Source organism: Hyperolius riggenbachi, chromosome 2 (assembly GCF_040937935.1).
Source record: "Hyperolius riggenbachi isolate aHypRig1 chromosome 2, aHypRig1.pri, whole genome shotgun sequence".
Classification (NCBI taxonomy): Eukaryota; Metazoa; Chordata; class Amphibia; order Anura; family Hyperoliidae; genus Hyperolius; species Hyperolius riggenbachi.
In genome coordinates, this window is record NC_090647.1 from 525,260,091 (window position 1) to 525,404,269 (window position 144,179).

At 45.4% G+C, this 144,179-nt stretch overlaps 1 protein-coding gene across 1 annotated transcript; it reads left to right on the plus strand.

The window, feature by feature from the left end:
- The first annotated feature begins 51,477 nt into the window (after positions 1-51,477).
- Positions 51,478-115,754, plus strand: MAP3K7CL (MAP3K7 C-terminal like). The gene is made up of 5 exons (XM_068270602.1): positions 51,478-51,824; positions 79,240-79,348; positions 101,348-101,409; positions 103,074-103,189; positions 106,419-115,754. Exons 2-5 carry the CDS (start codon positions 79,279-79,281, stop codon positions 106,597-106,599), a joined length of 429 nt encoding a protein of 142 aa, XP_068126703.1. The 5' UTR covers positions 51,478-51,824; positions 79,240-79,278; the 3' UTR covers positions 106,600-115,754.
- Positions 115,755-144,179: the final 28,425 nt, after the last annotated feature.

The window sequence follows — 144,179 nt, forward strand, 5'->3', positions numbered from 1 at the left end:
TTTTTTAAAAATGTTATCTAATTTTATCCTGCTGGCGCCTCTGTTCGACATACTAATATACTGTGTCCACTCCTGGTGGAGGGGAGTACTAACCTCTTGTTTCCTGTCTACACTACAGAGAGCGACTTCTTAACCCTGAGTGAGGACAGGTCTAATCTCCTCACCTGCTGATATAGTGGTTGCCTGTATGGTAACCCATGTTTGTGAGTAAATCTTTTCTCACCAATTACATTACCAATTGTCTTCAACATACTACACCATATCAGGCTCTCGGTCTTCCCTATTTTTATATGTCTATATATGTATCGTGTAGCGCATGTATCATAGTCTAGGGCAGGCATGGGCAAACTTGGCCCTCCAGCTGTTAAGGAACTACAAATCCCACAATGCATTTGCCTTTATTAATCATGACTGTGGCTGTCAGACTCCTGCAATTCATTGTGGGGCTTGTAGTTCCTCAACTGCTGGAGGGCCAAGTTTGCCCATGCCTGGTCTAGGGTCAACTTAGGAGGAAGACAATTAACTTATCTGTATGTTTTTGGGATGTGGGAGGAAACCGGAGTGCCCGCAGGAAACCCAAACAGACACGAGGAGAACATACAAACTCCTTGTAGGTAGTACCCTTTCTGTTGTTCAAACCAGGGACCCAAGCTACAAAGCAAGAACGGTATACCACTATACCACCGTGCTGCCCAAAAGCAAAAGCACATGCAATTCACATCGATTCACAAAGATGAATGATGATTAATAATCTAGAATTCATGAAAGTGGAACTATTCCGTTGATGTTACTTTCAAGTGAACAAAAAAAGGAACAAAGATAGGACTGGAGAGCAGGGGGATTCCACACAGGGGTAGAATGAGGACATACTGCTTGCCTCAGCACTTCCGTTGTGTATAAATCTCCTCTGCCTCCACAATGATGTCACACAGCTCTGTTACCACCACAGCATTGTGCTGTATAGTCTATGCTGCCCACTAATGAGCCAATCTTTTTCATCCGATTTTAACAAATCTATGTAGTATAAGGCCCTTTTTACACTTAATGCGTTGGTATGTGTTGGTGTGCGTTAGTAGGCTTTTTTTCCATAGCAGTGCATTGTGAAAAAGATTTCAGTTAAAATGCGTATAGTGGGAACTGTGTCATAGGAAAACATGGGCATTATTTAAAAAATCACTTTTCTTTCTGATATAACTGAGAGCAACTGATTAAAGAGCCACTATTGCGAAAATCGGAAAAATTTTAAATACATGTAAACATATACAAATAAGAAGTATGTTTCTTCCAGAGTAAAATGAGCCGTACATTACTTTTCTCCTATATTGCTGTCACTTACAGTAGGTAGCAGAAATCTGGCAGAAGCGACAGGTTTTGGACAAGCCTATTTCCTCATGGGGGATTCTCAGGGTTTTGTTTATTTTCAAAAGCACTTAATGAGTGGCAGTTGCTCCGTCCATTTGCCAAACAAGTGTACTGTACAGCAAGCAGGGAAGCTGGCCAGCATCAGGGCCGGCCTTTGACCTGAGCGACCTGTGCGATCGCTCAGGGCGCCGGCTTCCAGGGGGCGCTCCTGTCCCCTGGCCGCATGTTTTACTATGGAAGCTGCCGCTGCGGCTGGGTCCTCTGGCTCCGCCCCCTGGTGTCGCTGCTAGGGGTGATGGGGGTAAACATGTCCATGCAGCCGCCATGATGGAAGGGGGAGCCGCAGCGCGGGGAGGGCAGCACGACCTCTCCCTCCCTTCCTCTCCGAGCCACCCTCCGTGCTCCCCCCCCTCCGATGCAGACTGGAGCAGGAAGCAATGCAGAGAGAACAACTCACCTCCCTGGTTCCGATCGCCGGCGCCTCTCACTTTCCGCTGCTGGTCTCCTCTTCTGCATAGTTACTGATAACCACTAAACTTGGAAGTTTAGTGTTTATCAGTAACTATGCAGAAGAGGAGACCAGCAGCGGCAAGTGAGAGGCGCCGGCGATCGGAACCAGGGAGGTGAGTTGTTCTCTCTGCATTGCTTACTGCTCCAGTCTGCATCGGAGGGGGGGGAGCACGGAGGGTGGCCCGGAGAGGAAGGGAAGGCCTCCCCGCGGCTCCCCCTCCACTATGAGGGGGGGTACCTACCTACTCTATACTGGGGGCACCTACCTATCTAGCCAATACTGGGGGGAAACTACCTATCTAACCTATACTGGGGGCACCTACCTATCTAGCCAATACTGGGGGGCACCTACCTATCTAACCTATACTGGGGGGCAGCTACCTATCTAACCTATACTGGGGGCACCTACCTATCTAACCTATACTGGGGGGCAGCTACCTATCTAACCTATACTGGGGGGCACCTACCTAATCTAACCTATACTGGGGGGCAGCTACCTATCTAATCTATACTGGGGGCACCTACCTATCTAATCTAACATATACTGGGGGAGGCTACCTATCTAGCCAATACTGGGGGCACCTACCTATACTGGGGGGCAGCTACCTATCTAATCTATACTGGGGGCAGCTACCTATCTAGCCAATACTGGGGGCACCTACCTATCTAACCTATACTGGGGGGCAGCTACCTATCTAATCTATACTGGGGGCACCTACCTATCTAGCCTATACTGGGGGGCACCTACCTATCTAACCTATAATGGGGGGCAGCTACCTATATAACCTATACTGGGGGGCACCTACCTAATCTAACCTATACTGGGGGGCAGCTTCCTATCTAATCTATACTGGGGGCACCTACCTATCTAACCTATACTGGGGGAGGCTACCTATCTAGCTAATACTGGGGGCACCTACCTATACTGGGGGGCAGCTACCTATCTAATCTATACTGGGGGCAGCTACCTATCTAGCCAATACTGGGGGCACCTACCTATCTAACCTATACTGGGGGGCAGCTACCTATCTAATCTATACTGGGGGCACCTACCTATCTAACCTATACTGGGGGCACCTACCTATCTAGCCAATACTGGGGGAACCTACCTATACTGGGGGGCAGCTACCTATCTAATCTATACTGGGGCTGCTACCTATCTAACCTATACTGGGGGCACCTACCTATCTAACCTATACTGGGGGCAGCTACCTATCTAACCTATACTGGGGGCATCTACCTATCTAATCTATACTGGGGCAGCTACCTAACCTATATTGCAGGTACCTACCTACCTAACCTATACTGGGGCAAGTATACTGGCTACCTATACTAGGGGCACCTACCTGGCTAACCTATACTGGGGGGGAATCTATAGCTGGCTACCTTTACTGGGTCACCTATGCCTGGCTACCTATACTGGGGGGGGGGACTTATAGCTATATGTCAGGAATCAGGATGGACGGAGGCACGCTGAGCCTCAGGCTGCTGCAGAGAAGCGCGCAGCACGTGTGGCACTCAGCACTGTGATAATATCCTGAGTGACGACAAGTCCTCTCCTGCTCCCTGAAATTTTGGCACCTACACTGGCACTAAGCCCCCCCCCCATTAGTGTATGTGTGTGGTGCACTCACACGCAAAGAGGATGAATGTGGGGGGGGGGCACCAAAATCTGGTTACGCTCAGGGCGCTGTGAAACCTAAGGCCGGCCCTGGCCAGCATGATTGTATAAATCCTTTTCAGGGAATGTCTTTATAAAGAATAAAAGCCTTGCTGAGACAAACCCCATGAAGAGATGGACTAGTCCAAAACGTGTCGGTTCTGTCAGATTTCTACTACCCACTGTAAGTGACTGCAACATAGGAGAAAAGTAATTTATGGCTCATTTTACTCTGGAAGAAAGATGCTTCTTATTTGTATGTGTTTACATGTATTTTAAATTTTTCTGATTTTTGCGGTAGTGGTCCTTTAAAGAGAACCCGAGGTGGGTTTGAAGAATATTATCTGCATACAGAGGCTGGATCTGCCTATTCAGCCCAGCCTCTGTTGCTATCCCAAACCCCCCTAAGGTCCCCCTGCACTCTGCAATCCCTCATAAATCACAGCCACGCTGCTGACAAACAGCTTGTCAGAGCTGGCTGTGTTTATCTCTATAGTGTCAGTCTGCTGCTCTCCCCGCCTCCTGCAGAACTCCAGTCCCCGCCTGCATCCCTTCCCTCCCTGCTGATTGGAGGGAAGGGACGGGGGCAGGGACCGGAGCTATGCAGGAGGCGGGGAAGCAGCTGAGACTGACACTACAGATGTAAACACAGCCTCACAGCATGGCTGTGATTTATGAGGGATTGCAGAGTGCAGGGGGACCTTAGTGGGGTTTGGGATAGCAACAGAGCCTGGGCTGTATAGGCAGATCCAGCCTCTGTATGCAGATAACATTCTTTAAACACACCTTGGGTTCTCTTTAAGTGTAGAAGGGGCCTAAATGTAAATTGAGTGAGTATATTGAATGGGTAATTTAGGCAGTTCCCTTATGCTACATGGAAATTGTAAGATTGGATGAAAAAATATGGATCATTAGTGGCAACCTTTACACAGCGCTGTTTAAAGAGAATCTGTATTGTTAAAATCGCACAAAAGTAAACATACCAGTGCGTTAGGGGACATCTCCTATTACCCTCTGTCACAATTTCGCCGCTCCTCGCCGCATTAAAAGTGGTTAAAAACAGTTTTAAAAAGTTTGTTTATAAACAAACAAAATGGCCACCAAAACAGGAAGTAGGTTGATGTACAGTATGTCCACACATATAAATACATCCATACACAAGCAGGCTGTATACAGCCTTCCTTTTGAATCTCCAGAGATCATTTGTGTGTTTCTTTCCCCCTGCATCTCTCATGCACTGAAGTTTCAGGCTGCTCTTTTCTTCCTGCAAACAGCTTTGCCCTTGTCTGTAATTCCTCACTATGTGAAAGCCCAGCCAGCTCAGAGGATGATTTATCCAGCTTGTAAAAGATAAGAGAGAAGAGAGAAGCTGCCCTAATCTAAATAATACACAGGCAGTGTGCATAGAGAGGCTTGGAGGGGGGAGATGCATCACAGAACCACAACACTGAAGAACTTGGCAGCCTTCCAGACACAGGCCGACAAGTCTGACAGGGGAACGATACATTGATGTATTACAGAGACAGTGATAGTATAAAGTGCAGCAGTAAGCCAGAACACATTAGAATAGCTTTTTGAACTTGTAGGATGATAAAAAACAGGATGCAATTTTTGTTACGGAGTCTCTTTAAAGGAGAACTGTAGTGAGGTATATGGAGGCTGCCATATTTATTTCCTTTTAAGCAATACCAGTTGCCTGGCTATCCTGCTGATCCTCATCCTCTAATACTTTTAGCCCTAGACCCTGAACAAGCATGCAGCAGATCAGGTGTTCCTGACATTATTGCCAGATCTGACAAGATTAGCTGCATGCTTATTTCTGGTGTGATTCTGCAGGCAGATAGCTCAGCAGGGCTGCCAGGTAACTGGTATTGCTTAAAAGTAAATCAATATGGCAGCCTCCATATACCTCTCACTACAGTTTTGCTTTATATGGACTCCGAGCTCAACTTAAAAACGAAAATAGTACTCACCCGGGGCTTTCTCCAGCCCAGTGCTGGTCGGGAGGTCCCATGACGGCGTCCTGGCTCCTCTCCTAGTCCCCGCTCCGGAATGGCTGCCCGGCGGTAGCCCGGCGACACTTGGTCGAGTGTCGGGCTCCTTCTTCCGCATATGACGCGGCTAACATCACCAAGCTGGCTGCCTTGTGTCATCACGGCGGCCGGCGTGAAAGTACTGCGCATGCGCAATTAAAGCGTATTTTCACGTCGGCCGCCCCAAGTGCTCTGTACTGTACTGATGCTGGAGAAGGCACCATCAGAGATGAACAGAGTGAGTGTAATAAGCTGAGGCTAGGAGCAGTTTGGCGGGAGGGGGCCCCATCCAAAGTTTTGCCGGGGGGGGGGGGGGGGCTGGAGGACCCAGTGATTTCTAGTTATGCTCCTGATTGAGGCTATTATGTTACTTTCACTGCAGTTCCTCCTTCAGATACATAAGTCATTCAGTTGTTTTACGTTTCTCGGTCACCATATACCAGTTTCAATGAAAAGTGAATCTGATGAGAATGAACATGTACCCTTCCAGTAAAATCTGATAGTGTCCCTTTAACTTCTAGAGGGCGTTGGTGATAACGAGGATTGCATATCCTAATAGTTTTTGTTTGTTGCAGTTGCTACGTAAGGTTATATTCATTACAACACATATCGTACATTGTTGTGCAATAAAAGATCAGACGCTGACTATATGATACCCAGCAGAGCGGACAACAATACGAGCTACAAATCCTAGTCACCCTCTAAATATATACATTATGGCTCTTAGTATGCAAATAAACAACATGCCACGGTTAATACCGGAATTCCCTCAGTTCCAGTTAATGCGGCATCTGTGTAACGTACCCCCGAAGGGAGGGGGGCACTCTGCCATGTGCATACAGCGCATACACCGCCACATTCATCCACGCGCTGTTTACAACATAGGGATGAACAGCGGATGAATACATGCATTATTAGCTGATTATACAGCAGATTAACCACCCCAGGAGAAACACCACGCATTTCCAACTAAGCTCAATCGTTTTTCCAATAGGGCACCGCAGACACTAAAAAAATTATATCACTGTAGCCTTTCCCTTCAGCAGGGATTGCTTTAGGTAAACTGGGGCCCTGAGATAAAATGAACATGGGGCCATACTATCCCAGGAAAAAAACATATATAAATAGATAACTATTTGTTCTACTTACATAACACATGTATTGTACTGTCCACATGGGATGCAGCCCATGCTCTCGCTCAGAGCTGTTTTTGGGGGGCTGGAGGGGTCGCAGCATGAGGGGAGAGCTTGGTGGCACGTCGGTGGGGAGGGGGGCGGTCACCCCCCTCCCTCACCTCGGGCTCTCCCCTCTGCGCTCCCCTCCAGCATTTAATAAAGTGTATGCAGGCGGCGGGGCAGCGGCAGATACATACCTTCCGTGCGCTCCAGCGCGGACGTTTCTCCCTCTAGTGTCTGACGTGACTTCCTGTTTATACAGGAAGTCATGTCAGAAGCTAGAGAGAGGAACATCTGTGGAGCGCACAGAAGGTATATATCTGCCGCTGCCCCGTCGCCTGCATACACTTTATTCAATGCTGGAGGGGAGCGCAGAGGGGAGAGCTCAAGGTGAGGGAGGGGGGTGACCGTCCCCCTCCCCACCGACGTGCCACCAAGCTCTCCCCACATGCTGCGACCCCTCCAGCCCCCCAAAAACGGTCCTGAGCGGGCCCCAGGGGGGAGGAGGGGCCCGCTCAGAATTTCTGCAGGGGGGCCCGGCAATTCCTAGTTACGCCCCTGACTGTCCACATTTTAATTTCAGTAAATTCTGTATAGTAAATAAAGAGAAAACTGTTATAGGCATTTTCCATCTTTACTGCCTCTGACTGAAACCATTCCTGATGTAATTTCCTCTCTGAGGCCCCATTCACACTTAAAAGCGCAAAACGCCGGCAATTTTTGCTGCCGTTTTGCGAGAGTGATTTTTCTGCGATTTCACGTGGAAAAAAATCACTGGACAGTGCAGCGATTTCTCCGCAATCACGTTTAGCGCTTCTATAGCACTGAAACACGATCGCCGAGTAATCGCCTGAAAATGGTGCAGGCTATGTGCTTGCGTTTCACGATTTTAGGCAATTTGTGGCGATTAGCGCAAATCGGACAAGTAAGAACGGGCCCATAGGGTTTTATTACACTAGAGCTTTCAAAAGCGCTAGCGTTTGAGCGTTTTGCTAAAATCGCCGGCAAAACGCTAGAGTGTGAATGGGCCCTTAGGGCTCGTTCACACCTAGGGCGTTTTGCCCTTTTTTTCAAGCAAAAGCTTGTGCAATGATTCCCTATGTGAGTGTTCTCATCTGAGTGGTTCGTTTCCGTTACGCTCAGCAAAGCGCTGCCTGTACCATTTTCTGAGAGTTTTTGCTCAATAGAAGGTATAGGGAAATCTCAAAGCTCTTGAAAAAGCGCTTTGTATGGCGATTTCCCCGGAACTTTGATGAATAAATACATTGGCCTCAATTCACTAAGCTTTATCAAACACTTTATCGAACGATTGATAATTTACCTCATGGGTAAAATCTAATTTCGAATTCACTAAGGTGTTATTTATCGAATATTTTACCGATAAAACGTTCAATAAATCTGTGAAACCTTAGTGAATTCAAAATTAGATTTTACCCATGAGGTAAATTATCAAATGTTTGATAAAGTGTTTGATAAAGCTTATTGAATTGAGGCCATTGAATTTATTCATTTCCGGGTCAAAGAGTTCTGAGTTGCACTGTTATATCTAGTTTGCTTTGTAAACGCATGTGAGCACAGCATAGATCGTATTTCAGAAGCTTATGCAGAGTGGTGAGGTGTATTTCCCTTCTCAGTTTCAACCTGTTACAATGAGCTGCTCTCAGCCAATCAGTGAGGGGCAGGAATGTGGGAGGGGAGATAACAAGCTTCCCCCTCTCCCCGGCAATGTACCAGAATAGAGCCAGGCTGATTAAGATAAAATTCATTACAGCAGACACATTTATGATTATATTGGAATGCTTGCAGTGCAGGGTCAGGATGTAGACTACATAATAAACACAGAGCAGTGGGTAAATGGAATTTTATTTTATGGAGCCTTAAGTGAAACTAAGGTGTCCAGTTTAACTTACCTGGGGATTCTTCCAGCCCCCTGTAGTCCTTTGTGTCCCTCCCTATAGTTCTGGTCTGAATCATTCAGCCACTGTGCCCCTGAGAGCAGGTCGTCTGAGTCAGTTGCGGGCTACTGCGCATGAGTGCCCACGGTTGTGCGCCCCCTCTATCACGGTCCTGTGGCTGGGAGCATTTAGCACATGTGCAGTTGCAATGTTTACTAACTGTGCAAGCGCTGAAAGCTCCCGAGTATGATTGAGGAGAGCGGCCCGAGGTGAACCATAGGGCTTAAAAAGAGTCTGAAGCCTTCCAAAAATCCTCTTTTTATTTGACATTTATGTAAAGCACTATGAACATAGCTAAAACGCTGCATTTCCACGGCAGAACGATGTAGTTAACCCCCCCCCCCCAAATCCCTGGGGCAAAATTTGGGGCTTCTTCCTGATAGAGGCAGAGCTTTGTGCAGTAGCTCTGCCTCTACTCGCGTCAATCTCTGCAGATCTCCGCCTCCTCCCACCCCTCTCAGTCTTCTTTCACTGAGAGGGGCGGGGAGAGGCTGCGATCAGCGGGGATTGACGCTAATGGAGGCAGAGCTACAGCGCAAAGCTCTGCCTCCCCGGGCAGCAAAATCCATGACCTGGAAAGTCGTGGAATTTTGCCCCGGGGTTTAAATACATCGTTCTTCCGCGGGAATGCAGCGTTTTAGCTATGCTCATAGTTTTTGGAAGACTTCAGACTCTCTTTAACCAATGTGTGCATTTGTTCCTCTTCTGGGTTTTGCTCCAGTTTTCCATGCATGTTTTGTTTTAAATAAATATGCCCCATAATGATCTCAGTTTGTCACCACAAGTCAGTTTTATCCTGATTGTAAGATAACGATTAAAATGGCCGCCCTGCAGAAGGGAGACACAGCAGTCCCTGTGGTAATAATACACAGTACAGCAGTGATTTATAGATGGGAAATGTCCCTGTCTGGAAGGTTTACCAGAAACTCATCAAAGTGTCCCGAGCCCATTAGAAGCGCTCTGTGACTCCGGCAGTAAGAAAGGTCGCAGAGTTATGAGCGTGTTGTCCCTTCTTCTCCGTCCTATAAATCTCACCGACAGTTGTGATAGGATGAGGGCACGGTGTGTGACGCGGCATCAGAGGAAGGTAAATATTCATTGCATGTGTTCAGTTCAGTCACCTGCTGAGGAGGTGCAAAAAGGCCCAGATTTCCTGGCACATTAGACTTCACCCTTCATGGAACTAGAAACCCCTGCCAAACCGCAGTGTTCTTGCTGTCCCAGCTGTCACTTCCTTATTTCTCTTGCCCGTCAAAGGTAGCTACACCTGTGCCCCTTAGCATTAGGTAGCCAGAGCTATCCTCAATATTCAGTAGCCAGAGGTGCCCCCAAGTATTAGGTAGTTAGAGGAACCTCAGTATTAATTAGCTAGAGGTGCCTCTGACTGAAGGGAGATTCCATTAGTGGAATGCCAAGACCTGGGTGATTCACCTCTCAGGGATCCCAAGAGATCCGGGGCAGTTTTGGGCACTCCAGCCAGAAAATGGGTGTAGCCACGCATCAAAATTTGGGTGTGGTCATGGGTGGGGTCAAATTTACATAACCTTAACAGCGGTCTAAGTAGGTCTGACCAGCAAAATGTTGGATGAAGCCCCCCTCTCCATTATTACAAAAAAACAAAAATGCAGCATATCACATAGATAGGCAGTGTCACTTATACATATAACTAGGCAGAGTTACCTGGCTTCTGTGCTGGCTGGTCTGGCTTTCTGCTGGGCGGGCTGGCCTGCTGCCAGTTTATCTGGCAGTTTCCCCCATAACATTCCCTGACCCTCTAGTGGACCCCCTCCCATGCTCCCACAGGCCTCCCATTGAGACACCACAACTCCCAGCATGCCCCCATAAAAGAACCACAGCTCCCTGCATGCCCCCATAAAGGCATCACAGCACCCAGCATGGCACCACAGCACCCAGCATACTCCCGACTGATGCACCACAGCTCCCAGCATGCCCGCTATTGAGGCACCACAGCTGATTCTGCCTAGGGGACATCCGGGGCACTCCAGAATAGATCCGTGGCCCGAGACACTGATCTTTGGGGCTAGCAACGCCCCTGTCACCTCTCATTTACACTCTCATCAGGACTTTGCATAGGGAAGGAGGGAGAGAGGCAGTTGGGGAGAGGAGGGAGCCCCTTTCCATCATCAGGCGCCTGTAGGCACGTGCCTACTGTGCCTTATGGTAAATCCGGCCCTGGGTGCAAATCACTAATGACCAAGTTTAGGTGATAATAACTGAGATACCTGTTAAGGTAGTCATACATCAGTCGACTTGTCGGCCAATCGACCACCCGATTCAATAATTAAAGGGGCACTACAGCGAAAAAATGTTAACATTTAAAATATGTGCAGACATAAGAAGTACATTTTTTCCAGAGTAAAATTATCCATAAATTACTTTTCTCCTATGTTGCTGTCAGTTACAGTAGGTTGTAGAAATCTGACAGAAGTGACAGGCTTTGGACTAGTCCATCTCTTTATAGGGGATTCTCAGGGATATATTTATTTTCAAAAGCGCTTAGTAAAAGGCAGTTGCTCTGTCCAACTGCCAAAAAACTGTAACAAGCAGGGAAGCTGGCCAGCATCATTGTTTAAATCCTTTTTAGGGAATATCTTTTTAAAGAATAAAAGCCTTGCTGAGAATCCCCTATGAAGAGATGGACTAGTCCAAAACCTGTCAAACTGTCAGATTTCTACTACCTACTGTAAGTGACAGCATTATAGGAGAAAATTAATGTATGGCTCATTTTACTCTGGAAGAAACGTACTTCTTATTTGTATATGTTTGCACATATTTTACATTTAAAAAATTTTCACTGTTGTGCCCCTTTAATCATCGAACTGGATGAAAATCGGCGCCACCAAGAGCATGGCCAGTCAATGATAGAACCAATTTCTGGCCAAATTTGGTCACATTTATCGATCGGACATGCTGCAAAAAATGTTGGGCCGTCGTGGCCGATCAGGTACGTGGCAGCAATGACGAGCGATATTGGGACGAGCGACAAAACCCCCAGCACTGTTCTTTTTTTCTTTCTTTGTAAATCTTCAGTCTTCCTATTTGTTGTTCTTTTATGTTGATTGTAGAACACGCCTGCTGTCTGTCCTCACTGCATCTTCTGACAACAACAGCCCCACCCACCACTGAATGAATTTCCTGCTGGCACCTCCCTTTGGTTCATTCATGGTTCCATCTTGCGTTCCTCATCCCGATATCACATGCCATTATGGCTGCGCACCCAATCAAGCATGTCGGCCCTTCATCTTGCAGCATGTTCGATCGATACATGTGACCAATTTGGGCACGAAATTGGTTGCATCGTCAATCGAGCATGCTTTTGGCGGCAACAATTTTCATTCAATTTGATTATAGTAATCAAATTGAAAGGCCGATCGGCCGCCAAGTCGCCTGATGTATGGCCACCTTACATCAGTGCAAATCAATTTTATTGATCCATCAATTCACATAAAAACAATTGAAAACAATAGATAGCATAAGATGTGGTAATCGTTAAGTGAATAATTCATAATAAGTACAGAGAGGCATCTAATAAGTCCTAATGAAGAGAAAATACTTAAAGGGGCACTACACTACAGCGAAAACTGTAAAATTTAAAATATGTGCAAACATATACAAATAAGAAGTACATTTTTTCCAGAGTAAAATGAGCCATAAATGACTTTTCTCCTATGTGGCTGTCACTTACAGTAGGTAGTAGAAATCTGACAGAAGGTTTTGGACGTCTTTTTATAGGGGATTCTCATGGCTATATTTAATATTTAAAAGCACTTAGTGAATGGCAGTCGCTCTGTCCAACTGCCAAAAAACTGTGTAGGGAGCAGGGAGGCTGGCCAGCATCATTGTTTAAATCCTTTTTTAGGAATATCTTTATAAAGAATAAAAGCCTTGCTGAGAATCCCCTATGAAGAGATGGACTAATCCAAACCCTGTCACTTCTGTCAGATTTCTACAACCTACTGTAAGTGACAGCAACATAGGAGAAAAGTAATTTATGGCTCATTTTACTCTGGAAAAACGTACTTCTTATTTGTATATGTCTGCACATATTTTAAGTTTTACAGTTTTTCGCTGTAGAGAAAATTCCCCCTTGGTAAGGCATGAGACAGTAATCACCATGGCTGCTTCTAGACTTTTTGCTGCCTGAGGCAAACTTTTGAGGATGCGCCCCCCCCCCCTCCCAATTTTGTAATGATCGCACCGCACCTGACAATTTACTCTGCTTCATTTAATGTTCTCACATGACATGCTGCAGCTCCACACTATAGCACACTGGCTGGCTGTGAGTCTGTGACAAACACACTGCTCACCCTCAGCCACTCCATTCCTCCCCAGTCAGGACAGCAGTGCCACCTCCTTCCTCCTGCTGTGCAGTGAAACACTGCTGCTCTCCTTCCTCCCCCCTCCTCACTCACTGTCAGACTCCTCACACAGCTCAACAAGCTTCTTTTCCCCAATGATGACCTCTTCCCCTCGCTCTCCTTTTGCTTCTCCTCCTACTCTGACTGCATGCTGTTAGTGTAAACACAGTACGAACATGCTGTCCCTGTAATCTCTACGCCTGATGCAAATGTTTCACCTTGCTTCATGTGAGAACCGGCCCTGGTAACAAAGTGCACATTAGGACTAAGAGGTCTGCCTGTTATGAATTATTCACTTAATGATTATTGTGATTACCCCATCCAGGGGTGTAACTAGGGGGGAGCAGCCCCAGCGACTGCAGGAGGGCCCAGAGGTGTGGAAGGGCCCCAAGGGTAGTAACCTTCCCTTTCTCTGATACTCAAGATCCGGTGTTTTTGTGGCTACACTTGTTATGGGTATGAAGATCCTGATGGCCACACTTGTTTTAGGTGCCCCCAGTTTAGGTTGGCCTGATGTAAGTGCTCCAGTATAGGTAGCCAGCTGCAGGTGCCCCCAGTATAGATAGCTAGCTGTAAGTGCTCCTAGTATAGGTTAGTTAGGTAAAGATGCATCCAGTATAGGTATCTAGGTATAGGTGTCTTCAGTTTAGGTAGCTAGGCATAGGTGCCGCCAGTATAGGTTAGCTAGGTATAGGTGCCTTCAGTATAAGTAGCAAGGTATAGGTGCCTTCAGTATAAGTAGCAAGGTATAGGTGCCTTCAGTATAGGTAGTAGATATAGGTGCCTACAGTATAGGTAGCTAGGTATAGGTGCCCCCCTTCTGCATATAGGTGATGGAGGGGGGAGCCGCAGCCACACTGGGACTCAGCCGCGGGGAGCCCAACTTCTCCCTCCCCCTTCCCGGGTCCCCCCTCCGTGCTCCCCCCTCTTTGCAGAGTAAGCTCAGTGGGAAGCCTCGTATGAGCTCCCCCTCCATTACTACGCTCCCTCCCTCACAGCGCCCAGGGCCGTCTCCTGCCTGGCCTGCCCCTAGAAACGGGGCTGGTTAGCTATTGTTTTTGTGTGAATTGATGAATTCATAAAATAAATTTGCACTGATCTACTCTTTATGGTATGATGTGGTATCTTGACTTCTCGGTCTTTCTGTCTGTTTTGTCTCTTGACATTAAAGTCAATGGCCTGCTTAGGAATTGGAATTTATTTTACGTTAGGTTAAGCGTTTTTTCTCTGTTCTTCCACATAACACGTTTCTAATTCCATTGTATTTTGTCACAAATGTAAGATTGTAAAGTAAATCTTGTGCAGAAAACCTGAATGATAACATGATCACTGTGCCCTGGAAAAATGAATAAATTCCCACGTACGGTAAGGCAAGTGGGTCCCCTGCCTGGGTTGGGCCTGTAAAGTGGGCAATCATCTCGCTGCTAGGGATTAGTCGAAATGTCAAGTTTTTGCAATTAAGACACAAAGGCCCATATGCAATTCACTTTTTCTCCTGAGTTTTCTCCTAGGTGATATTTTTAAAATTGTCAATAAAATGACCTTCAAACCACCAGCAAGCAAGAAAATACTCAAAATAATTTTGATAGTACTTTTTCACATTTTATTTGGTACTTTTTCAATTGCAGAGTGCTGGTAAGTTAATAAAATAGGAGATGAAAAAATATCTCCCGGGAAAAAACTCAAGAGAAAAAGTTAATTGCATATGGGCCAAAGAGGCCACTTTTTCTCTTGAATTTTCTCCTAGGTGATATTTTCATAACTTGTAATGAAATGCCCTTTAAACCACCAACAAGCAACAACATACTAAAAATAATTTTGGCAGCACCTTTACAACTATTTTTGCCATTTTTTTCAATTCCAAAGTGCTGAAAAAAATATTTTAAATGCAAGATTAAATATGATCACCTGGGAGAAAACTCAGGTGAAAAAAGTAACTGCATATGGGCCAAAGGGCCATATGCAATTCACTTTTTCACCTGAGTATTCTCCTAGGTGATCATATTTCATCTTCAAATTAAAATAACTTTCCAGCACTTTTCAACTAAAAAAGTACCAAAAAGTAAATAAAAAAGTACTATCAAGATAATTTTGAGCATTTTCTTGCTTTCTGATGGCTTAAAATGCATTTTATTCACAACTGTAAAAATATCACCCAGGAGAAAACTCAGGGGAAAAAATGAATTGCATATGGGCCAAAATTGTACTCTGTAATTACCAGAAAATTCGTAATAGGGAATTTCGTGATTTGTAATTTCACATTAAATCATAATTTCGTGTCACCCTCGAATTTCATAAGTTCTTGTAAAACAAGAAAATTTCACAAAATGACGAGTAACACAAAATCGTAATTTTATGTTTTACACATAAATTTGAACTGAAAAATACTCGTAATCATAAAAATTTTAATCATTACGAAAATCCCATCACGAAAACTGTTGTAATTACAGAAAATTCATGTATGGTTGAAATTACGAGACATTTTGCACAATTTTTTGTGATTACAATTTTTTCATTACAAGTGCAATCGTGAAAATTATGCGAAATTTCATGGAATCGTTATTAGCTCATCACTACTCAGTGCCAGGAACGTTTAGTTACATTTAAATTAATTTTAAAGATAAACAAAAAAAATGTATAAGATATAAAAACATTCTGAGGTCACTAAGATGGTCTTTTGTTTATAATTAGGACTTATGCAACTATTTGCATTGTGTATTCCAAGCAGTAAATGCTGATATCGTGCCATGCAGCATTGTCAGCACTCCATGAGCAAGTCTACAGGAGGGATGGCAGAGTGATGACATCATTACGTCACGTGACCCGCGTGTTTTGAACATATATGTAACTTCCTCTGAGGAGAACGCTTGCTGTAATATTGTAAATCTCTGACAACCAAGTGAAACATTTTTTCAGTGCTAAGCTTTGCAAAGCTAAAAAGATCCGAGTCCTACCACAAAAATGTCAGCAATGCCAACCGCGGGTATTCATAAATCAAAGCTATGAGCTGCTAAACATAACCTCGCTAAACGCATGCAGTGCCATGTATTTATAACAAACGCCATGCAACCGTTTAATCTGTCCATATTTGGTGCATTGTAATTAGGCATGGACACAATTAGTAGGGTCAGCATGCCAGCATTCAGCATATCTTTGAAATCACTGATAACTAATGCTCAGCTTAGCTATCAAGGCAGCTCAACTCCCAGCCTATCCTCTATAGGGGCAACTCAGCTCCCAGCCTATTCCCTATCAGGGTAACTCAGCTCACAGCCTCTCCCCTATCAGGGCAACTCAGCTCCCAGTCTATCCCCTATCAGGGCAACTCAGCTCCCAGCCTATCCCCTATCAGGGCAGCTCAGCTCCCAGCCTATCCCCTATCAGGGCAGCTCAGCTCCCAGCCTATCCTCTATAAGGGCAACTCAGCTCCCAGCCTATCCCCTATCAGGGCAACTCAGCTCCCAGCCTATCCCCTATCACGGCAGCTCAGCTCCCAGCCTATCCCCTATCAGGGCAGCTCAGCTCCCAGCCTATCCTCTATAAGGGCAACTCAGCTCCCAGCCTATCCCCTATCAGAGAAACTCAGCTCCCAACCTATACCGTATCAGGGAAACTAAGCTCCCAGCCTATCCTCTAGAAGGGCAACTCAGCTCCCAGCCTATCCCCTATCATGGAAGCTCAGCTCCCAGCCTATCCCCTATCAGGGAAGCCCAGCTTCCAACTTATCTCAAATCAGGGAAGCTCAAATTCCAGCCTATCCCCTGTCATGGAAGCTCAGCTCCCAGCCTATCCCCTATCAGGGAAGCTCATCTCCCAGCCTGACCCATGTGAGGGAAGCTCAGCTCCCAGCCTATCCCGTATCAGGGAAACTCAGCTCCCAGCCTATCCCCTATCAGGGAAGCTCATCTCACAGCCTGACCCCTGTGAGGGAAGCTCAGCTCCCAGCCTATACTGTATCAGGGAAACTCAGCTCCCAGCCTATCCTCTAGAAGGGCAACTCAGCTCCCAGCCTATCCCCTATCAGGACAGCCCAGCTTCCAACTTATCTCATATCAGAAAAGCTCAAATTCCAGCCTATCCCATGTCATGGAAGCTCAGCTCTCAGCCTGACCCCTGTGAGGGCAACTCAGCTCCCAGCCTATACCGTATCAGAGAAACTCAGCTCCCAGCCTATCCTCTAGAAGGGCAACTCAGCTCCCAGCCTATCCCCTAACAGGACAGCTCAGCACCCATCCTATCCCCTATCAGGGCAGCTCAGCTCCCAGCCTATCCCCTATCAGGACAGCTCAGCACCCATCCTATCCCCTATCAGGGCAGCTCAGCTCCCAGCCTATCCCCTATCAGGGCAGCTCAGCTCCCAGCCTATACCGTATCAGGGCAGCTCAGTTCCCAGCCTACCCCATCAAAGCAGCTCAGCTCCCAGCCTATCCCCTATCAGGGCAGCTCTGCTCCCAGCCTGTTCCCTATACGGGCAGCTCAGCTTCCAGCCAACCCCCTATCATGGCAGCTCATCTCCCAGCCTGACCCCTGTGAGGGCAGCTCAGCTCCCAGCCTATCCCCATTAGAGCAGCTCAGCTCCCAGCCTATCCCCATCAGGGCAGCTCAGCTCCCACCCTATCCCCTATCAGGGAAGCTCAGCTCCCAGCCTATCCTCTATAAGGGCAACTCAGCTCCCAGCCTATCCTCTATAAGGGCAACTCAGCTCCCAGCCTATCCCCTATCAGGCCAACTCAGCTCCCAGCCTATCCCCTATCAGGGTGTAATGATTAGGGACCTGACAGCTGCAGTGGATAGCAGTACCACAGCAGCTGCTTATGATTCTCTGCCTGCCAGTCTCCCCGCTCCTCGGGCATCTAGCACGCCGAGGACGGGTATGAGGAGTACTCGTTTGTCGGCTGCGGTGGATGGGGTGTCCACCGCGGCCAGCACAGGATCCCTGCCTGCTCGGTTCTCCGCGTCCCAGGCGTCTAGTACGCCAGGGACGCGTGTCTCTGCTATGCTCAGGGGGACATTAGCACGTGCGCGCGTTCACCGTCAGGAGCTTTATGCGGGGAGAAGGCGCGTCAGCTGACCTACCGGGTGGCTGACGTCAGAGGAGTCCTTCGGCTGCTCGGATTGGCTGAATGGTGTGGGCGTGGCCGAGGGGTCTCCTCCGCTTCTTAAGTCTCTGGGAATAATTTGCAAACTGTCTGCTGTTGCGAATACTTCGTGTGAGCACTGAGACCTAGAGAGGTTCCTGTGGATGATAGATGTATATGCACTGCTTGCAATATACATCTATCTATAGTTAGCTAATATTATTATTGTATTTTTTGTGTATGACTCTGGCTAGTTCTGACCTATCTAACTCTTAGTGATTCTGTACCTTTGCCTATCTGATCCTGTTGCCGACTCTGCCTGAAATACGTTCTGTCTCTGTCTTACGATTCTGTACCTGCTCTGTCTGTCTGTTGCCGAACCGATCTGTCGGACCTCTCTATACTCACCAGGGAGCCCTTGTCCCTTGTGAGGAGTGCTGTACTGATAGTGCCCACCAGCTCCTCTGGCAAGGTTTAGTTAACTCTATCAGTAATTACTGTTGCACCAATCACTACACTTTGTGCATTGAAGTGGTTACTTACCTGTTACACATCAGTATATATATACCAGTATTATTGGTGATTCTGCAGATCACCATATAATCCGGTATATATTTGATTATAGGTGATACTGCAGATCACTTCATAATCAGAAGTCTGTTCTTGCTAACACCAATCGTTACACAGGGAAGCTCAACTCCGATCCAATCCCCTATAAGGGCAGCTCAGCTTCCAGCTGATCCCCTATCAGGGCAGCTCAGCTACCAACCTATCCCCTATCAGGGCAGCTCAGCTTCCAGCTTATCCCCTATCAGGGAAGCTCAACTCCCAGCCTATCCCTATCAGCAGCTCAGAATTAAAGATTTTTTAAGGTGCATTTTGGCAACGTTCAATCGAGACTTAAGGGGATACTGAACAGCTTCCACAATCTGTACTTACCTGGGGCTTCTTCCAGCCCACCATAGGCCACAAGGTCCCCCGGCATCCTCCTGGCTCCTTTCCCGGTCCCGCTGGTGGCTCTGTTATTTGGCGACTTCCTCTTGAAGTTGCCAGTACGAGTCCCCACCGCGTACATTACGCGTCATCTGAATTTGGGTCCGAAGGAGCTTTGTCCCTGAAATCTGTTAATAGTGCCGTACCATTCATAGTTAATTGTTTGCTTTCAGTTGCAATACCAATAATGAGAATTCACCAGGAATAGATAATTACACTTATCCTATTACAAATTTATTGAAAGTCAATTAGCTTGTTGTGCAATGGAGAAGGAATTAGTTACACCTGAGCGAGTTTACAAGTATTTTTAGTAGGGGAGATGGTGATACTTTATCCATCAACGATTGTTTGTTTGTTCCTGAACTATTGCTATTATATCATTCACTTGGCTATTATAATGAGTATATATACTGTAGTCATAAAAAATGTTGTGTCAAAGCTACAAAATATAATCATTTTGATGCGGGTGATTCTTTTCTATACCCACTTTATCAATATATTGCTTAGTTATTAGTGTATCCACCTATATACTATCCAACCCAGGTATATATTTTGTTTTGTATTTTTCAATGAGCAGTGATTGTCCCAAAAATGATCTCAAAGATGTACTGTCTGAATTTATAGGCAATCTGAGGAACCAATTTCAGCTCGAGATACTTGAGACAAAACTCCAGAAGAGTTATGAGAAGATGTCAGGACAGTGGTGGATGATGAATGTAGAAAGATACTGCATCAACTCAAGAAATCAAAGCAGCCCAAATGGATGACAAATGAAACTTTGGAAATTGCCCAAATAATGGAGTGAAGCCAAGACTAGAAGCCAGAAAGAAAAAAAACCTACAGAACTAAACCGAGTGCATCAGCAACATGTGGAACAAGGTAAAGGAAGACCCTACAGCAATCTGTGTCAAGTGATGGAGTCACAAAATGCTAAAGCAGGTATAACATACAGTATGTCCTTATAAAACACAGGAGCTGAAAGGGGAATTCCTAACACAAACTTGTAGGGGCGTATCTGGGTAATATAGAGCAAGCACTGAAATTAGGCCCCCTCTTCCTGGTCGGCGCTAGTGTTGGGCGAACACCTAGATGTTCGGGTTCGCGAACGTTCGCCGAACATCGCCGCGATGTTCGGGTGTTCGCGCTGAACTCCGAACATAATGGAAGTCAATGGGGACCCGAACTTTCGTGCTTTGTAAAGCTTCCTTACATGCTACATACCCCAAATTAGCAGGGTATGTGCACCTTGGGAGTGGGTACAAGAGGAAAAAAAAAATATTTGAAAAAGAGCTTATAGTTTTTGAGAAAATAGATTGTAAAGTTTCAAAGGAAAAACTGTCTTTTAAATGTGGAAAATGTCATGTTTCTTTGCACAGGTAACATGCTTTTTGTCGCCATGCAGTCATAAATGTAATACAGAGAAGAGGTTCCAGGAAAAGGGACCGGTAACGCTAACCCAGCAGCAGCAGCACACTTGATGGAACAGGAGCAGGCGCAGGAGGAGAAGGCCATGCTTTTTGAGACACAACAACCCAGGCCTTGCATGAGGACAAGAAGCGTGCGGATAGCATGCTTTTTACCGCCATGCAGTCATAAATGTAATAAAGATAAGAGGTTCAATAAACAGGGACCGGGCGTCAACGCTAACCCAGCAGCAGCAGACGTGATGGAACAGGAGGAGGCGCAGGAGGAGAAGGCCACGCTTTCAGGTGCAACTCAGGCCTTGCATGAGGACAAAAAAATGTGTGCGCAAAGCAATGCAATGAGTAGTTTTCAGGACACAATGGGCTATTCGGAGGAGCTATTCCCACCCCCACAATCTTCTACCTGTGAAAGGTCAATGGAACAGCCACAAATGTTGTGCCCGGATTCACAACCTTTTTCTGTGGAAAATGCACCTCGCACTGAAATGCAAGACGAGGCCGAGGATGAACATGACGTCAACAACTCAACATGACGCAAAATGGGGGCGGAACAGAAAGCTGCTGTCAATGTTTTGAAGGCCTTAATTGCCTCCGGTGGCCACTTAGATGCATCATTCATCACACCCAAATCCCAGAGCAATGTGTGCAGGAATTTGAATCGCAGGAGGTGTACCGAGATCATCTGGACAAGTGACCAAGTGACCAAGTGACAAGTGACCAAGTGAAAAGTGACCAGTGACAAAGTGACAAAGTGACAAAATGACAAAGTGACAAGTGACAAGTGACAAAGTGACAAGTGACAAGTGACAAAGTGACAAGTGACAAAGTGACAAAATGACAAAGTGACAAGTGACAAAGTGACAAGTGACAAGTGACAAAGTGACAAGTGACAAAATGACAAAGTGACAAAGTGACCAGTGACAAAGTGACAACTGAGAGGTTGTTCTGGGGAGCTCCACTGCACTCAGTCGCATATGAGGAGAGGTCTCGTCGGGACTGCTGATCCTCCTCAGCTTGCTCAAAGCCTTGAGGGTTCCTGAAGATCCTCTGCTTGGAGTTCGCCGGGGTTCAGCTTGGTGTCGGGGTCGGCGGCGTCCTCCTCACTCCAACGTGGCAGATCTTCTGTTGAAGGAAAAAAAAAAACATTGTTAAAAGTCCAGTACCGCTTCTGAAGGACTCACCAAGAGATGCAGGAGCGCTTTAATCTAGCGCACCATCGCTCGCTGGGTGATGTCCCTCCCTACGCGCTGGAATTCTACGCTGCACATGCTAGCACGCTTTTGCGCAGTGCCGAGGCGCATTCCAGCAGCTAGCTACCAAGCTTCTGTGGATATGATTGGGCCACCATGTTGGATCTCTGCCAAGTCCTCCAAAAGTTTGAGCAATCCACGTTGCGTGACTGAGCAGTGACAACTCTACAGTCAGCATTACAATGCCACTGCTGTGTTTACTGAAGAAATCAATGTTGAAGATGGAAACCGCTGGCATGATGCAAGTGGGGGATTCTGAAGATAAAAACGATCAGCGTGATGATACCAACATCAGGCAACCTGCCTCAGGAAACGCTGGTCCCAGCTATGACAAAGAACAGGACGAGGAACAGCGGGAGTTGGAGCAGGAATTGGATGCCCCCACTGCCGAGGGACAGAGCGGTGCACGTTGGACTTCCACAATTTAGCGGGAATGGACAGCAGAAGAGGAAGAAAGTGATGCTGGTGACGAATATGGTGCATCACAACAATCACAACGCTCACAAGAACATGAAGACAGAGGAGTCTGGCAGGACTCTCTGGCACACATGGCTCAATTCATGCTAGACTGCATTGAACGCGGCCCGCGCATTATTCACTATTCATTATTATTCATTATTCTGGAATCTGGACAACACCAATTACTGGGTTTAGATTTAGATTTTAGTACCTAAACACACGATACAACATGTTTTCCGGGGTCGGACTCTGAGGCACATACAGATGGTCCCGATCATCATCCTCATCATACAACTCTTCTACTGAGTCTGACCCACCCACCACCTCTGCCACCCCAACATCCCCAGACACAGACCCCTCATCGTCCTCAACATTAACTTGGGATGCTGGCCTGAGCCAGACCTCCTCCTCCACATCAGGCCCCATCATCTCCTCAATGGCAGCCCTCATTAATCGCTCTGGCGACGGACCGATGGACACAACGTTCTCCTCCGGGGAGGGCTGCTGCTGACCACTGGCTGCTGGGGTGGATGTTATAGCTTGCGTGGGGCATTGGCTGTTGCTGTTGTTGGGAGTGCTGCTCACAGCGGAGGTCTCTGAGGAACTCATGGTGAGCTCATATAGTGGTTGGCGGTGAGTGGAGTATTACTGATCCCAGCAATATACACACTGACTGGCAGAGTACGCAATGCTATATAGTCTGGCTGAGCGGTGTACACAGAGTGGCAGTACACACAATGCTATATAGTGTGGCTGAGCGGTGTACACAGAGTGGCAGTAAACAATGCTATATAGTCTGGCTGAGCCGTGTACACAGAGTGGCAGTAAACAATGCTATATAGTCTGGCTGAGCGGTGTACACAGAGTGGCAGTACACACAATGCTATATAGTCTGGCTGAGCCGTGTACACAGAGTGGCAGTACACACAATGCTATATAGTCTGGCTGAGCGGTGTACACAGAGTGGCAGTACACACAATGCTATATAGTCTGGCTGAGCCGTGTACACAGAGTGGCAGTACACACAATGCTATATAGTCTGGCTGAGCGGTGTACACAGAGTGGCAGTAAACACAATGCTATATATAGCGTGGCTGAGCGAGGTACACAGTGGCAGTACACACAATGCTATATAGTCTGGCTGAGCCGTGTACACAGAGTGGCAGTAAACACAATGCTATATATAGCGTGGCTGAGCGAGGTACACAGTGGCAGTACACACAATGCTATATAGTCTGGCTGAGCCGTGTACACAGAGTGGCAGTAAACACAATGCTATATATAGTGTGGCTGAGCGAGGTACACAGTGGCAGTAAACAATGCTATATATAGTGTGGCTGAGCGAGCGGTCTACTACTGTTCCCAGCAGCGACACACAATGACTGGGGGGGACCCTGGCTAGCGTGGCTGGAGAGCGAACTACCCTGCCTGCCTACCCAAAGCTAAACCCACAGACAAATGGCGGAGATATGACGTGGTTCGGGTATTTATTTACCCGAACCACGTGACCGTTCGGCCAATCAGAGCGCGTTCGGGTCCGAACCACGTGACCCGTTCGGCCAATCACAGCGCTAGCCGAACGTTCGGGGAACGTTCGGCCATGCGCTCTTAGTTCGGCCATGTGGCCGAACGGTTTGGCCGAACACCTGATGGTGTTCGGCCGAACTCGAACATCACCCGAACAGGGTGATGTTCTGCAGAACCCGAACAGTGGCGAACACTGTTCGCCCAACACTAGTCAGAGCTCTCTTCCCCCTAAAAACATCATCCTTTCTCGTGTATATGTGTCTTTGTTGCCTGTATTTTTAGTCTCGGGATATTGCTGAAGTCACTTTTTTGGAAAGATCTCTTCTTATTCCCTCTCTGTCCTCTTTTTCAACACTAATATTGGATCATTGGTGGGACAATCCAGCAACCGGCAATATTATCAGTTAGTTTCAGTGTAACTAAGTATAACTAACTAAGCATAACTAGCGAGCAGAAAAGCCTTTGGCAACCTTTGGAGGTACTTCCTGCTGTTCGGTTGTTGCATTGCGTTTTGACCCTCCCAGGGGGACACAGAAGCGTCAAGCGTAGCCGATCCTGGGTGTTACACATAGTGTCCAGGAAGAAAAGAGAGAACAGGATCGAGCACAGTGTTTCCGCAAACAGTGAAAAATGATGGTACAAACGTTTAAAAAGCTCCATCCATTCATTCGATATTGCCATATTTATAGTTGCCAATATCGTTTTGAACATTAGAATGTTATAGTTTTTTAAAAATGTTATTGTTTAGAAACTTACAAGGTTATAGTTTTTGATATATTTTATAATCTCTATGTACAAACCTTACGTTTTGAAATATTTTATCGTTTGTATGTACAAAATTTACGTTTGTAAGGGTGTTTGCGCAGGGGGAACGGTTAGAGTTAAGCATCAGGAAGGATGTTTATGCGAAGGGGGCAGTTAGAGTTAGGCGTTAGGAAGGGTGTTTGTGCAGGGGGAATGGTTAGGGTTAGGCGTCAGGAAGTGTGTTTATGCGAGGGGGGCAGTTAGGGTTAGATGTCAGGAAGGGAGTTTGTGAATGGGGGGGTTGGGTGTCAGGAGGAGTGTTTGTGCAGTGGGAACCATTAGGGTTAGGCATCAGGAAGGGTGTTTATGCGAGGGGGGCAGTTAGGCGTCAGGAAGGGTGTTTGTGGGGGGGGGGGGGGCGGTTAGGGTTAGGCGTCAGGAAGTGTGTTTATGCGAGGGGGGCAGTTAGGGTTAGATGTCAGGAAGGGAGTTTGTGAAGGGGGGGGGGGTTAGGTGTCAGGAGGAGTGTTTGTACAGCGGGAACCATTAGGGTTAGGCATCAGGAAGGGTGTTTCTGTGAGGGGGACAGTTAGGGTTACACATCAGGAAGGGTGTTTGTGCATGGAGGGCGGTTAGGGTTAGGCGTCAGGAGGGGTGTTTGTGCGGCAGGAACCATTAGAGTTAGGCATCAGGAAGGGTGTTTGTTGCGGGGGGGGGGGGCAGTTAGGGTTAGGCATCGGGGCAGGGTTCTGTGTGGTAGTAGGGTTAAGTTAAAGGGAGTCTGAAGTGAAAATAAAAAACATATGCTCACCTAAGGAGAGGAAAGACTCTGGATCCTATAGAACCTTCCTGGTCTCCTGATGGTGTCCACGTTCCGCCACAGGCTCCCGTTACCAGTCTATGACCAATCGGTCGTAGACTGCTCTCTTCCGCTTTTCCCTGAGCTTCAGCAGTCTTCAGAAGCACTAGGGCTCCTGAAGACGGGCTGCTCCCTTACTGCACACCTGTGAGCACCCTCTCTGGCGCACTTGTGCATGCACAGTACAGAACTGCTGGTCATCGGTAGCTCAAGTGCTTTCGAAGACTGTTGAAGCTTCCTGCGGCGGGTGATTCAAACTGGGGAGCCTGTGACGGAACGATGACACCGTGAGGAGACCGGGAAGGCACTATAGGACCCAGAGCCTACCCTCTCCTTAGGTAAGTATCTGCAGGGCCGGGCCGAGGCATAGGCTGGAGAGGCTCCAGCCTCAGGGTGCAGTGTAGGAGGGGGGACGCACAATTCATTCAGCTGTCATTCCTAATTGTGTATGAAGCAGAAAGAAATAAGAAAAGGGTATACATGGCAGTGACTGCAAGCCAGATAACTAGATATTAAGGTGTTGGGGAGGTTGTGGGCCCTGTGGCCCTCTTAGCGTAATAGCAATCAGTGTGTGACGGCTGGGGTGGGAGGAATGGAAGGGCGCACTTTGGCGTCTCAGCCTTGGGTGCTGGAGGACCTTGTCCCTGCTCTGAGTATCTGTTTTCTGTTTTGTATTCTGCTCCAGACTCACTTTTATTATTATTATTTTTTATTTATTTAGCGCCAACATATTCTGCAGCCCTTTACAAAGCACAATAAGACGACAAGGGGAACATAGGTGCAACCAAAAAATGTACAGCAGAGTCTCAAGCAGCACAAATATTGTGACAAAAACAGTAAACATTAAGAGGAGGACCCTGCCATTGCGAGCTTACAATCTAAAGGGTAGTGGGGGACACACTAGGTAAGGGGGTGGAGGATGGATGAAGCGGTGACCCTTTGCCTCTGATTACATTGTAAACAGATAAGTAAATAGGGGCTATAAAATGTTATAAGCTTGTCTGAAAAGGTGTGTTTTAAGAGTGCGTTTGAAGATGTCCAGGTTTGGAGCATGACGTACAGGCTGTGGAAGAGAGTTCCAGATGAGGGGTAATGCTCGTGTAAAGTCCTGAATGCGAGCATGAGAGGAGGTGATCAGCTTAGAGGCCAGGATAATTTATTTGGAGGAGCGAAGGTTGCGGGAGGGACAATATCTTGAGATTAGTGAGGAGATGTATGGAGGAGACAACTCGTGGAGGGCTTTGTATGTTAGAGTCAGGAGTTTGAACTGGATCCTCTGGGTAATGGGTAGCCAGTGGAGAGAACATATCAGTAAGGGCTGGAACCCACCAGAGCGATTTTTTTTTTAGCTTTTAGGGAGTGATTCAAAATGCTAGAGATTTCCCTAAATGCTCAGCTAATGTTAACGGATGGGTAAAATTCCACTGGAGCGATTGCGATTAGCAAAATCGCTATGGCAGGACATTTTGGTGGCGTTAGCATTTGCATTAGCGTTTGCGTTTCTGCAATGTAATGTATATATGTATATAAATACTGGCGTAATCGCTCTTTAAAGAGACACTGAAGCGGAAAAAAAATGATGATATTATGATTTGTATGTGTAGTACAGCTAAGAAATAAAACATTAAGATCAGATACATCAGTCTAATTGTTTCCAGTACAGGAAGAGTTGAGAAACTCCAATTGTTATCTCTATGCAAACAAGCCATTAAGCTCTCCGACTAAGTTAGGTGCCCATACACTCGTCAGATTGGCAAAAGATAGATAAGAAATGCATCTGATGATCTATCTGATGCGTTTTTAGAACATTTTTTACCAGGATAGAATTCCAATAGATTTCAGTTTGAAATCTATTGAAATTCGATCTGATGGCATTTTTTTGCCATCAGATTTCCATTAAGGCCAATGCAAACTGATAAGCAATCTCATCAGATCGACCTAAATTTTCCACCCTGCAAGTTCGATGGAAATCCATCGAAATCGATCGAAATCGGCCGTCGATCGGTCGATTGGCCAACCGATTTGCAATCGATTGATCGATCGATCGATCGGGATCGATCGGTCGGCCAGAAAGTCGGCTGAGTGTATGGGCTGCTTTAGTCGTGGAGAGGGCTGTTATCTGACTTTTATTATCTCAACTGTAAGTAAACTGTTTACTTTTTCTCTGCTAGAGGAGAGGTCATTAGTTCACAGACTGCTCTGAAAGACTCATTTTGAATGCTGAGTGTTGTGTAATCTGCACATATTATAGAATGATGCAATGTTAGAAAAAATACTATATACCTGAAAATAAAAGTATGAGAATATTTTCTTTGCTGCTAATCTTCTAGTAATTATTCATAGTACACAACCAATTCACTATATCATATTTTTTTTTTCGCTTCAGTGTCTCTTTAATCGCTACACATTGTGATTGGAGTGCGATTTTAAATTGATGCAAACTGTAAATGAAATTATGATACATTGAGAGGACCAATCAGAATTAAAATCGCTAATCTCAAATCGCGACACAATCACTGGCAAAAAGCTTACACTTTTAAAATCGCTACCAAAATGGCCAGAAAACGCTCAAGAAATTGCTTATTCAATGCTCATTAAAAACGTCAAAGATTGTGATAGCGATTCGCAATTTGTAGTGGGTTCCAGGCCTCACATTTTCTACTGTTTAATTATCATCAGAGACACTGAAGCAAAAAATAAATAAATTATGATAGAATGTATTGGTTGTGTAGTACGGATAATTACTAGAAGATTAGTAGCAAAGAAAATATTCTCATATTATTTTCAGTTATACAGCTGTTTTTTTTATAACATTGCATCAGTCTCTAATATTTGCAGTTTACACACTACTCAGCATTCTAAATGATTTCACAGAGCAGGCGAGTGAACTATTGACCTGTCCTCTGGGGAGAAAAAGAAGATACAGTGACTGGCAATTGAGATAATATGCTTCAGAAGGCAGAGATCTCTGAGATTTTGAAAGTCGTGGAGCTCAATGGCTTTTTTGCATAGATAACAACTGAAGTTTCTTAACTCTTCCGCACTGGAAACAATATGAGACTTACGTCTCCGCTCCTAATGTTTTATTTCTTAGCTGTACTACACATACAAATCATTAGATCATATTTTTTTTTCGCTTCAGTGTCTCTTTAACAATTTTCATTTATCAATATAATTACGATAATCTACACCCTCTAAACTTTAAAAACTAAGAATATCAGTAGATCTTAACAATATTTTTATTAACTAAATCCCATGCCAATTTTTCCTCGCGCCCCTATTTTATGCAAGCGATTTGGCCTCACAGTAGTGCCCAACCTCACTGTAGATAATGAACATTGGTATGTCTCCGATTTTGTCATCTTAATTTCCAAGAAATGCCAGACGTGATTTTTTATCCCTCCAGAAAGAGGGAATATGGCAAGGTAATTCATATTTCAGAATGCCAGCAATCCTCAGAGATTAGAGCCTTCACCAGAGCTATTTTGGTTTGGTAATACATTTGTCACCGTCCACAAATATACAGATCTGACCTTACACTGTATTTGGGTCCTGCAAAATTTGCTTGCTGGTATTCAGACAAAATGAACTGCCCGGAATAGCAACTTTCATCCTAAATATAAAATAGCCTGTGTTTTGAAAAGGGTAACTTGCTATTCCTGGAGGGAATTAGGGATTAATCTACGAGCTTGTATGCGGGATGCATTGATTGACAGCGCAATTTATCAAGTGGGAGGTTGGACTCATGTTTTACCGCTATTAATATCCTATAAAATCTGACCTCTGTTTTTCCGTGTCCTGGACTTTTCTCTGGATTCTAAGAAAGGGGATACGGAGCATGGTTGAATTTAGTTTTCTCAGGAGGAGGGGCATAGCAACAGGACCCCCCAAAAACAGTATATGAAGAGGCCCCAAATTTTCCTCTTAAAGTGGTATAAAGCTCAAATTTTATCTCTGGTCTAAAGCATTAAACACAGTATTAAATGCGACAAAAATCTATGACTGGTTTTCAAGTTACTGGAAGGGTTATTCATTCAAACCTCCACTTCACTCCGAAGCTAATTGGTAAAACTGCAGTTGCTGTTCCAAATTTATTTATCAGATTGTGTTGAGCTGTATTTGTAGAGTAAATAAGGCACAGAAGCTTCCTCTGTATCCAGGGGAAAGCAAAGAACTTTCTCTGCTTTATTTGATTTGCAAAGAATTACCGAAATTACAAGATAATCTGATCATTTGTCCAGCAACCGGCAATATTATCAATGAGCTTCAGTGAAGTGTAACTATGGGCTTGATTCACAAAGCTGTGATAACTCTTAGTTATAGCGCTCGTAATGTTAATTTGCGTGCAAAATCGCAGCTGTTTTCGTGCGAAAATGCTAATTTTCACGGGAAAACGCCGTTGCGCACATTATAGCACGCGCAAAATGTTAGCGCGACCGTGATAACAGTTATCATGGTTTTGTGAATCAAGCCCAATGTCTCCCAGTCACATTATACCTGTCGTTTTCTGTTTGTTTTTTGTTGTTTTTTTGTTTTTTGTTTTTTTGCTGTGTTTAGTATTTTTGTGCAAAAATGCAATTTTGAATTTCATACCACTTTAAAGTGGGATTCAACTCTGACATAATATTCAATAAAAATGTATATTCCTACTTTTTATTACCCATATAGTTATCATATTTGCTTTTGTGCACAAGTATTATTGTCCGTTTACAAACTACAAGGTCACGTGTGTGTGCAAAACGCAATAGAAAACGCATTAGAACGCAAGAAAAACGCATGCGTTTTTCAACTTGCGTTTCTTTGATTTTATACGCGTTCTTCATACGCTGACAGTCTGAACAGGCCCTAACACTGCTACTGCCTATAGAGCGTGCCCTAGTGGCTGCTGCTCTGGCGCTTTGAGTCCATCAGGAGAAAAGCACGATATAAATGTAATTTGTCTTGTCTAAAAAGCTAGCTAAAAATGTGTTTTCTAGCCCTGGAGGGTTTGCATCTTGACCTGGGTTTCACGTGTATCCCAGAGGACATATCAGTATTCTGCGTCGTACCCTGATTTAGACTCCTCTCCCTCCTGCATTTTCACTGGGGATTAGCATGACCCCCTAAAACAAGCATCCACTTGTACACAGGGACGGATCTAGACCAAGTTGCGCCTGGGGCATGGTCAGGTTTTGGCGCCTAAACTGCCATTCCCCATCCAGTTTTGGCGCCTAAAGGTCAGGTTTTGGCACCTAAACTGCCATTCCCCATCCAGTTTTGGCCCCTAAAGGTCAGGTTTTGGCGCCTAAACTGCCATTCCCCATCCAGTTTTGGCGCCTAAAGGTCAGGTTTTGGCGCCTAAACTGCCATTCCCCATCCAGTTTTGGTGCCTAAAGGTCAGATTTTGGCGCCTAAACTGCCATTCCCCATCCAGTTTTGGCGCCTAAAGGTCAGGTTTTGGCGCCTAAACTGCCATTCCCCATCCAAATGTTTCCGCCTTTTTGTGATGAAACGCGGAAAAGCCGATGTCTCTCAAATTGAGGCGGCTGTTTCCGCGTCCAACATGGCGTCACAACGCGGAAAAAACGCCGCATGCCGCATAGGCAGAGCGGCGGAATCCGCATTGGGAACGGCGGAATCCGCATTGGAGGCGGCTCCCGCACTCAGTTCACTAGATACATTGCAAGACAGTACTGGTGTGGCTGGGACTGATAGTCCACCTAGATTCAGAGTGACACGCGCGCACAGAGGCTGAGCTTAAATAACAGCCAGAAGGGAGTCAGCTGACCAGGCGGGTCAGCTGACATTTTCCACCACTCTCATTGGTCCAGCAATTAGGGAGGTCCTGGAAAGGTCCTTGTGTATATATACCACTGGCTGTTCACTTGCTCTTTGTCTGGCATGCGATCACACATGTGGGAGCACCCAGATCCGTAGTCAGATCCGTAAGTGTGCCGGGACCAGCTGGAGCTGTAATCCTACACTTAGCTAGATTCTGTTGATAGCTAAAGTACTAGTTTGATTGTGATTATCTGTTATGACTTCCTGCTTGCCTGACTATCCTCTTGAATTCTGATCTTGTACCTCGATATTTCTGATACTCTGTTGCCGAACCCCGGCTCGTCCTTAGACTCTGCTTCTGCCTCCTGATCTTGTACCTCGATATTTCTGATACCCTGTTGCCGAACTCTGCCTGTACCTAGACTCCGCCTCTGCCTTATGATCTTGTACTTTGTCTGTCCGTGTGTGTACGACCTGGCTTGTCCGACCTCGAGAACCGACCTTACGCTTGGAGGCGGTTCCTCGTCCTGTCAGTGACATCTCCTCCTGAGTGTCACTCTCAGACTATCCTTCCTACTGTCAGTCTGACTCCTCCCGTCTTGGAGAGCTCAGGTCTGCGGAAGGAATCTGTGCAGTACTCCTTGCTGCACTGAGGCCTAGTCCTCTAAGTATTACTGTTACACCAAACACCACACTCTACTCAGGTGAACAGAGGTTAGCTAGTATATCGGTTTATCGGTGATACTGCAGATCACTTATAATCTGGTATACATCTGTATTCCCAGTGATACTGCAGATCACCGGTAATCAGATCCTCTCTGTGCTTCACCGATCGTTACAGAACGCCAGACCAAATACTAAATGGACGCAAACACTGATCGTCTGAGTGTACTTGCCGCTTCGGTGGACAACATCAATCAAGTACTGGGCACCCACATAACTCTTATTGATGCCCTATCAGAGTCTGTACAAACCCTCCAGACATCAGTGGATCATGTGCGATCCCCTCCTAGCTCTGACATACGTATGCCTGTACCTGAAAGCTTTTCCGGCCACAGATCTGACTTCCGGAATTTTAGGAGTAGAGTATTGTCCTATTTTGAGTTGAGACCCCAATCTTCGGGTACTGAGACCCAGAGGGTCACGCTTATTAAAACTTTGTTGTCCGGCGACTCCCAGTCATGGGCATATAGCCTGCCCACCGGAGACAAAGCTCTTACCTCTGTAGAGGAATTCTTTAAAGCTATGGCAGTAATTTACGACGATCCAGACCTTGCCTCGACTTCTGAGCGGAAGCTCAAGCTGTTGCGTCAAGGCGAAGGTCCGGTCGAAGATTACGCGGCCGAGTTTAGGAGGTGGTCAGTTACGGCCAGGTGGGACACTTATGCCCTGTTAGATTGTTTCTTGTCAGGGCTGTCCGATGAGGTCTCTGACATGATGTTAAGTCAGCCCGAGCCCAGAACAGTCGATGAGGCCATCTCAGCGGCCATCCGGATCGACCGCAGGCTGGGCTACCAAAGACAGACCAGGGGTAGTTCCCGTGTCAGAAGGGTGTCTTACACCACGGCCCCAGTGATTCCACCTCCTACTGTTTCGTCTTCTCCGGTCTTGCTTCCATCCGAGCCGATACAGATTGGTCGGTCAAAATTGACCCAGGTGGAGCGAAGACGGAGAATGACCAAACAGCTGTGTCTGTATTGCGCTGAAGGGGGGCATATAGTACGAAACTGCCCTAATAAGCCGGGAAAACGCTACCGCCTGGGAGTGGTAGGGGGTAACACCCTGGGCGTCCAACTTTTACCCTTAGAAGAAAAACGGTTGCTTCTTCCCTGCACCGTTACGTGGGAAGATAAGACCGAGGTCACGGAAGCTTTTATCGATTCAGGCTCCGCGGCAAATTTTATGGATTTTGAGTTTGCTAAGAAATTAGGTATTCCACTCACACCTGTACAACCACCCATCCAGGTTACGGCAGTGGATGACTCTCCTCTGCAAGGGAGTCACCCACTGTCTCAGACACCAGAGGTGGGAGTCACCATAGGGGTTCTACACTGGGAAAAATTACAATTCTTTGTGTTGCATATGTCTACTTCCACCATTATACTCGGCATGCCGTGGTTGCACCTTCATTCTCCACACATCGATTGGGCCACCGGCCAACTAATCTCTTGGTCAGCACACTGCTTTCAGCAATGTTTAGGGAAGGTGACACTGGGCCAAACCAGGGTTCATGTACAGGGGGTACCTGAGCAATATTCGGAATTTTCTGATGTATTCTGTCCCAAGGCAGCAGACAAATTACCCCCACATCGCTCTTTTGATTGCCCCATTGATATTCGTTCTGGTTGTATGCCCCCTCGGGGTCATTTGTACAATTTATCTGGGCCAGAAAAGTTGGCCATGCAAGAATATATCTGTGAAAATTTGGCCAAGGGTTTCATTCGTCCGTCCCGATCGCCTGCTGGAGCAGGTTTCTTTTTCGTTAAAAAGAAAGACGGGGGCCTGCGGCCCTGTATCGATTACCGGGGACTAAATAAAATCACGGTAAAGAACCGCTATCCGTTACCCCTGATAGACGATTTATTTACGCAGGTCACGGACGCTAAGATCTTCTCAAAACTGGATTTGCGGGGCGCGTACAACCTGGTACGCATAAGAAAGGGTGATGAGTGGAAAACGGCCTTTAACACGCCAGACGGGCATTACGAGTACCTGGTGATGCCCTTTGGGTTATGTAATGCCCCGGCCGTTTTCCAGGAACTCATCAACGAGGTCTTCAGAGAGGTGTTGGGGAGATTCGTGCTGGTCTATCTAGACGATATACTTGTTTTCTCCAACAACCTCTCTGAGCACAGAACGCATGTGAAATTTGTACTCAACAAACTAAGGCAAAACTCTCTATACGCTAAACTTGAGAAATGTATTTTTGAAGTAACATCTGTCGCCTTTCTGGGTTACATTATTTCCACCACGGGCCTGTGTATGGACCCCGCCAAAGTCTCTGCTGTGTTAGAGTGGCCCCAACCCGTGGGGTTAAAATCCTTACAGCGGTTTTTAGGATTTGCAAACTATTACAGAAGGTTCATAAAGGGGTATTCCACGGTCATTTCACCCCTCACCTGTTTTACAAAAAAAGGGGCGGATACTAACCACTGGACCCCAGAAGCTCTACGAGCATTCTCCACTCTGAAAGACTTGTTTTGCTCAGCACCCATTCTGAGGCACGTTGACACTTCTTACCCCTTTATTGTTGAGGTGGACGCCTCAGAGGTCGGGGTAGGGGCTGTGCTGTCTCAGCGATCAGGGTTGCAGGGAAGATTACATCCCTGTGCCTATTTCTCTCGTAGGTTCTCTCCGGCAGAAAGAAACTACGATATAGGCAACAGAGAGCTCCTTGCCATTAAACTTGCCTTTGAGGAGTGGCGTCACTGGCTGGAAGGAGCAGAGCATACGATTAAAGTATACACTGATCACAAAAACCTGGAATACATCGAGGGGGCTAAGAGGTTAAGTCCCCGTCAGGCTCGATGGTCGTTATTTTTTTCGAGGTTCAGGTTCATGATTACGTACACCCCGGGCAGCAAGAACGTTAAGGCAGATGCTCTGTCCAGATGCTTTGAGCCAGAGACAGCCCAGCCTCCTGCCCCAGAGTCCATTATCCCACAGAGGCTAGTGCTAGCGGCAACTGAGACTTGGGAGGACTGGACAGAGACCCTGAGGCCTTTTCAGCAGGATGTCCCCGAAGGGAAACCTGAAGGGGTGATGTTTGTACCCCTACCCTTTCGTCTCCGCACTTTGCAGATGTTTCATTCTCACAAGAATGCGGGACACCCTGGGGCATATAGAACTCAGGATCTAGTGTCCAGGTGTGCTTGGTGACCTTCCTTAGCAGCAGACTGCAAGGAGTTCGTTAGGGAGTGTGCAGTTTGCGCAAAGAGTAAACCCTCCCGGCTGGCACCTGTGGGTACCTTGCAGCCTTTACCCACCCCGAGTGAGCCATGGACTCATTTGTCAGTCATTGGAGCAATTTTTAAGGTGCTACGTTGCGGAGACGCAGAGCGACTGGGTCAAATTTCTGCCCTTCGCGGAGTTCGCACAAAATAATTTGAAAAGCTCTTCCACCGGATTCTCTCCGTTCCAGGTTGTGTCTGGAAGATTGCCCAAATTCTCACCATTGCCAGTGGCCTCCACCCCGTTTCCAGCTCTGGAGGCCTGGCAGAGGTCTTTTAAAGACATTTGGCACACGGTGAGAGATAGTTTACAAAAGGCATTTTTGAGTCAGAAGGGTCAAGCTGACAAAAGACGTTCGGTGGAGTGGAGCTTCCAGCCAGGAGACTTGGTTTGGGTGTCCACACGTCATTTGGCCCTGAAACAGCCCTCAGACAAATTGGGCCCCAGGTTTGTCGGTCCATTTCCGGTAGCGAAAAAGATTAACAACGTCACTTATACCGTTGATCTCCCCGCCAGCATGCGTGGGGTGAGATCATTTCACGAATCCCTGCTCAAACCAGCAGTCCATGTGGGCCCTACTCCTCCTCCTCCTGTCCTGGTGGATAGTCAACCTGAGTTCGAAATAGAGAAAATTTTGGACTCTCGCATTGTCCAGAACTCGGTACAGTATCTGGTACACTGGAAGGGATATGGCATTGAGGAGAGACAGTGGGTTCCGGGGACTCGCATGCATGCGGATGAGTTGAGGAGAGAGTTTCATGCCTTGCACCCCGAGAAACCTGGTAGGAGTTGTCCGGAGTCCACTCCTCGGGGGGGGGGGGGGGGGTACTGTGATGAAACGCGGAAAAGCCGCTGTCTCTCAAAGTGAGGTGGCTGTTTCCGCGTCCAACATGGCGTCACAACGCGGAAAAAACGCCGCATGCCGCATAGGCAGAGCGGCGGAATCCGCATTGGGAGCGGCGGAATCCGCATTGGGAACGGCGGAATCCGCATTGGAGGCGGCTCCCGCACTCAGTTCACTAGATACATTGCAAGACAGTACTGGTGTGGCTGGGACTGATAGTCCACCTAGATTCAGAGTGACACGCGCGCGCGCACAGAGGCTGAGCTCAAATAACAGCCAGAAGGGAGTCAGCTGACCAGGCGGGTCAGCTGACATTTTCCACCACTCTCATTGGTCCAGCAATTAGGGAGGTCCTGGAAAGGTCCTTGTTTATATATACCACTGGCTGTTCACTTGCTCTTTGTCTGGCGTGCGATCACACATGTGGGAGCACCCAGATCCGTAGTCAGATCCGTAAGTGTGCCGGGACCAGCTGGAGCTGTAATCCTACACTTAGCTAGATTCTGTTGATAGCTAAAGTACTAGTTTGATTGTGGTTATCTGTTATGACTTCCTGCTTGCCTGACTATCCTCCTGAATTCTGATCTTGTACCTCGATATTTCTGATACTCTGTTGCCGAACCCCGGCTCGTCCTTAGACTCTGCTTCTGCCTCCTGATCTTGTACCTCGATATTTCTGATACCCTGTTGCCGAACTCTGCCTGTACCTAGACTCCGCCTCTGCCTCATGATCTTGTACTTTGTCTGTCCGTGTGTGTACGACCTGGCTTGTCCGACCTCGAGAACCGACCTTACGCTTGGAGGCGGTTCCTCGTCCTGTCAGTGACATCTCCTCCTGAGTGTCACTCTCAGACTATCCTTCCTACTGTCTGTCTGACTCCTCCCATCTTGGAGAGCTCAGGTCTGCGGAAGGAATCTGTGCAGTACTCCTTGCTGCACTGAGGCCTAGTCCTCTAAGTGTTACTGTTACACCAAACACCACACTCTACTCAGGTGAACAGAGGTTAGCTAGTATATCGGTTTATCGGTGATACTGCAGATCACTTATAATCTGGTATACATCTGTATTCCCAGTGATACTGCAGATCACTGGTAATCAGATCCTCTCTGTGCTTCACCGATCGTTACACTTTTTAAGAATTCAACAAACTGCGCCTGGGGCAAGAGACCCGTCTGCCCCCTCCCCCCCCCCTGATCCGTCCCTGCTTGTACAAGTGGCCAATGTACCCACTTTTAACAATCCCATTCCCCACTTGCATTAGAAACTAGTGTGCCCCCATAAAAAGTTATTTGATGTAATGGTCAGTATTCCCTATAAATAAATAAAATTTATAGAGGAGAGGACAGCATAACAGTCAAGTAAACAGCCTTTTTACACCAGCAGGGTAGGCAGCTATCATTATTATTTATTTATAAAGCACCAACATATTCCATGGCGCTGTACAAAGTAGGAAAACAAACAAGGGGTACATAATGGTACAGACAATGACATACATCATATATGGACACTGGTACAAAATACAGAGCTGTTGGTTATAATGACAGATGTAACATGATGAATAAAATGTATAACAGAGAGCAAGCTATGAAATGAATGAAAAATTCCAAGACACAAAAGGGTGAGAGAGCCCTGCCCTTGCAAGCTTGCAATCTAAAGGAATGGGTGGAAATAAAGCTGCCACTATTATTTTTTATTGTATTTATAAAGCGCCAACATATTACGCAGCGCTGCACAATAGATAAATGGGTTAACATACAGGTAGGATATACAGGAAACTCACAACAAAACAAGATCATGCAAATGATTTGATAACAGTACAGTGTCATAGGTCAAAATACAGACTGTTCTAGTCAGGGGTGTAACTAGAAGTCCCCGAACCCCCCTGCAAGAATTTGAGCGCTCCCCCCTGGGACCCGCTCATGGCTGTTTTGGGGGGGCAGGAGGGGTCGCAGCATGAGGGGAAAACTTTGCACATCAATGGGGAGGGGGGACAGTCCCCCCCCTCCCTCACCCCAGGCTCTCCCCTCTGCGCTCCCCCTCCTGCATCTAAGTGGCAGCAGCGGCGGCAGCAGCATCTATAATTACCTCCATTCGCCACCGGAGTTCTCCGATCTGCAAGGGCTTCACATTACTTCCTGTTTTAACAGGAAGTAATGTGAAGCCCTTGCAGATCGGAGACCTCCGGTGTTGAATGGAGGTAATTATAGCTGCTGTCGCCGCTGCTGCCACTTCGATAGATACAAGAGGGGGAGCACAGAGGGGAGAGCCCGGGGTGAGGGAGGGGAGGGACTGTCCCCCCTCCCCGCTGATGTGCAAAACTTTCCCCTCATGCTGCGACCCCTCCTGCCCCCCAAAACAGCCATGAGCGGGGCAGGGGCTGCTTCCCCTTTTGTTACGCCAGTGGTTCTAGTCCACAAGAGGGATCATGCAAATGATTTGATAACAATACAGTGTCATAGGTCAAAATAGAGACTGTTCTAGTCCACAAGAGGGGTAATTGACAGTAGGATTGCATAATCAAGCTGGAAACACTAGGGAGGAGGGCCCTGCCAGAGGCTTACAATCTAAAGGGTGGGGGTGGAGACAATAGGTGCATCTGTTGAGAGGGTGTCCAACAGAATGCATTATGGTCCTGGTGCATTATCATGCATTTATATAACACCAGCATCTTTCAAGATGCCGTAGAGTCCTTACTGAGTCCTGGTGAGTATCTGGACTTCTCGATTTTGAAAACTGGGCTCATATGCAATTCACTTTTTCTCCTGAGTTTTCTCCTAGGAGATAATTTTTCACCATTGATTTAAAATAACTTTTTAGCACTTCGTAATGAGAAAAGTACCAAAAGTAGGTGAAAAGGTACTATCAAAATTATTTTGAGTATTTTCTTGCTTGATGATAGTTTAAAGGGCATTTTATTTACATGTTTTGAAAATATCACCTTGGAGAAAACTCAGGTGAAAAAGTGAATTGCATATGGCCCCTGGCCTCATCCACTTAGACAAGACAAGACAAGACAAATAACATTTATATTGCGCTTTTCTCCTTGCGGACTCAAAGCGCCTTCAAAGCGACTTACAGGTCAGACCACGCCTCTCCCCAGGCTGTGCTTCCCCCACCCCCTTCTGGCCCCATGGTGATGTCATTACTTGCTCTCTCCACCACTGCTGAGGTCAGGCATCCGACAGGTGGGGCAGGGGCGAAACTAGAGGGGAGCAGCACATGCGATCACAGGGGGGCCCAGAGCTGTAGGGGGCTCTCAACTTCTAACCTTCCCTCCCTCCGATACAGTGGACTATACTTTAGATCTGGTGTTTTTGTGGATACACTTGTTATGAGTGTTTTATGGCCCTTGTGAGACGGTCCCCAAGCCCGTGAAGGGCACAAAGGGGAGGCAAGGGAAAGTGTGTGAACATTGGGAGGGCCCCATCAAACGTTCGCTGGGGGGACCCATGAATTGTAGTTACATCACTGATGTGGAGGCCCTTCTTTTCTATCGTAGGTACTGTAGCCCTATCTGGTTCAAGAACTTAAAGAGACTCTGAAGCGAGAATAAATCTCACTTCAGAGCTCATAGTTAGCAGGGGCACGTGTGCCCCTGCTAAAACGCCGCTATCGCGCGGCTAAACGGGGGTTCCTTACCCCCCGAAATCCCCTCCGTGGAGCCGGGGATCTCTTCCTGGTTGAGGCAGGGCTAACCGCCGCAGCCCTGCCCCACGCGCGTCTGTCGGCGCGTATCTCCACCTCCCCCCCGCCCCTCTCAGTCTTCCTTCACTGAGAGGGGCGGGGTAGAGGCGGCGATGCGCCGCTGATAGACGGCGCTGAGAGGCAGGACTGCAGCCGTTAGCCCTGCCTGAAGAGCAGCAAAATCTACGACCAATTTGGTCGTTGATTTTGCGGGGGCGGGGGGGGGGGGGGGTTTGGGGGTGAAGGGACCCCCGTTTAGCCGCGGGATAGCGGCGTTTTAGCAGGGGCACACGTGCCCCTTCTAACTATGAGCTCTGAAGCGAGAATTATTCTCGCTTCAGTGTCTTTTTAAAGAGACTCTGTAACAAAAATGTCATCCTTTTTTTCTACTATCCTACAAGTTCCTAAACCTATTCTAATGTGCTCTGGCTTACTGCAGCACTTTCTACTATCACCGTCTCTGTAATAAATCAACTTATCTTTCCCCTGTCAGATTTGTAGCCCTGTGTCTGGAAGGCTGCCAACTCTTCGGTGTTGTTGACCTGTTATGCACGCCCCCCCCCCCCCCCCCAAGGCCCCCTCTATGCACACTCCTGTGTGTGTTATTTACATTAGGCAGCCTCTCTGCTCTCTCAGTGAGAGAAGAGAGCTTTACAAGCTGGATAAATCGTCCTCTGTTAGGCTGTGAAAGGAGCTTGGCTGTCACATGCTGAGCAATTACAGACACCGGGCAGAGCTGTCTGCAGGAAGAAACAATCAGCCTGTCACTCTTCAGTGGATGAGAGCTGCAGGGGAAAGGTAAACACACAAATTATCTCTTGAGATTCAAAAGGAAGGCTGTATATAGCCTGCTTGTGTATGGATGTATTTTCTATGTGTGGACATACTGTACATCAACCTACTTCCAGTTTTGGTGGCCATTTTGTTTGTTTATACAGTGGGTTGCAAAAGTATTTGGCCCCCTTGAAGTTTTCCACATTTTGTCATATTACTGCCACAAACATGAATCAATTTTATTGGAATTCCACATGAAAGACCAACACATAGTGGTGTACATATGAGAAGTGGAATGAAAATCATACATGATTCCAAACATTTTTTACAAATAAATAACTGCAAAGTGGTGTGTGCATAATTATTCAGCCCCCTTGATCTGAGTGCAGTCAGTTGCCTATAGACATTGCCTGATGAGTGCTAATGACTAAATAGAGTGCACCTGTGTGTAATCTAATGTCAGTACAAATACAGCTGCTCTGTGAGGGCCTCAGAGGTTGTCTAAGAGAATATTGGGAGCAACAACACCGTGAAGTCCAAAGAACACACCAGACAGCTCAGGGATAAAGTTATTGAGAAATTTAAAACAGGTTTAGGCTACAAAAACATTTCCAAAGCCTTGAACATCCCACGGAGCACTGTTCAAGCGATCAATCAGAAATGGAAGAAGTATGCCACAACTGTAAACCTACCAAGACAAGGCCATCCACCTAAACTCACAGACCGAACAAGGAGAGCGCTTGATCAGAAATGCAGTCAAGAGGCCCATGGTGACTCTGGACGAGCTGCAGAGATCTACAGCTCAGGTGGGAGACTCTGTCCATAGGACAACTATTAGTCATGCACTGTACAAAGTTGGCCTTTATGGAAGAGTGGCAAGAAGAAAGGCATTGTTAACAGAAAGCATAAGAACTCCCGTTTGCAGTTTGCCACAAGCCATGTGGGGGACACAGCAACCATGTGGAAGAAGGTGCTCTGGTCAGATGACGAGACCAAAATGGAAATTTTTGGCCAAAATGCAAAACGCTATGTGTGGCGGAAAACTAACACTGCACATCACTTTGAACACCACCATCCCCACTGTCAAATATGGTGGTGGCAGCATCATGCTTGGGGGGTGCATCTCTTCAGCAGGGACAGGGAAGCTGGTCAGAGTTGATGGGAAGATGGATGGAGCCAAATACAAGGCAAACTTGGAAGAAAACCTCTTGGAGACTGCAAAAGACTTGAGACTGGGGCGGAGGTTCACCTTCCAGCAGGACAATGACCCTAACCAAAAAGCCAGGGCAACAATGGAATGGTTTAAAACAAAACATATCTATGTGTTAGAATGGCCCAGTCAAAGTCCAGATCCAAATCCAATCAAGAATCTGTGGCAAGATCTGAAAACTGCTGTTCACAAACGCTGTCCATCTAATCTCACTGAGCTGGAGCACTTTTGCAAAGAAGAATGGGCAAGGATTTCAGTCTCTAGATGTGCAAAGCTGCTAGAGACATACCCTAAAAGACTGGCAGCTGTAATTGCAGCAAAAGCTGGTTCTACAGAGTATTGACTCAGGGGGCCGAATAATTATGCACAACCCACTTTGCAGTTATTTATTTGTAAAAAATGTTTGGAATGATGTATGATTTTCGATCCACTTCTCACGTGTACACCACTTTGTATTGGTCTTTCACGTGGAATTCCAATAAAATTGATGCATGTTTGTGGCAGTAATGTGACAAAATGTGGAAAACTTCAAGGGGGCCGAATACTTTTGCAACCCACTGTAAACATAGTTTTTAAAACTGTTTTTGACTACTTTTAATGCGGCGGGGAGCGACAAAATTGTGACAGAGGGGAATAGGAGATGTCCCCTAACGCACTGGTATGTTTACTTTTGTGCGATTTTAACAATACAGATTCTCTTTAACCCCTGTTAATTATCTATAATAATCTAGTGAGTTAGGCAGGGAACACACTTGCAGAAATGTATAATTTTTTGTTTTTTGCATTTGTCTACAGTCCATTTTTGCTTTTTTTCTCCCTGTAAAAAAAAAAATCAGACAGCTTCCTGTACACCCTAGGCCAGAGTGCTGAAGCTTCCTGTACACCCTAGGCCAGATTCCTGCAGCTTCCTGTACACCCTAGGCCAGATTCCTGCTGCTTCCTGCACACCCTAGGCCAGAGTGCTGCAGCTTCCTGTACACCCTAGGCCAGATTCCTGCAGCTTTCTGTACACCCTAGGCCAGATTGCTGCAGCTTCCTGTACAACTTAGGCCAGATTCCTGCAGCTTCCTGTACACCCTAGGCCAGATTCCTGCAGCTTCCTGTACACCCTAGGCCAGATTCCTGCAGCTTCCTGTACACCTTAGGCCAGCTTCTTGTGCTTCCATGCCACCTACCTTCAGAGCCTCACACAAGACCCCAAAGCCGCATCCCACCATACCCCAAGTTGCGTCCCACAGGGCTATACTCACAGCTGCCTCTTTCATAGGAAATAAAGAAAGGGCAGCACAATGGCTGTAACAGTCCTGGGAGCCACCAGTGAGAGGAAGAGGAGAGGGTAGACAGCGCTCATGCCAAACCCCACACTTAGAAGTCACTAGACCATCTCCAAAAGACATCAAGAGTGGACCCCAACAGGACAGAGATGGATTAAGGTGAAATGGAGCCTTAGGCAAGATGGCATTGGCCAGTGGCCATACCTCCTCCTGGCACATGGCTTTTTGGTAAGACTTGGTGGAGGCTGGGGTCAACCAGCCCCTTGACACTTGTTAGGCCCTAGGCCTTGTGGATGATATGACTCTGCAGGAAAATGCCTAGATTACATCATCATGGAATACATGCTAAAGATTTACCACCTATCTGGGTTTTATGGGGAAAGGGTGTATATTAACTCACTGGGCAGAGGGGTCCTAAGGAGATGGTCAGGAGAAAAAATACTAACTGTCTGCTTTACTAAGACCTTTTAGCAAGATTTATACTTTTCTGCTCATAGGCCAACTTTCTTGCGGCTTCCGTTTCATGTGCAGCACCCCCTCCTATTCCTTGTGCAGCCCCCTCTTCCATGTGTAACATTTGTGTACAGCAGCCCCGTTCAGTTCTATACAGGTCCCTTGGGCAGCAGCTCCCTATTTCCATGTGTTGCTCCACATTTGAAACCTCTGTATTCCATTTGCAGCCTCTTCTTCCATATGCAGCAATCCCTCTTCAATGTCCAGCCGCCCTTGGTCAGCTGCCGCCTAGAGCCCGGGCCTTGGTGGCCTTTTCAGGAATCCGTCTCTGCCTGTTAGCTCAGAAGGTCATCCTCTTCCTTTCTTCATAGGATCCCTCACCCAGGGTGATCCCGTCACAGCGCATGACGGTTATGAGAATGACTTTCATACAATGGAAGGAGTTTATCTGGAGTCAGCCAACAGTCAAGCATGACTTTAAAAATAAGTGATGAAATTGGCAACATATAGCAGTGTGCCCCTAATGTCAGCGTGAGCTTTGAAGTGGCCAGAAGGGTATATAGGTCACTTCATCACAGAGGGATTATCAAGATTATGGAAAGCACTTAATAATCGTTCAGTAGAAGATATATTTAGCCAGGTTCAGATTGGCACATCTATATAAAACTTAAGCGAGGTGACTGGAAGGAGGCAGAGCAAATTTTTTTTTAATAATGAAAATATTACCTACTCCATCTTTCTCCCCATCCACTCATATCTATCTATCCATCCATCTTTGTATCTATCTGTCGATCCTTCAATACTATGGCCTCAATTCACTAAGCTTATCTCCTGTCTTTAATAACGTTTCTAGAGTGATCACCATGGTGATGAGACATGTCGTATTCAGGAAACATTTTACTTTAGGCAAACCTAAAGTTAACTCTTCTGTCTTTAAGTTAACTCTTCAATCCTTAAAATAACTCCAGAATTCTAAAGTTAAAGACAGGCTGTTAATTAACTACGTGTGAAAATAACTACAGAGGAGGTAACTTAACTACAAAGGAGGTAACTTAAGGAATGAAGAGATAAGATAACTATCTCACTGTGTGGTGGCAAGTTATCTCTTGCCTTATTATCTCCAGCATGATCTTAGTGAATTGAGGCCTATATCTATCTATCTACTCACATCGAATTATCTATCTATTTATCCGTCTATAGGTGGCCATTAACGATACAATTCTTTGGACGACGATAAATCGATCAGAAACGGTCGTTCGGGCCCACCAACAGAAGGATAGCTGCTATCCAATTAGATCAGATTGATGGAATTTATTCAAACAATGGATTGATGTGATTGATATTATGATCAAATCAAAGAATCGTATCATTAATGTCAACCTTTACCTACGATCCATCCATCCATCTTTTCATCCTTCCACCCATATGTCTTTTCTTGTAACCACTTATCTCTCTCTCTATTTGTCACCCTTCTATCTATCTATCTATCTATCTATCTATCTATCTATCTATCTATCTATCTATCTATCTATCTATCTCTGGCTCTAAAGGTTCCGATCAATATTTAATCAGATTTCTTCTCTACTTCTACAGTTATGATTGGACATTTATGGTTTCCCGGCCACCACTCTCTATCTTCCGCTTGCCCACTTTCAGTACCCCAAGGTTCAGTCCTTAGTCCTCTTCCCTTCTTTATCTCTACCAAAGGTTTAGCACCACTCATTAGTACAATTGGGTTCCAGTATGCTCTATATGCTGATGACACCCAAATTTTGAAGCAGGTGAACAGTATACGTGTTAAATTGGGTGACACTATTTAACTAATACTAATTAGCAGCTATGTGTCACTTTAGATGTCAGCGGCTTGAATTAGGTCTTAGCGCTCAGATATTGACTTTTAAAGTCAATGGGAGTTAAAACAAAAAAAAAATAGCCATATAATTCACCTCTTCACCTCCTTCAGATGGCTGGGGGCTCCAGGATCAGGGAGAGCAAAGCGGGCGCCGCCATGAAAGAGGACGGCATCCTCAATCGATTTCGCTGGCTCTACCGGCTTCTTCAGGAGGCGTGTCTTCTCATCTGTGACATGCCGCCTATGTGCCCACCACCACCCAATCAGGCTGCGCCACGTATCCACACCCGCCCCAACTCGCGGGCCAATAGAGCGGGGGGTGGGCAGACACGACGGGCACGCCAACCAATAGCGTGCTCGGCGCGTCCGGCAAGCCCCGCCCCCCCATCACGCCGGTCCAAGGGAAGGGGCGGGAGAGGCCCAATGTACGCAGAGCAACAGAATCTGTTGACGGAGAGCACCCGGCAGGCGTATAAACCATGATGTACAATCCGCGCAAATACATCAACACAGTTCAAAGTAAAAAATCAAAGAAACATTAGGACAGTAGGTAGGTATATAGAGCACAGAAAGCAGTCAGTGGTGGGTAGGTAGGTGAGAGAGAGCACAGTAGGTAGGTATATAGAGCACAGAGAGCAGTCAGTGGGGGTAGGTAGGTGGGAGAGCGCAGAAGGAAGGGATAGAGAGCAGTCAGTGGGGGTAGGTAGGTGGGAGAGCATAGTAGGTAGGTATATAGAGCACAGAGAACAGTCAGAGGGGGTAGGTAGGTGGGAGAGCATAGTAGGTAGGTATATAGAGCACAGAGAACAGTCAGTGGGGGTAGGTAGGTGGGAGAGCATAGTAGGTAGGTATATAGAGCACAGAGAACAGTCAGTGGGGGTAGGTAGGTGGGAGAGCATAGTAGGTAGGTATATAGAGCACAGAGAACAGTCAGTGGGGGTAGGTAGGTGGGAGAGCGCAGCAGATAGGTATAGAGAGCACAGAGCGAGGTCAATGGGGGTAGGTGGGTGGGAGAGCGCAGCAGGTAGGTATATACAGCACAGAGAGGGGTCAATGGGGTTAGGTAGGGTCAGTGGGGGTAGGTAGGTGGGAGGACGCATGAGGTAGTTATAGAGAGCAGTAAGTCGGGGTAGGTAAGTAGGTAGGTGGGAGGTTAGAGGAGGGAAGTCAGAGAACGGACCTAAACTTAGAACTTCCCCTCTGCTCTAAAAGATATGCCACAGCATAATGACCTTTAAAGAAAAAATATTTTGTTACAGCTGATACAAATCCTCAAATAAATCACCAGTGTTTTACTCCCTGCTTTCATGGAAGTAGACATGTTAACATCCTGTACTTACAAATGAGCTCATCTGCCATGGCAGTCAGGTGACACAGGGGAGAGATCAAATAAAGCTTGTGATTAGACACAGATAATGGGGAATTACACAGGCTTAACTCTAAATACTGTACATACTACAGGGTGCAGGGTTTTCCTTCTGTCCTGTGTAAGAGTACTGAGGGGGGATTAGCCCGGCTACATGCTCTATTTACATACAGGCCGCATTTCTCTCTGTTTCTTTCTGTCCTGGGCAAGAGTACAGGTCCACTTTATGGCAGCAGCGGTTCCCCCAAGTGTCGGAGTGGGCGGGGCTTCAGGTGGAGGCGGCGGACTGGCAATAAGTCCTTCTTCTCCCAAACATCCCTAAAGTGACTGAGGGAGACTTTGGGGGGGGATAGAAGAAGTACTCGGGTGGCGGAGAAGACCCGGAGCTAGAGGAGCGGTGGCGGCATGTAGTGTAACTATACATTCAAGCCAGTGGCAGCAGCTCCATCCTCCAGTCCTTCAGCAAGAGGGATAGACCCATTTGAAAGGACGCTCCATGCGTCCAGCGTTAACGTCACTCAGCAGTGCCCCCTGCATCCCCTCCATGGTCAAGATCTGTAACCATGGAGAAGACGCAGGGGGCGCTGCTGGGTGATGTAAACGCAGGACGCATGGAGCAGGAGAGCATCGTTTTTCTGCCCGCTTGCTTCTGCAGAAGGATGGAGCCACCGCTGCCACCAGAGGGAGAAAGAGGACTTGCACTTTGGGCAGCTAGTGACCCGCCCCTTTCACACTCCACTTGCCTGTAGACACATGCCTACCTTGCCTATAGGTAAATCCGGACCTGGCTGTCTGACTACAGTTCAACTGCAGTAAGCCATAGATGGATTCCTGACAACATCCTGAGCTATTGTGAACTGCAGAGTGATCACAGATAGCAATGAGACTCATTGCAAATGGAATCAAAACCAAGCAACCAAATACAGGCTCCGCTGCAACCAACAGGAGGGATCCTTATACTTCCGAAGTCCCCCATGGCATGGGATTAGAGCAGTATTTGACCAAATTGGTCGAATAGTGCTCCCGGCGCCGGAACAGGGACCGAGAGAAGAGCGGGAAGGCTCTAGCAGTGTTCCCCAACCCTGTCCTCAAGGCCCACCAACAGTGCAGGTTTTGTGAAAAGCCACAGAGGTAGCTAATCAGCACTACTGAGACACTAATTACCTCACCTGTGCATGTTTGTGGTTTCCTGCAAAACATGTACTGTTGGTGGGACAAGGTTGGTGAACTCTGCTCTGTAGGACCCAGAGCCTTTCCTCTCCTTAGGTAAGCATCTGTTTTTTGTTTTTGTTTTAGTTTCAAATCCTATGGACTTTAAAATAACCAGTTGCCCTTGCCGAATTAAAGCACTGAAATCAAGTGTGGACAAGGCAGGCAATTTGGGCACCACCATAGACTTCATTGTTAATGGGGGCTGTAGAAATGCCTACTATATAATTTGACTTCAGGACTTATAGCTGGTAGGACAGGAAGAAACAGGTAATTTTAGGTGTAAGGTAGCAGGAGGATTAGTTTTAGGAGTAGCTAGGAGGACAGCTAGAGAGACAGGGGGACAGTTAATGTTAGGGGTAGGTAGAGGGAGGGTAAGTATGAGAAGTTGATTAGGTAAAGCTTTAGTAAAATATAAGCAGATTGTGATTCCCACCCAGGGCCGGATTTACCATAAGGCACACGCCTACAGGCGCCTGATGATGAAAAGGCGGCTCTCACTCCCCTCCCTGGGCTCCTACCTTCCTCCTACCCAATGTAAAGCCCTGATGAGAGTGTAAATGAGAGGTTACCCACCCTGTTCTCAGCATTCCACTGACAAGATTTCCCTTCAGTCAGGTACCGCTAGCTACTTAATACCGAGATTCTTCTAGCTACCTTATACTTGGGGACACCTCTAGCTACTTAATATTAAAGGAACTAATACTGAGGGGCACCTGTAGCTACCTATGACGGACAAGGGAAGTAAGGGAGAAGTGACAGCTGGGACAGCCAGCACAATTGCGGTGTGGTTCGTGGTGGTTTGTAGGTTCATAAAGGGCGACGTCTAAGGTGCCAGGTGTAATGTATGCATGTGTGTAATGGAGCATTGAAACTTGCACTTTTGCTTCACTAAGACTGTGTGCGCACCCCTCCTTTGGATTTTTGTCTAAGGTGCCAGGACATCTGTGCCTATAGTCTCCTGTACGGTAAATCCGGGCCTGCTCACACCAGGAAGAACTTAACACTGGCAGAGTTAATGCAAATTGAGCAACTTCCCAGGGCCTCAGAGTCAAGTCCCCTTTCAATGGCATCACCATGCGGTGCAGTACAAATCAGAAGGGTGACACCCGTGGGTTTATCCAGAATAAGAACAGTAACAGCCACCTAATACTGCTATGTGGGTGATGGGTGGAGGCACAAAGAACACATGCTTCTGCTATTTGAGGGAGAGTCACAAAGACCTCTTAATATAGCTATATGGGGGTACAAAGCCCACCTAATACTGCAGTAGCGGGGATGGGGATGAAAAGGCCACCTAACATTGCTATCTGACTCAGCTACTGTATCTGCTGTTTATTGGCAATATGGTGCTAATCAATAACAAACTGTTTCCCATCCCACACGTAGGCAAGCCCGGTCCGCCCATGATGCCAAATGAGGCGACTTCCTCAGGCGGCAAAAGTCTGGGGAGAGCACCAGGCAGAAACAGGAAGTGCAGAGAGTTCCTGGCCAACCTATACTGAGGGCAACTGTACCTGGCTAACCTATACTGGGTGCGCCTATACCTGGCTAACCTATACTGGGGGCAACTGTACCTGGCTAACCTATACTGGGGGCGCCTATACCTGGCTAACCTATACTGAGGGCAACTGTACCTGGCTAACCTATACTGGGGGAAACTGTACCTGGCTAACCTATACTGGGGGCGCCTATACCTGGCTAACCTATACTGGAGGCAACTGTACCTGGCTAACCTATACTGGGGGCACCTATACCCGGCTAGCGTATACTGAGGGCAACTGTACCTGGCTAACCTATACTGGGGGCGCCTATACCTGGCTAACCTATACTGGGGGAAACTGTACCTGGCTAACCTATACTGGGGGCGCCTATACCTGGCTAACCTATACTGAGGGCAACTGTACCTGGCTAACCTATACTGAGGGCAACTGTACCTAGCTACAACACTTGGGGCACCTATAACTGGCTACCTACCTATACTGAGGGTGTTTTTTGGGGGGCTCACCATAATTATAACGTGCGGTGCAAATTGTTGGGTGCTGTACGTTTATTCCAATTCGGGGTGGGGGCACCCTCACAAGTTTGCCCAGGCCGCACAAAGTCTAGAACCAGCCCTGCACTTAGGCATCTCTCACTGAGGCCTTCCATGGGAATCAAGCAAGAGGGAAGCACAGTTTGGGGGGCTCCAGTCTAAAATTCTGCCGCGGGGATCGGCTCAGTATAACATTTACTGTGGGCCCCCCCCCCCCTGGTTCTGTAGCTATGCCATGTAAAAAAGCACTAAGGGCTGGGACCCACTAGAGCAGGGGTCTCAAACTCGTGGCCCGCGGGCCATTTGCGGCCCTCGATACAATATTTTGTGGCCCTCGCTGGCAAAAGCTTCCTTATAGTTCGCTTAGGTGCTCCCAAGTAATCCGCCGCATCCCCGCCGCTAAACGAGGGCTGCAGAACCCCCAAATCGCCCGGGAGGCAATCCGCCGGCATTTCCTGGAAGGGGCAGAGCTTTCAGCTTCAGCTCTGCCCCTCCTGACGTCAATCGCCGCCTCTCCCCGCCCCTCTCTGTGAAGGAAGAGTGAGAGGGGGCGGGCAGAGGCGGCAATGCACCGCGATTCACGTCAGGAGGGGCAGAGATGAAGCTGAAAGCTCTGCCCCTTCCAGGAAATGCCGGCGGATTGCCCCCCGGGCGATTTGGGGGCTTTGCAGCCCTTGTTTTGTGGCGGGGACACGGCGGATTACTTGTAATGGGAGCACTGAAGCGAACTATAAGGTAAAATAGGCACAATAGTTCGCTTCAGTGTGAATTTGATTTTGAAATAAAAATCAATGCAAGGGACAGGGGTAGGGGGGGGGGGGGGGGTGGCGCTTGCTGCTGATTGTGAAATCCCTTATGCCTCATCCTGACCTTGCCTCCTGCGGCCCCCAGGCAAATTGAGTTTGAGACCCCTGCCCTAGAGCGACTTTGGCAGCATGTTTGGATTTGCCATTTAATGTCATGTATTTAAATGGTGGGGAGCCCACTAGTGCGATTGCGATTAGGGAAACTGAGTGTCCTGATAAGAGCAGAAGAGGTCACAGGGGCACAGAAGCATCTATGACCTCTTGCTGTAGGGGGCAGGGCTATGGGCGGAGGCCGGACATTGAGACACCTGGTAAGTATAATAAAGTTTATTTAAAAAGAAAAAAAAAACAGAATCGCTAATCGGAAGTGCTGTACAGTTTCCTGTACAGCGCTTCCATTCGGAGAGAAACACAGTCGCAATTGGCCTAAGAATCACTGCACACAGCGCTTGCGCAATTTAGAAACACTGCAGCGATTTCAGCCCTAAGTAAACAACTAACAATGGTTGCCAAAATCACGATTCTTTTCCACGAAGGTGGAGTGCCACTTTAACTTTGTGACACATTTGTCGTTCATATCTTTATTCGTCTTTCTTAATAGTTAGCTTTGTTGGCCGTTGGTCTTTTTTCCCCGATAAGCTTCTTGCAATCAGTTGGCCGTGTCACCTCTGCTTGATTGCAGCCCCAGACAGTTCTGCTGAGTACAAGTGGCTATCTTTGCCAGAGAGCTGGAATAGGCTCAGACACTGATTGGGTCATGCTGAAAACATTCTTGCCCAGTGAAGTAAGTCTGTTTGTATTTTAAGTTCACCAGGACTAGTGAATTAAAAGCATTCAACTCCCGCGGTTTGTCACTTTGTTGTTTAAGGAGCGTGACAGGGGGATATTTTTTTTCTTCCCTCGCTTCTCCTCAGCGATGACAACACACTAAACTCTGTTGGAAGGAAAGAGAAGTGGGACTCGAGGAGAAGAAGCCGGGATAGAAAGTCCCTTTTGGGAAGAAGCAGAGCTGTTGGGCGTCGCAGGTAGCTGAACGCTGCACTGACAGCTGTCCCGTCCATTCAGTGGCTGTCAGGGCGGCTATGCAGCAGGTGCAGGCCTTGCTGCCACTGACTTTCCTCTCCACAAAGGCAAGAAGCAGCTAAGGAAGTGGCTGACCTGGGATTATTGGAGCACAGACGCTCTCGGCTGAGTGAGGTAAGGCAACAGGTGTGGACGAAGCACTGTGGAGAGGAGGAAGCCGTAACATCACTTAATCTATGTTGTGATACAGAATTTGCAAATAAGCAGCTGGCAGTTGCCGGCGAAACCGGTCGTATGGGCTGGCTGCTGAAGTCCTCGCTTGGCCTCTGTTCCATCTCTCGGCTATCTGAGCCCATATGGTTTTCCTGGCTTGCCTCGACAGACTAATAACATGAGCATATGCTAGACTGTATCCTCCAGCAGTGCTGCCTGTAAACTATAGGGGATTTATGTCAGCTTCAAAGGCTAATCCCAATGGTTACCGTCAGGGCTGTTACCCAATGAGAGACGTAACCGAACAGCTTTTGATCACATTTCTACCATTTTATCACGATACCACGGTTAGGGCCTCTACACACTGAAAATCGCCAGGCACAATCACAAACGCAATGCGATTTTTAAAATTGCATCCAGTGCGATTTTTAAAAAAAATGCATGCTTGTGTTTCCACGATACGTTTGTGTTTTTGCGATGCGTTTAAATTTTTGCTCGCATTTTTTTTCAATGCGTTTGCGTTTTTCATGTGATTGGTGATTGATTGGTGATTGGCTAAAAGTCCTTCAACAGGAAGTTGCAAGGTCTCCTGGGATATGACCTCGAAAAAACGTAACTGCAAATAACAGAAATGCAATCGCATCGCATTTTTGTATGCAATTTTTCAAACGCAGCAAAACAAAGCAAAGCTAAGCTTTGTTACTCTATGATTGATATTTGGCGTTCTTCACATTCTGGTTGCTTTTATTGATATATGGAATGACTATTCAATCTTTAATTGATGGTGCTTGTCCAATTTTCCATGATGTGGTTTTCAAACGCAGTGCTCAAAAAGCGCTACAGTCACTGCGATTGCGATTTTTTAAAATGTAATGTAATGTAACTTGCTTTACTAATAAATGATTTTGCTGTTTTAATCCTTTGGGGTAACTAATGCTTACACTCCATTTTGTTGTCTTTAATCATTTGACCACTACAGGTGGTGTTCCCCTTATGGACCATAGCAATTTTCATATTTCAGCGATCCTTCTATTCATTCGCCAATACCTTTATCACTACTTATTACTCCGAAATGATCTACAATATATCTTGTTTTTTTTTGCTACCAATTGGGCTGTTTTTGGGTGGTACATTTTACTAAGAATTATTTTAGTCTATATGCATTTTATTGGGAATAATAAGAAAAAATAAGAAAAAAGGAAAACAAAAACATTATTTCTCAGTTTTCCGCCATTATATTTTTTAAATAAAATGTGCTACTGTGGATAAAACCAACACATTTTAATTGCCCATTTGTCGTGGCTATTACAACAATCAACTGATGTCCCTAATACAATGTACATCAACAATACTTTATTTGGAAATAAAGGTGTATTTTTTTCAGTTTCGTTGTTCATTACACCATATCACTTATCAATTACAAGCCCATATTTTCAAAAAATAACAGTAATATATTCTCACGACATACATATTAAAAAAAGTTGAGTCCCTAAGGTAACTATTTAAGTTTTTTTTTTTAAATGTCATTTATTTTATTTTTTTACAAGTCTTTTATTTTGGTAACTATGGGAAAGGGAGGAGGTAAGAAGTTAGTTACTGGGGATTTTTTTTATTTATTTAAAGAGGAGCTGTTAGGTATAAGGTCTCAGAGAAAATAAACACATATATCAGTAGCTAAAGATTGGCTGTACTTACATTACATATGCATTTCACTGTCCACGTTTGTACTTCACAGAATTTTTATATAGTATATGCAGAGATTGATGCTCCTGACAGCTCATGGCAGGTTCCATGTTTTTCTGTCAAATGTGTCGTCATGTCCTGCCTGCTTCCTGATCACAGAAAAGCTCATACTGAATAACACAGTGTGCAGTGAATATTAATGAGCCATGTGGCTAGGAACAATAGCTGACTCCTGCAGTGTACTCTGCCCGGAGATTTATCAGTGCTACGCGCTGGACTGATTACAAGCTGCTGTAACGTCTCATTAGCAGCCGAGGGGAGGGCCCCAGAATGCTTTGCAGTATAGTATGCGGCTTGCGTCCTCTTAGGTCTAACAGCTTTTCTGATAAGAACACATCAAAGGTAAGAGAGATTTTTATCTTCAATAATGCCTTTATGGCTTCCTTCTAAACTGTTTAACACAGGAGAATAGAGGTTTAAATTAGCTTCTGCAGCCTGACAGTTACTCTTTAATGTAATGTATGTAAGTGTTTTTTTTACTTTTTGGCCACTAGATGTCCACCCACTGCAGGAAATGCTGTGTGTGTTTTTACTTTCACTTTGTCAATGACCACCGCCATCTCACTGATGCCGGAGATCACTGATCACAGGCACTTTGATGCATGAATGAGAACGTGTTCTTATTCACTGATCAGTGTACTAGCGGGTGGTAACGAGAATGCGCGCGGCAGCAGGCATATGGCAGGCGATTGCGGTGAGGTACATATATTTACACCCCTGGAGCTAAGATGAAGTATCAAGGGGCATAGATATACTGTTTCCAGTGCAAGAAGTAGTTAGAGGATACACAAGATGACATGTGACATAATGAGATAGACATGTGTATGTGCATGCAAATAGCTATGGTGTGTTCTTTTTTTTCCTTTCTCTGTCTGAAAGAGTAAACATCGGGTATGCAAGTGACAGGTTCTGTCCGGGTCAGGACCCGGTCGGACAATAGCCTAACCCTCTTTGATAAGGAATTACTGCCATAAAACACTTTCCTTGCATAAATTGGCTTCTGAGAGCAGGAAAGAGATAAAAAAAGGTCAATCATTCACTGATTTTAGTTCTGGTATGCTGCATGTGTCATTAAAAAGAGACAATTAAACAGTAAGGGCTTGTTCACACTGAGGGCGCTTTTGTTTTTTTTTAAGCGCAGGCGATTTTCAAAATCGACCTAAAAGCGCTTGTGCAATGATTCCCTATGAGAGTGTTCACATATGAGTGGTTTGATTCCGATCCGCTCACCAAAGCGCTGTCTGTACCATTTTTGGGGTGATTTGCCTATAATGGAAGGTATAAGGAAATCGCAAAGCGTTTGAAAAAGCGATTTGCATAGCGATTTCTTGAACACTTTTAAGAATTAATACATTGTATTTATTATTTTCTGGGTCAAAGAGTTCACTTCCTGACTTGCGTCAGAAAGTGAAAAAACAACTAGCTCAGCAAAAGCACTTAGAAAAGCGTTATAAAAAAAAAACATTTTTGTCCAGCCTTCAGTCCTGTGCCAGCTGACATGTTCAGCAACAGCAGGCAACAAAGTGACAGCTGTTCCTTCTCCTGTTACTCAACAGGAAGTCATGTGTGCGGGTGGTTATCCCATCCCATTAGTGTGTCACCTGCAGTTTATGGTTAGAGCATCTCCTGCATCATTTGCATAGTCATCCAGGTATGGTTTTTTTTTTTTTTAAGTTAATCTTTCACTTTCTCACCCATAATGAACAAATAAAGTCAGACAAAATGAGAAATCTTTGATTAGCTTAAACCTTTGGGTACCACCGCATGTAAATCATACGCCGCACTTGTGGCTTCCCTAGGCTGATGCGGCGTAGGATTTACGCCACCCGCCGTTTCTACTCCTGACACGATCGTGCGCACCCGAGAGGGGGGATTAAGCTGTCATATGACATCTGACATCTCCCCTCAGTAATCAGGAGCCATCGCGATTGGCTCCTGATCACGTGATCACTACGATCGCCGGCGGATCGTAGTGATCACTGTTAGAGCTGCGGCAGTAGGAGGAGAAGAAGAGAATCCACTCACCTTCCTGACGTTCCCATGACAATCGTCGCTCCCCTCCGTCTCTGGCCGGCATCCCCGCTCATACTGCCACTCAGATCCGAGTCGCGGCTTGATGATGTCATCAAGCCGCGACCTGGAACTGAGCTGCAGTGCGAGCGGGGATGCCGGCTGGAGTGGAGGGGTCCACAGCTGCTCATCGCTGGAGCCTGGGAGGTGAGTAAAGGCTGCTGGCTGAGGGGGGTTTTGTTTTAATGAGCTCTGGAACACTTTAATGCTGGGAATACACAATGCGTTTTTTTCTGCTATATTTTCCGCTCAATCGATTTTTCAGCTTGATTAACCACTGAATTCTCTTATCTTCTCATTTTTCTTATCTTTTTCCATTCACTTCTATGTGAAATCGAGCGGTAAAACGTTTGAACGTGAGATCGGACATGTCAGAAATTATCTATCGAACTATCTATCTGCTGGAAAAACGCATGGTGTATTCCCAGCATAAAGGTAGCCATACACTGGTCGATTTGCCATTAGATCGACCAGCTGACAGATCCCTATCTGATCGAATCTGATCAGAGAGGGATCGTATGGCTGCCTTTACTGCAAACAGATTGTGAATCGATTTCAGCCTGAAACCGATCACAATCTGTGGAGCCGCCGCTGCCGCCTGTCCCCCCCCCCGCGCATACATTACCTGACGCTGGCTCCCGGGCATCTTCTCCGCATCTTCTCCACGCTGCACCCGCTCCATCCCGGCGCTTCCTGTGTCACTCCGTGACCAGGAAGTTCAAATAGAGCGCCCTCTATTTGAACTTCCTGGTCACTGCGGTGACAGGAAGCGCCGGGATGGAGCGGGTGCAGCGCCGAGAAGACGCCCGGGAGCCAGCGTCAGGTAATGTATACCTGATCGGATCGGCCGCCGCTAGCGACGCGCTCCCTACCCGCGGGCGATCGAGGGTAATTTCCCGCACGGCGCGATCGACGGACCGATCCGATTTCGGGAGGAAATCGGATCGGCGGGTGCGTTTAGCGTGAACGATTGGCAGCAGATTCGATCCCAGGATCGAATCTGCTGTCGAAACGGCCGCGAATCGGGTCAGTGTATGGCCACCTTAAGTCTTGTTACGCTCCTGTTTACATTGTATCAAAGTGTCATATCTTCAGTGTTGCGCCATGAAAAGATAATAAAATATTCATAAAAATGAGAGAGCTGCACTCCCTTGTGAGATAGTGTATGTTTTTGTAGCCGGCCCCCCTACACCAATGACGGATGATGATAAGGCTGTACTGTGTATTTGATAGGAGATCTTCCTTCTGATATGCAGCAAATGTAATTACCGTCACAGGCTGTGTGTCTGCAAAGTGGACAGCAAATAAATTGGGTAATATTTCTTGGTAGTATAACAGATGAAGCCGTTGTAAGGGTGCCTGGCTGAAAGCAAGTCTTTCCTTTGCAAGGGAGCCTACATTAAAATTTTGCTTTATAGAACTTTTTCTAATTTACATAGTTTGTTCCCCAAGTTGGCTCATCCTGTAAATCAGGCATGTCCAAAGTCCATCCCAGGGTGCAAATGCGGCCCACTGAGCCTTTTCTGGTGGCTCCCAAAAGTTCTCTACTGTTGATTATTTCATGTGGGCTGCGGGCCGTAGCTGTGGTGCTGCATGCAGGGGCCACATTGTGTCGCCATTCTACCTCCCCCTTTGTTCACCTGTAGGTTATCAGCCACCACTGTAGTAGCAGCCACTGATTAGCAGCTGCCACTGTGCCAGCAGAAGTAACTGCCACTGATTAGCAGCTGCCACTATACCAGCAGCAGTAACAGCCACTGATTAGCAGCCGCCACTGTGCCAGCAGCAGTAACAGCCACTGATTAGCAGCCACCACTATGCCAGCAGCAGTAGCAGCCACTGATTAGCAGCTGCCACTGTGCCAGCAGCAGTTACAGCCACTGATTAGCAGCTGCCACTATACCAGCAGCAGTAACAGCCACTGATTAGCAGCAGCCACTGTCCCAGCAGCAGTAACAGCACTGATTAGCAGCCGCCACTATGCCAGCAGCAGTTACATCCACTGATTAGCAGCTGCCACTATGCCAGCAGCAGTAGCAGCCACTGATTAGCAGCTGCCACTATGCCAGCAGCAGTAACAGCCACTGATTAGCAGCCACCACTATGCCAGCAGCAGTAGCAGCCACTGATTAGCAGCTGCCACTATGCCAGCAGCAGTAACAGCCACTGATTAGCAGCTGCCACTGTGCCAGCAGCAGTAGCAGCCACTGATTAGCAGCTGCCACTGTGCCAGCAGCAGTTACAGCCACTGATTAGCAGCTGCAACTATGCCAGCAGCAGTTACAGCCACTATTTAGCAGCTGCTTCTATGCCAGCAGCAGTAACAGCCACTTATTAGAAGCTGCCACTGTGCTAACTGTTTATGGATTATTTCCTGTGATAATGTTTTATTTGAGAAAAAGGCACTGGCATAGTGTACCTAATGGCAATCAGCACAAATTGTGTTTAATTTTGCAAATTCGGCCCGCTAGCACACTTAAGAACTGTGATATGACCCTTGGCCAAAAATGTTTGGACACTATAAATGATTTGTTTGAACCACCATCACCATCTGGTGTCTTTTCAGGGACTATAGTAGTGAGATATAGTTGTCAACTGTATAGGTGTAGCAGGCAGAGGCAGGAGAGGTTCTAGCCTCAGGGCGCAGTGTAGGAGGGGGCGTAAAACTCACTCAGCTATCATTCCCCTATTATTTGAAGCAGAGAGAAATAAGAAAAGGGGATACATGGCAGTGACTGCAAGCCTGATAACTAGAGATTGGGGGGTTGGGGGCACTGGGGTGCCTCTTAGTCTTATAGCAATCAGTGTGTGACGGCTGGGGTGGATGGATGGGGGCACTTTGGTGTCTCACCCTTGGGTGCTGGAGGACGCTGTCGCAGCTCTGAGGGTGTAGTATCCGAGAAGAGAAGAATTTGTGTCGGTACTATCTGCCCATTACAGACAGAATGCAGCAGGGATTGGATTAAGCAGTAATATCAGCCAACGCATAAGATCCCCTCTATCACTAGTTAGGGTTCTCAGGATTGAATGTTGATGTACAAACACTGCATAAAGGAGGAAGTAATACCTCCGGCACTGCTGACTGTTAGATTTATTCAGTGAACATGCAATTGTGACATCACTTTCGGCAGGATAATAAAATCATGCGTAGGTCCTACCAGCCAAATTCAAATGGAGGCAATTCTCTTACCATGCATCTGTAGAAGGCAGGTGGGGGGGGGGGGGGGGGGAGGCTGTACAGTGGGTGCTGGGTACAGCATAGGGGGCCTGACAGCCATTTCGCACAAAGGGCTTGATTCAATAAACCGTGATAACTCAAATATCACACCTTATCAACGATATCACACCTTATGAAAAGATATCACACCTTATCAAAGATATCACATCTTATCAAAGTTAACACACCTTATCAGAATAGCACAGCGAGCGCTACAAACTTATGCCTGCTAATTGGCAATGGAACTCGTCCTGCGCTGAGCCCCTGTGGGTTCGTATCGTTCGCTATAGCCCAAAGGGGCTCAGCGCAGGACGAGTGCCATTGCCGATTAGCAGGCATAAGTTTGTAGCGCTCGCTGTGCTACTCTGATAAGGCGTGTTAACTTTGATAAGGTGTGATATCTGTGATAACGTGTGATATCTTTGATAAGGTGTGATATTTGAGTTATCACAGTTTAGTGAATCAAGCCCAAAATGTGCATCCTCTGAGGCCAATCCATACACCCCCCCTCCCCCTTCTACAGATGCACGTTAGTAGAATCGCCTCCGTTTGAATTTGGCTGGTAGGACCTATATCCTATCCAGTGGCACCTTTCTCCCTGCCCATTGACAGCCTTCTCCCTGCCCACTGGAACCCTCCTCCTTCCCACTGGCACCTTCCTCCCCCACCCAGTGGCACCCTCCTTTCCACCCAGTGTAACCCTCTCCCACACACTGGCACCCTCCTCCCTCCCATAGTCACCCTCCTGGAAAAGCAGGGGTGCGGCTTAAGGCCACACAGGGGGCGTGGCTTAAGTGTCCCTATTTCGCATCTTCAAATGTTGGGGGGTATGGCAGCCAATCAGCTAGCACCCCTTCCTGGACCCCCCAACCCCCTATCAGAAAGCTGATGCGGTGGCCATATTGGATTAATTCTCTGCTGGCTGCTGACTGCTAGTGAGAGCAGGGTCAGACTTGCAGCAGATAGTAGGGAAAGCATTAGCTAGGCCTGTGTTCTTGTTCCTCACTTGCTGTGAAAGCACCCTTGCTGTGAAAACAGCCCTTTTGTGTGTGACACTCTACAGCCCACTGACACCCAGAGCTGTGTGCACACTACTGCTGTTTGTTGCCACATTAAGTTGCAGGCACAGAACCACTCCAGTGCATTATTATTTCACTGTATTCTGATAGTACTATTGTATCTCTCTGTGTGAGACACTCCACAGCCCACTGACACCCAGAGCTGTGCATAAGGTGAATTCTGCCCTTTAGGGATTAAAACCCGACTTTGTGTCAACTCCGTAATTTTTGGTGGAACTTTTGGCATGCATCCCCCTTCGGCATCCCACAGTCCAGGTGTTAGACCCCTTGAAACAACTTTTCCATCACTTTTGTGGCCAGAAACAGTCTTTGTAGGTTTTAAAATTTGCCTGTCCATTGAAGTCTATGTCGGTTCGCCATATTTGCCTGTTTGCAAACATTTTGTAGAAGTTTGCTGTTCACCAATGGAACATTCTATGTTCATGACATCAGGGCCCATATGCAATTCACTTTTTCACCTGACTCATCTCCTAGGAGATAATTTTCATCTTCTCTAAAAAAATAACTTTTCAGCATTTTACAATAAAAAAAAGTACCCAAAATTTGATGTAAAAGTGCTATCAAATTTATTCTGAGTGTTTTCTTGCTTGCTGGTGTTGTAAAAAGCATTTTATGGCAAGGTGTGAAAATATCGCCTAGGAGAAAACTCAGGTGAAAAAATGAATTGCATATGGGCCCAGATCTCTCTAAAATCAGATTCGATCAGAGACTTGCTGCCCACTGAGTACAGATCGCTGGATGCGAATGTTTAAAGGAGCCAGACTCCTACCTCTCTAATAGAAGCTGATCTGCAGATATAGGAGCTGATTTGGAGTGACAGAGATTTTTGCCTCCAAGCAAACAGGGCCCTACGTGGCTCTGAAACGTTGGCCATATTCCTTGACATGGAACCAATAAAGATTTTCTTTGGATGTGCCAGCTCTTGACTGTTGAATACTGCGTAGAGGGCGTCATTCCTCTTTTCCAGCTCTTGCACTCCCCCTAGAGACAATGGCTATCATTCATAAAGGAGCTGTCGGTAAGGGGAATCAATGCGGGAAAACACCGCTGCCGGTATTTTAGACTTCTGGCTGCTCATTCATAAAAATATATCCAGTTGCGATAGCAGTGCGGAGATTCCCCGAACTAGGCTGGCGGTAGGCTTGCGGAGACACGGAAGCTGCCGAGTTGACACATTTCTCCGTGTTCCGCTCTGCTGCAGCTGCCTGGGAGGTCTGTGTGTCTCCATTCACTTACATTGTTATCGCCACATCAGAGGGAGCGGTACTTCCCGACCTCACACTGCTTGCGGTGATCTTCATGAATTAACATTTTGCTACATTTGTTCCGATAATCACCGCACAAGGCGGTGATTTATCACTCTGCTCGGTAGTGTCATTTTTTCATGCGGAAAGAGCCTTTATGAATGCTGACTTTGCCGAGTGTTCGGTAAAGTCAGCTGTTTTAAGCATTTCCGCATGAGGTAATGCTTTATGAATGATAGCCTATGGGTTGGATCCTTTAGTATATGCGAGACAACACTACAAATGTGATACAAATGGATCAGATAGAGATCTGTCTCTAATGCCTCTAAACACACCATGCAATTTCCCAACAGATAGATGGGTCAAATCGATTATTTCCGACAGGTCCAATCTGATTTCTGATAATTTTTCTGATTTTATTGATTTTGTATAGAAGTGATTGGTGATTGGAGTTTTATCTACAGTAGAAGCATTGTTTATTTAAAAACATTTTTTTCCTTGTATTTCCGTATACAATGCATTGAAAATAAAGTAATTACTGAAAACAAGTATCACCACCAAAAAAACATAATTTGTTGCGAAAAAACAAGATATAGATCATTTAGGTTGGTTAAGTAGTGATAAAGTTATTGGCGAATGAAAGGGAGGAGCACTGACAGGGGAAAATTGCTTCTGTTCTTATAGTAGTCTGAAACTCGGACATAACATTCAATAAAAATGTGTTTTCCTACTTTTTATTACTCATACAGTTATCATATTTGCTTTTGTGCATAAGTAATATTGTCTATCTACAAATTGCAAGTTTCCAAAGTGTAGTTTATCTTGCCCTAAAACCTGCCATTGCATTTTATTCAAGCTGCTTTTTATTATATATTAACATCTTCTAATTAGCTGTTCTGAGCTGTTTGTGTGCTTGAAACACAGAGAGCATCACAGAGAGCTCCTTTTCACTTGTTACACTGTGTTTACACACATGTATCAGCACTGGAATGCAAACAAAGATACTGTTATCTCCAGTTTGATTTAAAGCTAAATAGCGGGACAAAGTGCTTTGTTTAACCATTTCAGTGCTGTTCTGCTAAACAAACATTTCTGGGATAGCTGCTTTCAAGCTGTGAGGAAACTTTTAGAGCAGGGGTCTCAAACTCAATTTACCTGGGGGCCGCAGGAGGCAAAGTCAGTATGAGGCTGGGCCGCATAAGGGATTTCACAAAAAGCTGCAGAGCCCCTATATCCCGCGGGGGGCAATCCGCCGGCATTTCCTGGAAGGGCCAGAGCTTTCAGCTTCAGCTCTGCCCCTCCTGACGTCAATTGCGGCGGATCGCCGCCTCTGCCCGCCCCTCTTACTCTTCCTTCACAGAGAGGGGCAGGGAGAGGCGGCGATCCGTGCAGCGATTGACGTCAGGAGGGGCAGAGCTACAGCTGGAAGCTCTGCCCCTCAGCGCAGCAAATCCACAAACATCGTGGATGTTTGCCCGGGGGATTTGGGGGCTCTGCAGCCCTCGTTTAGCGGCGGGGATGCGGTGGATTACTTGGGAGCACTGAAGCGAACTATAAGGTCAAATAGGCAAAAATAGTTCGCTTCAGTGTCTCTTTTGCTGGTGCGGGCCACAAAATATTGTACCGAGGGCCACAAATGGCCCGCGGGCCGCGAGTTTGAGACCCCTGTTTTAGAGCAAAGTAGAAATACTGACTTTCAGACCACTTTAACCCATTCGCGTTCCGTCGTTTTCACTTGAGCAATGTTCACCTCCCATTGATTAGCCTATAACTTTATCACTACTTATCACAATGAACTGATCTATATCTTGTTTTTTCCGCCACCAATTAGGCTTTCTTTGGGGGGTACATTTTGCTAAGAGACACTTTACTGTAAATGCATTATAACAGGAAGAATAAGAAAAACATTGAAAAAATTCATTATTTCTCAGTATTCAGCCATTATAGTTTTAAAATAAAACATGCCTCCATAATTAACCACTTCGCATCCAGACCTTGTTTTCCCCTTATTGACCAGAGCAGTTTTGACGCTTTAGCGGTGTCCTTATTTAATCACCAATAACTTCATTTGTACTCGTGCGTGCCACAAAAATGATCCATATATCTTTTTTTTCAAGACAAACTAAGCTTTCATTGGGGGGTATTTGGTCCCAAGTAAAATGTTCTTCTCTATGCATGTTAATGGGAAAAAGGGAGGGGGGGGGAAATAAAAAAAATTCACTATTTCTCAATTTTGACCAATTTCTGTTTAAAAATTAAAAGTGCAATTGACATAAATACTGTGCCACCAGTTAAAGTCGCCCCAGTATAGATATCCAGATGTGTCCCCAGTATCACCCCACCCCCCCAGCATAGCCAGATGTGTCCCCAATATTAGCCCCCCCAGCATAGCCAGATGAGTGCCCTGTGTTTGCCACCCCCAGAATAGATTGACAGATGCACCCCCAGGAATAGTGCCCCTCTTTATAGCCAGATGTGTCCCCAGATCAGGATTACCCCCATTATGGCCAGATGTACCCCCAGGATTAGCGCTGCCCCCCCATTATAGCCAAATGTGCCCCCAGTATTAAGGTATGCCCCCCCCCAGGTGCCCAGATGCGCAAAATTTGTAAAACCCCCCTCCCCTTGGTTACTCATATGTCCCCCAGTAAACATGTATGCCCCCTTTGCATATCCCCTCCCCTCCCCCCAAGAATCTATAGCCAGATGTCCCCCCCCCCATCAGGCAGCCCCCTCCATGCAGAGATAGTTTAAAAAAATGCACAAGCAAGCAGCCACACTCACCTACCTCGGTCCTGCGACTATCCTGAAGCCTGATCCTCCGATCACCGCTCTGCAGTCAGCCGCATATTGCCGGTAACCCGGGTCCCGGCTTGATGACGTCATCAAACCGGGACCCGGGTTTCCGGCAATATGCGGCTGACTGCAGAGCGGTGATCGGAGGATCAGGCTTCAGGATAGTCACAGGACCGAGGTAGGTGAGTGTGGCTGCTTGCTTGTGCGCCGAGGGGGACAAGTGAAGGATCGCTGCAGTTCACTACTGCAGCGATCGTTCATGGGAGGGGGTGGACTAATTGGCCAAAAGGGAACATGTTCCCTTCCACCAATTAGTATTGCAGCTGACAGTGCCGAAAGGTTGCACTCTAAAGAGCACCAGACCGTGCACAGCAGGGCTGTAGCCAGGTCAGTATATCTATGTCGCTGTGGCTTGGAGGGTGCCACAGCTGACGTAGATATACTGTAGTGGAGGGGAAAGTGGTTAAAACTCACGTATTGTATTTGCCCATATGTCCCGGTTATTACACCATTAAAATTATGTCCCTATCACAATGTATGGCGACAATATTTTATTTGGAAATAAAGGTGCATTTTTTCCGTTTTCCGTCTATCACTATTTACAAGTTTAAAATAAAAAAATATAGAAATATTTCATCTTTACATTGATATTTAAAAAGTTTATACCCTTAGGTAAATATTTACAAGTTTTTTTTTTTTTAATTGTAATGTTTTTTTTTTTATATTAAACATTTTATTTGGGTATTTTTGGGAGGGTGGGATGTAAACAATAGTTTTATAATGTAAATGTGCGTTTAGTTTTATTTTTTTTACTTTTAGTTGTAGTTTTACTTTTTGGCCACAAGATGGCGGCCATGAGTTTGTTTACATGACGTCACTCTAAGCGTAACATACGCTTAAAGAGACGCATGGGGGAGGCAACAGTCAGAAAAAGCGCAGCTTCCAAGAGAAGCTGTCGCTTTTTCAGCGGGGAGAGGAATCAGTGATCGGGCACCATAGCCCGATTCACTGATTGCCTGGCTAACGAACCGCGGGCCGGGAGCGCGCGTGAATGCGCGTGATCGGCAGCGGGAGCGCGCATGGTTCCTGGACGTAGAAACTACGTCCAGGAACTAAAATAGGTTAAGTTGAAAACAACCCATGGGCTGAAGTGGTTATAGCAAAACCACATAATAAACCCTGTGTATAACTGTTGTAAGGGGTTTGTATCTACTATAAAAAAAATGTTGTTTATGTACAGCCTGGGACTTTACAAGTTCAAATATTGTCCTAGAAATGCTAAAGAGTGGCATTATTAATCAATATAGACAATCTAATGCGGGGAATACTGGTACACTACGAGTTTTTTTGTCAGATAGATGGCTCAATAGATAATTTCTAACAGGTCAGATCTGATCTGAAATCATTTCTTTCATCGATTTTTTTCATAGCAGTGAATAGAAATCAATCAGAGAAACGATCAGAAAATCAACCAAAAAAACCTAATTGTGTATTCCCAGCATTAAACAATTACTGCTAAATTAGTGTTTTAATCATACCTGCTATATCATTGTTATTCTTTTCAGACCTATTTTGTCATGCTAATCAGTGACGATCGTAATCAGCTAATTACGATTACGTGAAATTTTGTGTACATTTTTCGCATTTTCGCCTCTATGCAATTACAAATGGTTAAATGAATTGATTTTATATAATCATTTGTAATTACGCATGCATTTACGTGTAATTTCATGCCGAATTTCGCAGTGAATAGCATAGCCCCCCATATATGCTATTGCTACCAAAATTGCTATGTTAAGGAGAATAGTGAGTACAGGTCAAAAAAAGAATTGTAAAAAAAAGACCTTATCGTTTTTGAGAAAATCGATTTTTAAAAATGCAAAGAAAAATGTTTTTTAAAAGAATAAATGACAGTTTAAAAACCATTTTGCTTTGTACTTTTAAAATCGATTTTCGCAAAAACTGCAAAGTCTTTTTGAACGATTCTTTTTTTTAACTTGTACCCACTATTCTCTTTAAGTCTTGACGACCAGCTAGCGCCGATTGGCTTAAACTGGTCGTCTGCGGGTTACCATGGAAACGGCCGCTCGTTGAGCGGCCTTTCCATGTCAGTTCACGGAGGGTGTCTCCGTGAACAGCCGGAGAGCCACCGATCGCGGCTCGCCGGCAAAATGTAAACAGGCGGGGAAGAAATCCCCGCTGTTTACATCATACGGCGCTGCTGCGCAGCAGCGCCGTAAGGCAGATCGGCGATCCCCGGCCTCTGATTGGCCGGGGATCGCCGGCATATGATAGGCTGAAGCCTATCCTTCAATGCACAGGACGGAAATCCATCCTGCACAGCTCACAGGGGGAGGGAGAGGGAGGGAGCGGCGAGACGGCGGAGAACGCTGCGGAGGGGGGCTTTGAAGAGCCCCCCCCTCGCTAAGCAAATGCAGCCGGCGGTGATCAGACCACCCCAGCAGGACATCCCCCTAGTGGGGAAAAAAGGGGGGTAGTCTTATCGCCCTGCTGCACTCCTGATCGGTGCTGCGGGCTGTAGAGCCCACGCAGCACCGATCAGTGTAAAATCCCCTGGTCGGCAAGTGGTTAACATATGTAGCAATTTTGGTAACAATACCATGTATGGGGGTTTGCTATGCACCGCCAAAGTCGTCACGAAATGATGTGTAAATTACGCATAAATTCATGCGTAATTACAAATAATTACAATTACATACAGAATTCATGACAATTTTCCCCTAGAATTTCATATTATGATTACGATGCGTAATTGCGAATTACGTTGCGTAATTACTGCTCATCGCTTATGCTAATCAGTAGTGTAGGTATTACATTTCCATGCACCACTTTCTTAATGGAACCAGAAGTTGTGTATATGAATCCCATTAAACTACCAAGAATAGCTCTGTGGTGCCCCCTCCTTTTGGTGTCATCCCAGGCATCTGCCTGGTTGCCTATGCCTAAAAATGGCCCTGCATATTGCTGATATATAACGCAGGAAATAAATGTTATGCCATTAGTAAAGGTGCGTACACACATGCGACTATAGTCGTTTGAAACGATCATTCCCTGATCATTTCAAATGAAGATCGTTTTAAAAAAAGCAGCCAACGACCATTAAGTCTAACGACGGACGAGCTAGATCGTCAAAAACGAACGATCTAGCTTGGCGGATTTTTTCCAACGACGATCGTTTGCAAAAGTAGTACATCATTGGAAAACGGTCATTCGTACTAGGCTTGACATGCGCATTTTCGCTATTTCTCCATGGAACTTTTCATTTTTATGCGCAAGCGCAATAGTTGCTTTATGTGATGTAATGTTTGTTCTAACGATCAGATCGTTACAGACCTCTAATGCTGGGAATGCACGGTTCGTTTTTGCCTTCGTTTAAACCTTCGATTCGTTCGGTAAACGAATCGAGTGTTGAAAACGTATGTGAAAATAGTCATAATCTCATTATAGTTTCGATTAATAGACCCCAAAAACGAACGACTAGTGATCGAACATGTTTGATATTATCTCTCTTTATCCATCTAATCGAGCCATTGGTAGGCTTGATGGCTGTTCAGATCGATTATATATTCGTTTATGCTAGTCCGTCCCTGTAAAAAGGGATTTTCGTTTCGTTTCTTTGCAGCCTTCGATCATTGGAAAAACGAAACCATCAGAATCGAAAAAAAAAACGAAACCGTGGGTGGTGATATTAACTATATGACCGATTATTTCGGGATCGAAAAGGACAAAAGGCACAATCGAAACGAAGGTTTAAACGAAGGCAAAAACGAACCGTGTATTCCCAGCATAAAAGCTAACTTTACTTAAGTCATTCTTTCGTTAATTAATCGTTGTCGTATGTGTGTATGTAGCTTAAGGCTGCCACAGAAATCTGAGGAGGCTTTTGGTGATTGATGTGAATAGCAGAAAATTAGTGACCACAAACAGCCACTTAGAACGTCCCTTAAAAATCAACACTATACAGTAAGGGGATGCTGGACAGTATACAGAAAATAAGGTCCACAGCCCCATTTCAGAAAGGAATTCTAGCAATCAATGTCAGATCTTCCATAATAAAAACAGTAAAACGAGTTCATTTGAACATGAGCAATTTTTTAAATGAAGTAAGAGTGGAATCATTGCTCCTGATTTATTTACTAAACGAAAATCTGTAGTAAAGAAAAAAAAACACCTGGGGGATACTTACCTCAGGAGGGGTAAGCCTCTGGATCCTAATGAGACTTTCCCCGTCCCTCCCTTGTGGTGCTTGAAACCCCCGAAACACGGGGAGGTAAATATTTACCTTCCCAGCTCCAGCGCAGGTGCAGTAGTGGCTTTCTGGTCATGCACAGGTGGAAATAGCCGAGCAAGATCGAGTCCGTTCTACTGTGCAGGCGAATCGCCCCTGGGCAGCAGGGTGGACCCAATCAGGCTCGTCTGTTTCCACCTGAGTGTTAGAATTTAAGTACTATATGTAGGCCTCAGTTATTTGAACTGAGTTAGTTGAAAGGCTTGATTTGCAAAGTCTCCTTTAAGCAGAGTTTCTCGTAGAATAGATGATGCGGTCAGTTACCAGAGAGATGTTCCTGAGGGAAGGTCATAGGCCTAAACTGTCCAGACTAGAAGTCCACAGAAAGGTAAACAAAGCCAATATTTACCAAACATGGCATTCTTTGTATGTAGGGTAGAGAGCACTCGGAATATTAATTAAGTAGGTGTGTGTCATGACACCACAAGGGGTCTGAGCCAATTGTAGGTTTGGGGGAAAGGCTCAGATGATGTTATAGTTAACTCTTTCGCGGTTGGTATTAAAACCACTGACGGGCCTACGAAGAGGCACTTCTTCTCTTTGCTGGCTTGAACCCTTTACTTATCTATTTATGTTGTGTCATTCTATAACTGTATGCTGTATATACTTACTGTAGATGGAACGTAGGATAGACATAAGAGGAACCTGGCTGCTAGGACTGGAGCCAAGAGCTGTAACGCAAAGACTTACTACAGAATAATCTGCTTGGCTAAAGATGTAATGAACTGTATCTGTATATCTGTTTACTAAATAAACTCCTCAACTCTGAAGACGCTTAAGAAGGTCTATCTCCTATACTGTTTGCTGTGATGAGATCGTGTTTGCAGCTCTTACTAATGAGTTGCTGGTGCCGGAATAAAGGTGTGTTGTGTTGTTGCCAATAGCAACCAACGTATAGTTTCTTACACTGAGCACAACCCGAAAGTCACTACCGTGCCTTCGCTGGAGTCAGGATGGTAAATATTAAACAATAAACAACAAGTGTCAGCGCCAAGGCAGAAGGCGACCGCAGCCGAGAAGGACAATGTCCAAAAGTCCACACAAGCAATGAATATATAAAGTCAGCGCAGGTCTATAGTAATACAGCTTTCGTCATTTTCTGGTATACAGGATCTTCGAACAAAAAGGTAAAGAAGCAAGGCTTACCAGATTCCAACAACCCACATTATAAGGTTGTAAACGAGTTTGATAGATGGTCCGCAGAACTTTCAAATGGTGTTGTTTCACCAGCGATGTTGCACACCACAGATTCCTCCGGAATATAGTAGATATCCTGAGGTCGCAGAGACTCGCCAAAGAGGAGTCCAGTAGGATAGTGACATGAAAGAGATGTACGGCACATCTAAGTGTAAACTGTCTTTATTACATAACAAGTAAAACAATTTAAAAACAAGGATAAAAGAAACTCACATACGGGGCCCGTGCACTGGGAACCCCGAAAAAGTAGCGCGCATAAAATGGTCAATAGAAGACCTCAAATAAAATGGTACCGCCTGTCGCCTTCCCGACCGGTTTCGCAATCTTGCGTCATCATGTCACTATCCTACTGGAGTCCTCTTTGGCGAGTCTCTGCGACCTCAGGATATCTAATATATTCCGAGGAATCTGTGGTGTGCAACATCGCTGGTGAAACGACACCATTTGAAAGTTCTGCGGACCATCTATCAAACTCGTTTACAACCTTATAATGTGGGTTGTTGGAATCTGGTAAGCCTTGCTTCTTCACCTTTTTGTTCGAAGATCCTGTATACCAGAAAATGACGAAAGCTGTATTACTATAGACCTGCGCTGACTTTATATATTCATAGGATGGTAAATATTGCAGACACTACGGCGCCTGTGCCACAGCCAACAGGCTTGTTGGCTGTGGTTTTAGAGGAGCCAGCCCTGAAACGGAGGGAGAGAGGAGGACGGGGAAGCCTCATTGAGATCCAGAGGCTTCCCCCGAGGTAAGTATCACCCAGGTGGGTTTTTATCTATTACAGTGTCTCTTTAATTTCGGTAGGCAGGCAGGCAAAGTCCTCATCCCTAATGAACAATAACACTGGTGGAGGCGCCTGGTATGTACGTTTCTTATGAACAACTGTGCAAATGAGAGGCGGTATAAATCTAACCTCTCTTGAAGGAAGAACCAAAAATGTATTTATACGTTTAAAGGGACTCCGAGGAGTAAAAAAAATCAAAATCAGATCTTACCTGGGGCTTTTTCCGCCCCACTCTTGGAGTCCTCCTGGCTCCTCTCCCGGTGCCTCCGCAGAAATCACAAACGGTGACACTGGGGCTGAGTGTCAGGCTGACACTTCCTGAACGGTGACGCTCGTTGTCATCACGCCACCCGCTACGCGTCATCACGGCGGCCGGTGTGACAGTACTGCGCATGCACGTTGTTGCCGCTCGTGATTTCTGCGGAGGGACCGGGAAAGGAGCCAAGAGGACGCCGGGGAACATCCTGACCTACGGTGGGCTGGAGAAAGCCCCAAGTAAGTTAGTTCTGTTTTTTATTCCTCGGAGTCCCTTTAAGCACTAAAAGGGACAACACGTTTCCTCGGTGCTGGCCCACTTCTTCAGGTTAATACAGTTACACCAGCACAACTGCCATCTACGTGTTTACTATTTACCTGCATCAGTGTTTTACTTCAGATAACATCTGGAAACATGCCTGAAGAAGGGGACTAGATCCTAGAAAGCTTGCATCATTTAAATCTATCAGTTAGCCATTAAAAGGTATTACTTTTTCAAGACTTTGTTTTTTTCTACCTACATAGTTTGTTTGGCTAACACGGTACAGATACATTTTTACTACTGTCTTGTTTCTAGCAATATGAAAATACTACACTGTTTACCCAACTAGGGCCTGGCAGTGCCTGGTCATCTGTACATTTTGGGTACAGATGTACCACTAAAACCTCAGAATTATGTTTCAATAGAATCTCTCTTAAGGGAGAACTCTGAGTATACTGTAGTATTTTGCTGAAGTAGTGGTTCTTAAAGTAGATGAGGGTTTTACACTGCAAGAACCTAGCAGATTCTTACATGGATTAGATTGTAAATTCCTGTGAGGACAGTCAGTAATATGATTATGTACTCTGTAAAATGCATTCTGGAAGGTATCAGTGCTATGTAGATACAGAATAATATTAACAATAATGGTATGGTTGGTTGTTTTTCGACCACTTACATTTTTCATCAAGTTTTCTTATTTTTTTTTTTGCAACATGTGTGACACTGCTGCATGAGGAGTAGTGATAGTTGCTTGTGGCCCAGTCGTGTATGAGACATAATGAATAGGTGGAAAATATGTGCAGCATTAATACTTTGCCTTCACATGGGGCCCCCTACATTTATTCCTCCACTGCACAAGGGGACCGGCCAGCGTGTGCCTGTTTAATTGCCCGTGTGGCAGGCAGCTGGGCCGGTCTTGCGTGTGCCCCCCTGTATAACAAGAAAGCTGCTAGTTGCATTTAAAGGATAATCGAATGCTTGCGGAGGGCTGCACATGAAAAGAGGGATGCTGATTGCATATAGGCGTATGTGGGGACTGGAGGAGATGCACATGAAAGAGGATGGAGGCTGTACTTAGAAGAGGAGTGCTACTGGATGTGGTGCTGGTATGTCTGTGGGTGTGTGAGCTAGGGAAAGTGGAGGATACAGGACAATGAAGGAGACAGCTGGTGTCAAGGGAAAACCATACCTCCCAACTTTTTGCGATTAGAAAGAGGGACACTTAAGCCACGCCCCTGCCACACCATTAACCACACCCCTAGTCACGCATGCTATAAAGGATTTCATAAGAAAAATAAGTTGTTTGATCATTCAAACCACACTGGTCCTTCCTATCCTGGTTTATTTTCCTTCATATTAACATTTTAAAATGAGTAATATACCAATGTAAAGGATGGGAATAAAGTTTAGAGTCAATAAAACACATTTTTAGTAGAAAAATCTATATATTTACATAGAAAGAGGGACAAAGTCCTGAAAGAGGGACAAATGAGGAGGAAAGAGGGACAGAGGGACAGGGCTCCCAAAGAGGGACTGTCCCCCCAAAAGAGGTACAGTTGGGAGCTATGGGATAACTGCTGCATATGGCTGGGCTACATAAGAGTGAGTGAGGTTGTGCCCAAATCTCTTAACTTTTAAAATAAAAATAATGAAATAATAAAGAGGGACACTTTAAGACACACCCCTGCCACACCTCTAATCACGCCCCCATCACCATACATATCGCAAGGAATTCAAAATCAAAAGATGTCGTTTTATCATTCAAACCACACTGGTCCTTTCTATCATCATTAGTATTTCATCATTTTGAAAATATTTGAAAATGCGAAATACAATAACCCTCCCATTATCCGTCACCAACAAGCATCGGCTGATCCTAGATAAGTGTAGTTTCTACTTTCTGGTTGCTTGAGACTCAATGTTAAAGGGTAACTGAAGAAAGAGGTATATGGAGGCTGCCATGTTTATTTCCTTTTAAGCAATACCAGTTGCCTGGCAGCCCTGCTGATCCTCTGCCTCTAATACTATTAGCCATAGCCCCTGAACAAGCATGCAGCAGATCAGGTGTTTCTGACTTTAAAGTCAGATCTGACAAGACTAGCTGCATGCTTGTTTCTGGTGTTATTTAGATACTACTGCAGAGAAATAGACCAGCAGGGCTGCCAGGCAACTGGTATTGATTAAAAGGAAATAAATATGACAGCCTCTGTATACCTCTTACTTCAGTTCCCCTTTAAAAACAGGCCTGGCTAAAAAAACAGTACTATACTCCATACTGTATACTTACCGTACACTTTGTATTAATGTTGAAATCAGGCATGTTGCTAGGATCGTAAGAGATCTCGGGCACTTTTGGGCACTCAAGCTGAAAAATGGGCATGGCCACATACCAGAATGTGGGTGTGGTCACAGATGAAGCCAAGTTTACATGAACTTAACAGCGGTCTAAGTAGGCCTGCCCAACAAAATTCCCTGACCTTCTAGTGGGCACCCTCTCATGCTCCCACGGGCCTCCCATTGAGGCACCACAACTCCCAACATGCTCCCATAAAAGCACCACAGCCCCCATAGAGGCATTACAGCACCCATCATGCCCCCCCCAATTAGGGCACCACAGTGGGCGGAGCTGAGTATTGCCGCCAGCTGCCTGACTCTGCCTGCGGGATATCCGGGGCACCCCAGAATAGATCCGTGACACATGCTACGGATCTTTGGGGCTAGCAACGCCCCTGGTTGAAATACAGTAATTAAAAGCAAATTAGGACAAATGACAGACTTAATGTAACAGAGGTTTATTACTGTATAAAGAAATGTAAAAGTAGGTTTATGCATCCCGCAAAGCCAGGAGTTTTTTTCTGGTTGCTTGAGACTTTTGGTTTACTGAGTCTTGGATAACGGGGGCTTTACTGTGTATCAATTTCATTGATGGGAATAAAGTTTAGAGCCAGTTAAAGGAAACATGAAAAAGGGGAATATGAAAAAAAAATATAAATACCTGGGGCTTCCTCCAGCCTTCTTCAGGCAGGGCTGGATTTAAGCCAAGGCCACATAGGCCATGGCCTAGGGCACCACAGGATCAAGAGTGGGTGGGCAGCAGGCTATACTGGGTGGGGGGGAAGCATCACCTGGCTACCTATATGGGAGAGAGGGCAGTCATCAGGCTATGTATACAGAAGGGGGGGGGGGGTCATCTGGCTTTTAATACTAGAGTGAAGTGGGAGGGGTCATCAGGATATCTAAACTGGTGGAGGGGGGTTATCTGGCTACCTATACTGGAGGTGGGAGCGGGGAAGGGCCATCTGGCTCCCTATGCTGAAGGGGGGTGGCTGCTGACAATGGCCTTGGGCGGTAAAGAGTACAAATCCGGCCCTGTCTTCAGGCTGATCGATCCCTCACCATAGTCCTCCTCTGCCTGCAGCCTCCGCTATTGCGTACTGCGCATGTGGGGCCCGGCCATGAGCGTATCCCCATTGTGCTCCAATCGCCAGGAGCGTTCTGCACCTGGGCAGGTGCAGAATGCTCGCAGTAAGGGGAGAGCAAAGGGGGAAGCATGCACCTGGACTGCGCATGCTTTGACTGGCCCCGACTGAAGGACTTTGCGGGCTGAATAGCAGAGGTTCCAGGCGGCAAAGGAGGATGACGAGGGATCGATCAGCCTGAAGGGGGCTGGAGGAAGACCCAGGTATGTATAATTTTTTATATCCCCCATCTCAGGTACACTTTAAACACTTATGTGGTTTGAGATGGTATATCTATGTCCTGCAGGAGTTCATTTCCTGCTCAGGGACAACCGCCCGGGTGCTCGTTGCTGCCCGTTAGAAGGGAGGTCAGTGAATGGAAACTCAGTTCCCATTTATTGATCTAAGACTCTGGCTCATATGCAATAAACGTTTTCTCCTGAGTGATATTTTCAAACTTGTCAATGAAATGCCTTTTAAATTACCAGCAAGCAAAAAAATACTTAAAATAGTTTTGATAGCACTTTTCCACCTAGTTTTTGGTACTTTTTCAATTGCAAAGTGCTGAAAAGTTATTTTAAATAGAAGATGAAAAATCATCAGCTAAGAAGGAGAAAAAACATATGGGCCCCTCTGTCAATGATCTCCGACATCAATGAGATGCCTGCGGTCATTGTAATTACGGAATAAACATGACCATGCATGACTTCCTGTTTGTGTACTTATAGTACGCTCAGGAAAATAATGTGCAAGGACATCTTGTGGCCAAATAGTACAATTACACCTACTTACATTTTTTTTTTATAATTACACATACACAAACATATACATACCATTTAAATTAACCCCTTACTGCCCACACTCTCCCATAGTTGCCCAAATCAATTATTTGCATAAAAAAAATTCAAATTAAAAAAAAAATACATAAATAGTTACCTTAGGGACTGAACTTTTTTTTAATATGTATGTCAAGAGGGCATATTACTGTTATTTTTGAAAATATGGGCTTGTAAATAGTGATGGACGCAAAACTGAAAAAAAATGCACCTTTATGTCCAAATAAAATAGTGGCGCCATACACTGTACTAGGGATATTTTAAACGTTGTAATAACTGGGACAAATGGTCAAATTAAATCTGTAGTTTTTAATTATGGTAGCATGCATTATTTTAAAACTATAATGGCCAAAAACTGAGAAATAATTTTTTTTCTAATTTTTTTCTTATTTTTCCCATTAAAATGCATTTCGAATAAAATAATTCTTAGCAAAATGTATCACCCAAAGAAAGCCTAATTGGAGGTGAAAAACACAAGATATAGATCGTGTCATTGTGATAAGTAGTGATAAAGTTATTGGTGAATGAATGGAAGGAGCGCTGAAAGGTGAAAATTGCTCTGGTAAAGAAGAGGAAAAACTTCTCAGTAGTGAAGTGGTTAAACACATTTTTCAGTAGAAAAATACATATATTAACATAGATCTATACATCAGTCCTGAAAGACGGACACATGAGGAAGAAAGAGGGACAGAGGGACAATTGGGAGCTATGGTTGCACCATATGAAACATGGGCACTGCTGAGTATGGTGAGGCGAGCTGCTGCACATGGAGTGGGGGATAGGAAGCTGCTATACACCAAGGGAAGTAGCAGGGCAGCACAATACAGCTCAATAATACTCAGGGAGCACAAATGATAGAAACAGGCATAAAAACTTTATAAGATTTTGTTTATAAGACCCCCCCCCCCCAGAGCACAACCCCCCCCCCCCCCCCGTCTTCCCCACCCAGGGCCGCCATCAGAAATTTTGGGGCCCCTCACAAATCATCAGTCCGGGCCCCCCCCCCCCAAACTGAGAAATGTGCGTAGCCATTACATGTTGGCAGAGCTAGTTGGAGACTTGCTGTCCACAAATTAATCACGAATAACCACGGTGGATACTCGTGATTCAAATTAGCTCTAATTGCCACAGCTGAGCGGCTAGATGCGGCGGGGTTAATTACCCAGAACGCCGCTCTCCGCCCAGCGTTTCAACGAGGTGCAAGTTTCCGAATGGACGCGTTGCAAGCCTCGATATCGAGCACTTCCTCCTTCAAGCCGGAAGGAGGAAGTGCTCCATCATTTTTTTAGAACCTCCCAGTTTTATCTTCTGTTTAAAAAAGCTAAAAAAGTAGGTTTAATGCTATTGTCTCATATGGTAATGATTCAGCTTTTCCCATAGTCTCGCAGTTAGCAATCATGTGACCCCCAACAAGACAAATTCAGCAATCATGAGGCCCCCAACAAGACAAATTCAGCAATCATGAGGCCCCCAACAAGACAAATTCAGCAATAATGAGGCCCCCAACAAGACAAATTCAGCAATTGTGAGACCCCCAACAAGACAAATTCAGCAATCATGAGGCCCCAACAAATCATGAGGTCCCCAACAAATCATGAGGCCCCCAACAAGACAAATTCAGCAATCTTGAGGCAATGAGGCTCCCAACAAATCATGAGGCCCCCAACAAGTAAAAATTCAATCATTAGGCCCCCAACAAGACAAATTCAGCAGTCATGAGGCACATAAATAGACAGCATTTCACATAAATAGGCAGAATGCCCCCTTATTATGGTAGACACCTCTCACCTGGATTCTGACAGGGACCCCCAGGTTAGGTAGTGAGTGACATGGAGCCCTTTTAGGTAGTGAGTGAGTGACAGGGAGCCCCTTTAGGGAGTGAGTGAGTGACAGGGAGCCCCTTTAGGGAGTGAGTGAGTGACAGGGAGCCCCTTTAGCGAGTGAGTGAGTGACAGGGAGCCCCTTTAGCTAGTGAGTGAGTGACAGGGAGGCCCTTTAGGGAGTGAGTGAGTGACAGGGAGACCCTTTAGGGAGTGAGTGAGTGAGTGACAGGGAGCCCCTTTAGGGAGTGAGTGAGTGACAGGGAGCCCCTTTAGCTAGTGAGTGAGTGACAGGGAGCCCCTTTAGCTAGTGAGTGAGTGACAGGGAGGCCCTTTAGGGAGAGAGTGAGTGACAGGGACCCCCTTTAGCTAGTGAGTGAGTGACAGGGAGGCCCTTTAGGGAGTGAGTGAGTGACAAGGAGCCCCTTTAGCTAGTGAGTGAGTGACAGGGAGCCCCTTTAGCTAGTGAGTGAGTGACAGGGAGGCCCTTTAGCAAGTGAGTGAGTGACAGGGAGCCCCTTTAGCAAGTGAGTGAGTGACAGGGAGGCCCTTTAGCAAGTGAGTGAGTGACAGGGAGCCCCTTTAGCAAGTGAGTGAGTGCCAGGGAGGCCCTTTAGCTAGTGAGTGAGTGACAGGGAGCCCCTTTAGCTAGTGAGTGAGTGACAGGGAGCCCCTTTAGCAAGTGAGTGAGTGACAGGGAGGCCCTTTAGCAAGTGAGTGAGTGACAGGGAGGCCCTTTAGCAAGTGAGTGAGTGACAGGGAGCCCCTTTAGCAAGTGAGTGAGTGCCAGGGAGGCCCTTTAGCTAGTGAGTGAGTGACAGGGAGCCCCTTTAGCTAGTGAGTGAGTGACAGGGAGGCCCTTTAGCTAGTGAGTGAGTGACAGGGAGGCCCTTTAGCTAGTGAGTGAGTGACAGGGAGCCCCTTTAGCTAGTGAGTGAGTGACAGGGAGCCCCTTTAGCTAGTGAGTGAGTGACAGGGAGCCCCTTTAGCTAGTGAGTGAGTGACAGGGAGGCCCTTTAGCTAGTGAGTAAGTGACAGGGAGGCCCTTTAGCAAGTGAGTGAGTGACAGGGAGGCCCTTTAGCAAGTGAGTGAGTGACAGGGAGCCCCTTTAGCAAGTGAGTGAGTGCCAGGGAGGCCCTTTAGCTAGTGAGTGAGTGACAGGGAGCCCCTTTAGCTAGTGAGTGAGTGACAGGGAGGCCCTTTAGCTAGTGAGTGAGTGACAGGGAGCCCCTTTAGCAAGTGAGTGAGTGACAGGGAGCCCCCCCCTCCCCAGCCGCCGCCACTGCTTCCCCTACCTTGCCAGCAGCGTCAGACCTCAAGATCAGCGGCGACCCGACCAGTAAGAGCGGGCGCTGGACGCACCCGCTCTATATGCGGAAGTGACGTCACTTCCGCATATCAGTGCGGGCGCTGGGTCCTAGCGCCCGCACTATTGTCGCCGCCTGATCGGGGTCTGACGCGGAGGCGGCGGCGGCGGCTAGAGGGATGGAGGGAGGGAGCAGCGGCCAGGGGAGGTTGAGCGGCGGTCGGGCGGCACCCGCTAGGGCCGCGGCGGGGATGGGGCCCTCCTGCAGGCCCGGGCCCGTGACGGGAGTCACGGATGTCCCCCCCTGATGGCGGGCCTGTCCCCACCTCACATTTGTATCCTTCACATAACCTCAAGGTTTATGCCAGAACACAGGTGTGGAACTCCAGGCCTGGAGGGCCAGATCCATGCCAGTGTTTAGGATGGACTGAGAAAGAGAGGAATGTGTTCTACCTGATGGACCTCACCTTTCCTGATTCAGACCCATCAATTCATTTGAGCTGTATCAAAAATGTGTGAGGACCTCGGCCCACGAAGGACCGGTTTGACATCCCAGTGCCAGAACATGACCTTCTTATTATGTGCTTCACTCCTGTGAAAATTACATTCAATGGTCTCTTGAGAGTAACCAAGCAGCTCAGGGTGACCCAAACCACTAGGAATGTATTGGGGGATAAAAGAGACCGAAAAGCCCTCCTACTAAAAACCAATGCTTGGTGTAATTTGCCTTCTTAAAACAGAAGGAATTTTGCAATAATTCAGCTATAAGTGAACATTTGTGGTTACCCACAATGCACCACTACTTATTATGCAAATGATCTCTTTGTGCCCCTGTAAGCCAGGCTAGCATCCAGAACCGCTTGTGTATAGCAAGCCTACAGCTTTACATTTTACACAGCCACATCCATTTTGTAGTTTCAATGCAATGTGTGGAAATGAGTTTTTCCTTTTCTGCATTAGTGATTGCTGATGTTATTACTCTGTGTATTTTGCAGCATTCCTCCTGATAAGGTGGTTGGAGCCCCTCTGCCCATATGATCACTACAGCGAGGATCCCCGCTGATAAGCCTGTCCGAATATCCTTCAGTCTTAATGACTCTCCAGGTAATGCGTTTCCTGCGACCTCTCCCTGAGTTAAGAGAAAAGTACAAAGCCTGCGCTGGTCTCTGCTCTTGTATGGGTGCTGCCATATGAATATACACTATATTTGTTGGAATCTGTATTTAGCAACAACAGTCTATGGTGTGTCTATCTATTAGGTAAGATGCATTACCAGCTATAACCACAGGGCGTGCACTGATTTTAGCAGCAAAAGTCTTACTACATCCTGTGTCTGTAATGTGAGTTGTGTATAAAGTTGTTGTATTCTCATGTATAACGGCCAAGAGCGCCATTAGGGTTGAGGTAGATAAATATCTGTTTCTCCTGCATTCTACATTGGTGCACACTAAGAAGCTAGATTTTTAATAGCCCTTCTATCAATATTGTATGCAGTACCAGTGTCATAACAAGCATCTGCTGCCCCCCCTGCAAAAACCTGCCGGCCAATTCCCCCCTCCCAGCTAAGCACCTTTCCCCCACGTCAATGCAGGGCTATTGTTACACCCCTGCGCAGAATTATTTAGTTCAGTTAGGCCTCATTTCCATCTGCATGACTATGGCCGTGTTTTCAGCAATGCGCAGTGATACGATCCGCAGGGACATCAAAAAGTGCATAGACTGCATGGTTGCTTGCATTTCTACATTTCTGGGATCACAACCGCATTGGAGAAATCGCGGAGCGACGCTGTGCCTTGTGTCCACCTGTGTTACCTGCAGCTGTGTTGCCTGCAGCTCATACATGGTAACAAGGCCTTTACATAGCTATCGCTGGGAGGGTTCTGCGCATTCGCAATAGAGATTTTCCCATACTGCGCATGCGCAGAGTGCTCCCTTCTATGGGAGCACAATCAAGAGGTGTGGGGAGCAGAGTCACCCATCCACAAAAAAGAGGGGAACTGCGGGTGACAGGAACATCGCGGAGTGATGTTACGGGCACAGGGCGGCTGCAGGGGACTGGTAGAAGAAGCCCCATGTAAGTTACCGTATGTTTTTTTTTTTCATCTAGTTTCGGTTCCCTTTAAAGAGTCACTGAAGCGTAAAAAAAATGTATCATATAATGAATTGGTTGTGTAGTACGGATAATTACTAGAACATTAGTAGCAAAGAAAATATTCTCTTATTTTTATTTTAAGTTATATCGTTTTTTTAATAACATTGCACCATTCTCTAATATTTGCAGTTTGCACACTACTCAGCATTCTAAATGATTTTACAGAGCAGACCAGTGAACTTTTGAACTGTTCTCTGCGGGAAAACAAACAATACAGTGCCAGACACTTAAGATAATACGCTTCAGAAGACAGAGCTCTATGTGACTTTGAAAGTCGTGGAGCTCAATGGCATTTTTGCATAGATAACAGCTGGAGTTTCTTAACTCTTTCTGTACTTGAAACAATATTATGCTGGATGCACACTATGAGATTTTCTGGCCGATTTACTGTCCGATCGATTATTTGCAACATGTTCTATTTGCTTTCCGATCGACTTCCGAGCATTTTCCGATCGACTTCCTATTAGAGTGAACGGAAATCGATCGGAAAATGCTCAGAAATCGATCAAACGCAAGCAAATCAAACATGTTGGAAATAATCGATCTGACAGTAAATCGGCCAGAAAATCTCATAGTGTGTACCCAGCATAAGACTCATGTCTCTGCTCCTAATGTTTTATTCCTTAGCTGTACTACACATACAAATCATTATATCTTATTTTTGTTTCACTTCAGTGTCTCTTTAAGGCTACACCAATCAGCAAATTTTCCTCACAGCGCTGGCAAGAAACACTATGCTAAATCCAAATGCATTATCCTTCACTGATTTTGTCATAGAAGCAGAGCCGGATTTCTGGAAAGGCAACAAAGGCCAGGGCCTTGGGCGGCAGCAGCCCAAGGGGGGGACCTGAACATAAAAGGGGAGTGGCTACATTGGAAAAAGGAGGCTGAAAATGGGGAGCAACGCATGGAAAAAGGGAGCTGTTCATGAAAGTGAAGGGCTACACTAAATGCATGACACACACAGAAGAGGGGGCTGCACATGGAATGGGAGGGGCTCTGCTGCACAAGAAAGGGGAGTCACAACGTACTTGGCATAGGGGCAGAAAAGAGTATAAATCCAGCCTTGCACAGAAGCAATATAGTCAAAATGCTAGTTCCACTGTCTGAACAGATGTGACAGTTCCAGTCATGATGCAGATTCAAGGTCTTTCTACTGGAGGATTAAATCCTATGGGTTTTGGATGGACTGACCCTTTAAGGACATCTGTCTGTCACAAGACCTCAGATGAGTAAATATAGTTGTGCCATTAAAATGCACGGGATGGCAGCAGCAGTAATGACATAGCGGAGCAGGTAGAGGTTATATTTGCATGCATCCCATCTGTGGAAGCGGCAAGGCTGCTGCTCTAATTAGCTCTCTCAACCTAATTAAAATCAACCGGATTTTTTCTGAGGCTGTGTCATCTGCAATATCCTGAGCTGCTGTCAGTGCTGAGGACAACCAGATGAGGACTCATCAAGATGTCTGAAAATACAGCTACATGTTCATACCACACAACTTTTTGAGAAAAGCGGGACACATAAAGACACACCCCTGCCACTCCTCTAACCACGCCCTCACCATGCCTCTCATCATGCATACTGCAGAGAATTCAAAAGCAAAAGACAGTTTTATCATTCAAACACCGGTCCTCTCTATCATCATTAGCTTTCCTTCATTTTAAAAGATACCCGATGTGACATGTGACGTGATGAGATAGACATTAGACATGTGTATGTACAGTGCCTAGCACACAAATAACTATGCTGTGTTCCTTTTTTTCTTTTTCTGCCTGAAAGAGTTAAATATCAGGTATGTAAGTGGCTGACTCAGTCCTGACTCAGACAGGAAGTGACTACAGTGTGACCCTTACTGATAAGACATTCCAACTATAAAGCCTCATCTACACGCATAGATGAGGCTCCGATGTGTGTTATCAATCGAGCCGCTGATGCGGCTCGATTGATAAGATCCGACAGGTCGGATCTTGCTACCGCCGATTCCCTGCTCGTTCCCCGCGAGGGGACAATGGCAGGGAATCGAACAGAAGATAAGCGGCGCGGGGACGAGCGGGTATCGAATCCGGCGCACGCGTGGGCGAGCGGGGACGCGGCAGGGACGCGGAAGAGGCGATCCGGCGGCTAATTGAGCCGCCGGATCGGAGCCTCATCTACCCGTGTAGATGAGGCTTAAAACACTTTCCTAGCAGACAATGGCTTCTGAGATAAATAGATAAAAAGGGTCAATAATTCATAGATTTTAGCTCTGGCATACTTCAATGAATGTGTCATTGAGTAAAAACAATAAAAACTGCTAAAACTTAAAAAGTAGCTTTTTAAAGAAAATTCAAAAAAAAAAAGCAACTTAAAAAGTAGATTAAAATATATAATAAAACTGTGTAATATCTTAAAAAGTCATTTTTAGGAGAAGGAAGATAGATACAATCGTCTATTTCATTCGTTTATTTTCGCCTCAGGTGTGCTTTAACATTTGAAAATAAGAAATAGATCAATTTAAAGCAGCAGGGACTGTCCCTCCAAAAACCAAATAATTGGAAGCTATGTATGTTGAGCAGGGCCGGGCCGAGGCAGAGGCTGGAGAGGCTCCAGCCTCAGGGCGCAGTGTAGGAGGGGGCGCACAATTCATTCAGTTGTCATTCCCAATTGTGTTTGAAGCAGAAAGAAATAGGAAAAGGGGATACATGGCAGTGACTGCAAGTCAGATAACTAGAGATTAAGGTATTGGGGAGGTTGGGGGCCCTGGGGCGCCTCTTAGTCTAGTAGCAATCAGTGTGTGACGGCTGGGGCGGAGGGATGGACGGGCGCACTTTTTGTCTCAGCCTTGGGTGCTGAAGGACCTTGTCCCAGCTCTGATGTTGAGTCACATCAACCAGGCTGATGATACGAGGTTCAACTAAAAAATGATCAAAATCAGGAACTCGAGAGACTGAATTTGACTGGTTGTTCATCATGATATTTGCAATCTGAGCACCAACAGCTCTGACTTGTTTATTATGGCACTGGGGCAGTACTGGTGAGGAGGCTGCCTAATACTGGGGGAACATCTGCCTATACTGGGGAGGGGGCTACCTAATACTGGGGGGACATCTGCCTATACTGGTGAGGGGGCTGCCTAATACTGGGGGAACATCTGCCTATACTGGGGAGGGGGCTACCTAATACTGGGGGGACATCTGCCTATACTGGTGAGGGGGCTGCCTAATACTGGGGGAACATCTGCCTATACTGGGGAGGGGGCTACCTAATACTGGGGGGACATCTGCCTATACTGGTGAGGGGGCTGCCTAATACTGGGGGGACATCTGCCTATACTGAGGAGGGGGGTACCTAATACTGGAGGCCCATTTGGCTATCTATACTGGAGGGGGGGCTACCTAATACTTGGGGACTTCATATGAGATCAGGGCCGGATTTACCATAAGGCACTGTAGGCATTTGCCTACAGGCGCCTGGTGATGGAAATGCGGCTCACTATCCACCATTCCTCTCTCCTTTCCTATGCAGAGTCCTGTTACTGACCATGCTATCGGCATTCCACTAACGAGATCTCCCTTCAGTCAAGGGCACCCCTAGCTACTGAATATTGAGGGTATGTGGTGCAGGTTGGTGGGGGTTCCTAGGTTCATGGAGGGTAAAGTCTAAGGTGCCAGGACATCTGTGCCTATAGTCTCCTGTGATATAAATCTGGGCCTGTATGTGATATAAATAAAATTGGCTTCCGCAGCGCCATTCTCTTGGTTCATGTACCGATTACAGCACTGTAGATGTAAGCTGGACTTCAGCATCTATTTGAATTCTTCTTGCATGCCTGAGCTTGCCTCTGTGCATCTGACCAGAGATATCTCCTCTGTAAAACAGGTGAACACTTGAGGAGCACTGAGTGCAACATAATCGCTGTGCCTTCAGCTAGGATGATGGATGTAAAATAGCGTTATTAAAGGTTAACAACTTCCTTGACATTATTTCCACCTAATCAGACGTGTGCTGTGCTGTGAGGTTCTTATCAGCCTATTACTGCTGCAATCTGCAGGTGTGAGATATGAACTGACAACTCTCCAAAACATATTTACAGGGACAAGATGACAGTAGAGGTTTTAAAAGTTGAATCCGCTCCAAAGGATTGTTTATGGTACAAAGGCTTGTATTAGTTCCTGTCTTATTAGGTGTCTTGAAGGATACCAGAGCCGAAATAAGGAGGAGAAATGGGGGGAGCAGGCATGTAAGGGGAGCTGTGCTGATGCCCACCGCTCCCCCGTTCTCCTCTGGCCCCGTCCTTTCTTACATAAAGACCCCCCAGCAGCCTTTTCGGGGGTCGCCGGGAGTCGGGATCACTGCCCCTGCTCTGGCCCAGATCTGTGTGTCCTATAGCTTGCAACTGCATCCAGGAGCGTTCTGCGCATGCACACGACGTAACAATTTATGTCACACGCAGAACGCTTCAGGCTGCGGTCATGCACTGTAGGACACACACAGCTGGGCCAGCGCAGTCGCAGTGATTCCTATTGCCAGCAACCCAGAAAAGGCTGCCGGGGTTTTTAGGTAAGAAAGGAGGGGGGCAGAGGAGAATGGGGGGAGCGGTGAGCATTAGCACAGCTACCCTTATATACCTACTCCCCCCGTTTCTTCTTCTTCTTTTGGCTCTGGTATCCTTTCTGGATGAACTTGATGGACGTTTCTTTATTTCAACCCAAATAACTATGTAACTATGACTGGTTGCAAGATTTTTTTTTCCCCTGAGATGCTTGCTACGCTAGTGTTTATTTCTCAGAGGAATTATGTAAAATGAGAGGAAGACTTAAAGGGACACTTAAGCCAGTAAAACAAATGATTTTTCCTCCCCTGGGGCTTCTACCAGCCCCCTGCAGCAGTCCTGTGCCCTCGCAGCCACTCACTAATCTTCTGGTCCCCTGCTGCCAGCTAGTTTCGTTTTTGCCGACAGGCTCGTCAGGACTGGCCACGCGTAGCTTTTTCCGCATTCCTGACTGTAATTAGCGCTATTGCGGGCCGCATCGCATACAAAAATATGCGTTGCCGCATTAAGAACGCATAGATATGCGGCAACGCGTATTTATGTATGCGATGCGGCCCACAATAGCGCTAATTGCAGTCAGGAATGCGGAAAAAGCTCCGCGTGGCCAGTCCTGACGGGCCTGTTGGCAAAAACGAAACAAGCTGGCAGTGGGGGACCAGAAGATTAGTGAGTGGCTGCGAAGGCACAGGACTGCTGCAGGGGGCTGGTAGATGCCCCAGGGGAGGAAAACTCTTTTTTTTTTCCTGGCTTAAGGTTCACTTTAAGTCTTCAAAGCAAAGCAGAACACAACAGCCCTTATCCAATTCACTTTTTCTCCTCGGTGATATTTTCACACTTTATCAATAAAATATAATTCTGACGCCGGGCTTCTTTGTTTCCAGCGCAGCTCATTCTACTCTGCCTGATTAGCAGAAGTAGAGCAGTGCTGGAGACAGAGAAGACATGCAGAGCTCTATCACATGGAGCTCGGAAGAAGTCAGTAAGTGTTTCCGGTCACCCGTGCAAGCTGCTGAAAGTCTGCAATGGGAGGGGGGGAGCAATGAAGGGGGCCCGAAGAGAAGGAGGGAGGAGTCAGGCCCCCTCCCCGTGGCTGTGTTAGTGTGCCTGCTGCTCCCCCCTCCTGCACTTTAATCTTAGTCTGGGGGGGCACCTATACCTGGCTACCTATATTGGGGGGACCTATACCTGGCTACCTATACTGGAAGTACCTATACCTGGCTACCTACAGTGGTGTGAAAAACTATTTGCCCCCTTCCTGATTTCTTATTCTTTTGCATGTTTGTCACACTTAAATGTTTCTGCTCATCAAAAACCGTTAACTATTAGTCAGAGATAACCTAATTGAACACAAAATGCAGTTTTCAATGATGGTTTTTATTATTTAGTGAGAAAAAAAACTCCAAATCTACATGGCCCTGTGTGAAAAAGTGATTGCCCCCCCTTGTTAAAAAATACCTTAAAGGTGGTTTATTACACCTGAGTTCAATTTCTGTAGTCACCCCAAGGCCTGATTACTGCCACACCTGTTTCAATCAAGAAATCACTTAAATAGGAGCTATCTGACACAGAGAAGTAGACCAAAAGCACCTCAAAAGCTAGACATCATGCCAAGATCCAAAGAAATTCAGGAACAAATGAGAACAAAAGTACTGTAATTGAGATCTATCAGTCTGGTAAAGGTTATAAAGCCATTTCTAAAGCTTTGGGACTCCAGCGAACCACAGTGAGAGCCATTATCCACAAATGGCAAACACATGGAACAGTGATGAACCTTCCCAGGAGTGGCCGGCTGACCAAAATTACCCCCAAGAGCGCAGAGAAAACTAATCCGAGAGCCCACAAAAGACCCCAGGACAACATCTAAAGAACTGCAGGCCTCACTTGCCTCAATTAAGGTCAGTGTTCACGACTCCACCATAAGAAAGAGACTGGGCAAAAACGGCCTGCATGGAAGATATCCAAGGCGCAAACCACTTTTAAGCAAAAAGAACATTAAGGCTCGTCTCAATTTTGCTAAAAAAAACATCTCAATGATTGCCAAGACTTTTGGGAAAATACCTTGTGAACCGACGAGACAAAAGTTGAACTTTTTGGAAGGTGCGTGTCCTGTTACATCTGGCGTAGAAGTAACACAGCATTTCAGCAGAAGAACATCATACCAACAGTAAAATATGGTGGTGGTAGTGTGATGGTCTGGGGTTGTTTTGCTGCTTCAGGACCTGGAAGGCATGCTGTGATAGATGGAACCATGAATTCTACTGTCTGCCAAAAAATCCTGAAGGAGAATGTCCGGCCATCTGTTCGTCAACTCAAGCTGAAGCGATCTTGGGTGCTGCAGCAGGACAATGACCCAAAACACACCAGCAAATTCACCTCTGAATGGCTGAAGAAAAACAAAATGAAGACTTTGGAGAGGCCTAGTCAAAGTCCTGACCTTGAGATGTTGTGGCATGACCTTAAAAAGGCGGTTCATGCTAGAAAACCCTCAAATAAAGCTGAATTACAACAATTCTGCAAAGATGAGTGGGCCAAAATTCCTCCAGAGCGCTGTAAAAGACTCGTTGCAAGTTATCGCAAATGCTTGATTGCAGTTATTGCTGCTAAGGGTGGCCCAACCAGTTATTAGGTTCAGGGGGCAATTTCTTTTTCACACAGGGCCATGTAGGTTTTGAGGTTTTTTTCTCACTAAATAATAAAAACCATCATTTAAAACTGCATTTTGTGTTCAATTATGTTATCTTTGACTAATAGTTAACGGTTTTTGATGAGCAGAAACATTTAAGTGTGTCAAACATGCAAAAGAATAAGAAATCAGGAAGGGGGCAAATAGTTTTTCACACCACTGTATACTGGTAGCATCTATACCTGGCTACCTATACTGGGAGCATCTATACCTGGCTACCTATACTGGTGGCACTTAACCCTGGCTATCTATACTGGTGGGAGCTATACCTGACTGTCTATACTGGGGGAACCTATACCTGGTTACCTATACTGGGGCAACTATGCCTGGCTACCTATACTGGGGGCAACTATACCTGGCTACCTATACTGGGGGCACCTATACCAAGCTAGCTATACTGGGGCAACTATACCTGGCTACCTATACTGGGGGCACCTATACCTGGCTACCTGGACTGCGAGCTACATCTTGCTAACTAATACTGGGGGCCATCTCTAGCTAACCTATACTGGAGTCCGCAAAATACTGCACTGTAAGTAGCGCACTCGAGGCCTACGAGGAGCGGTGCAATTTAGCCTAGAAACTGCCCTGCATTGGGCCATATTCACTTAATATTAGTAAGCTTGCCAGGTGCAGGGAATGGACAGCAATTCTATTGACATTTACTCAATACAGCCCATTATGAGGATTCTAGGCTCACAAAAAAAAATCAGATTTTTATTCAATACATCAGAAACAACGGTTTTTGCCAATTTACTTTATTACTTTAAAGTTATTTCAAGGGATGCGTGATGAGAAGCAAATAATTCTGAGTTTATGCAGATTTTATTCTAATTTAAATGCAAATGTATGGAGCCTGAAAATGGACCAATTAAATCTCACAGCAACCGTACTCCATTGGTCTGTTTTAAAACATTTCAATTAAATGTAAATAAAAGCTGCATCAACTCAGTATTGCCTCTCATTAACCATCCCTACTTATTTCAGAGATAGCTGTAGAACTTTTCTCCTTAAAGAGGAACTGTAGCAAAAAGGGGAAAAAATAAAACAATACATTGCAAAGTGAGACGTTAAAAAATTAATGAGAGATCAAGAAATTATTCATATTCGCCATGTAATTTGTTCATATTGTTTGATCCACAATGTGCCTGCAGGTCATCATCTTTACTACTGGCAGACATGAAAAAAAAAAAACAGCACAAACTGCAATTATTTAAACCACACCCACTAACATAATATTTATAGAGGGAGAAACTCCTTGCTTTACAGTTGTAAACAGCTGTTATATCCCACAATGCAACAAGGTTCACAGACAGGAAATGTCAGAACCTAGGTCCTGACATCATACTGTGGGAGGGGTCTCACCACAATATCAGCCATACAGGCCCACCTGATGATCTATTTAAGAAAAGGTAAAGATTTCTCATGGGAAAGGGGGTATCAGCTACTGATTGGGATGAAGTTCAATCTTTGGCTACAGTTCCTCTTTAAGGGCCTGTTTCCACTACACGCAGATTCTGCATGCAGAAAACTGACTCCAATGAATGCCTATGGGAAATCTGCATCAGAAAAATCGCATTCAGTGGAAACAGGCCCATAGACATTCATTGGAGTCAGTTTTCTGCATGCAGAATCTGCGTGTAGTGGAAACAGGCCCTAAAGGAGTACCAACAAATTTGTCCACGTCTGTGTCTGCCAAATGCCTTCATAAAACACGATGCTGTGGTCATAATTACACGCTTAATATAAAGCATTAGACTTCTTTTAACTTGGGATCTGTTGCATATTGATGTCTATCTATTGATGTCGTGGGCAGCACGGTGGCGTAGTGGTTAGCTCTCTCGCCTTGCAGTGCTGGGACCCTGGTTCGAATCCCAGCCAGGGCACTATCTGCAAAGAGTTTGTATGTTCTCTCCGTGGCTGCGTGGGTTTCCTCCGGGCTCTCCGGTTTCCTCCCACATTCCAAAAACATACGGATACGTTAATTGGCTCCTGCTAAAATTGGCCCTAGCCTACAATGGCTATCATTCATGAACAGGCTGTCGGTAAAGAGAATCTGTGCGGGAAAACACCGCTGGCGGATATTTAGACTTCTGGGTGGGCATTCATAAAGATGTATCCATGTGCGGAAGCAGTGCGGAGATTCCCCGAGCTAAGCTGGCGGTAGGCAGGCGGTAGGCAGGCGGAGACACGGAAGCTGCAGAGTTGATACATTTCTCCGTGTTCCGCTCTGCTGCAGCTGCCTGGGAGGTCTCTGTGTCTCCATTCACTTACATTGGTATCGCCACATCAGAGGGAGCGGTACTTCCCGACCTCACACCGCTTGCGGTGATCTTTATGAATGAACATTTTGCTACATTTGTTCCGATAATCACCGCACAAGGCGGTGATTTATCACTCTGCTCGGTAGTGTCATTTTTCCATGCGGAAAGAGGCTTTATGAATGCTGACTTTGCCGAGTGGTCGGTAAAGTCAGCTGTTTTAAGCATTTCCGCATGCGGAAATGCTTTATGAATTATAGCCATTGTATACACTACATTATATAGACATATAGCAATGGTAGGGATTAGATTGTGAGCTCCTTTGAGGGACAGTTAGTGACAAGATATATATATATATATACACTGTACAGCGCTGCGTAATATGTCGGCGCTAAATAAATACTAAATAATAATTAAAAAAATAATAATAATATAATATTGTTGTTTACGGTTAGTGAAATCTATCACCTTCTTAAATTAGACATGAAAGCAGCAGATCGCTGGCCCATTAAGAGATTTGCAGGCCTGTGTATTCACACCTTGCTTTAAAGATGTCTTGGAACGATTGGTCTAAAAATACTGCATGCAGCTGTTCAATAGACACTTGGACAGGCCATTATGAGAGCTACTATGGAATGCAATATCGCTCCACACAGCCATCAGGGCTATTTCTGCAGCCATTGACTCTCTGGTCTACAGCCTATAGTGTCCTTTCGGGGGAAGCAATTCTGCAATGAAAAAATCTGATTTCTGCCACAGAGCTGAAGCACACAGTGTCCAGACACAGCAAACGCTTTGCTGTCACTTTTCTGTAATTTAACAATTGTAGATGAGTTTGAGGCTAGGTGCACACATAGCAGAAATGCTAGCATTGCGGAAAACGTTGCGTTTTTGCCGCAAATAGAAGTCTTTGGGCTGCAGGAAAAACCCACATAAAAAAACGCATATGCGTTTTATATGCGTGCGTTTTCAAAAAAGCCGGTTTTGTTGCATAATATGCAAAAATGCATAAAAAACGCCCATAATGAGAGTCAATGGGAACGCAATGGTATGTTAAGTGGAACAAGGTGGCCAAACGGTTGTCATCTGACAGATATCAATCATTTCAGCGCTGCGTAATATGTTGGCGCTATATAAATCTAATAAATAATAATAATAATAATAATAATACAGTGCTGCCCATAATTATTCATGCCCCTGGCAAATTTTGACTTAAAGTTACTTTTATTCAACCAGCAAGTCATTTTTTGATGGGAAATGATATAGGTGTCTCCCAAAAGATAATAAGACAATGTACAAGAGGCATTATTGTGGGGGAAAAAATTCTCAGCTTTTATTTACATTTGAGCAAAAATTGTCCAGTCCAAAATTATTCATACCCTTTGCAAACTGCCAGTCTGTGTGAAAATCCAAAGTTTTATACCATTCCAAATAGTCCAAGCTGTTCTAAAGCATCCTAATTACCCTGATTAATTGGGACCAGCTGTTTTAATCAACTCAACAGGTGAAAAACAGCAGATCTCTGCAGTTGGTTTGTGGACAGTAATAGTAATAGTAAGACGAAGGAGCTCAGTGAGGACCTGCGGCTGTGCATTGTGGCTGCTCACAAGTCAGGAAAGGGCTACAAGGCCATTTCTAAATGTTTTCAAGTTCCAGTGGCTACAGTGCAAAGAATTATTAAATACATGTGTTTCGCACTGTGGAAAATCTCAGAGGACGTGGTCAGAAGCCAAAAGTGACACCTGTGCTGGCCAGGAGGATAGTGAGAGAGGTGAAAAAGAATCCAAGGATCACCACCAAGGCCATCCTGGTGAATCTGGGCTCTGTTTGTTGGATTGTCTGCCTTGAGACATTGGCTCTGACACTGCACACTGCTGGGCTCCACGGATGCAGACCAAGGAGGACGCCACTTCTCCAGATAAGGCACACAAAAGCTCACTTGGCCTTTGCAAATGCTCATCTGGACAAAGAACAAGACTTCTGGTCCTCTGTGTTATGTTCAGATGAAACAAAAATTGAATTGTTAGGTCACAATGATGTTTCCTTCATTTGGTGTAAAAAGGAGAAGCCTTCAACCCAAAGAACGCCACCCCCACTGTCAAATATGGTGGTGGGGACCTAATGCTTTGGGGGTGGTGTTTTTCAGCCAATGGACCAGGGAACTTAATCACAGTCAATGACACCACGAAAAAAGAGCAGTACATGAGGATTCTCAACGACAACATCAGGCAGTCTGCAGAGAAACAGGGCCTCGGGCACCAGTGGACATTTCAGCATGACAATGACCTAAATCACACAGAAAAAGTGGTGAAGAAATGGTTAGCAGACAACAACATTAATGTTTTGGAGAGGCCCAGCTACAGTCCTGACATGAATCCAATTGAGAATCTGTGGAGGGAGCAAAAGATCAGAGTGATGGCTAAAAGACCCTCCAACCCGAAAGATTTGGAGCTCATTGCTAAAGATGAATGGGCAAAAATACCTGTGGATACATGCAAAAAGCTGTTCTGCAATTAAAGTAAGCATTTGATTGCTGTAATAGCCAATAAAGGCTTTTCTATTGATTATTGAGAAGGGTTTGAATCATTTTGGACTGGACACTTTTTGCTCAAGTGTAAACAAAAGCTGAGACACCTGTTATTCTCGTCACAAAATGACTTGCTGGTTGAATAAAAGTAACTTTCTCTCAAAATTTGCCAGCTGTGTGAATAATTATGGGCAGCATTGTACCTGATCTAATGGTGTATAATGGACTTTACACTAACTTAAGCATATCCTAGCTAACTCCTACTATGCTACATTTTCTATATCCCTAGTGAGGCTGTGTTCCCGCTGAGAACGGACAACGTGAACACCAGATACATTCCCCATATAGCCTATCTGCCCATGCTCCAGTCGGACCACAGTAGACCATCAAAGTGGACAGTCACTACACTGTCCGGACCTTCTGGCCACACGTGATTTGGCACAAGTGGGAACCCAGCCTAAAGCTATTCAGAGGCACTATAACACGTCCTGTTAATTTTCCAGTTTCCCCTTTTACTGTATGTACCTTGCCTGAGGAAGCAGGCATGAGACCCACGAAATCAGTTGCAGATTATATTGGAGTAATGAATAAACATTGTACATCTTTTTTAATACAAAATTGTGGTGTCATCTGTGGGGAGGTAAGTCCTGAGTGGAGAGTCTGGGGACAGGATAATAGCCCCATCTGTGCATACAGTGGTTGCCTTTGGAGGCAACCCATCCTTGTGAGTAATATTTCAATAATTATCCGTTACTTCATTTACTAACAATATTACACTATTTGGGGCTCTCGATTTGTTCCTTTTTGTCTAAAGCTATTCGTATTCTTTGCAGGAAAATAAAATAAAGCAGTGTGCAGACTCTCAGTGGCAGTATCAACTGGTTTGTCCCTGGGGAGCATGAAAGGTCACATATGAGATAGGAGTTGACTCTGGACTCACACATTGCATCAGGCAGAGGCGTAGCTATGGGTGGGCAAGAGGGGACATATGTCCCGCGGTGCAGCATTGTGAGGGTGCTCAGCATGGCTGCGTGCATCCCCATATTTGTGAGAGGCGCCTTGCTGGCCAACTGAACTGCCACCGCTTCTCTCCCTCCCTCCGCAGAGGAGTGAGTAAATGTTAAGACTCACCGGCTCCGACATTTTGACGATGACCTTATCTCTCCTCTGTTACCAAGGAGAGGACGCTGGACACACTGCAGAGGGCAGATGGTGGCATTGCTGGAACGTTGGGGCCAGTGAGTCTTTTGCTGTTGCATCTGACATCTCTAGGGGGCACACTGGCTATCTGAGTGGGGAAAGGAGGCACATTTGGCTATCTAAACAGTATTTGTACATTTGGCTCCACCCATGACCATTCCCGCATTCAGATGCGTGGTCACTCCAATAATTTTGGTGGTAGGGCACAAAAACTGTCTTTGTCCCCGGGTGCTGAAAACCCTAGCGACGCCTCTGGCACCAGGGTCCTGCAGCCATTGGTTTTACCCGCCCTTCTTGGGAATCTATGCTTTTATAAAGGTTTATAAGTCTCAGCATGTGAGGAGCAGCTGGTGGAGGCAGATTGACACACTCTCCACCCCCCCATTACCACATGGCATGATTCACCTCTCCCCTTTTAGATCTTTCACCTATTTTTAAAGGAAGCCGTTATGAACCTTGAAGTAAACACACAGGACCTGTAGACTGACACAGGACCTCCATGAAGCAAGTTAAATTTATCCCTGGGGAAAAGAAGCGTTTAGCAATAGCTGTCATCATAATCAATATTTATAGCTGAGAAATTGAACGTGAACAGTATGTAATCATCCTGTTTAGTCTTGTCACCTAATATTGCTGCTGATTCATGTCCAAGTCACGTCACATTGTCTCCTCTTGTTGTGGCTTTGTCTGCCGAAATCTTCTTCTCCAACTCTGTTTAAAACTTTAGAAGCATACATATAATAATAATGATGATATAAATGCCCATATAGTGCCTTGAATTATACAGCAGTGTATTCTTAAGGTGGCCACTAATGATCCAATTTCTAAGGAAAAACCGTTCGAGTGATCAGATAATTCTGATTGGAAGGGCTACAGGCGCCCACGCAGACCACTGCTATCAAAAAGGTGTGTTATTGACCTGAGGAAGCGGGCAGAGACCCGTGAAACGCATTGTCTACACGTATACCTATCTATTTTCAATAAAGAACCTCTTTTGAGTCTAGAACAGAGGTAAGCTACCTCATTTAGTTTTTTTATATATAAATATAGACATATATCTTACTATATTCCAAGGGCGCCTCCTTAAAAAACTTTTTCCAGTACTGATTGGAAGAAAAATCGTTCACTACACCATCAGCGAACCAGTCTTTGCTTCCTATCTATCACAACCAGCAAGAAAATCCAAATTTTGGTTTGTGACCAAAATCCAGTCGGATGATTATTTCTATAATTGCTCATAATTGATTGTGCACATCAATGGAGATTATGTACAACCAATCTGATCAGAATTTCTAATCGCTCTAACGATTTTTCTCTAGAAATTGGACAATTAGTGGACACTTTTACTTGTCTCGTACACTGTGTGTCGGTTTTGTCAAACATTAAAAGACACCTGAAGTGAGAGCGATATAGAGGCTGCCATATTTATTTCCTTGGCTGCCCTTCTGATCTTTTATGCCCTCTACCAAGAAAAAAACCTTTTCCTTTTCTCAAACGGGACATCAGGGAAGTCTGTATGGCTGATATTGTGGTGAAACCCCTCCCACAGTGTGATGTCAGGACCATGCTTCTGACAGTTTTATGTCTGTGGACCTCATTGCATTGTGGGATATAACAGCTGTCAAACTAACAACTGCCAAAAAAGCAAGCAGCATCTTCTTCCACTGACATCACCTGCCAGCAGTAAAGATGTTACCATGTGGTAAATGTCAGAATGTAAATCAGGGAGAGGAAAGATTTTATAATGGGAAAACACTGACTAAATCATTAAAACATAATTATTGTAAAAAATGAAGCACTTTTTTATTACATTATTTTCACTGGAGTTCCTCTTTAAAGGATGCCTTAGGACCCATGCACACTTGGGCAATTAGCGGGCAATTCCCGTTCATCGCCAAAGCGCTAGCATTTTTAAAAATGCTAGTGCTATTCTACCTTATAGCAGTGTTCTCACACTGGCGAACTCAGGGGGCTATTCCGGGTGTCTGGAACCTCCCCCCTGCACTGAGCTGTGTATTCAGCCAGGGAAGCCTGCATAATATAAACAGCCTCATTCTCCCTCCCTTCTTACTTCTGGTGCCTCCCTCCAGCTAATAGAATGAGAGAGGCAGCAGAGCTTCCCTCACAACCCTCACAAGAAGATGCAGCCTGCAGTGAGAGAATGTTGATTATGGAGTCCTGGACTCTCCACAGCACAGAAGTGTCAGACATGATGAAATTAGAGTGCAGGCAAGCTGGTAAATATGCACAGCATGATGCAGAGCTTGCCTGGACTCAGGGTCTGTGGGCAAACATCTGTCTGGTCTCTCCCCATTGTGTGGATAAGGTGTGGATAACAAGCTGAAAAGTTTTTGACAGTCCCTAGACTCCAGGAGGGCTTCTTTCTGACTTGTGTGAGAGACTGATAGGGACAGGAGTCCGATTACAGGCAAGTAGCCTGTGTGATGTGGGACTTCAATACAGATAAGTTCTCTGCTCCATCTCAGGCTATTCTCAATTTCTCCACTCCTCTCTCTGGGCTAGTGCAACGCCAAAATGACAATAGCAATCGCTAGCAATTTGTGAGTGTGATTTTGTGAAGTGATTTTCAGAGCGATTTTTGAATGAATTGCTCAAAAACATGCTACATGCAGTATACCTGCGATTTTGAAAAAATCCCAACGCTGCTGTGGGAACACCCACATAGGGTAACATTAGCCAAGCGCTTTTCAAATCACTGTTGATTTGAAAAACGCTCAGAAGCACTCTTGGTGTGCACCAGCCCTCCCTCATTCACCTTTGTTTCCCTCTTCCCCTAGAGCTGGCTGTGTGTTCTTGTCATACAGGAAAGCTAAATAAAAGTGCAATCCTGGTGAGGCAAAATATTATTATTTAGTATTTATATATATATATAGCGCCGCCATCTTCCGCAGATGCATATATCCCTGCATCATATGGGTATCGCTTGCGCTATGTGAAACTATGTAGCATATTCCACTGAATTGTCCAAACTAAGTCTATCTGCCGTTCCTCTCTTGGGGAGTTGTTCCAGCGCTGTACCCCGTTCACATTTGCTGCTACCAGAAGCCCTCAGAAACACTAGTGTCCTTGAGTACTTCCAAAGATAGGCAGCTCCGTAATACGCCAGCGCACTTTTGTGCATGGGCAGTATGGAGCCACCTGTATTCGGAAGCACTCGGGACATACGTGCTTCTGGACCTTTCAGGAACCCCCCCTTAAAAATCCTGCGTTTGCCCCTGTTCTCACTACCACAATTGGCGCAGATCGCGGGTGCTTTGCGATTAATGCCAATCGCAAACGCGTTACCTGCAGCAGTTTTGAGGCGATTCTGGAGCAGTCGACGTACAGTGCTATTAAAGCGCTGTGAACAATTGCTCTGAAATCGCGGAAGTGTCCAGTGAATTTCCGCTTTACACTGTGGAAAAATCACCCACGCAAAATGCTAGCGCTCATCGCTAGCGTTTGGCAATTTGTAAGTGTGAATGGGCCCTTAGTCCTAAAAATATAGCATAAATGAGGCCCTGTGTGTGTTTGGGGAGTAGTGCAGAGGCTAACCGCACCCCCCTAGCCTCGGTGTCAGCCTCCGTTTTTCTGCAAAGTGGTCTGTTCCAAAGTCCTGCTCAATGGGGCCGGCGCATGCGCAGTATGTTCTTGGGGGTATGTGCACAATCCCGCAGAAAGACATACCCAGCGCACATGCCCTCTGACCCGGCTATGTTACGCTGCACATGCGCAATATGTCAGTTCGTGCACTTTGTGACCGCTCTCCCTGTATGCGCTACTTCTTACCACCGGAGTACACACTGCACATGCACCGACCCCGCTAAAAAGGACTTCGGAATGGGTTACTTTGCAGGGCAACGTAGGCTGACACCGGGGCAAGAGAGGTGGGGTTAGCCTCTGCACTACTCCCCACACACACGCAGAGTTATTCTTGCCATATTTTTTAAGGATACCCGAAGTGACATGTGACATGATGAGATTGACATGTGTATGTACAGTGCCTAGCACACAAATAACTATGTTGTGTTCCTTTTTTTCTTTCTCTGCCTGAAAGATTTAAATATCAGGTATGCAAGTGGCTGACTCAGTCCTGACTCAGACAGGAAGTGACTACAGTGTGACCCTCACTGATAAGAAATTCCAACTATAAAACACTTTCCTGGCAGAAAATGGCTATTGAGAGCAAGAAAGAGGTAAAAAAAAGGTGAATTTCTTATCGAGGGTCACACTGTAGTCACTTCCTGTCTGAGTCAGGACTGAGTCAGCCACTTGCATACCTGATATTTAACTCTTTCAGGCAGAGAAAGAAAAAAAGGAACACAACATAGTTATTTGTGTGCTAGGCACTGTACATACACATGTCTATCTCATGTCACATGTCAGTTCGGGTATCCTTTAAGACTAAGGTATCCTATGAACAAGTAGGTAGCAAATCCAGTCAAACACCTGATCTGCATGCTTGTTCAGGGTCTAAGGCTAAGAGTATTAGAGGCAGATGATCAGCAGGATAGCCAGGCAACTGAAATAAATATGGCAGCCTTCATATCCCTCTCACTTCAGGTGTCCTTTATAGGGACAGTTAAAGAGGAACTCCAGTGAAAATAATGTAATAAAAAAAAAGTGCTTCATTTTTAAAATAATTATGTATAAATTATTTAGTCAGTGTTTGCCCATTGTAAAATCTTTCCTCCCCCTAATTTATATTCTGACATTTATCACATGGCGACATCTTTACTGCTGGCAGGTGATGTCACAGGAAGTAGCTGCTGCTTGCTTTTTTGGCAGATGGAAACAGCTGTAAACAGCTATTTCCCACAATGCAACGAGGTTCACAGACAGGAAACTGCCAGGACCATGGTCCTCACAGTTTCCTGTGCTAGGGGTTTCACCACAGTATCAGCCATACACAGCCCCTGATGATCCCTTTGTGAAAAGGAATAGATTTCTCATGGGAAAGGGGGTATCAGCTACTGATTGGGATGAAGTTCAATTCTTGGGCACGGTTTCTCTTTAAGTGAACCTAATGTGGCCAGTTTAACTTACCTAGGGCTTCTTCCAGCCCCCTGAAGTCCTTCTGGTGCCCTGCCGTCATCCCGTAAGTTGCTACATGGTTGTTCCCTTCTGAAAGCTGGCTGACTCAGCCAGTCACTGCACATGCCTGGCCCTGGCTATGCACCTCCTTGATCGAGCTCCTGTTGCCGGGACCGTTCTGAGCAGTAGCAATTTTTACCTACTGCGCTAGCTCAGGACGCTCCTGGCCACGGGAGCACGATGGAGGAGGTGTGTGGAATGGGTCCACGCATGAAGCTTTCAGAGGGGCAGAGCTACTGAAGGACCTTAGGGGAATGGAAGAAACCGCAGGTAATGAACTGGCCACATTAAATTCACTTAAAATGTCCTTTAAGGCCAGGTGATTCTGGAAATAGTGGAATGATGTTTTGTATTTGTGTACTATATTAGTGTGCAGCACAGTGTATGTACTATTTTAGACACAACACCTTTTTCTGTGGTTTCACAGTTAATTTAACATACACATGTCCAACATAATGCACAACCAACCACACAACCAACACAAGTTGGTTAATAAGTACGTACACACACGCCAACCAACCAAACAACCAACTCAGTATAAAACCCTGACATAATATTCAATAAAAACATGTTTTCCTACTTTTTATATGCCATACGGTTAGCATATTTGCTTTTGTGCAAAAGTATTATTATTCATTTAGGAATTATACGTTCCTAAAGTACACTAATTTTACTCTGAAAGCTGACTTTGCATTTTATTTATAACTGCTTTATTCATCCTCTAACTTAATCAGAAAGCATCAGAAAGCATTTATGCTTGTCCGACTTTGTTCAGGGGACCCGGCAGTGTGAGAGAAGGCTTTGTTTACATTTCTCACTTGATACAATTAAACACAAGATAACATTATGTAAAGTTCGGAAGCCACCAGCTCTGCTGGAAGGGAAGCTTCTAAAGCCTGTGTTAACCCTTTGAATGCAGTTCTAGTAAAAAAAAAATGCTAGTTGTATATAATATGCTGTAAATAATCTATTAGAGCAAAGTAGAAATGCTGGGCTTCATTCTGCTTTAAGGCCCATACACACGGAGTACAAATGTCTGTACAGACACATATTGAGCGACGGTTTGCGAAGTCTGTCGTTGTCCTCACGTGTGTATGGAAGTCTTCTGCAGACAGTAAAGTCGCTCTCAACAGTCATCCGGTTGTCGGCTCTATCTGTCACGGACAACTTCCACCGTGTCTTCGCCCTTTCTGTTGTCGCATGTGTACAACTGTCGTGAGCACGAATTGTCGCTGCTGTTAATCAGTTGATGTCTCTTGTCTGTTTGTTGCTGCTCACAGCTACAGACATGTGTACGTTGTGTGTAAGGGCCTTTAAATACTATGTGCGCAAGCTAAACGACAGACTGCACAAGATGTCCACATTCAAAAACAATGAAGTTGTTCAAAGAAAACCTGTAACGTCAAAAAGTCCCCCTGGGGGGTACTCACCTCGGGAGGGGGAAGCCTCTGGATCCTATCGAGGACCCGACAGAGATCGGCTATTTTCGTCTATCTCCGTGCTGAGAGCCGCAACAGCGCCCCCGCTGGAGCCAGGGAACGTAAATATAGCAAGCCTTGTAAGGCTTGTCGAGCACAGATTGCGGGACTCTTTGGGGGAGCCAGCGCTGGACTGCCTGCAGCTACAGGGGAGGGGAAAGCCTCATTGGGACCCTGAGGCTTCCCCTTACCGAGGTGAGTACCCCCCAAGGGAACTTTTTTTTGTTACAGAGTCTCTTTAAGAGACTTGTACACACGTGGCCAACCTGCAGCCAGGTTGTTCCACCGGTTGGATCTGGCAAACAACCTGTTATCAGTTGGTTGTCTGGTTGTTTGCCAGCTGAACACACAACCATCTTCCAACAAACCAAAACTTCTGCCTCCTAGTTGCACACAGTTTAAAAACGTTTCACTTACGTTCTCCCCTTTGCTCCACCCTTAGAATATCAGGACCATTGTATGTGTTCCCCAAAGGGTGCTTCTGCTCAAGCCCTCCTTTTGCCAATTCATCATTGACAGGTTACAACATTATACTTAAAGAGGACTTGCCAGGGGCGCAACTAGGAATCACTGGGCCCTCCTGCAAAACTTTGATTGGGGCCCCCTCCCCCTGCACACTGATTAGGGACTGTCTACAAATCTTTGTCAACAAAACTTTGTATGATTTGTTATCAGTGGCTGAGCAGATGCAGTCATTCGAACAATTGTGCAGAGAGCAGGAAGTGTTTTCTCTCCTTGCCCTTAGTTGTCAGTCTCACAGGACGGGGCCCTCTGTAGCTTCTGGGCCCCCCTGCGGCTGCATCCCTTGCAGGGTTTATTGTTACACCCCTTCTTGTAACATATAAAAAGAGAGGGGGAAGTCGCTGGATCCTCTCAAGGCTTTCCCGTCCTCCTCCGTCCCACTATTACTATTAATTATGCTGAGTATATAGTGCATATTGCCCAATTAGTATGATCTGTGTCACCTAGGTAACACAAGGTGGTCACACACTCTACATACTCAGCGTAACTAACGGTATAATTGCCACGTGCTCCCTGCCAACCTATGTTTCTTTATGTAGCATTGTTTTACTCACTAGAATTGAAAAGGTATCACATAGATAAGGTGAGAAACCATGGAGAGATAACTCAATGCTATGATACAGCGTGACTGATGTGTTTTTGTGTCTTACAGATGAACCTTCTGCGGAAAATGCCTTCCCTCTGTCCTTTCCAGACCTAGAGCAGCAGCTTCAGGTAAATTCATGTCTGCGGTGAACAAAATGACACAGATCCTTTACTTGACCTAAGTTACTCCGTGACTTATAGCAATGCAGTGCTGGTTCTTATTACATAGCAATAGAAACAGAGGTACTGACCTAAAAATACCACCAGTGTGATTGTACAAGTCTAGGGGCTATATTCTATATAAATAGTATGCAGAGTGTGCACAGCAGAAAAAAACAGTACAAAAGGGGCGAAGCAAGCTGAGCAGTTTGGTGCACCTCCTTTAGGCTAGTTACACACCAGGACGTTGCGTTTTAGGGGACGTTATAGGGCACATAACGTGCCCCTAACGCAACGCCTGGTGCTCTCTGGTGTGGACATCAAAGTGAGCCGCATTGTGTAGCTCTTTCTGGCATCCGTGATGCCGTGATGCGTTCCCTTGGACGCATGCGGCATCACGTGGTCCCGCCCGGCCAATCGCCGCACAGAGCGGCCGCTCCAGGAAGTAAACACTGCACGTCACACTGTGTAGTGAATATTAATTAGCCATGTGCCTGGCCGCTCTCCACTCCTCCCCAACACTACTGAGCATGTGCGCACAGTCCGCGCATAACGCACAGCATGCAGCACTCTCAACGGATGTGCTGCGTTACAATGTAACGCAACGTGGGCACTGTGAACAGCCCATTGATTTTTCATTACTGTGTGGTGGGGCTGCGTTACAGGCTGCTCTAACGTGCGCCTATAACGTCTCACTGTGAAAGCAGCCTTAAAGAGAAACTCCGACCAAGAATTGAACTTTATCCCAATCAGTAGCTGATACCCCCTTTTACATGAGAAATCTATTCCTTTTCATAAACAGACCATCAGGGGGCGCTGTATGACTGATATTGTGGTGAAACCCCTCCCACAAGAAGCTCTGAATACCGAGGTACTTCTGGCAGTTTCCTGTCTGTGAACCTTGTTACATTGTGGGAAATAGCTGTTTACAGCAGTTTCCAACTGCCAAAACAGCAAGCAGCAGCTACATCACTTGTCAGCAGTAAAAATGTCACCATGTAATAAATGTCAGAATGTAAATCAGGGATTTAAAATTTTTTACAATGGGAAAACACTGACTAAATCATTTATACATAATTATTGTAAAAATGAAGCACTTTTTTATTACATTATTTTCACTGGAGTTCCTCATTAAATGACAAGTGAAATGTATATGGAGGTTGCCATATTGATTTCCTTTTAAGAAATACCAGTTGCCTGGCAGCCCTGCTGATCCTCTGCCTCTAATACTTTTAGCCATAAACCCTGAACAAGCATGGAACAGATCAGGTGTTTCTGACATTGTCAGATTTGACAAGATTAGCTTCATGCTTGTTTCAGGTGTGATGCAGACACGCCTGCAGCCAGATAGACCAGCAGAACTGCCAGGCAACTGACAATTATCCCCAGCCTGTGCATCTGTAGCGACTGCATAACAATTTCTATGGCGCATAGGTTGCGGACTACGGTGCTGTACAAATGCATCGCTAGACAATAGCCTAGCGATGCTTCTATACAGTGTTAGGTCTTTGCGATCGCATGCAATTGCTATAGGTGTCCCATGGGCCTTGTATTTGATATCTGTGTTCAACAGTGATGAGTATCTAACTTTTTTTTCACTTCAGGTTTGCTCTAATATTTTGTGTGTTTTTCAGCCTCTACCACCATGTAACACCTCCAAGGAATCTATGCAGGTGTTTAAGCAGCACTGCAAGATCGCAGAGGAGTATCATCAGGTGAAGAAAGATATTGTACTCTTGGAAGAGAGGAAGTAAGTGGAAATAGATGACAGTTTTGTGCATGACGTTCACAGTTTTATTCTCTGTTGAGATGATTTCTACTGAAAATTAGAGTCAGGTCTTTCAATCAAGGGATGGTGCGAGTGTGACCATCAGCAGCTTCAATAGAGTTATCTCATTTGAGATAAGTGCTTAAGTGCTCTGCTTTTGACCTCAGTCGACAGAACTCGTTGTGCTATAAATTCTGTGAATGTTTTGATGTCTCTCTGCTAGCAGAAAATATAAAAACTGATAACAGGAGTCCTCTGTTATTGTCTCACACTGCCCCCTAGTGGCAAGTGGCCATAAATACACATTACAGCAGTACTAATTAAAAGCTATGGATGCTCATTTGGAGTCTGCGTAGTTGAAATTTTCGCATTTCCAATCGAAAACTGGCATTTCCCATCGGAAATTGGAAACTGGAAATCGGAATTCTGCAGAAATTTCGATTTACCGCAACTCGGTAATGTTAGCCCAGTCACAGAACTGGGCCAATCAGAAATTGCAGAATGTTTCTGCAAAAATCGGATCACCGTGGTAATTTTAGAGCAATCAATTTAGACCAAAGACTAATTTTCCATTTTTCCAATTTGCAGTTATCCGATTTTTTTTTTTTACAATTTTTTTAAATTTTTTGTGAATTTTCTGATGCAAAAAAATTACTAATAATATACTCCTCCAAAATTGGAAAAACCGAAAATTGGAAATCGGAAAAATTGAAATCGGAAAAAACGGAAACTGGCATTGGCCGAAATTGGAATTTCCGTGGAATCAGAAATGGGCATTTCTGACCTTCCCTATTAGAAGCAAGGAAACGTAACAAGTAATAAATAAAAAAAACTTATTTGGCCTGGAGCAAGCCTCTAAATCAGAGGTGTCATACTCAAATACAAAGTGGGCTGAAATTGAACACTGGGACCAAATTGCGGGCCAACCTCCATTTCTTGTGGCTACTTCCCTCTCTTATAACGTTACCTGGTATCTAATGATCCCCTCATACAGTTCCCTGATGTCTAATGCCTCCTCCCTCCCCAGTGGCGTAGCTTTGGAGCTATGGGCCCCGGTGCGAGTTTTACATGGGGCCCCTCCCAGCACTCTATATATAACACTTGATACGGCGCAACAAAACCTCCCTTGGGTCATACATAGTATTAGAGGTGCAAGAATCGGATGGGGAACAGTTTGTTAATGATTACTACGATTCAAAGCATCTATAGAGGTGATTATTACCACCACAGGACCAATAAACAGCTAACGCTTTGGTTGAGGAAGGGCCCCATGGGGCCCCTCTGGCCCAAGGGCCCCGATGCGGTCGCTACTTCTGCAACCCCTATTGCTACGCCCCTGTCCCTCCCCTATGCAGTTCTCTGGTGTCTAGTGGTCCTCCCTCCTCTATACAGTTCCCTGGTGTCTAGTGGTCCTCCCTCCCCTATGCAGTTCTCTGGTGTCTAGTGGTCCTCCCCACTCTATACAGTTCCCTGGTGTCTAGTGGTCCTCCCTCCTCTATACAGTTCCCTGGTGTCTTGTGGTCCTCCCTCCTCTATACAGTTCCCTGGTGTCTAGTGGTCCTCCCTCCACTATACAGTTCCCTGGTGTCTAGTGGTCCTCCCTCCTCTATACAGTTCCCTGGTGTCTAGTGGTCCTCCCTCCCCTATGCAGTTCTCTGGTGTCTAGTGGTCCTCCCTCCTCTATACAGTTCCCTGGTGTCTAGTGGTCCTCCCTCCTCTATACAGTTCCCTGGTGTCTAGTGGTCCTCCCTCCACTATACAGTTCCCTGGTGTCTAGTGGTCCTCCCTCCTCTATACAGTTCCCTGGTGTCTAATGCCTCCTTCCTCCCCTATGCAGTTCTCTGGTGTCTAGTGGTCCTCCCTACTCTATACAGTTCCCTGGTGTTAAGTGGGCCTCACTCCTTCCCCAATACAGTTCCCTGGCGTCTAGTGGTCCTCCCTCCACTATACAGTTCCCTGGTGTCTAGTGGTCCTCCCTCCTCTATATAGTTCCCTGGTGTCTAGTGGTCCTCCCTCCTCTATACAGTTCCCTGGTGTCTAGTGGTCCTCCCTCCTCTATACAGTTCCCTGGTGTCTAGTGGTCCTCCCTCCACTATACAGTTCCCTGGTGTCTAATGCCTCCTCCCTCCCCTATGCAGTTCTCTGGTGTCTAGTGGTCCTCCCTACTCTATACAGTTCCCTGGTGTTAAGTGGTCCTCCCTACTCTATACAGTTCCCTGGTGTTAAGTGGTCCTCACTCCTTCCCCTATACAGTTCCCTGGTGTCTAGTGCTTTCCGCCTCCCTCCCCATATGGCTTCCCTGGTGTCCTAGGGCTTCACCCTCAATGTAGCTTTCCTGGTGGCCTAGAGTGGGCCAAACATAATGCAAAGTAAGGAAACCACTTGCGGGCCAAATTTGATGGCTCTGCTGGCCAGACGTGGCATGTATGCTCTAAATAAATTGGCTAATAAAGGGTTAAAGTCCAAATCCACCCAAAACTACAGTTGTTGCATTTTGAAAGCAGACATGTTTTTATTGCACAACCCCCCACAATCTCCATCACTAGGTAGCAGGGGAGCTGGGGGGGGGGGGGGGGGGGGGGGAGGGAAGGGGGCTTGAAACTATGGGGGTCTGGGTCCTGTGGTTATGCAGAGCAGTGGAGGAGCATTATATGTGTTACCTGCTCCCAACGGTGATACAGGTCCTCTTCACCCCCCTTCGCCATACAAGTGCCGTGCAGCCAACCAATCACTATGCAGCTTCCGTCTCATGTCACATGACAGGTACAGAAGCTGCATAGTGATTGGCTGGGTGCATACCCACAGGACCGGGCCCACCAAGCTGCTGCCCCCCTCCCCTCCCAACAGGGGTAACAGGGGCAATTTTACGCCCACGGTTCAGTGTAAATTATAAGTACTGTACTTTACTTTTGACACCCCATTTTTAAATTTACAAATCTATTTTGTAACTGTATTTTCCTGCAGCTGGACAGTTGACACCCCTGCAGCTTGATTTCTGTTTTAAGAGGTCTTAAAATTCCACTTCCTGCAAACTACAAGTATATAACAAGCTATGCTACCGAGTGCCTGCATAGGATAGAAAAATACTTCTGCCTAGAGTTGGAAGTTTAAAAACTTGGAAGAAATATAATGAACGTGATGCATAGTTTCTTTGCAGTTTCTGTATTTTACAGTGTCGTATTTTAACCTACCTTCCTGTGTTTGTTTCCAGAAAGGAGCTAATGGCCAGACTGGATCAGTTTGAGAAGCAAAGCACAGAAGCTGCTCACTTAGAACAAGAGTACGACCAGCTCACTATAGAAAACCAGAGCCTCTACCTTGCCCACTCCAGGTGTAAGGAGCAACTAGAGAAACTGCGAATACAGTATCAGAAACGGCAGGGCTCCTCCTAACAGTAGGGGCACATGGGCATCTGCTTAACTAAGCAAATGTATTGTTTTCACACAGTCTAAAAGCACTTCCGAGGTGTTCACAGCATCAGTGCTTGTCCTCTTCCCCATCATATCTTCCAGTGATTCGAGAGAGCTGAAAAGGGTTCAGTGAGCAGTGAATTTCTTCAGCAACTATATGTGGAAAAAAGACGTTTCATTGTGTGCTGTGCAAGAGTTCAGGTCCGCTTTAAAGGCTTAAATGGCCTCTAGGATTTGGGCCCCCGGAATGCACAGAGATTCAGTTAAAAGTATCCCTCTAGGATGTGGGATGCTCCAAGACAAAGTTAAAAGTATACAGAGTGACCATTACCCACGCTATGCAACTCACTGCAAATACACATAAAATATAGTAGTTTAAGACATCTATGTGCACATACTTTGTCTACACAGTATTAATCAAGTAAGTAGAGAGATGGAGCTGTTTATTTCTTCTCAACAAATTCTTCTAAAATACTTGTACCTCTGTTTAGCCATTATGCATAATCTGATGGGTCCCCCCCCCCCCCCTCCTCTCTGTGACATTTCAGAATAGTGCACAGGGGAACAGGGAGCGGGAGAAATATGGAATCTTTGGACTAGGAGAATGGAGGTACCCAAAAATTATTAGGTTTGGTTCACACTACAGCCCAAATCAGACCGTTTCCCACGAAGGACAAACTGACATGTAGATGGAGCCTATGTTAAAGCAGCAGGGACAGCCATACTATCCCAGGATAAAAACACATATATAAATAGATAAAAACGTATTTTACTTACATATGTACTGTACTGTCTACGTTTTGATTTCAGTGAATTTTATATACTAAATTAAGAGAAAACAGTTCCAGGCATCTTCCATCTTTACTGCCTCTGATTGAAACCAATCCTGATGTCATTTCCTCCCTTACTCTTTCTTTCTTTCTCCTAGAAACGGCACTGTCATATCTAGCTTGCTTTGTAGCCACATTTGAGGACAGCACATATCATATTTCAGCAGCTTCTGCAGAGGGGTGAGGTGTATTCCCCTTCTCAGCCTCCTTTCACACTGAACTGCCCTCAGCCAATCAGTGAGGAGCAGGAATGTAGGAGGGGAAATAACAAGCTTCCCTCTCCTCTGCAATGTATTAAAATAGAGCCAGGCTGACTGAGATAAGATTCATTACAGCAGAAACATTTATGATTATATTGGAATGCTTGTAATGCAGACTGCATGTAGACTACATAATAAACACAGAGCAGTGAGTAATTGGATTTTGATTTTGTGGCTGACAATCCCACTTTAACTATAGGATCTGTTCAGACACGTTCTAACGTGTGTTTTGTCCATTGTGTCGGTGGCAGCGACGGAATGCAAAGTCTCATCCTGGATGACTTTTTCAGACACAGCACGGTAATTGGACATGTCATAGATAGCATACCATCTATGGCATATCCATTACAACAGACACCAACAGATAGTAGGACATCAATGAAGGGACATAGTGGATCATACTGTGACCATCCATGTTGTGACTGTGGTCTTGCGTGAACCCAGCTCAAAGCTCGCCATACACAATTATAACTCATTTTTTTTGTTTTTGATTAATACAACGATACTACAATTGATATTATAATATTTTTTTATGACAGACTAAAAACCAATATTGCAGATCTATCTTTCAATCGACTGTAGCCATTAAATGACAACTGAAGTGAGATGAATATGGAAACTGCCATATTACTGTATTTCCTTTTAAACAATACCGGTTGCCTGCCAGCACTGCTGATCTATTTGGCTACAGTAGTTCTGAATAACACCAGAAATAAGCATGCAGATAATCTATTAGATCTGACAATCAGGGCCGAGGCAGAGGCTGGAGAGGCCCCAGCCTCAGGGCGCAGTGTAGGAGGGGGTGCACAATTCATTCCGCTGTCATTCCCAATTGTGTTTGAAGCAGAAAGAAATAAGAAAAGGGGATACATAGCAGTGACTGCAGGCCAGAAAACTAGAGATTAAGGTGTTGGGGAGGTTGGGGGCCCTGTGGCACCTATTAGTCTAATAGCAATCAGTGTGTGACAGCTGGGGTGGGAGGGATGGAGGGGCGCACTTTGGTGTCTCAGCCTTGGGTGCTGAAGGACCTTGTCCCGCCTCTGCTGACAATAATGGCAGAAACACCTGATCTGCTTCATGCTTGTTCAGGGTCTGTGGCTAAAAGTATTACAGGCAGAGCATCACCAGGGCTGCCAGGCAACTGGTATTGCTTAACAGGAAATACATATGACCAGGGCCGGTTTAAGCAACAATGGGGCCCCAGGGCAAAATAAACCTGGGCCCCCCCCCCCCCCCAACAGATACCCCGGAACAAAAATCGGTATTAGGGGACCTTTTTTGCAGCTGGTATAACAGGGTGTGAAGTCCCAATCGGTCGGAGCTCCACATTCTGGCTATCCCAGCCTGCATGGGGGACAAGGGGTTAAAAAGTGTCAGGAGGAGGGACCCCACATAATTTTTTTTTTTAATTCCTACACTCTAAACATAAAAAAAAAAATTGGGAAAATAGAAAAAAATGCCAGGGCTCTTCATACAGCCATATTGCGGCTGTATAGCGATCCCTGGCCAAAGCGCTGCGGCTGCGTATAGACCCCCTGGAAACCCCGTCAGGAAATTTATTGCGCTTTCGTTTGATGCATGTAAAATTACACTACCGTTAGGTTTGCTACTAAAAGTGACATTTACCGCATTTAAAAATATACTTTTTTCCTTCGAAACTTTAAAATCGATTTTCTCAAAAACTATAAGGTCTTTTTGAAAAATTATTTTTTCCTCTTATTCCTAATGATCTCCTTAACATATCCTGCAAATTTAGGGTTTCTAGCATTTAAGGTGGATTTGCTATTAACCATTAAAGTCGGCAGGTTTTTAAATGTGTATTTTTTTTTCTTTTGAAACTTTAAAATCGATTTTCTCAAAAACTATAAGGCCGATTTGAAATTTTTTTTTTCCTCTTGTAGCCACTGGGGGCCCCTACAAGCTCTGGGGCCCTGGGGCAGCTGCCTCCTTTGCCTTAATGGTAGCGCCGGCCCTGCATATGACAGCCTCCATATCCCTCTCACTGCAGTTGTCCCTTAAAATCGTAAACAAAATCTAGTGACAATTGAATAGTGTATGGCCAGCTTTACACCTTCTAAATACCGATCCACAGATCTGATGCTTTTGAAGTCTTGTAGGGCCCATTTCCACTATCGCGAATTCGCATGCGTTTTTCGCATGCGAATTCACATAGCATTACAAGTGAATGGGACTGTTTCCACTTGTCAGGATTCCTTTGCGTTTTTCTGTGCAGAAAAAATTTGCATGGCAGAGCCATCAGAATTTGTATACCGCATACCGCTATGTGAATCGCATACAATGTATTTAATAGGAAATTCGCATGCGGTTTGGTTATGCGAATTTTCATGCGAATTTGCATGCGAATTCGCATAGAAACAATGGAAAATCACACCAGCACTGCCATGGTTAAATTCGCATACATCATCATCCATGCGAATTCGCATGGAAATACGCATAGACCCGCATGTGAAATTCGCATCCGCATGCAAAGTTTTCCCGTGAGGATTCCCACCGCACAAGTGGAAATGCAGCCTAAAGGGAACCTAAACTGAGAAGGATATGGATTTTTCCTTTTAAAATAATACCAGTTGCCTGACTCTCCTGCTGATCCTGTGTCTCTAATACTTTTAGCCACAGCCCCTCAACAAGCATGCAGATCAGGTGCTCTGACTGAAGTCAAACTGGATTAGCTGCATGCTTGTTTCAGGTGTGTGATTCAGCCACTACTACAGCCAAAGAGATCAGCAGGACTGCCAGCAATGCCAGGCATCTGGTATTGTTTAAGGAAACATCCTGATCCCTCTCAGTTTAGGTTCCCATTAAAAAAATCGAAAATTAAATTTACCCAGCAGGCATCTTCTTTAACCTGTCCCATGGTGCCTCCCACGCTGCGCTCCAAGCCACAGTCTCGTGACTCCAAAATCTTCCTTCTTCAACCCGGAAGGAGGAAGTGTTTGTACTCACGTGATGCGGATTGGAACGCAGCTTGGGAGGCGCCGAGGGATGGGCTAAAGAAGACGCCTGCTGGGTAAGTTTAACCCCCCCGCACACTCCCGCTCAGGTGCAGTAATTAGGAGGATGAAATATGTTTTTAATCCGTGGCTCATCCCTGATTATTAGCATTGCCAATTGGAGGGCGGTGTAAATATAGATCGCCATTCTACCCAAGCAGCTGTTGCAACACTGACCTCTGCAGTTCTGAAAGAGGTACTACACAGATAGCGGGCAATATCAAATTGCTATGTAGAATTATTTTTCTGACTACACAGCATAACTAATACTATACTTTAAATTGTGAAGACAAACACAGATGCTGATGTCGTAATGATCAACCTGTGAATAAGTGTGACTTTTTTTGTTTAGTGTAAAATGATGTAATCTTCTGTCATTTCTGTGATAGGAAATTCACCTTTTTTTTGGATATATTTTTTTTCTTGCAGAAAGGATGACCTGGCAAAGCATGTGCGATAAACGGCCTGATTCACGTAACTCCAGTATTATTGCTGCCAGCGCATGGCATTTTTACTGATATTTACCCCAGCTGTGTGTTACCGTAGCAACGCTCACGTCACCTGTGTACCACGGGTTGCGCTAATTGTGCAACACTTGGTATTATTCTGCAAGGCCGGATTTATACTTATTATATTTATACCTAGGCCAGGGGTGTCAAACTCAAATACAAAGTGGGCCGATAATGTACACTGGGACCTAGTTGCGGGCCATCCTCAATGTCTACTGGCCCCCTTCTACCCTTATAAAGTTCCCAGGTGTCTAATGGCTCCCCTCCAACGCCTATACAGTTCCCTGGTGTTAAGTGGTCCTCCTTCCTCCCCTATGCAGTTCCTTGGTGTCTAGTTGTCCTACTTCCCTTATAGAGTTCCCTGATGTCTAGAGGCCCCCACCCTCCCCTATACAGTTCCCTGGTGTTTAGTGCTTTCCCCCTACCTCCCTCATCTGGCTTCCCTGGTGTTCAAGGGCTTCACCCTCAATGTAGTTTTCCTGGTGGTCTAGAGTGGGCCAAACATAATGCAAAGAAAGAAAACCACTTGAGGGCCAAATTTGATAGCTCTGCAGGCCAAATGTGGCATGTGGGCCAGAGGCTTCACATGTATGCTCTAAATAAATTGGCTACTAAAGGGTTAAAGTCCAAATCAACCCAAAGTACAGTTCCCTTGTCTGTAGTGCTTTCCCCCTACCTCCCCCATATGACTTCCCTGGTGTGCAAGGGCTTCACCTCCAATATAGCTTCCCTGGTGGTCTAAAGTGGGCCAAACATAATGCAAAGTGAGGAAACCACTTGAGGGCCAAATTGAATGGGTCTGAGGGCCAGATTTGGCCTGTGGGCCAGGTTTGACATGCATGCCCTATGCCAAGGATGTTGTTCAGCCCCCTCTTTCATGTGTATCATCTATGTACTGTAGCCCCTTCCTTTCGTGAACAGCTCCCTTGGGCATCAGTTTCCCTTTTCATGTGTTGCGCTTCCATTTTCAGCCTTCTCTTTCATATGCAGCAACTCCTCTTTTATATTCAGGTGCCGCCTTGGGCTGCAGCCGCCCAAAGCCCGGGCCTTTGTGGCATGTCCAGAAATCTGGCCCTGCTTTTCTGGTGTACAGTAAGGACCAGTAAAAATGTTGTGAGCTGCTTGAGCAAGACCATATTACCGAGCTACATGAATCAGGCCCAATGGATGTTATCTATAAACACTGGTTTGATCGAGTTAGAGGTAACCTGAACTGAATGGAATATGGAGGCTTGCATCTTTATTTTTTTTTAAATTCGAGTCCTCATACTTCAGTGTATATAACAATATTCAACAAAAGGGAGGCCCCTCAGAAGGACTTTAAAGTGTTCCTGAGGCTGAGGTTAAATATAAGTGACAAAATAGAAACTTACCTATTTAGAGGGAAGCCTGGGCTTCCTGTGTCCTTCTTGCCCCCACCATTGCTGCGCATAGACCCCCTGAACAGAGGCACTTGGCCCAGACTTAGACCTGCATTTGCCATATACTCCTAGCCCATTGCCTGATGAAGCAGGGTCATACCTGTGAAAAGCAAAGAACCTTGGAGTGCATCAATACATTTTCTATATTTTAAACATTAATACATTTTTGTGTCTACTTGTAGGAGGTAAGTCCACCACTGCCTCTCCATGTTTTAAAAGTTTTATCTATTTTTACTCTTTTGGCAACATCTGTTCACCTTGGATATGTTCTTGTGGTAGCGTTCCCCTACTTACACGAGCACAGCCGTACTGCTCCTGTCCCAGCGCAGTAAGTAGAAGCTGCTTGTCCATGGGTGGAGCTACTGCACACACGCAGCCATGCTCTTGCAGGAGCACTACAGCCGTGCTCTTGCAACAAGGGGAGTGCGCTCATGAACTAAAAGGGGGTCCCATCCAGGGGCGATGGGGGCGGGGAGGACATAGAAAGCCTCTGGAGGATTCAGTGGGGCCTTCTTAGGGGCCACACGAGTCAGAGAGAGTAGAGGTTACAAGTTTACTGTCAGGACAGTATGATAATTAAAGTAACTAATTAATAAGAGGATTGGATTAGAGAGGAGATGGGGAAGAAATGGAAGGTACTGCTACCAGTATGACAAAAGCACTCGTGGCCACTCCAGATCCTTGCCCCTGAAGAGTCATGGAGTGCCAAAACCAGTAGGACGGATCCCGAAAGTGGCTACGGAATGACTGAGAGATGGGTGGACGCGGCTGGGGAGCGGAAGGCTGAGTGCACGCCAGCTGATCCTTAGTGCAGGAAGCCCAGGGGAAATCATGAGAGCTCTCTAGTGGCCACCGATACAGGGGGGAGCCCGTGGAAATACTCTGCGTGACTTTTAATGAGGAATTTGTAAGTGCCATAAACTGTATAGTTGTTTTTAAAATAAACAATATTATACGATGGGAGATTTTTCATTTGGAGGTATGATCTACTATAACACTTACAGAAGGAAACACTGGCAGCAGTGTGAACCAGGATAACCACACACTCCAGACATTGGCTCAGAGGGTCGGGGGTGACCCAGGAATAACCCCGAGGCATAACTAAGACCTTACTGGTGGTCTTAGCAGAGGGTGAGTCGTTTTCCAATCAGGGTGTGGTGGTGGTTTGTGTATGCCAAAGAAGCAGGAAATAAGAAGTATAAGAGAATCCATATTACTAAGGACCGTGCTGCGCCATTGTTTGCATAAATATGAAAGCTTAAGGTGCCCAACATTAATTTTACCTAAAACCATCCCTGACTGTGGGGACTCCACAGCAGAATCCCATCTGTGAGAGCAGCCAGTGCTGCTGAGGGGCAAAGCCTGCCTAGTGTGGTGTGCATCCTTACTGCCAGATAAGTATGCAGAGACCCCCTGCAGGGTCACTTTAAAGTGGACCTGAACTCTTGCACAGGACTCAAGAAAAGCGTAACAGAAATACACTCTTTATGTATTTAGAGAGTTTAGCCTGTGTAACTCCCCCTCATTTTTGTGTAATCACTAGTTGTAATTTGATCTCCTTCGGTGTCACATGACTGCTTATGGCAGATAAGCCCATTTGAAAGTACAGGCTGTAAACAATATGTCTGCTTTCATGAATCAGAAAGTAGAAACTGCAGATTTATTTTAGGACTAGTGACCTTAGCCCATTTAAAAACGGGCTAGGCTATACGCAGGGACAGTTGCCTATTATTATATAGGATTTGTATCAGCTGTAACAAAGAAATGTTTTTTTTTTTGTATATTCCAGTGATCGGTGTTGCGTGGGCTCTACATCCCGCAGCACCGATCAGGTATGTGCCAGGGCGATCAGACTTCCCCCCCTAGGGGGATGTCCTGCTGGGGGGGTCTGATCGCCGCCGGCTATTATTGATTTGCGGGGAGGGCTCCTCAAAGCCCCCCTCCGCAGCGTTTTCTGGCCTCACCTCCGTTCCCTCCCTCTCCCTTCCCCTCTGAGCGGCGCAGGACGGATATCCGTCCTGCGCCTGATAGGATAGGCTTCTGCCTATCAGATGCCGGCGATCCCCGGCCAATCAGAGGCTGGGGATCGCCGATCTACATCACGGCGCTGCTGCGGCAGCGCCGTATAATGTAAACAGCGGGGATTTCTTCCCCGCGTGTTTACATTATGCGTGCGACCTGCGATCGGCGGCTCGCACACTGTTCACGGAGACAGTCTCCATGAACTGGCATGGAAAGGCTGCTTGATCGAGTGGCCGTTTCCATGCTATACCACTAACGACCCGCCGACGCCTATCAGCGTTAGGCGGTCGTTAAGTGGTTAATGGTTACTATTCTGTTGTGTATCTTTTAGAGCAGAGAGGAGTTCTGAGTTCAGGTCCACTTTAAGAGGAAACTAGCAATGGCACCTTTTCATGTTCCATTCACTCAGGTTATCCTTCAAGTGTTTCTGTATCTTGATAGAGATAAGATATTTGCTACCTTTTTTTTGTTTGTTTTGTGGAAACTGATTGCTAAGAAACGTTGAATGTCTTATTTAAAGTGTACGTGTGAACAATTCATGTGGAGGCAGCCATTTTGCATGTTCAGTACAGACTATTAGCTATCACAGTAACCGATATCAAGCAGGGTTGGCTTTCTACTCTGCTCACTGTAACAGGACCTAACTGATGGTAGCAAGTTTGATGGTAGCAAGTTCTGGTCTCACCTAGGTGGTCTCACCAAGGCTGTGGACATCCGAGGGACTCCTGTACTGTCACTTATGGTATTTTAAAGTTGGAACTATAGCAAATAATTGTTGTAGTTGACCAAAGTTGCTAGGGCAATAAAATACATTAAATTATTAAAATTGAGAAAATTAGGTCGGCTTACCTCTTTAGATGAATGAGCCAGTCCTACAATGGCTACTGGAAAAGGTTTTTTATTGCACAAAAGGGAGACTACGCATTTCGCAGGTTTACCCTGCTTCCTCAGGTCAGTAAAAATTGTGGCAGGTGGCTAGTATGAGATGAGAACAAGTGCTTTCCTCACTCATCTTGCTCATTCTCATCTCATATCAGCCACCTGGCACAATCATTACTAGCATGAGGAAGCAGAATCAACCTTCGAAACGCATAGTCTTCCTTTTGTGCAATAAAAAGAACATATTCCAGTAGCTGTTGTACAACTGGCTCAACCTATTCCTCTCTATTTTAATGCAATTTATTGCCCTGGGCGTCTCCTCCCCAAAGTTGTACTAAGCCAATTGGTTAACATAGGCTGTCAGATTTCTATTAGCACACTCTATGGATGCGTTTATACATCCAGTTTTGATTGGCCAATAATCGACCATTTTTACCACTTCCACATAGTATGAAAGCTTACCTTACCTACACAATCTGTTCATGCTAAAAATCTGTTGCCCCTCATACTATATGGAAGCTGTAAGATCGGTCAGTGATTGGCCATTCAAAATTGGATGTGTGTGTACCAGGCTTAAGTGTATACAAATTTTACAGCCTAGTTAAACGAGATTTTCCATCAAATTTAATATGAACGGCTGTAGAAGAAAGAAATTGGTGCTATGGAGTCCAAACTTTTAAATGTAATTGCAAACTTATTTTGACTTGCTTGATATAATAAATGAGCTAAAAGTGTGTTAAAAGTGGATTTATTTTGTAATGTGTCTCTGTAAGTGATGGACGGTATTGTAATAAATGTTTTGTTTCATGCACAGAATAGCAGCCGCCTCTGTGTTTGATAGGAAGTTAAGGTTGTTATTATTGCTGATAAGTGAATATGTTTAACTGGTGAAAATAAAGGTTAAAGTATTTTCATTATATTGTATTTATTTTCTTAACTTGTTACTGTTTAAAGTACTTATATGAGTTTTGAGTCAAGTTACCTTTAAAATGAACCAAGTACTATTTTTAGAACCCAGGGCATCTCAATAGCACATCAAACATGCATCAACAATGTGGCTCATTATTTAAAAAAAACCCTTAACTTTTACCTTTTCTTTTTACATTTAAAAGTTTTGCAGAGGCCTTTATTACCCTACTTCCTCCCACTTCCCAGGCCTGCCCAACAGCAGAAATGTCAGGCAGATAAGGACTGTTCTAATTATTTTACTACACACATTAGTAAAAACCTTTCATCAGCAAGGGGGGTGGAGATAATGATCACTATACTGCAAAGAGTTTAGAGAAGTCACAGATAGTGTTGGGCGAACAGTGTTCGCCACTGTTCGGGTTCTGCAGAACATCACCCTGTTCGGGTGATGTTCGGGTTCGGCCGAACACCTGATGGTGTTCGGCCAAACTGTTCGGCCATATGGCCGAACTAAGAGCGCATGGCCGAACGTTACCCGAACGTTCGGCTAGCGCTGTGATTGGCCGAACGGGTCACGTGTAGTGTTGGGCGAACATCTAGATGTTCGGGTTCGGGCCGAACATGGCCGAACTCCGAACATAATGGAAGTCAATGGGGACCCGAACTTTCGTGCTTTGTAAAGCCTCCTTACATGCTACATACCCCAAATTTACAGGGTATGTGCACCTTGGGAGTGGGTACAAGAGGAAAAAAAAAATTAGCAAAAAGAGCTTATAGTTTTTGAGAAAATCGATTTTAAAGTTTCAAAGGGAAAACTGTCTTTTAAATGCGGGAAATGTCTGTTTTCTTTGCACAGGTAACATGCTTTTTGTCGGCATGCAGTCATAAATGTAATACATATAAGAGGTTCCAGGAAAAAGGGACCGGTAACGCTAACCCAGCAGCAGCACACGTGATGGAACAAGAGGAGGGTGGCGCAGGAGGAGAAGGCCACGCTTTGAGACACAACAACCCAGGCCTTGCAATTTGCATTTTGTCGCCATGCAGTCATAAATGTAATACAGATGAGAGGTTCAATAAACAGGGACCGGAAACGCTAACCCATCACAGATGTTCATTGTTCATGTTACTTGGTTGGGGTCCGGGGGGGTTGCGTAGTCGTTTCCAATCCAGGATTGATTCATTTTAATTTGAGTCAGACGGTCTGCATTTTCTGTGGAGAGGCGGATACGCCGCCGATCTGTGACGATGCCTCCGGCAGCACTGAAACAGCGTTCCGACATAACGCTGGCTGCCGGGCAAGCCAGCACCTCTATTGCGTACATTGCCAGTTTGTGCCAGGTGTCTAGCTTCGATACCCAATAGTTGAAGGGTGCAGATGGATTGTTCAACACAGCTACGCCATCTGACATGTAGTCCTTGACCATCTTCTCCAGGCGATCGGTGTTGGAGGTGGATCTGCACGCTTGCTGTTCTGTGTGCTGCTGCATGGGTGTCAGAAAATTTTCCCACTCCAAGGACACTGCCGATACCATTCCCTTTTGGGCACTAGCTGCGGCTTGTGTTGTTTGCTGCCCTCCTGGTCGTCCTGGGTTTGCGGAAGTCAGTCTGTCGGCGTACAACTGGCTAGAGGAGGGGGAGGATGTCAATCTCCTCTCTAAAGTCTCCACAAGGGCCTGCTGGTATTCTTCCATTTTGACCTGTCTGGCTCTTTCTTCAAGCAGTTTTGGAACATTGTGTTTGTACCGTGGATCCAGAAGGGTATAAACCCAGTAATTGGTGTTGTCCAGAATGCGCACAATGCGTGGGTCGCGTTCAATGCAGTCCTAGGCCGAAGAGGTCATAGCCTAGGGTCACAAAACCTGTTTATTGGGCAATTTCAATGGTGGCGAGTCTGACGTACATAAATCGCAGCAATGGCCGTTAGCAACGTCTGAATCTCACGAAATGTCTCATGCAGGTAGAAGACATATTGTTAGACTTGGGCTCCAAAGATGGGTTCCCTACATCTCTGCAAACCAGAGTTACAGGGCTCCAAATTTGGTAAAATCCCCCATAGGCTTTCATTGGGCCTCCTATTTACAGTTCCAAAATCTCACATCTTTTCAAAGGGCAATTACTCAGCAGTGGCAAATTTTCTAGCATTGTAGGGACCCTTAGGGGGAACATGACTGGTGAGTTTCGGGCCCCTAGGCCGAAGAGGTCATAGCCTAGGGTCACAAAAACCTGTTTATTGGGGCTATTTCAATGGTAGTGATGGTGACGTACATAAATCGCAGCAATGGCCGTTAGCAAAGTCTGAATCTCACGAAATGTCTCATGCAGGTAGAAGACATATTGTTAGACTTGGATTCCAAAGATGGGGTCCCTACATCTCTGCAAACCAGAGTTACAGGGGTCCAAAATTGGTAAAATCCCCCATAGGATTTCATTGGCTCCCTATTTCACTTTCCAAAATCTCACATCTTTTCAAAGGGCAATGGCTCAGCAGTACCAAATTTTCTAGCATTGTAGGGACCCTTAGGGGGAACATGACTGGTGAGTTTCGGGCCCCTAGGCCGAAGAGGTCATAGCCTAGGGTCACAAAAACCTGTTTATTGGGGCTATTTCAATGGTAGTGATGGTGACGTACATAAATCGCAGCAATGGCCGTTAGCAAAGTCTGAATCTCACGAAATGTCTCATGCAGGTAGAAGACATATTGTTAGACTTGGATTCCAAAGATGGGGTCCCTACATCTCTGCAAACTAGAGTTACAGGGGTCCAAAATTGGTAAAATCCCCCATAGGATTTCATTGCCTCCCTATTTCACTTTCCAAAATCTCACATCTTTTCAAAGGGCAATGGCTCAGCAGTACCAAATTTTCTAGCATTGTAGGGACCCTTAGGGGGATCATGACTGGTGAGTTTTGCCACTGCTGAGCCATTGCCCTTTGAAATGGTGTGAGATTTTGGAATGGTAAATAGGAGGCCCAATGAAAGCCTATGGGGGATTTTACCAATTTTGGACCCCTGTAACTCTGGTTTGCAGAGATGTAGGGACCCCATCTTTGGAATCCAAGTCTAACAATATGTCTTCTACCTGCATGAGACATTTCGTGAGATTCAGACTTTGCTAACGGCCATTGCTGCGATTTATGTACGTCACCATCACTACCATTGAAATAGCCCCAATAAACAGGTTTTTGTGACCCTAGGCTATGACCTCTTCGGCCTAGGGGCCCGAAACTCACCAGTCATGTTCCCCCTAAGGGTCCCTACAATGCTAGAAAATTTGGTACTGCTGAGCCATTGCCCTTTGAAAAGATGTGAGATTTTGGAAAGTGAAATAGGGAGCCAATGAAATCCTATGGGGGATTTTACCAATTTTGGACCCCTGTAACTCTGGTTTGCAGAGATGTAGGTACCCCATCTTTGGAATCCAAGTCTAACAATATGTCTTCTACCTGCATGAGACATTTCGTGAGATTCAGACTTTGCTAACGGCCATTGCTGCGATTTATGTACGTCACCATCACTACTATTGAAATAGCCCCAATAAACAGGTTTTTGTGACCCTAGGCTATGACCTCTTCGGCCTAGGGGCCCGAAACTCACCAGTCATGTTCCCCCTAAGGGTCCCTACAATGCTAGAAAATTTGGTACTGCTGAGCCATTGCCCTTTGAAAAGATGTGAGATTTTGGAAAGTGAAATAGGGAGCCAATGAAATCCTATGGGGGATTTTACCAATTTTGGACCCCTGTAACTCTGGTTTGCAGAGATGTAGGGACCCCATCTTTGGAATCCAAGTCTAACAATATGTCTTCTACCTGCATGAGACATTTCGTGAGATTCAGACTTTGCTAACGGCCATTGCTGCGATTTATGTACGTCACCATCACTACCATTGAAATAGCCCCAATAAACAGGTTTTTGTGACCCTAGGCTATTACCTCTTCGGCCTAGGGGCCCGAAACTCACCAGTCATGTTCCCCCTAAGGGTCCCTACAATGCTAGAAAATTTGCCACTGCTGAGTAATTGCCCTTTGAAAAGATGTGAGATTTTGGAACTGTAAATAGGAGGCCCAATGAAAGCCTATGGGGGATTTTACCAAATTTGGAGCCCTGTAACTCTGGTTTGCAGAGATGTAGGGAACCCATCTTTGGAGCCCAAGTCTAACAATATGTCTTCTACCTGCATGAGACATTTCGTGAGATTCAGACGTTGCTAACGGCCATTGCTGCGATTTATGTACGTCAGACTCGCCACCATTGAAATTGCCCAATAAACAGGTTTTGTGACCCTAGGCTATGACCTCTTCGGCCTAGGACTGCATTGAACGCGACCCACGCATTGTGCGCATTCTGGACAACACCAATTACTGGGTTTATACCCTTCTGGATCCACGGTACAAACACAATGTTCCAAAACTGCTTGAAGAAAGAGCCAGACAGGTCAAAATGGAAGAATACCAGCAGGCCCTTGTGGAGACTTTAGAGAGGAGATTGACATCCTCCCCCTCCTCTAGCCAGTTGTACGCCGACAGACTGACTTCCGCAAACCCAGGACGACCAGGAGGGCAGCAAACAACACAAGCCGCAGCTAGTGCCCAAAAGGGAATGGTATCGGCAGTGTCCTTGGAGTGGGAAAATTTTCTGACACCCATGCAGCAGCACACAGAACAGCAAGCGTGCAGATCCACCTCCAACACCGATCGCCTGGAGAAGATGGTCAAGGACTACATGTCAGATGGCGTAGCTGTGTTGAACAATCCATCTGCACCCTTCAACTATTAAGTATCGAAGCTAGACACCTGGCACAAACTGGCAATGTACGCAATAGAGGTGCTGGCTTGCCCGGCAGCCAGCGTTATGTCGGAACGCTGTTTCAGTGCTGCCGGAGGCATCGTCACAGATCGGCGGCGTATCCGCCTCTCCACAGAAAATGCAGACCGTCTGACTCAAATTAAAATGAATCAATCCTGGATTGGAAACGACTACGCAACACTCCCGGACCCCAACCAAGTAACATGAACAATGAACATCTGTGATGGGTTAGCGTTTCCGGTCCCTGTTTATTGAACCTCTCATCTGTATTACATTTATGACTGCATGGCGACAAAATGCAAATTGCTATCCGCACGCTTCTTGTCCTCATGCAAGGCCTGGGTTGTTGTGTCTCAAAGCGTGGCCTTCTCCTCCTGCGCCACCCTCCTCTTGTTCCATCACGTGTGCTGCTGCTGGGTTAGCGTTACCGGTCCCTTTTCCTGGAACCTCTTATATGTATTACATTTATGACTGCATGCCGACAAAAAGCATGTTACCTGTGCAAAGAAAACAGACATTTCCCGCATTTAAAAGACAGTTTTCCCTTTGAAACTTTAAAATCGATTTTCTCAAAAACTATAAGCTCTTTTTGCTAAATTTTTTTTCCTCTTGTACCCACTCCCAAGGTGCACATACCCTGTAAATTTGGGGTATGTAGCATGTAAGGAGGCTTTACAAAGCACAAAAGTTCGGGTCCCCATTGACTTCCATTATGTTCGGAGTTCGGGTCGAACACCCGAACATCGCGGCCATGTTCGGCCTGTTCGGCCCGAACCCGAACATCTAGATGTTCGCCCAACACTAGTCACAGATGCTATCTTCACACCTTCCCCTGGATAATTAACGGGCAGCTAGAAGGGGAGAGGGGAACATGGCAGCAGTATTTGAAACCAGGAAAAAAAAGTGGTGCTTGGTTCCCTTTAAAAACCGATGGTGCTGTTCAGGGCTGATGTGGTCCTAAAGGCTGCTCTTTTACCGTAAGCCCCCAAAGCTGATTTTATGATGCTGTGACATCATCACATCTGCTGTAGTCAAAGTCAATAAATTACAGTAATTGCATTTGGATTCCAGATATCAGACATATTGGCAGTTCTGATACTGGTAGGCTCGTAAAATGAAAATTATGCAAGTTAGGGAGGTAAGGGGAGGTGAAGGTTAAAGAGGTTAACCATTACTTGAATTTTGGCATGGATATCAGGCCAATTTTACTATAGTGATCTGGCAGATATCAATGTCGCAATATGGCCACCCAATCGACCATTTTGATTGATTTCAGCCATTTTGATTGAAGCATAATTGTCAAACTCTGGCCTGTGGGCCAAATCTGGCCCTCAGGGCCCTCAAATTTGTCCCTCAGGTGGTTTCCCCTCAATGCATTATGTTTGGCCCACTCTAGACTACCAGAGAAGCTTTATTGGAGAATAAGCCCTAGATCACCAAGCCATATGGGGAGGGGGACAGCACTAGATACCAGGGAACTGTATAGGAGAGGTAAGGGGGCCACTAGACACCAGGAAACTGTATATGGGTTGGGAGAAACCCTAAACATCAGGGAATTGTATAGATGAGGGAGGGAGGACTACTAAACATGAGGGAGCTGTATGGGGAGGGATGATCCATTAGACGCCACATAACTTTATAAGAGAGGGGTGTGGCCACTAGATTTTGAGGTTTGCCCGTGACTTGGTCCTAGAGCTCAATTTCGGCCCACTTTGTATTTAAAGTTCAACAACCCTGGTCTAAAGGATTGATCCGGAATTCTGAAAAGTCTTGGTTTCAAGGGCTTTTTTGGGTGAGGGGCGGTAATGGTGTTCAATTTCTCAACAACCCATGGACCCCTGGTCATTCTTCCCCCAAGAATATGTGAACCCCCCCCCATGCCTGTGGTAAGTGTTGATGGCTCATCTGTCATGCCAACCTGAATCTTCACCTCCTTTGCTGTCCAGCATCTTCTTCAATTGTCACCAGGAGTGCTTGTACCATGTGATACCAGCGCATGCAGTGAAGTCAGAACATGCAGCGATGTCATGTACAGGCATACACAGTGGCAATTGAAAAAGATGCCGGACACTGGACGAGGTGATGATTCATCCATGGCAGGTGAGCCTTCAACACTCACTCACCTGGGAAGGGGGGGGGGGAGGGGGTGTTGCAGTGGAAATAGATCTCTCTCTGATCAGATTCGATTAGAAAGGGATCTATCTGTTGATGAGTATGGCCATCTTTAGAGTAAGCGTTTGGGGGCTTGTTAGTAATAGGTTCATGCTGACTACGTTTATAGATTAAAGTTAGGTCCCATTTCCACTAGTTGTGATCCCGTTCAAAAAGTGGATCGCAGTCAGTTTGCAGATTGCAAGAACACTGCGATAACATGTAAATCGGGGTGCTCATTTTCCACTATTTGTTTTTTGCCCGAACACATTCGCCAGCCTGCGAGATTCTTAACATGATCACGTCTTGTTCCAGATGGCTGCACGGCGCAATTGTAGCAAGTGGAAATACCAGCAAACACAGCTCAATTGTGCATGTGATTGTGCTTGCTAGTGGAAAAGGGCCCTTAGTAAAAATGATCAGGTTAGGCTAGAGCTAATTGTTGATAATGAGATAAGTGAGGATCTGGCAACATTTACAGGGGATGAGGTTAAGCATGGTGGACATGTCACGGTGAGGATAAGAGAACAGGCAGATAATGGGCTAAAGCAAACTATTACTTTTGGAGCACTTCATGAACCTGCATATTAAATTAATAGACATGTTTACCACAGTAATGCTGGGATTGCGCGATACTCGATATTTGATGGCTCGATTGATAATTTCCGACATTTCCAATCACCCGCCGGATCGATTCTGCGCTCGATACCGCGGGCGGGACAATGGAAGGAGATAAGGAAAACGAGCAGAAGATAAGAGAATTGCCCGCGGGGACGAGCGGCAATCGATCCGGCGGCATAATCGAGCGGTACAAACTGTGTACCGAGTATTCCCAGCATAAGTTTTCACTGTTACTTTTCATTGTCGATTTCTGTATTTTTTTTCCTTGCATGGGAGCTGCCATCTTGCTGATGATGTCACCATAGTGCCATCACAGAACACAGAACCACATCACTACATTTTCAGTTTGTAGTTTGAGTCACTCCAGCCAGTCAACAGAAGAGTTAAATGTCAAACACCATTGTACCCATTATACAAGTTCTTCATGGCACCGATGAGATAATGGGTATATGTATATTCAGTGTACAGTATGAAAAATAGTGTGCAGGGCATACTTTCAGGGTAGGCACTAGGTTAGGGCTATCAGGTGGGTTATGACAAGAAAGGAATGTCAGATAGTGTTAGGCAGCTCAGGACGGGGAAGTTAGGGAAAGGTACTGGGCTGATGGAGTGGTTATTGGGTTGGGAAAGGGTTGGGGTTCCTCTAAAACCAGATACAGCAAAGTCCCCAGAATCCGGCACAGACGGGGATCGATCGCCTGATGCTGGATACATATGCTTACTGGTTGCCAGAGCTGGGACAAGGTCCCCCAGCACCAAAGGCTAAGGGCCCGTTTCCACTATAGCGTTACGAAATCGCCGGCGAATCACCGCAGGCAAATCGCATGCGGGTGCGATTCCGCATGCGTTTTTTGCCGCGATTTCACATGCGATTTCGCATAGGTAAGGCTGTATGGCAAACTCTATACCTGCATTTAAAGGGGGCTTAGATGCTTTCCTTGCGTTGAATGACATCCATGGCTACAATTACTAGGTAATGCCAATGATGTTAATCCAGGGATTTTATCTGATTGCCATCTGGAGTCGGGAAGGAATTTTTACCTCGTAAGGGTTTTTTCGCCTTCCTCTGGATCGACGGGGATGTGTGGGGGAGCAGGCTGGAGTTGTGCTTTGTACTGGTTGGACTCGATGGACGTATGTCTTTTTTCAACCAAAGTAACTATGTAACTATGTAACTATGTAACTATGTATGCGATTTTAACCATGTCACTGCCTGTGTGAATTAACATGGGTACCTATGCGAAATCGCGGCAAAAAACGCATGGGGAAAACGCATGCGATTTCCCTATTAAATACATTGCGTGCGATTCGCCTGCATTCCACACGCAAGCGAATTCTGAGGCCCCTACCCTGCAGATTTTTTCTGCACAGAAAAACGTGCGGGGAAACGCACAAGTGGAAACAGTCCCATCCACTTGTACTGACTGTGCGAATCCGCATGCGGGTAACGCATGCGGATTCGCGATAGTGGAAACGGGCCCTAAGACACCAAAGTGCACCCCTCCCACCTCAGCCGTCACACACTGATTGATATTAGTAGACTAAAAGGTGCCCCAGGGCCCCCCAACACCTTAATCTCTAGTTATCTGGCTTGCAGTCACTGCCATGTATCCCCTTTTCTTTTTCTCTCTGCTTCAAACACAATAGGGGAATGATAGCTGAGTGAGTTGTGCGCCCCCTCCTACACTGCGCCCTGAGGCTGGAGCCTCTCTCGCCTCTGCCTCGGCCCAGCACCTGCTGGTTGCTTAAGCAACAGGTAGAACCCCACCTTATCCCCCAACATGCAGCATAAAAGCCTCCAGCACCATCGTCCAACCTTCCTTTGCCAAACGTGACGTTGTACTGTACTTACCTGTATGTTCTCCATTTCTGTATTTTCTGTTTGTTTTCAATTAAACTTGTATGTACAAAAACTTGTATGTCTTTCTTTGTTTTAGTAAGCCTGTGGCAGATAATTTTTTTTCAATTCAGTACAATAAATTCAGCAACTTTTATTTAGTATAATAGAAACCAATTAAGCCAAGAATAGCCACAATTCTTGATTATGACCCACAAATGACAAGACAAATAACATGTATATTGTGCATTTTCTCCTGGCGGACTTAAAGTGCCAGAGCTGCAGCCACTAGGACACACTCTATAGGCAGTAGCAGTGCTGAGGAGCCTTGCTGAACCCAGGTCTCCTGTGTCAGAGGCAGAGCCCTCCAGTACACTATCCAGCCACTGACCCTCAACTCTCAAGACCAGTTCTCCTAGGAGAATTTATTCTGCAAAAACAGAGGGTTTTCCAAGGACCTTAAAAAAAAACAGTTATTGATGCACATCAGGCTGGAAAATGCTATTTGCATGAAATTAGCAGAAACTTTGCATAACTTTGTTCTTAAAGAGGAACTACAGTGAAAACAATGTAATAAAAATTGCTTCATTTTTAAAATAATTATGTATAAATGATTTAGTCAGTGTTTGCCTATTGTAAAATCTTTCCTCTTCCTGATTTACATTCTGACATTTACCACATGGTGACATTTTTACTGCTGGCAGGCGTTGTCAGTGGCAGGAGATGCTGCTTGCTTTTTTGGCAGTTGGACCCAGCTGTAAACATCTGTTATTTCCACAATGCAACAAGGCTGGCACAGTGTGATGTCAGAACCATGGTCCTGACATGACACTATGGGAAGGGTTTCACCACTATATCAGCCATACAGAGCCCCTGGTCCCTGATGATCCGTTTGAGAAAAGGAATAGATTTCTCATGGGAAAGGGGGCATCAGCTACTGATTGGGATGAAGTTCAATTCTTGGTTTCTCTTTAAATCTCTAAGGCCCACGGAGCTGGCCAGACGCTATCAGCAGAGAAGGATTAAGACGAAATAATGCATAATTATTGTAAAAATGAAGCACTTTTTTGTTACCGTACATTATTTTCACTGGAGTTCCTCTTTAAAGCCCATGCAAAAGTTTCAAACATTTCTGGAATAGAACTTGAGCACAATTAGAATGATAGAGGAGGATTCAGCAGGAGACACAAAATTTGTTTTTAATCTGAAATGCAAAACACTTCTCATTTTTAATAAAATAATCAGAAAATACACGCTGTGTCAGCCCAATTTCTCCCCAGATAAAGTGACCAGATCTCCTAACATACCAGAATGATGACATGCACTTTCACAGCGAGCATGTTGCAATGTTACCATCTGCCTCTTGCATAAGCTTCCAGTATGGTGGATCTATATTTATACAACATTTTGCAATCTATCTAGCTTGTGAGATACTGCAGGCCTTTCCCCGAGATTCATGAGTAATACGCAGATTTTAGAGTAACTGGGATTATGTGGATATAAATATATTTACTGTATTTTGCAGAGGTTTTGATCTGTTGGTTGCCTGTATTTACACAACGCTGACCGGTTGTGCAGCACTTTACACAACACATACTGTGCCGTTCAATTGACTAAAGCTGGCCATACTTAAAGTGGCATAATACTCTGACATAACATTCAATAAAAATGTGTTTACCTACTTTCTATTGCCCATACAGTTACTATATTTGCTTAGGGGCACAAGTAATATTGTCTGTTAACAAATGACAGGTTCCCAAAGTACAGTTTATCTGCTCTGAAAGCTGACATTGTATTTTATTGCATAGCTGCTGTATTTATGTATTAAAATTTATCTAGTGATCACTTGTCAGCTCTTTCTGCTTCTCAGCTGAGTACAGCTCAGTATCGGACAGTTTGCTAATGTTAGAATATACAACAAGGGGCGCTGCCAAAATAATATACTCTTATAAAGAATAGCTAAAATTGGGGGTTCAATTAACACACCTCACGTAACCTAGTCACAATGAACCAATTGCTTCCACCCACTGCTTCCTGTTCTGGCGGGATATCCCCTGTATCCCACCTCTTGAGACTAAACAAAAATTACCAAATAGGAGCAATGGACATATAATCAATAAGTCTTTTATTTCTATTATATATTGAAAAAGAGCAAGTCGTGGTAATACTCATCCACATCACAAGTTTACATACACAATCTCACACATACCAGAGTACACTGGTTCCTCAAAAATGCCTTAAAAATGTGTATACACAATGAAAAAGTATAAAAAAAATATAAAATAAAAAATATATATAAAAAAATTAAATTGCTGATAAGAGAAGAGTGCAATAGCTCAAACCTTCTTATATTTATATACTGTCACTGTAATACTTTATGTGTTATTTTATTGCCTATTGAGGGTAGATCCACATAAAGTATTACAGTGACAGTATATAAATATAAGAATATAAGAAGGTCTGCAAGGATCGTCGGGCGTCAGCGGCCCATAAATCATTAAAGAGACACTGAAGCGAAAAAAATATATGATATAATGAATTGGTTTTGTACTATGAATAATTACTAGAAGATTAGCAGCAAAGAAAATATTCTCATATTTTTATTTTCAGGTATATAGTGTGTTTTCTAATATTGCATCATTCTATAATATGTGCAGATTACACAACACTCAGCATTCAAAATGATTCTTTCAGAGCAGTCTGTGAACTAATGACCTCTCCTCTGCCAGAGGAAAAGTAAATAGTGCAGGAACAGTTGAGATAATAAAAGCCCTCTCCACTACTTTGAAAGTCATAGAGATAATGGCTTTTTTGCATAGAGATAACAACTGGAGTTTCTTAACTCTTCCTGTACTGGAAACTATAAGACTGATGTATCTGATCTTAATGTTTTATTTCTTAGCTGTACTACAAATACAAATCATAATATCATAGTTTTTTTTTCGCTTCAGTGTCTCTTTAAACGTCTGAAACTCCACCCCCTCCATCAGCAATAATTCCACAGCCATTTTTATCCAAAATGTTCCCAAGCTCTGTGGCCACCCCCACCTGCCATTTACACAACCCACCCTCAGCTCGGCAGCTGCCTAATAGGTGGAGGCCGAGCTAGGGGCGGGCCAGGGTCACAGCAGTTTTGCTGATGAGGAGGGTGGAGTTTCAGCCCTCTAATGATTTATGGGTAAGTGGGTGAATTATTGTCCCACCCGCTGATCCTCTAACACAGAGCTTTATATTAAATCTTATTAAAATTACAAACTTGGAACTCTTTAAAGAGGCACAACAACATATAGCAGAATGCAATAAATTATTCAAGATACCCACTTTTACGTAAATTATCCTGGTTTCAGCGTCAGAAACACTTCCTATATCGATAGATTTCTGTATATTGTATGTAACCCCGCCCTCCCAGTGATGCTTAGCCTGGGCTATGATGTCACAGCATTCTACCTAGAGAACCCTGGGAGGCCAGGTATTGTTTCTTCTCACTTCGGAACACACATAATAATTTATAAAGTAATACTTAGAAAAAAAAGTATCAATTGCATTTATTAAGTTATATCCAATATAAGTTCCTCTGTACTGGACATTCATTCAGTCTGGCAAACAATTGATAGCTCCCTCATTGGGAATTAATTGGGGAGTAGCAATTATTTCAATCAGGGAGTAACGATTATTTTACTACTTTGTACCACTCAAGTTAAAGAGGAACTGTGGTGAAAATATCAACTCCAGTGGATGTTGCCAGTTACTGAATCACACAAATGCTAATTGGTTTCCTGGACCATCGGGGTTGATGCACAAAACATTGGTTAATAATGCGCATTACAGTAGCGCTACTCAAGTCGGGATTATCTTACTGCCGGAAGTAAAGGTAATATTTCCGTGCACTATTTGTGCATGTAAGTATTATCAATGTTTTGTACACCAACCCCACTGTGACTCAGCACCACAGAATAAAATAGGGCCTAATATTAAAGCAGGCCCTACATGGGTCTGTGGCAATCCTGCAAAGTTTTTTTCAGTCATAATTTAGTTCAATACAGGTATTTCTGTCATAGGTAGTAAATTGTATTTTCCCTCTGTGAGGTATAGTCTCCCCTGATTGGCTGAAATTTGGTGCGGGATAGAAAAAAATGTTAGTTGTGATGTCAGACAGGGTCAGAGCTCTGCGATTGGTTAGACAGATAGGTAAGGTCATCTCTGCCAGGTGTTGCTAGGGTCAAAGAAGATTTCCCTGACCAATCAGGAGAGAGTATGGCCTATATAAGAAGGGTCCGCCCAGCTATCTAGCTGCCTGTCACCTCTGTGGCTATAAGGTGAGCTCCCCGCCGCCCCATAACCTCTTTTTATAAGACGTCGTGGTCAAGCTTTATTCACTTTTGGCATGCCTGGAGGCATGGTCAGCTGTAATTGGGGTCTTGAGTTTGTTGCCTGATTAAACATATCCGGACTGTGGTAGTCGGATATGCACCTGAGTTACACTAATTTATATGTGTATGTGTTAATAAAGTTGGTTTAGTTAGATCCAATTACTTATTTATTAAAGTTTTGAATTAAATATGAATAAAGATGGCCACGGCCTTTAAATGCCAGCTCGGAGTGTCCTGTGTCCTTTATTTAAACAATTAAAGTATACTTGTATAAGTTGGTCTGTGCAGTGTTGCCTACAGTCGCATATGTTGGCGCTTTATAAATCAATAATACTACTACTACTACTACTAATATTAATAATAATATGGCCTAGGAGACAGATGCAAACATTTGCCACCTCATAGCAGACGAGTTTTGGAAAATCCAGTCCAGGTTTTTTGGATTGCTCATATTCACTAACAACACGAGTCATAACGTGATGACATAGATCATGATTTATTTTTTTTAAATTGAAGATTCCAGAGCCCAGCTGTAAAGAGAAGGAACTGTAGTGAAAATAACATACTGAAGAAAATTGCTTATTTTTTTCAATATTCATTTATAGATTACTTTGGCCTCAATTCACTAAGATCATGCTGGAGATAAGGCAAGAGAAAACTTACCTTCACACAGTGAGAGAGTAATCTTATCTCTTCATTCCTTAAATTACCTCCTCTGTAGTTATTTTACCTCCTCTGTAGTTAATTTACCCTCTCTGTAGTTAAATTACCTCCTCTGTAGTTATTTTCACACGCCTGTCTTTAACTCTGGAGTTATTTTAAGGATTAGAGAGTTAATTTAAAGACAGAAGAGTTAACTTTAGGCTTGCCTGAGGTAAAATGTTTCCTGAATACTACATGCCTTATCACCATGGTAACAACTCTAGAAGAGTTATTAAAGACAGGACATAAGCTTAGTGAATTGAGGCAGTTTGTTTGCCCATTGCAAAATATTTCCTTTCCCTGATTTACATTCTGACATTTATCACTGGTGGTGACATCTTTAGTTCTGCCAGGTGATCTGTACGGAATGTTTGTTACTGAGAGTTCTAGGCACAGAGGGAGATAATGCTTGCTTGGCAGCTGGAAAAAGCTGTTATTTCCCACAATGCATGACCATGGTCATGGCATCACACTGTGGGAGGTATTTCACCACAATATCAGCCACACAGACATAACCCCTCCCCCCCCCCCCCCTCCTGACAATCTATTCAAGAAATGATAAAGATTTCTCATAGAAAAGGGGGTATCAGCTACTGATTGGGATGAAGTTCAATCCTCGGGTTAAAGTTAATGGGAAGTTGAGAAAATGATACTTACCTAATAAGGAAGGCTCTGGGTCCTATAGAGCCTTTCCGCTCCTCTCATGGTCCCGTCGTTCCAGCGCAGACTCTCCCATACAAATCCCCCGCCGCAGGAGGTTAGGAAGTGTTCGGGAGCCTGAGTGCTCCATAAGATGGGCCACTCCTTACTGCGCCTGCGCTAGCACGATTTCTCTTGCTCTCATGCATGCGCAGTACTTCTGAAGCCTCCAGCAGTGGGGGATGTTAAAGCTGGAAGCCAGCACTGGAAGGAGCGGACCAGGAGAGAAACAGGAGGGCTCTATAGGACCCAGAGCCTTTCCTCTCCTTAGGTAAGTGTCTGTTTAATTTTTTGTACTTGCCATTCACTTTAAAGTTCCTCTTTAAATACTAACATTGCTCCATGAAAGTGGCAGAAAATTGCTGGGATACCGAGCCCATTTATAGAGAGCCTTGAGGGCACTGGAATAGCCTGCATACTGGACATATAATACCTCAGCACCACCTCCACCACCAAGAGGCAGGCCCTGTTTTAGACACAGAGGGGACAGCTGGCAACGGTCAAAAAAATCGCTTCATTAAGTTTGTGCTATTTGAAGGGTGCAAAGGCCGAGCAGTGAAAATGGAAAGTGTTAAATTATTTACTATTTATCTGTGTTTATTTCAGCTCGCCCGCCCTCGCATGCTTATGTAATCTGAGCAATCAGACAGATACCACATGAAGACCCGTAAGGCGGTATTAATAGATGTGAATGTGAAGCTGGGTAAATGGATTCTATATTTTGCCAGGCCAAGATGACGCAATGTCCATGTAGAATCTGCTGCGCTTAGTCAATGGCTAACGGCATCATGTGTCACTGTGTCTGGAAGAGGGCCTGTCTAAGCTGGTTAGACTTTCATGACATGTTAAAGGGAGTCTGAAGTGAAAATAAAAATAAAAAAACGATACTCACCTAAGGAGAGGAAAGGCTCTGGGTCCTATAAAGCCTTCCCGGTCTTCTCAGAATCATTTATTTCGCCAAGTACAAACCAGAATTGGCTTTGGCTCATACAGGTTCTGGAAGGATGAGAAGATAATGTCCGAAAGTCAAGAGCCAAGGCTGCCATACTACGGCGCCACCAGTCTCGCTTGGCGATCGGTTATCCCTAAGGAGACATGGGGGGAGGGGGGCAGACCGAGGTGAAGGTTCAGCAGTGAACCTTTTCACAGTGAACCTTCTCACAGTCCCCACAGGCTCTGCCATTAGCAGTCTAAGACCGTTCAGCCGTAGACTGCTCTCTTCCGCTTTGGGTGGGCTTCGGGATTCTTCGGAAGCACTCAGGCTTCTGAAGCCACTCCATACTGTGCACACGCGGGCACTCACTCTTGCGCACTCGCGCATGCACAGTACAGAGTCTCCTGTCTTCCGAAGCCCAACTGCTTCCGAAGACTGGCAAAGTCTCCCGCGGTGGGAGATTTGACCGGTGAAGCCTGCGGGAGAACGAGGGGACCGTGAAGAGAACAGGAAGGCTCTATAGGACACAGAGCCTCCCCTCTCCTTAGGTATCTGTTTTTTAATTTTTATTTTAACTAGATTCACTTTAAAGACAAGGCTGGATTTACACTTTTTTATGCCCCTAGGCCAAGTATGTTGTGTTTCCCCTTTCTTTTGCAATAGTGCCGCTCCCATGCCAAGAGTAGCCCTCTCTTCTGCATGCGTAAAGTTCATCCGCAAAGCGGCAGTAATGAGTGGATGGGACAGAAGTGGATTTGTGAAAGACGGAGCCGTCTCGCTGACGGTGTCTGTCTTTCATTCGGGGACTTAGATCAATGTATGGGAACTTTGTTCCCCTTCATTGATCTCCAGGCTAACGGAAGGCAGCAGGAGCGCGCACGATCACGCACACCAGGCAGTGGCAGCAGTGTAGCCTATCTGGACGGATATATCCGTCCAGATAGGATCAAGTGGTTAAAGGACACCGAGGCGAAAATAAACGAATGAAATAAACAATTGTATCTATCTTCATCGATTTGATTGTATTGTGAAAAGTAAACTTGAGACATTTGAAAGAATAGCAGTTTTACTTACCTGGAGGGCTTACTGAAGCCTTCTGTAGTTTGTCAGCGCCCTCTATGTTTTTCCGGTTTGATTCGCTGTGGTTCTGTGAAGTCAGCGATCTAGCTGGGTTGCAGGTCATTGCGCATGCACTGTCCTGAGCCACGAGCCTCCTGCAACGTGTTCCCATGGCCCGGAGAATTCTCCGCAACCACAGAATGCTCCCAGGCACAGGAGCGCGATCTGGAGGTGCAAATGGCTAAAACCATGCATGCGCAGTAGTCTGTGGCTGAGCCGAGGGGATCGGGAGAATATTGAGGAATTAGATGGACTACAGGGGGCTGGAGGAAACCCCTGGTAAGTAAAAATCCTTTTCTCCCATAGATCTCAGGAGGAACTTTAGTGAAAAGGGGGAAAAATAAATCAATACATTGCAAAGTGAGAAGTTAGAAAATAGAAGAGATATCAAGAAATGATTGATATTTGCCATGTCATTTGTTCATATTGTTTGATCCACAATCATCCTGAACGTCATCATCTTTACTGCTGGCAGACATGAAAAACAAACAGCACTAACTGACATTATCTATAACCACATCCCCTAACAATGCGATTTTATAGATATACATAAGCACAGATGGAGAGGTTGCATGGCAGTTTGGAAACAACTTTTATTTCCCACAATGCAACAAGGCTCACAGACAGGAAATTGTTAGGACCATGGTCATGACATCACACTGTGGGAGGGGTTACACCACAATATCAGCCATACAGAGCCCCATGATGATCTATTTGAGAAGAGGTAAAGATTTCTCATGGGAAAGGGGATATCAGCTACTGATTGGGTTGAAGTTCAATCCTTGATTACAGTTCCTCTTTAAAGGATACCCGAAGTGACATGTGACATGATGAGATAGACATGTGTATGTACAGTGCCTAGCACACAAATAACTATGCTGTGCTCCTTTTTTTCTTTCTCTGTTTAAAAGAGTTAAATATCAGGTATGTAAGTGGCAGACAGGAAGTGACTACAGTGTGACCCTCACTGATAAGAAATTCCCCTTTTTATCTCTTTCTTGCTCTCAGAAGCCATTTTCTGCTAGGAAAAAGTTTTATAGTTGGAATTTCTTATCATTGAGGGTCACATTGTAGTCACTTCCTGTCTGAGTCAGGACTGAGTCCGCCACTTACATACCTGATATTTAACTCTTTCAGGCCGAGAAAGAAAAAAAGGAACAAAGCATAGTTATTTGTGTGCTAGGCACTGTACATACCCATGCCTATATCATTATGTCACATGTCACTTCGGGTATCCTTTAAGCAAGATTGAGGCCGACTCGCCACAAGACTGAACTACAAAACTTCAATTGCAAATCCCTACCGACCTTTTTTGTTTTGTTTTATTTTTGGATCACTCAGGTCTTCTTTAAACCTTTAAATTGCTTTCCATGTGGACTAGTTTTTTTATCAGCAATATCTAATGCTTTGTTATTAATAATAAGCTGAGACATTTGGCAATTCTCAATGTGATATAGTCAGCAGTGTTAGATCTCAAAAGGGCAAAAAATATAAACAAACAGGGCAAACAGCCATACTTCAAAGATAAATAACCCCTTACAAATGCTCATCACCTCTTTAGCAATAATTCTGTAAACCAGATCCCTTTAAAATGATTTCACTACATGATTTGTGTTAAAATAAAATGTGGAAATGAAAACCGCTCTGAAGGAACTTCTTTGATAAAAGTGACAGCATTTGGAAAAGAGCATCGACAGGCAGCGCAAGATGAAAACTCGTAATAGGAAGTGATACAGGAAAAGGGGAAATTAAAGAATATCTTTAAATAGGTCAGACACAACATGGGAAATAAATGTTTGTTAAAAAAAATGACGCAAAACTAAACTTTAGGCAAATGTGGAAGTTAAGAGAAAATTACATAAATGTCCCTTCAACTGGAATGAAATGTCTCTAAAGGTGGCCACACACCATACAATTAAAAGATCACATTTTTCACCAATTAGATAATTACGATCGGTTGTTCCAAAAAATTGAGAGCTTTTCTTTGTTTTCGGATTTCCCGTTTTTTTTCGATTTTTGGAGATTGGACATGATGTCAATTTCTGACCAACTTTATCAAGAATTGTATGGTGTGTGATGGATTGTCAATTACTTGATTTACATTTCCAATCAATTTTTTCTGAGCTTTCAATTATTCTATTTATGATTGAGGAAAAATTGAACATGTGTGTGGTACATTGATCAGATATTTGAATTGTTACAATCAGTCAGAAAAAATTGATTGCTATTCTTGAATGGAACAGAAATTGTATGGTGTGTGGCCACCTTAAGATGCAACAACATGAATAAGATTAAATGAATAAAAACAGGGAACACCAAGAGCCCCAATAGTGTAATACGTACTGGATAAGGTGGCAATAAATTCGTATTGCTAGATACTCACAAGTCAGGGTCACCAGCAGGCAACCACTGTATAGGCAGGTGGGGAGATTATCCTGACCCCACTCAGGAATAAGAAGTCGCTCTCTGTAGACAGGAAGAAAGGGTAGCAACCCTCCACCAAGGGTGGACTCGAAATTGTATACAATGGACAGAGGCACCAAAAGTATAAAATTAAATTAAATGAGCTTAAAAACCAACTCAAATGGCAAAAATGAAGGAGGAAGTGGTGGTCTTACCTCCCTCAAGCAGACACGACAACGACTGCAATTCAGACAGTCAAACACATTTATTAGAAACTCCCAACAAAAAAATTTTGCAACGCGTTTCGCAGGCTCAATCCCGCTTCATCAGGCAATACAGGGAGGAGTATCAAGCGATCTGCACAGTCGTTGTCGTGTCTGCTTGAGGGAGGTAAGACCACCACTTCCTCCTTCATTTTTGCCATTTGAGTTGGTTTTTAAGCTCATTAACTCTAAATTTATACTTTTGGCGCCTCTGTTCATTGTATACAAGATTAAATGAAGTTTTTTTTGTATGTAGAACAGAGGCGCCAGCAGGATAAAATTAGATAAAATGTTTAAAATTTGCTCGGAGGAAGTGTTGGGCTTACCTCCAGAAAGCAGACACTAAATACTGTCTTAATAATCCTAAACAGATTTAGTCATGATCGGTGTCAGCACGCAGAGAGAATCTGATTATTGGCGATCTGCAGTATTCTCAAGAATGCAGATATATACCCGATTATTGATGATCTGCAGTTACACCGATAATCCGATATATTGCTAACCTCTGGACACCAGAAAAAGAACACAATAAAGACAGTAATATATCAGATGGTGTGGAAATGTCCACCACACGGTAATTCCTCAGAGGTGTGGTTACCTCTGAATGGGAACCCCGTGAGTGAAATCCTCTAACCAGGCTGAGTGAGGAATCTCGACCCCTAGCAGTAATTGTCTGCTTGGGGCAGGCGTCTCGGAGAGGCAAGCCTCAGAGATAACCCTCCAGTGGGAGACGTTCCACTGAAGGGAGAAAGGTCAGACAGGCAAGGGTTCAGCAACAGAGATGGCGACGGCAGTACAGGAGCGGAAGGCAGAAGAGTAAACGTTAGACAGGCAGAGGTCGGCAACAAGGATCAGATAGGCAAAGGTACAAGATCAGCAAGAGATAGAGTAGTCAGGGATAGCCAGAGTCAAAACACAGATCAATATACAATAATATTCCTAAGCTAAGGTGTGAAATCCTTAGTATCAACACCAGGGCACTATACTAAGGTCTGAACGCTAACACAAGTGTATTCACGACAGCAGACAGTGAACAATTGAACACTGTGGGCTTAAATGCTGAAGCCCAGCTCCACCAGCCCGCCCAGGGGGCTGGAGCTAAGGTTAGCAAGTGATTGGCTGCCTTAGGTCAGCTGATCGTCGGATCAGCTGACCTGCCTCCTTAGGGAATAAAGCTCCTGCCGTCTCACGCGCGTGCGCAGGACGCTCTGCCTCCTTGAGAGGCCAGGTCCCTGATCCATGCCCGCCCGCACACGGAAGGCCGCCGGCTGAGCAGCGGGACCCGCCGCCTTTCTGTCAGCCGCGGCGGCGCCTGCTCTGCGCCGGCGGCTCTGTGTGAGTTACGGGAACCGCCGGCTGGGACGCGGAGGCCGCCGCCACGCTGCCCTGCGCGGCGGCGGCTCCGCTATTGCTCACAGATCACAGATTTATTATACGATACCCCAAAAAATGCAACGAGTTTCGCAGGCCAAGCCTGCTTCATCAGGCCAAAAAAGTGGGGACAACAGAATTTCAGCAGTAGTGGGTTTAGCGTCTGAGGCGCTAAACCCACTACTGCTGAAATTCTGTTGTCCCCACTTGCTTCTTCTACAGTGGTTGCCTGTGTGGTAACCCATGTTTGTGAGTATATCTTTTCTCACTAATCACAATACTAATTGTCTTCAACATACTACACCATATCGGGCTCTCAGTCTCCCCTTTTTTATTATTATTTATTATTATGAAGAGTTATTAGATGAGATTCCTGACTTCCCATCTCAATGTTCTCCCTAGACCGATCTCCCCGATATGGACTAGGGCAATTTTGGTGTTTTTATCTATGCCCCTATTTAATCAGCAATAACTTTATCACTACTTATGAAACCTTAGTGATATACATCATTTTATGGGGACAAACTAGACTTTTTCTGGGTGCTTTTTCCTCTTGAATTATTTTATATCCCATGCTTTTTAAAAGGAGAAAAAAAGAGAAAAATATAGTTTCTCAGTTTCCACCCATTGTTATTTTAAAATAAAAAAATGCTGCTATAAATAAAATACACAAATTAAATTAGGCTAGTTATAAAATTATAATTGTGTTGCTGCTACAATGTCTGGTGATGATATTCAATTTTCAAATAAGAATTTTCTGTATTATGTACTTTTTTCTTCTAGTACTGCAATGATATTAAAAAAGTAAAAAAAAGTCTAAAAGTAAACATGGAGAATAAAAGGTCTATAGAAAGTATAATTAGTTAATTTATTAAGTAGGGGGTGTGGTTTCAAAAGTGGGTGGGATTATAGGAGGTGGTATAGCTTGTCCTGGTGATCTAGGGACCCCCCTCTTATTTGTGGCTTTCCTTGGAGCCTAATAGAGCTTTTCCTGAAGTCTAGTGGTCCCTCTCCCCTTCATGTATATTTCCTGGGTAATCAAGCAGACCTCCCTTCCCCTTTAAGGTATTCCCTGGTATTTAAGTGATCCCTCTTTAAAGAATTCCCTGGGAGTCAATTGGCCCTCCCCTCTTTTCCATAACTCTCCCTAGCAGTCTAGTGCCCCCCTTCCCCCTCCACGCCAATAGCTTTTCATGGTAGTCTAGTGCCCCCCCCCCTCCTTCACCCCAATAGCTTTTCATGGTAGTCTAGAGGTCCTACCACCTTCCCCACTGAGGCATTCCCTGGTAGTCTTGCGGTACCCTCCCTTCCCCTTTATGCTTTTCGTGGTAGTCTACTGCCCCCCCCCCCCCTCCTTCACCCCAATAGCTTTACATGGTAGTCTAGGGGTCCTACCCCATTCCCCATTAAAGGCATTCCATGGTAGTCTTGTGGTTCCCTACCTTCCCCTTTAGACATTTCCTGGTAGTCTTTTGGTAGCCTTCCTTCCCTTTTTAGATATTCCAGTAGGGTATTGCACCATGTTAGCCATCAGTAAAAGCAAGAAGTTTTGAACGAGGATGATACCATTTATTGGCTAACTTAAAAGAATAAGAATAAGCAAGCTTTCGGCTATATAGCCTTCGTCAGGCTTCAATCCTGTTTGCTCACAAGATGTTGGAACAGACAACTATATACATGGAACATCGAAGGGGGATATAAAGATTTTTTTTTCTCTTAATGATGTGTATTTATGCTTGAAAAAAATCTATGTAGCCCCTTTTGATGTTGCATGTATATAGCTGTCTGTTCCATCAGCTTGTGAGCAAACTGGATTGAAGTCTGATGAAGGCTATACAGCCAAACGTTTGCTTACTTTTATTATTTTAAGTTAGCCAATAAATGGTATCATCCGGATTAAAAACTTCTTGCTTTAGATATACCCTGGTAGTCTAGTGTTCGTACGCCCTTCCCCATTGAGGCATTCCCTGATAGTCTACTGGTACCCTTTTACCCTTTATGCATTTCCTAGTAGTCTTGTGATACCCTGTTCCCCTTTGAGGATCTCCTAGTAGTCTAATTATAGCTGTCAACAAAAAACAAATTGTCTTGCGCTCTGTCAGGCTTGAGTATCACAAGGTCCTCCTATGCTTTACACAGACACTGCTCTTGTACTGGAGAGGGAGGCAGACACTATAATTAAAGAACAATGGAAGAGTGCCCCATAGTGTAAAATCCAGGTGAACGTTTTATTGCGCACAAACAATGATCTACTTACAATGTAAAAGCATGTATCACGAAAAGAAGGATCCTCTCTCTCAATGCAGCTAGAATCGCCGGGCTGTGGGCAGCAGCACGGGGTCCGTTGGCGGGGACTGTCAGTGGATCCTCTGTTCAACGTGTCCTTAGCGTCATTACGCGTTTTGGCATACTACGTCTTCGTCAGATCTAAATAGATCATTGTTTGTGTGCAATAAAACGTTCACCTGGATTTTACACTATGGAGCGCTCTTCCATTTTTCTTTAACCCTCCTGGCGGTAACGTTCAGGGTAAGCCGCGCAGGAGGATTTCTCAGGCCCTACTGGGCCGATTTGCATAATTTTTTTTCTTTGCTACACGCAGCTAGCACTTTGCTAGCTGCGTGTGCACACCGATCGCCGCCGCTACCCGACGCACGGCCCCCCCCAGACCCCATGCGCTGCCTGGCCAATCAGTGCCAGGCGGCGCTGAGGGGTGGATCGGGACTCCCTTTGCCGTCACGACGTCATGGCGAAGGGGAAAGCCCTAATGGAAATCCCGTTCAGAACGGGATTTCCGGACGGGCTTGATCGCCGGAAGCGATCGAAGAGGGTGGGGGGATGCCGCTGCACAGCGGCTATCATGTAGCGAGCCCTAGGCTCGTTACATGATTTAAAATAAATAAATAAATAAAAACTGCTGCGCTGCCCCCTGGCGGTTTTTAATAGACCACCAGGAAGGTTTTAATTATAGCTGTCACATGCTCCTTTAATTTCATGGTAATCTACTGGTATCCCCTTTTATGCCTGGAATTCCGAATTCCCTGGTAGTCTAGTGGTCACCTTAACCCCCCCCTTCCTTGCAGAGATTGGCAGCAGATGAAGCAATGCTGTAAGTATGTCTTACCCCTCATGGTTACTGGGGTGATCAGCTCTATCCCAGCACTTGTACTGATTCCAGGCCTCTTGTGTCTGCATGCAACGCATCATAGCTTGATGACATCATCAAAATGTGATCGGGTACATGAAGACACAAGAGGCTGGCATCAGATAAAAGCAGGGAGAAAGCTTGGTTCTGCAAGCAAGATCTCTGTAATTACTTGTCCCTTTGGCATGTAGTTTTCACTGCAGGTGGTGCCTGAATTCCTATTGTTTTTATTTCCTCAGTTTGGGTGGACAGTTCTGTGATGGGTGTTTTGTCTTTGTTTTTTTATTATCATTATAGCCTCACAATGGACCACTTCTGCTTTTAGAACACGTAACGATGGTTGTATGACTCAATAATACAAATTAATACAACAATTACCTTGACAACTAATCAAATAAGAAAATGTAAAATAAAAATCTGCTGGGTGGAAATGAAAAAAGACAGTGCTGATTAAATCCCATTCAATGCATAATAAATTCATGTCATATGAATATGCATTAACTTATTGTACAAACCCACGTAAAAAAAAAAAAAATAGGGACGGTATCGAAATGTAATTAAAAACAGAATCTGCTGAGCTGAAAAATATTTAAAGGACAACTGTATCCACAAAAAAAGATAGATACTGACCTAAGAGCAGGGAGGCCTGTGGATCCCGACCCTCTCTGCATCCCCTTGTTCCACTGCCAGGACCCGATTCAAATCTCGTACTGCCTGCATCCATGGGTCTCCTCTAAAGTACTCCCACTGTGCACTTGCGAGTCTGCACTCGGACAGTACAGAGCTGCAGCAGGCAAGAGTATCCAGGTAACAAGCAAGGGTTGGTCCAGGCAGCAGGCAAGAGTATCCAGGTAACAAGCAAAGGTCGGTCCAGGCAGCAGGCAAGAGTATCCAGGTAACAAGCAAAGGTCGGTCTAGGCAGCAGGCAAGAGTATCCAGGTAACAAGCAAAGGTCGGTTCAGGCAGCAGACAAGAATGGTCAATATCAAGCCAAGGGTCAATATCCAGGAACAGTAATACAAGTATGAATGCACACCCAGCAACTAGCTACAGCTATGCTATCACGGGCGATGACTGGGAGCACTCACTGCGTTTAAGTACAACATTCAACCATTCAGCGGCCGGCCACACTCCGCACATCCAATCAAACATTAGTTTGATCCTGCCTAAGTGTCAGCTGTAAGAATCAGCTGATACTGCGCTGTCAGCTGACTGAAGTCACCTGACTATTGTTTACCTTTGCAGGGAGCGTACTGAGAACGCGCTCTCCGCCTATCAGGAAGTGGGGCCTGCGTCCCAGCCTGCGCATCATCGGCAGGAAACAGGCGCTGAAAAACAGAAGTAGACGCCTCAGCCCGGCTCTCGGCGAGAATTCCATCAGATCCAGCTAAGTTCCTTACACAGGCAAGGTGCAGCAAGGGTAAGTCAAACAGGGACCAAGTCAAATCATAAGACAAAAGAGAAACAGGACACAGGAAAGGACCAGGAACACAGCAATAACTAGCACTGAAATATTCTAGCAATTTGAAGATGGAAATGCAGTCCTTATGACTGCACCAGAAACAATATTTACAGTGCTGCCCATAATTATTCATACCCCTGGCAAATTTTAACTTAAAGTTACTTTTATTCAACCAGCAAGAACTTTTTTGATGGGAAATGACATAGGTGTCTCCCAAAAGATAATAAGAGAATGTAAAAGAGGCATTATTGTGAAAAAATAAAAATAAAAAAACATTTTTCTTTTATTTACATTTGAGCGAAATGAGTCTAGTCCAAAATTATTCATACCCTTCTCAATAGAAAAGCCTTTATTGGCTATTACAGCAATCAAACGCTTCCTATAATTGCAGACCAGCTTTTTTCCTGTCTCCACAGGTATTTTTGTCCATTCTTCTTTAGCAATGAGTTCTAAATCCTTCAGGTTGGTGGGTCTTCTTGCCATCATCCTGATCTTTATCTCCCCCCACAAATTCTCAATTGGATTCAAGTCAGGACTCTGGGTGGCACACTCCAAAACGTTAATGTTGTTGTCTGCTAACAATTTCTTCACCACTTTTGCTGTGTGTTTTGGGTTGTTGTCATACTGAAATGTCCACTAGTGCCCAAGGCCAAGTTTCTCTGCAGACTGCCTAATGTTGCCATTGAGAATCTTCATCTATTGCTCTTTTTCATGGTGCCGTTTACTGTGATAAGGGTCCCTGGTCCATTTGCTGAAAAAAAACCCCATAGCATTAGGTTCCCACCACGAAGTTTGACAGTGGGGATGGTGTTCTTTGGGTTGAAGGCTTCTCCTTTTTTATACCAAATGAAGAAAACATCATTGTGACCAAACAATTCAATTTTTGTTTCATCTGACAATAACACAGAAGACCAGACTTCTTTGTCCAGTTGAGCATTTGCAAAGGCCAAGCAAGCTTTTGTGTGCCTTATCTGGAGAAGTGGCATCCTCCTTGGTCTGCATTCGTGGAACTCAGCAGTGTGCAGTGTCCTTTGGATTGTCTGCATTGAGACAATGCCACCAGCAGAGCCCAGATTCACCAGGATGGCCTTGGTGGTGATCCTAATGCTGGATACACACTGTTCGTTCCCGCGCTCGATTCCCGTCGATGCGCCGCTCGATTCCCGTTGATTCGTTTATTTCCGACATGTCCGATTCGCGGTTCGATGGATCGTTAGGTCGATTTGCCATACTTTACATGGCAATCGACCTAAAAATCATCGAAATGCGCTCGGAAATGTTCGGGAATAATCGATTCGTCGGGAATCGAGTGGCGCATTCGATGCGGGAACGAACCGTGTGTATTCAGCATTAGATTGTTTTTCACCTCTCTCCCTATCCTCCTGGCCAGCACAGGTGTCGATTTTGGCTTCTGACCACGTCCTCTGAGATTTTCTATAGTGTGGAGCATCTTGTATTTTTTAATAATACTTTGCACTGTAGCCAATGGAACTTGAAAACACTTGGAAAATGCCTTGTAGCCCTTTCCCAACTTGTGAGCAGCCACAATGCGCAGCCGCAGGTCCTCACTGAGCGCCTTTGTCTAGGCCATGACTGTTCACAAACCAACTGCAGAGAGCTGCTGTTTTTCACCCGTTGAGTTGATTAAAACAGCTGTTCCCAATTGATCAGGGTGATTAGGATGCTTTAGAACAGCTTGGACTATTTGGAATGGTATAGAACTTTGGATTTTCCTATAGACTGTGACAGTTTGTGAAGGGTATGAATAATTTTGTACTGGACACTTTTTTGCTCAAATGTAAATAAAACCTGAGAAACGTTCCCCCCCCCCCCCCTC

Excerpts from the sequence above, each read along its gene's own strand:
- MAP3K7CL (XM_068270602.1), top strand. The coding sequence starts at position 79,279 with ATGATCACTACAGCGAGGATCCCCGCTGATAAGCCTGTCCGAATATCC. Across the intron at positions 79,349-101,347 it reads CAGTCTTAATGACTCTCCAG|ATGAACCTTCTGCGGAAAAT; the intron begins GTAATGCGTTTC and ends TGTGTCTTACAG. Across the intron at positions 103,190-106,418 it reads GTACTCTTGGAAGAGAGGAA|AAAGGAGCTAATGGCCAGAC; the intron begins GTAAGTGGAAAT and ends GTTTGTTTCCAG.